This window comes from Grampus griseus, assembly GCF_964374135.1.
Source record: "Grampus griseus genome assembly, chromosome: 5".
NCBI classification, from domain to species: domain Eukaryota; kingdom Metazoa; phylum Chordata; class Mammalia; order Artiodactyla; family Delphinidae; genus Grampus; species Grampus griseus.
The window spans coordinates 8,069,752-8,213,930 of record NC_138998.1 but is presented as its reverse complement, the minus strand read 5'-3'; the positions used below and the strand labels follow the sequence as shown (position 1 = coordinate 8,213,930).

The following is a 144,179-nucleotide window of genomic DNA, read 5'->3' as shown; positions in this document are numbered from 1 at the left end:
AAGGGAAAGAGAGAACGTTTAGCAACAAGCATGTTTTGTGAAAGTAAGACCCCAGAAATTGAAAATCCCAAACTCTCATCAACTTTACAAATCCAAAATGGAACACTCAAAAAGAAGCCAACCTGCTTCCCTTGAGCAGTTTTTCAGGCTCTCAGTTCAGGCTACATGAGGTCGGCCAGGTTTCTGTTCCACAGGGTAGTACAAAAAGAGACGAGGAATAAAAAAGAGCACAGAATAGTAAAAATGAAACAGAGAAGGTGTGAAGTTAGAGGCTTGATTTATGTGTGGAAAACTAGCGCCAAGAATATTGTTATAGGCCTGGATCCTGGAGGCAAGACTTGTTAGCAAAAACTGTCTCTAAATATTTATGCTCAGCTAAATAATTGCTAAATAATTCCATTTCTCAGCTAGAAAACTAGGAAGAAGAGTAGCCTAAATTAGTAGATCTGTGAGATGGTATATTGGTATTTTATCCAGCTACTCTGGCTCAATGATGCTTTTAACTTTCAGCATCTAATTAATATCCTTTTATAAAAGGCTTTTCATGGCCCTACATAGGAAGGCTTCCCGTGGAAATATTTCCCTAAAATAAACAGAGAACTTAAAGCAGTCCATTCAATAGCATTTGTTTCGGGATTACTAAAGACACACAGAGTTTTGGCTTTCCCACTGTGTGCTAACGTGGGTCCTTTCATTTGCTGCTTTTTGCATGTGGAGCCATGCATTGAAGGGGGGGATGGCGGTGGCATATTTCTTCATCATCTTGGACACTACCTTCCCGAGAATCAGCATATGTTTTGAACATTCTTTTTATGGCCCTGACTGGGGGCTTAGTGAACCCAAGATTAAAAGCAGAACTCCAAGCTGCAGGAACCCTAGAAGAAAATATTTTGTGTGAACCGAGAGATGAAGAGGAAGCTTCATCATTTAATTCAGCTGCCAGAGAAACGGCCCCCAATACTGCCATTCTTCTCATATCAGAACGGGAGATTCTTACAGGTTTTTGATCAAAACCTGAAACATTCTACTTTTAAAAGGAATTCGTTGAAATGGAAACCTATACTTACACTTCTCTTTCTTTTTCTCTTGGACACCATAAATGAGTAGAAAAGATAACGTAAAAGACTTCTGGAGTCTGAAGTGGACTCTGACATGGGGAAGTTCTGTGATAAGTTAGTCTTCTCCCTTCACCTTCCTCATCTTGAATGGGCCATTAGACGTGGTGTCTGGTGAGCCCTTCCAGTTACTTCTGTCCTTCAGGGATTCATCTCTGACTTGTAAAAATCATGCTGCGTCTGTTAATCCCAAATTCTGAATTTATCCTTCTCCCATCCCCTTTCCCCTTTGGTATTAACAGGAACACACTACTATATATAAAATAGGTAAACAACAAGGACCTACTGTACAGCACAGGAGACTATAGTCAATATCTTGTGATAACCTGTAAAGGAAAAGAATCTGAAAAAGAATATATATATTATACATATATATGTATATATATACATAAATACATGTATATGCATAATATATATACACATACATAATATATATATATCCAAATCACTTTCCTGTACACCTGAAATATTATAAGTCAACTATACTTCAACTTAAAAAATAGTGCTGCAAAAGCAAAGAGAATAACAGAAAGAAACTGATGAAAGAAACCATTTCAGTTGGAGGTTGGTGTAAAGGTTTTACTTTTATGATGTATAGAAGAAACTGTGACCTTGACCTTTGATTTAATTACCCCCTCACACACCCCTTGCACCTTGAGGGGCCACATCACGCAATTTGGGTCAAGAGCCAGGGCCCCAGAGCTCCCTTGCTGACTTCATAACCCATCTCAGCTGCTTGCTGTCTGGGTGAGTTACCCAACCTATTGGGGCCTCAGTTTCCTCATCTGTATAAGCGGAAATAATAAATAATGAGATCTACCTCATTTGAAGATTAAACAAAGTAACGCAATGCAGCACAGTGCTTGGGACAGTCTAAAAACTCAATTAGTGTTATCTGCTGTTATTCTTCTGTGAATACAGCGTTCTGAGACACAGGAAAACACTGCATTGGTGTTACCAAAAGACATTTTGAGGAAAGGATACAGAAAGAAATTATTTAGCTGGAGCAAAAAAAAAAAAAGTATATGCTTTCCTGTGTTGTTCTGGTTTCTTTAAAAGACTAAGAAATGGAGAGGGTTTTCTCCCTACCAGACAGGAGATACAGAGAGGGAGCTTTGCAATCTAAAACAGATCTATTTTGTCCACTCGTGCAGAAATAACATCATGTGCATTTAGAAAGCTCTGGATCTGTTTAAATCAATTAAGTAAAGTTAATGTATTTTAATATCTGAGCTCTTTCCTTATCAAGATAACCCCGCAATGTTTTCTTCTTAGAACCCAAGGTGGTGAAAAAAAATAGACTCATGGATACTATTGCATCTTATAACTGTGGCTTCAAGAATTTTCTTGTGCGGTTTTGTTCTAGTTGTGAAGCCACAAGAAGACTTTATGCGGCTCTAAAACTGCTGTTTGTTTTCTTACCACAGCACTCAAGGGCATTTGTCTCCTTCGGGTTGTGTTGATTCCAAGGTGGAGATAAATGCGCACTTGATAAAACTCTTTTAATGATGCTAATGTTAATCCTTTGGGAGAATACTTTACCTGCTCGTAATGGCTTTAAAGAGTTTGTCGAGATTTTGTTATCGCATACATTTTAATAGAATATTAAGTTTGTAATTAGCAAGAAAAATACAGTAGATCTACCGCTCACTTCCTTCACATTCTAGTAATGATCACCAGCAAAATATTTGCTGTTTTTAAACCCTTTGTAGGCCCATCGATATTTTGGTGCCTGGAGAAGTCTGAAGCCCAGAATTGTAATGTAAACAAATGAGAAACATTAAAAGTATGCGAAATATTAGAGCTAGTGGATTATGTAAATTTCAACAGTGGAGGGGAAAGGAAATCTCTTATTAAATTAGTCTGTTTTTAGTTCACTCTGGCATTGTTTACTATACACCATAGCCAGATATTTTATAAATACACTGCTTTTACAACCTGGAAGTTTGGGGAATACCAGCTAATTAATGAAGTGGTGTTTGGGCTTGGAGGCTGTGATGGAGGTAACTTCTGACTGTTTCCACTGTACAGCTCAGGACTTCTGTGGGATGCAGATAATGAAGAGAGAGAGAGAGAGAGAGTGGTAGAGAGAGGCTGATAAGATGCTCTGATGGACAGCACATTCCAATATGAGAACCTGTGACATCAATCTGAGAGTTGGTCAAGTTTTAGCTGCATCCTGTGAGTGGCCTTCCTTGAAGCAGCATCCCAAGGTTTCCTACTAAGAATTAAACAAATACATTCCACACGCAGTAGGTTTGGTCAGCTAACTGCAGTGACATCTACAAGTTTGTGATTCAAGAGTTTGGGAGTACCTAAACAAATCTCAATCAGAGTGACACAGGTACCTAGGAGACATCTCAGAACAATGGATCAGAATACTCAATAGAAATCTAGGAAAGAGACCGGATCTGGTGTACTGTGTCCTGTTTGAGAGCAGGTTACAGAAAAAGAACAACCAAAGAACTATAGGTTGCCATTTTTGTTTCTTGGAAGTCCAGAAGGGAGATGCTCATCTAGCTGTTGGGAAAATCCATCTTCCAGACAAGAAAATCCTGATTTTGAAGACTTCTCATCCTGCCAAGTCTGATGCTATGAAACCAGCACATTCCTTTTTTTTTTTTTTAATGCTCTACTGAGTTTGCTGTTTAGTTGATGATAAACATAGGTAGCTACATTTTGAAAATCAACTTACTATAAAAGAAATATTTCAAAAATGTTTTATTCTTTTGCTTTTCAGAAGTCATGCAATGTGATGATGATCTTGGTACTCCATTACTAGAATATTTTTTTTTCAATTTTAATTTTTTTTAATTGAAGTAGAGTTGACGTACAAAGTTGTGTTAATTTCTGCTGTACAGCAAAGTGACTCAGTTATGCATATATATACATTCTTTTTGAAAATAGTCTTTTCCATTATGGTTTATCACAGGACATTGAATACAGTTCCCTGTGCTCTACAGTAGGACATTGTTGTGCATCCCATTCTGTCCCTTAATTTCTCAGATTTCCTAATAACTCTGATTTGCATTTAGCACTCACCCCTCTCCCTTCTTTTCTTCTTTGAGGTCATACCACCCCAAAACTGGTCCCTTTAGCTGTCTCTAAGAACAGAAGTTTATCTGTTCTTCTGAAGTTCTATCTCCATGTAGCTTTGGGGTACTTTGCTCCTGTTAGCAAAGTACAGGGTTCCTGCTCCTTGTACCTTTTCTCCTTTGGCATAATTCCTTCCCATCTGCCTACAGCATAGCTCCATTGCCTTCACACTGCAAGAGGGCCTTCTCTTGTTCCAACTCTGCTCTTGTATTATCTGTACCTTATTGTCCTTACTTCACTGCTGAAATACTTTTTAAAAAGTGCTAAACAGTTTCTGCCTTTGTTTCCTCAATGTTCGCTTATGTCCAAAGCCCATACGTTCTGATTTGGGTGCCTACCATTTCATGGAAACTGTAATCCTGAAGGTCAACAGTGACCTTTGCCTCAGCAAATCCAGCACCTTCTCTCAGCTTGACGCCTCTTCATCTTTCTGGATTGTGTGAGTCTATAATCTACTTCCCATTCTTGAAAGCCTATCCTTCCTTGACAGTCAGGATGCTGTGCCCCTCTTCTGCTTCAACCTCTGATTGCAACCTCTGATTCCTGCTTTTCCGTTTCCTTTCCTTGTCTTTTCATACGTATATATGCTGTGTATCCGTTTTCCAGAAACTTAATGGGTTAAGAATGTGGTAATTGCCATTTTACAGACAAAGAGGTGGAGACAGAGAATTTCAATAACTGGGTCAGAGTCACAAAAACTCCTAATGGATGGAGTCAGGATTTCATACCAGGACTAACTCCAAAGCCCTGTCCTGTGCAATTTTCAGCTAACTTCAGAGGACTTGAAAATGTTTTCTTCTCAGAGTCAAGGTGATGAAAAATAGACTCATTGACTCTATTGCATCTTACAACTGTGGCCTTCAGAATTTCTGTAATTTGTGAAGTTGTGAAACCACAAGCAATATTACTGGGACTCTTTCCCCTTCTAAGCCAGCCTCTTAATCTACAGCTCTATCTGTATCTGGACCCACATTTTCTGCTTTTGCTCCTCGTATAATAGAAAAACAACTCCTCCCATCTAGGCTGTGTGCCCCTGTAAGGTTGCCTTCTCAAGCCAGCTCTACTCTCTCCCATTCTAAGTGAGGTCCTCTTTGGTTACCAAGACCCACTGCAGCTCTGCCCTAGTTCTGAAAAGATCCTGCACTCAACTAGCTCTGTGTCTTCACTTCTCATTCATGTTTCCACCTATTCCATTCTGGCTTACGCCCCCACTCTTCAGCTGAAGCTACTCTTGGCCAGGTCTCCAAAGACCTCCTATAGATGCCTTAGTAAAACCTTCCTGTCCTCATCCCACCCTACTGCTCAGCATCTTCCCTACTCCTCAGTTGGCATCCATGCTTCACACCCTCCTGGTCTTACTCCTGCATCCCTGGCTTTCTTCTCTGTCCCCTTTGCCCCACTATTAAACGTTGGAATGTTGCAGGGTTGGTCTTTAGCCCTCTTTATTTCCTCTCTATCTCCATTCACCATTGATGATTTTATCCAGTCTTGTGGATTTAAATACCACCTATTTGATGATCATTTCAAAATGATACATCTGACCTTAATTTTTCTGCAGGCTCCAGATTTATCTATCCAACTATTGTTCAACATTCTGATTCAAATGTTAACTGAACTTTTAAGCTTCACACAACCAGATGAGAAATCGCGTTAGTTTACCTCAAACTTGCCCTTCGGTAATCTTCCCAGTCTCGAGGATGGTACTATCACCCCCTTCATCTGCCCGATGCAGAAATTCAGGAGTCATCTTTGATTCTTCCTTGTTCCTCACTCCCAACGTCTAATCCATCACATTCCAGTCATTTCTCCTCCAAATTATATTTCAATTCCATTCTAATTTCCAAAGGCATTGCCACAATTCCAGCGCCATTTACCTTAGTATTTTACTTTCGAACAGGCCCCTCACCCTCCAGTCTTGCCCCCAACCACTCTGTTCCTCACACAGAAGCCTGTCTTTTGAAACATTCATCAGACGTTCATCTCCTTTCAATCTAATCTTTAGCACTTTCCCGTGGAACAGAGCACAAGACCCTACTCTTTGTCATAGCTTCCTCCCCTGCGACGTCTTGTGTTCCTTACTCCATCTCTCACTGTCCTCCAGTCACACCTCTTCCTGTCCTCAAGCACATCTAGGTCTTCCATGCCTCAAAGACTTTGCACGTGTGCGTGCCTCTGCTTTGACAGCTTTTCACAGAGTTGAAGTCTTTAAGTTTTAACTAAAATGCACTCTCATCAGAGGTGTCTATCCCAATTGCCTCGTAGAAAGTGGCCATCCCAGTCTCCAAATGGTCTCTATCACATTTTCCTGTCATTTCCTTCAGAGTTTTTAATCACATTCTAAACATGTCTTCCTTATTTAATAGTTATCGTTCGTTCTGTCTCCACCCTCTAGAAAAGCATACTGTGAGAGAACTCTCTACCAACGTTGAAAACATTCCTCTGTGCCATTGCATACAGTAACAATGAGCCACATGTGCTTGTCAGTCACTTGAAATTTGACTAATGGGACTGAGAAACTGAATTCCTTTTTCTCTTTAACATCTTTATTGGAGTATAATTGCTTTACATTGTTGTGTTAGTTTCTGTTGTATAACAAAGTGAATCAGCTATAGGTATACATATATCCCCATATCCCCTCCCTCTTGCATCTCCCTCCCACCCTCCCTATCCCACCCCTCTAGTGGTCACAAAGCACCAAGCTGATGTCCCTGTGCTATGTGGCTGCTTCCCACTATCTATTTCACATTTGGTAGTGTATATATATCCATGCCACTCTCTCACTTCGTCTCAGCTTACCATTCTCCCTCCCCATGTCCTCATGTCCGTTCTCTATGTCTGCGTCTTTATTCCTGTCCTACCAATAGTTTCTTCAGAACCTTTCTTTTTTTTTTTAGATTCCATATATATGTGTTAGCATACAGTATTTATTTTCCTCTTTCTGACTTCCTTCACTCTGTATGACAGTCTCTAGGTCCATCCACCTCACTGCAAATAACTCAGTCTCATTTCTTTTTATGGCTGAGTAATATTCCATTCTATATATGTGCCACATGTTCTTTATCCATTCATCTGTCGAAGGACACTTAGGTTGCTTCCATGTCCTGACTATTGTAAATGGTGCTGCAATGAACATTGTGGTACATAACTCTTTCTGAATTATGGTTTTCTCAGGGTATATGCTGAGTAGTGGGATTGCTGGGTCATATGGTAGTTCTATTTTTAATTTTTTAAGGAACCTCCATACTGTTCTCCATAGTGGCTGTAACAATTTACATTCCCACCAACAGTGCAAGAGGTTTCCCTTTTCTCCACACCCTCTACAGCATTTATTGTTTGTGAATTTTTTGATGATGGCCATCCTGACCAGTGTGAGATGATACCTCATCATAGTTTTGACTTGCATTTCTCTAATGATTAGTGATGCTGAGCATCCTTTCATGTGATTGCTGGCAATCTGTATATCTTCTTTGGAGAAATGTCTATTTAGGCCTTCTGCCCATTTCTGGATTGGGTTGTTTGTTTCTTTGATATTGAGCTGCATGAGCTGCTTGTATATTTTGGGGATTAATTATTTGTCAGTTTCTTCATTTGCAAATATTTTCTCCCATTCTGAGGGTTGTTTTTTTATCTTGTTTATGGTTTCCTTTGCTGTGCAAAATCTTTGAAGTTTCATTAGGTCCCATTTGTTTATTTTTTTTTAATTTCCATTTCTCTAGGAGGTGGGTCAAAAAGGATCTTGCTGTGATTTATGTCATAGAGTGTTCTGCCTATGTTTTCCTCTAAGAGTTTTATAGTGTCTGGCCTTACATTTAGGTCTTTAATCAATTTTGAGTTTATTTTTGTGTATGGTGTTAGGTAGTGTTCTAATTTCATTCTTTTATATGTAGCTGTCCAGTTTTCCCAGCACCACTTATTGAAGAGGCTGTCTTTTCTCCATTGTATATTCTTGCCTCTTTTATCAAAGATAAGGTGACCATATGTGTGTGGCTTTAACTCTGGGCTTACTATCCTGTTCCATTGATCTATACTTCTGTTCTTTTGCAGTACCATACTGTCTTGATTACTGTAGCTTTTTAGTATAGTCTGAAGTCAGGAAGCCTGATTCCTCCAGCTCCGTTTTTCTTTCTCAAGATTGGTTTGGCTATTTGGGGTCTTTTGTGTTTCCATACAAATTGTGAAATATTTTGTCCTACTTCTGTGAAAAATGCCACTGGTAGTTTGATAAGGATTGCATTGAATCTGTAGATTGCTTTGGGTGGTATAGTCGTTTTCACAATGTTGATTCTTCCAATCCAAGGACATGGTATATCTCTCCATCTGTTTGTATCATCTTTAATTTCTTTCATCAGTGTCATAGTTTTTGGCATACAGGTCTTTTGTCTCCTCAGGTAGGTTTATTCCTAGGTATTGACAGTAACTTACTAGGGAATTTTTAACACCCCACTTTCACCAATGGACAGATCATCCAAAATGAAAATAAATAAGGAAACACAAGCTTTAAATAATACATTAAACAAGATGGACTTAATTGATATTTACAGGACATTCCATCCAAAAACAACAGAATACACTTTCTTCTCAACTGCTCATGGAACATTCTCTAGGATAGATCATATCTTGGGTCACAAATCAAGACTTGGTAAATTTAAGAAAATTAAAATCGTATCAAATATCTTTTCTGACGACAATGCTATAAGACTAGATATCAATTACAGGAAAATATCTGTAAAAAATACAAACACATGGAGGTTAAACTATACACTGCTAAATAACTAAAAGATCACTGAAGAAATCAAAGAAGAAATCAGAAAAATTCCTAGAAACAAATGACAATGAAACCATGACGACCCAAAACCTATGGGATACAGCAAAAGTAGTTCTAAGAAGGAAGTTTATAGCAATACAATCCTACCTCAAGAAACAAGAAACATCCCAAATGAACAACCTAACCTTACACCTAAAGTAATTAGAGAAAGAAGAACAAAAATAACCCCAAAGTTAGCAGAAGGAAAGAAATTATAAGGATCAGAGCAGAAATAAAAGAAAAAGAAATGAAGGAAACAACAGCAAAGATCAATAAAACTAAAAGCTGGTTCTTTGAGAAGATAAACAAAAGTGATAAATCATTAGTGAGACTCATCAAGAAAAAAAGGAAGACTCATATCAATAGAATTAGAAATGAAAAAGGAGAAGTAACAACTGACACTGCAGAAATACAAAGGATCCTGAGAGATTGCTACAAGCAACTCTATGCCAATAAAATGGACAACCTGCAAGAAATGGACAAATTCTTAGAAAAGCACAACCTTCTGAGACTGAACCAGGAAGAAATAGAAAATATGAACAGACCAATCACAAGCACTGAAATTGAAACTGTGACGAAAATCCTTCCAACAGGGCTTCCCTGGTGGCACAGTGGTTGAGAGTCCACCTGCTGATGCAGGGGACATGGGTTCGTGCCCCGGTCCAGGAAGATCCCACATGCTGTGGAGCAGCTGGGCCTGTGAGCCATGGCCGCTGAGCCTGCGCGTCTGGAGCCTGTGCTCCGCAGCAGGAGAGGCCACAACAGTGAGAGGCCTGTGTACCGTAAGAAACAAAAACAAAAACAACAACAAAAAAATCCTTCCAACAAACAAAAGTCCAGGACCAGATGGCTTCACAGGTGAATTGTATCAAACATTTAGAGAAGAACTAACTCCTATCCTTCTCAATCTCTTCCAAAATATAGCAGAGGGAGGAACACTCCCAAACTCATTCTACGAGGCCACCATCACCCTGATACCAAAAGCAGACAAAGATGTCACAAAAGGAAAACTACAGACCAATATCACTGACGAACATAGTACAAAAATCCTCAACAAAATAATAGCAAACAGAATCCAACAGCACATTAAAGGGATCATACACCATGATCAAGTGGGGTTTATCCCAGGAATGAAAGGATTCTTCAGTATATGCAAATCAATCAATGTGATAAGCCATATTAACAAATTGAAGGAGAAAACTCATATGATTATCTCAATAGAGGCAGAAAAAGCTTTCAACAAAATTCAATACCCATTTATGATAATAACCCTCCAGAAAGTAGGCATAGAGGGAATTTACCTCAACATAATAAAGGCCATATATGACAAGCCCACAGCCAGTATCATTCTCAATGGTGAAAAACTGAAACCATTTCCAGTAAGATCAGGAACATGACAAGATTGCCCACTCTCACCACTATTAGTCAACATAGTTTTGGAAGTTTTAGCCACAGCAATCAGAGAAGAAAAAGAAATAAAAGGAATCCAAATCGGAAAAGAAGAAATTAAACTGTCACTGTTTGCAAATGACATGATACTATACATAGAGAATCCTAAAGATGCTACCAGAAAACTACTAGAGCTAATCAATGAATTTGGTAAAGTAGCAGGATACAAAATTAATGCACAGAAATCTCTTGCATTCCTATACATTAATGATGAAAAATCTGAAAGAGAATTTAAGGAAACACTACCATTTACCATTGCAACAAAAAGAATAAAATACCTAGGAATAAACCTACCTAAATAGAAACTGAATTCTTAAACTCAATCAATGTAAATTTACACGTCAATAGCCACATGTGGCTGGTGGTTACCTACCATAATGAACAGAATAGCTTTCAAATGTATGTTCCATGAAGGCAGGGATCTTTGTTTGACTTGTTCATTGCTGTATCCCCAAAGCTTATGTAAATCCCATAAAGACAGATATTGCTCAGTAATATTCTGCTAATTATAAACAAATGAATGAGTGATTCCTGGTTGGGATGAAATTCTGGAAGAAAAAAGGATTATTCCTAATTGTGACAATGCTTTGTAAGTAATACAACTCTCCTTCCGGAAATGTGTTTGGACTATATATGGCTTTCCTGAGATCTTTAATTAGGATTCTAAGAGAGGAACCTAATATTGTAAATAAAATTTTGGACCATGTTGAAAACATGCTTGATTCTTTTGCTGTGTTTTGTTAACCAGTGATACAATTATGCTATCTATGGAGTTATCATGTGTAATTAATGAATTAATCAATTTACTTAATTCACAGGCAGAAAGATACTCTGTTTTCTAGTGTTGTCTACTAATTATACAGTAAATCAAGGCTTTGAAGAGGTTCAACAACCATTCATTTTTTATGAATTAATCTTTCTTTGGCTTTTTTCTCCAGGGGTGAACAAATAATGCAAACATAGACCAAGGATACATGAAGTCTGAATGCTAAGCGCATGCTGAAGATGTAGCTGAATATAAAAAATATATGCAATTAATTTTCAAGTGGTATACTAATGTCACCAGGCACAGACAGGGTCAGTCTGTGTCAAGAGCAGGCAAGACACGGTGGCACAAGGACAGATAAGTATTAAGGTCCTGATTTCTTAGAAAAAGATGCTAAATTAAACATATAATCAGTTTTTAAAAAAGATGAATAAGAATATACAATCAAAAAATATAATTAAAAACCAGAATGCATGGCTAAAGTACAACTTTGTAAATTTTGATGTTAATACCTATCTAGGAATGACTACCACTCTTACTGCTACTACTACCACTGCTGCTATGCTACCATTTTTTGAGAGCCTACTATGTGCCAGGAACTATACTAAAGACTTCACATAGATGATTCTACTTAATAATCAGATCAACTCAATATGACGGATATTAATTTTTCCAATTTATAGATGATAAAACCAGTTCAGTTTAGACTCATTTTTGGCAAGGGGTGGAGATGCCAGCTGGCCCCAAATGCATCTGATTCCAAAGCTTGAGCTCTTAGAGAGAAAAAAAGTTCAAAATCTGATATTTTCTATAGCATTGAAGTATAGACACATGGTGTTTCTAGGTGTGTGGAACATGGTCCAATTTTATAAAGCTGTTTCTACTTTTCTGACCCAAATGTCAGTTAATAGTCATGGTCTAGAGCAAAGGGAAAGCAGGCCATGTGAATTAATAAAGCAAGTCAGGTATGAGATGAGGCAATATAGAGTGGTGGCACCTGTAGCAAAATCAAAAGCACATGCCTATCCACAGGCATTACAGTTCATTTGAAGATACTCTTATGGGTTGAATTGTATCTCCCTGCAAAATGTATTTTAAAGCTCTAACTCCTAGTACCTCAAACTGTGACTTTACTTGGAAACAGGGTCATTGTCCATAGCATTAGTAAAGTTAAGATGCGGTCATAAGGGGAAGAGTGGTTGTGAGGGGAGGGGAGTATGGGGGGGCCCTAATAGAATATGGCGGGTGTACTTATAAGAGAAGAGACACAGGGATACAAGGAGGAGGCCACGTGAAGACGGAGGATTGGAGTGATGCACCTACACACCAAGAAACTTCAAATATTGCTTGCAAACCACCAGAAGCTAGGAAGAGGAAAGAAAAGATTCCCTACAAGTTGCAGAGGGAGTATGGCCCGACTGACACCTTGATTTTGGACTTCTAGCCTCCAGAAATATGGGAAAATAAAATTCTGTCATTTCATGCCATCCAGTCGGTGGTGCTTTGTTAAAGCAGCCCTAAGAAACTAATGCAGATGCGCTGAAAGGACCATCCATTGTCTAGATGAGCATATCAAATATAGTTGATTTGAACCAACTTAAACCCTTGACACAATAATCTACAGGACAAATGTAGCCATTGGTCGTGAATAAATAAAAACAAACTGGGACATAGCTCTCAATTTCTCTGATTTTATATAACAACTTATAGAGCATTTAGTATGTGCTACGTACTGTACTAAGTGCTTTGCAAATATTAACTCATTCATTCCTCATAATAATCCTATACATCAGGAATTATTACTACCATCTCCATTTTATACAGGGGGAAATTTAGACACATGGAAGTTAAGTGATACCCACGGTCGCACAGCTCATATGTGGCAGAGCTGGGATCAAACCCAGGCAGTCTGGTTAGTGCTAGAGCCCATGCTCCTGACCACTGTGCCATGTCAGGCTCCCTGGAGATGGACATACTTCACCATCAATGCTCTAAGCCCACCCTTAGTTTTAGTAACCGGTACATGAATGTTACACTTCCCCTATATCCATCAAGTCTGTTACATCAGAGTACGGCTCTGATTACCAGGCTCCCTTCAGGGATGCTCAATGCCTTTTGATTTGTTCTTTGACATGGCGGGGGAGCAGCATCAGTTCAATGGGTACCTTTCTGTAATAGCCCTGACCTACTCAAAGATCTAAAGAAGGAATTCTGATGGCTGCCAACAACATCTATTCCAACTGTGTATTAAAAATCTGGGGAATTAACTCTTGGATTATTCGAGATCCTATTGAATCTACTGTCAGGCAGAATTCAGTCAAAATTCCCCCAAATAGTTCCTTTTCCCAGGGCACAGTTACCTTGATACATGTGTGCAGGACCCTTCCTTGAAAGGCTACATGGAAAATATGCAATAAGCATCAATAGTGAACAGCAGGCTTTCTCCTCCAGGGGTTCCATCTTTCTTTCATCTTTGGGACTCTGGGTTCATAACTGACTCAGGTCTGAGATCTAGCAAGGGGCTATGGGTCCCTAAGGTGATGGCTCAAGTTGGACTTCTAGTCACCAGACCTGGAGTGTTTTTAATTGTGTATTAAATAAATCAAGAAAGACTAAAGGATGGTTCCTTATTAATTTGAAGGCTTGCAAGCCATGTTTAATTAAGAACATCCAGAGGGATCTGTGGATATTTTTGATGATGCCATCAGCCTTGATGCCCCTATAAGTTGACATCTTGTCTCTCTGCTGCCATGAGATGGTGCCCAGTGAAGTTAAGGGGAGTCTCTAGTATACGCCTTTCCTTAAGTCTTCCCATCCTAGAGAGAAGAGCCAAGAGAGTTCTTTCCACGATTTTGTGCTCAAGGCCTTCCTGAATGAGAGAATCTTCTGGCCCCTCTAGAAGGGCATAGGTGGGGAGTGCATGGGCAGAACGTACATGAAAGAAACAAACCAGCATTTCAGCCTGCCTGTTTTTAAATTTATTCCCCTACATTTGAACATGCATCAGAATCTCCTGGACGGCTTGTTGGAGCACAGTTTGTTGTGTCCTGTCCCTCGAGTTTCTGATTCTGCAGATCTGGGCTGGGGCCCGAGAGTCTGCCTTTCTAACAATTTCCCAAATGATAATGATACTGCTGGTCTGGGATCACACACTGAGAACCATCGTTCTCCATTACGTCATAGGATTTCTGGCCTTTTCTTCTCTTTCTGGGGAAAGTGTTAGATCGATGTTTGCGTTAACCAAACTTGAGAGCTTTTAGAGCCACAGCCGGGTGTCTGAGCGCACACACTGAGGACAAACATTTTACAAGCACCTTCACATTGTAGAATTCAGACCCCTCTGTGCTTTTGGATCGAGTACTTTCGAAATCCGCCCCCACAAATAAACCACAGATTTTGCTGATATATGTTAGCAAGCCATGCAACCCTTTTTTGTCTCGGATTCCATATTTTCCCCACCCTGTCCATGCTGAAATCAGATGGGGGGTGGGGGCAGAGAGGAGGTAGCTAAGGTCAGGCTCCTCTCTGCTTCCTCAGGCAGTAGAGGAAGTAGGGGGTATTTCATGGGAGTTTCTCAGAGGGTGTTTGTGATGTCAGTGTTTTGCAGGCACTCTGAATTCTCTCTGGATATCACCATTCCTATTGTCGGGAGTCAGGCCACTACCTAAGCTTCACGTAACAGGTTTTGTGTGGCTGTGAATTCAACTGTCATTATTGTCCAGCAACTTTGTGAACATTACTCTGGGCTTTGTATTTTGGTGGTCTTAGCCTTTATTTATATGAGGCAAGAGATCCTTTCAGCACAGTCAGGACAGTCTCTAAAGTTCATTTAGGGCCTTGAGGCCAAAGAATTTATATCTTTCAATTTGCCATTCCCTTACCTTAAAGATATTCAATGCTAACTCCACTCCGGTGCCAGAATTTCTCATGCCTTTTAAGTTGTTATGTGGAGTTGAAACATATACCCTAGACTTTTGTTTTCAGTGGGCATATGATGCCACATACCCAGAGGCAGCAACTTAGTGCCTCAGTGTATTTCGCTTAATTTCTAATTCCATATATTATACATTTTCCTGACAGTGAGAGCTATCTCCCACTCCATGCTGCAGTTTTTGTATCAGGGTTCTTTGGTTGCTGATGAAAGATCCTAAGAAAAAAGAACGCATGGTCTTACTAAATGGATATCACATAGCCCCTAGGATTGGAGGAAAAGCTCAAACTCAAGCTTTGGAAAGTATTAGAACCTGCATAGGTTAACTTAACAAGAAGCCTTTTTAGGGGTGCATGGTCAAAATGAATGACCTGCAACTATCTTTGGTCTTTGAGGAATTGTGCTCACTAGTCACATTTTAGGAGGAAGGAGACCAACATCTCCTTAACCGTGTGCCCATCCATTTGCCAGGAGATGTCATGTAACCTTGATTAACAGACTCACCAATATTGTATTTAGTTAGGGAGGAGCCGTTTCTCAAAATAAAATTAGGAAGTTATTCCCAGAAGAAAGAGAAAAAGATGCTGGACAAGTAAAAGCATGCAATGTCCACCCAATCACTGGTTACATTAAATACCTCTCTGGTATATGTGAACAGGTTTTGTAAGTTGTAACAATTTTACATATATTTGGGGTCTTTATTTTACCAAAATATTTGGCTTTGGGAGAGCCTAGATTCTGGATCATCTTTGTTCTCATTTTGGCTACTCTGAGCACAAAATTCTATGTACCTTCTTTATAAATCACAACATCTTTTAAGGACAGAGAAATGAAGGACGCAAGTAGGTTTTAATATCCAAGAGAGTAATAGCGTAAATCTCCCTTTCAACTTAAACCATATGGGTTTACAAAGCAGTCGAAAATAAGTCTGAAAGGCATTCATAGCCTTGACTAAATAGAAACAGACATCCAGCTAAGCACACAAACAGCCAGAAACCCAATGGGAAGTTAGAGCTGCACCATGAATACAATCAAAAAGACTCAATCGCAGGCAGGATGCAGCACATCAAAGGTAAAACCTTTGCCTATTATTAATTGCTACAGTAATTTCTATCTCATAACGTTTCACATAGCAACTGTAGCCAAGAACATCTGCATTTTAAACTGAAGGTGCCTCCTATGCTAAAGGGAAGCAGGATAAAAGCCCATCTCCTAGGAGCTAAGGAAAAGGGTTGTGCCACATCCAGGCTTTCATGCAAACCACCACATGCGTTATCTGTTGGTGAAAGAGTAACCTCTTCTGTATTACACAGTGGTACGCAATTCTACACAGAGTTTGGAGAAGAAGGGAGGGTAACGTAAGAGTCCTAAGTTTCTTTAGTTACCTAGTCTATGTCTTGTATTGCAACAAATGCCTTTGAAAAATAATACATTCTCTCCATAAGTGCCATTCAACCAAAGTATAAACAATCACAAATATCTTTCATCTAGAAATAGGTGGACAAAAACAGTCACGAAAGGCCAAGCATTCTTTGATAAGCAGGATTTTACATACAATCACATCTCCTGATTCCTCTCATGTCGGGTCAATCCAGGGTCTGCTTCCCAGGATTCCCTTGTGTCTATTCACATGAATCTACAGAATCCTTGCACCTGCTTTCCCCGCCCTCAGCCCAATGACTAGGCTTGTGGTCTCCATAGTCACTGGTGAAGGCCTTGTTCTTGACTTTTTAAAGTGAATATTGGGGTTAGTTGTATGAGAGTTCCTAGTGATTGAGCTTATTTTCCCTGACAAACCGTTAGTTGGTGCTCAGTTTTGGTATCCGGGTTATACCCAGCTTCATGTAACAACTATTAATAAAATCCAGGCTTTTGGGGTGTATTATGGGCTGAACATCTATTAAATGTTTTATGTGCATCACCTCACGTTCCCTACTCCAGTTACATCTGGCAGTACTGACAGTGGACACCTGTTATGTTTTCTTTTTTAATTGAGGTATAGTTGATTTACAATGTCATGTTAGTTTCAAGTGTAAAGCGCAGTGACTCAGTTATACATACATATATATATATATTCTTTTTCAGATTCTTTTCCCTTATAGGTTATTACAAAATATTGAGTGTAGTTCCCTGTGCTATACAGTAGATCCTTGTTGGTTATCTGTTTTATATGTAGTAGTGTGTATCTGTTAATCCTGACCTCTTAAATTATCCCTCCCTCACCTTTCTCCTTTGGTAACCATAAATTTGTTTTCTACATCTGTAGTGGACACCTGTTGTTTTGATAATTCCCTGTATGAGTCCCACCTTCCCAAGATGCACACAAACATTTGCCTACCCCAGACTCCTTTGCAGCTAGGGTGGAGATGTATCGTCACCTCTACCTGATGGAATTTCCCCCACAAGACTTCATTCAGAATTGAGGGACTTGAGGTCAGAGGCTCTGCATGGCAGAGAGGGACGTTCATTTTCTTGGCACGGTGAAAGCAGAAATGGGTGACAGTGGTGAATCCAGGAGAGTTCCTGTCCACGTGGGTCCAGGAGGCAGCAGCTGCTGTGGGAGCTTCCTCATTCATCCGATTCTTCCTCATGGTTTAGGGTGTTGCCCATTGTTCTGAAACTTTACGATTGAGCCTGTGACTACATTGCTGATTTTATGAGTTGCCTAATATCTTTAAATTTTTCAATTTCACCTTATAACAGCCAAAGTGGATTCTGTTATTTGCAGCTAAGAAACCCTAGCAATACGGTACTATTAATATTATCCTCCTTTTAAGTGTAGAATAAATGGACCTCAAGTCATTTGTCTAATAGCACACAAAGATCGATGTGTTGGAGCTAGAATGAAAATCAGTGGCTTTTTAATACTCCATACCTTTAACTATCTCCCCAAAATAGGCAGCATTCTGGATGGTTAACAATCCCATATTCCTCAGGACATATTTGTGCCTGATCTGTTTTTAATGACAAGCTTTTAGAGGAAAGAAGTCACAAAAGAGAAAGCTCTTCGTGGTCTCAAGAGTTACACTGCAGAAGCCAGAGAAAGAAGGGGAGAGCTGTAGTAGCCTGCGGAGGGCTAGAAGGAGCAGAATAAATGAGCAGAGCAAAGTTTTACAGGTTAAACTCTTTTTCACAGAAACTTCCATTTGAGGCAGATGCATTCTGGTCATGTCTTTTGGCCTTCTGCCAAGCAGTCTGAAAATTAGAGCATACCTGAGTAGGTGACATCAAAACTCCTCAAGCTACTGTCTCTTCACCAAAGAGAGGCAGGTCTATGTCTTATGGTATTCACTTCAGATAAATTAAACTTTTAAAATTATGGGTTGTCTAATTTGTTTCCAATTTTCTAACAATACTGTCTCTCCTCTCTGCCACTGGCGTTTGTGTCCCCTCTTGGAACGCACAGCCCTATATTTTGGTATCACAAGGGACTCGGCTGGCATTATTAGCGAAGCCTTCGAATCCCTTCTTGCTTATCTTCCCTGCATATTGTGTGGAGATACATAATTCTCTAGCAATGTTTTGTTCAGCGTCCTTTGGCTTTGAATTTAGCTTGTTCTCAAGGATCAGTAGAATGAGTTTCGTGCTGTCCACATCCTGTGAATAGGCAAACATCCTTGGTTTCTAAGAAAGCTGTTTTTGTTTGTGCTCTGGGTGAGTCGCTTTGTGTTGAGAACCTTCTATTGCCCTTCCTTGTTCTTTTATTAATTAGCTACTTAAATGGGTCTTTTAAAAACTGAAGTTCCCATTATTACATTTAAACCGTGCTTTCATTATTATTATGCATGAATGTTCCATCCTTCTTAAACTTCAATTACTTTTTTCCAATGGAGATTAAGCGCGGCATAGAGTGCCTGAAAAGAATATGGTCCATGTTGATGGAGATGGGTTTTTTTCTTTCTTAAAGCCTCTCCAAAGACCACAGGTTCAGAAATTTAAACACAAAGGTCCCAAACTGATGACTCCCAGGCTATTGTAACCGTCAGGATATACTCTGAATGAGAGAACTCTCACCAAATCTTTCAAAAGACGGAAGTTTATATCAGGAAGTAATAAGAAAGATACTGTAAAGAACAAAAGGGGAGAGAAGAAATGGTGAGACAGCCCAGATAATGACAGCAGGAAGCTGCCCTTCTCTCGGGCTGGAAGGATAGAAGGAAGTGGTCTAACCAGAGCCAGGTGCCAGGGCTTATCTCCAGAAGCCAGGCAACCACTGCTGGAGGGCACAGTCCAAAGCAGCGAAACAGGAGACAGACTCTGGGTTTTTCCCTCCTTCCAATCCAATTTCCTTCCAGAACCTTCCATTGCCGGAGTTCCAGCTGGCAAGGGAAACTGGGATGCACACATTTCAGTCCTTTGTGACACATAGCAGAGCTGGGACAGTCCCCTGACTACCACAGCCACCTAAGGAAATGTTTGGGACTACAGCAGGATTATGGCTGAAACTGTTTCCACCTGCTCTTCTGCCTATAAGGTTTTTAATGGGGCTTTCGAGAGTCGAGTGTTCTTTGGAGGGCCGTCCTCCTGCGAAAAGCTGTCCTGATAATACACGCGAAATGCTCTTGCTCTCCGATGTCATCAGATTATGGTTTTTTTTTTTTTTTTTTTTTTCTTTGTGGTACGCGGGCCTCTCACTGTTGTGGCCTCTCCCACTGCAGAGCACAGGCTCTGGACGCGCAGGCTCAGCGGCCATGGCTCACGGGCCCAGCCACTCTGCGACACGCGGGATCCTCCCGGACCGGGGCACAAACCCGTGTCCCCTGCATCGTCAGGCGGACTCTCAACCACTGCACCACCAGGGAAGCCCTATGGTTATTTTTAAAATATTAGTTTATTTGCTTTGCCTGATGGTGAGCTATTGCTTTTTCTTTCTTCTATATAGAACCCAAGATAAGATCGCTGCTAACAAAGTCTTTCAACAATCCTTATTAGCACACTTTTATTCCATAAACTGGCAAGTTTACGTGCAAGTTTCCGGCATGCTTTCAACGGCATTCCCATTATTCTAACCATGGAATGTCTAGCAATAGCATCACATTAAAATTTCAAAGAACTTTTCTCTGTTCCCTGACAAAATAAAATCTTTGCTTGTTTACAGATGACAATCCCTATTGTGAGTCATAAAATGGGGCGCATAGAAGGAATTTTCTGGTTGATTGTGTGAAGGTAGCAAAAGCTAAATGACGTTTCATGGAAGTGCTCAGTGATGGTCAGTGACGAAGGTGGGCCAAAGGCAAAGGGGGAGGAAGTGGTGAGGACCTAGTGGGAAGGGGCAGCAGGTGACAGGTGGTGAAGAGGGTGGAAAAGGGCACTGAAGTCATCCCACAAATATTTAACAAACCACCGTGTGCCAGGCACTGTTCCAGATGCTGGCGATAGAGGCAAAAGCAAGAGAGACACACTCTGTGCTTCCACAGAGCTCATATTCTAGTGGGAAAGGAAAACAAAACTAGTTTAAAATCCATAAGCATTTCAGTCAGTGGGCTTATAAGGAAGACGCAATATTTGCTGAAGGGGTAACCCGGAGGGGGGTTGCTAGGAAATTCCTTTCTGAGATGGTGACTTTGGTAATGACACCTGAATGAGGATTTCAGGAAAAAGCATTCCAGACAGGACATGCTTCCAGAAGCCACAACAGACTTGGCCTTTTTGAGGACTCGAAAGCAGCCTTATGGCTAGAACACAGTGAAGGAGGGAGAGAGAGAGATGAAATGGGTTGGCTGCTGTAGCAGCTGCATTTTATTAAACCCACAAATTAGGGTGGAACCATTATTCCAGGATGACTGTGAAACAAATAACACTGGGATTGTAAAGAAGGGATTCTGTTCTGCATGGCATGGTGTTAGGTGCTTAAAGGACATAAAGATGAATAAAGCACAGATTCTGCCTCTCAGATGCCCAGCTAGAGAGAAAGAGGCCAGCATCAGAAATGTACATGTATAAAGTGCAACAGTTGTGCAGAAGAAAAACATTCCAATCAGGCAACAAACCATTAAAGAAGGTATTATTTTCATGAAGAAATTTAAGATGGATTGCGAGGCTTCCAATGTGAAACAGAAGAGTTCAACTTCAGGCCGATGTGACAAGGGGTCATTTCATGTACAAGAGTATCAGCAAAACCAGAATTCAGGTCATGGGATTTTGGAGCCAGAAGGGACATTAGTTATCACTTAGTTCAAACCCTTCATTTTTCTAAAGAGGAAATAAGAGAGGTTAAATGACTAGCTCAAGGTCACTAAACTGACACCTGCCCAGGAATCTTTCTAGAATATATCTTGCTTCTTTTTTGTATATAATAATAACATGGTCATAGGCATCAGCTTTAACCAATGCTCCACACATTCTGAAACACAACTTAAAAGTATGGTTCAACTGATTTCATTAGTTTATTCATTCGATAAATATTGATTGAAAATATGCCTATCATATGTCATGGAACATCTATCATATGCTATTGAACATTTTGTGCTAATCACTGCACTCCTGCACAGTGAATCAAAAAACCAAATTAAAAACAAACAGCTGTGGGACTTCCCTGGTGGTGCAGTGGTTAAGAATCAGCTTGCCAATGCAGGGAACATGGGTTTGAGTCCTGGTCCAGGAAGATCTCTCATGCTGCAGAGCAACTAAGCCCGTGTGCCACAACTACTGAGCCTGCATGCCACAACTACTGAAGCTCGTGAGCCTAGAGCCCGTGCTCTGCAACAAGAGAAGCCACCACGATGAGAAGCCCGTGCACCTCAATGAAGAGTAGCCCCCGCTCGCTGCAATTAGAGAAAGCCCGCGCGCAGGAACTGAAGACCCAACACAGCCATAAATAAATAAATAAATAATAAATTTATTTTAAAAATAAAGAAACAGTTGTTATTTCCCTTTAGCTGAAGGTAATGGAAAGTTAGAAGTCATTATAAATTTTCCCAATGCATGACAGTAATTCTGGGCTTCCTGTCTATAAATAGGTTGGTCCACTCTAAGTGTACCCCACTGCACTTCTTTAAATCAAAATTACTAAGTAACCGTCCACAGACAGCTGAAGTTGGAATTGCATGATCAAGATGAGCAAACTTCATACTAGGGCATCTAAAGATATGTCTGTGGGATGACGAATAGCCTCTATGGAGCGTAAATGCTCAGCTGCTCAGAATTCTTAGCAGGTCTCTGAATTCTGTCTAAAAATATTGGCAGTAACATCTACCCCTATTGTCGACGCATACTGAGAAGCCTTTAATATTCACCCAGAACAGGTAGGCTCTTGGCTTTCAGGGGGTTGAATAAAGAGCCTCTCCCCAGCAATCTGTGTAGACTGCAGTTAAAATTCCTTAGAGTTACTGAAAACTGCTGGAAATTTAAACTCTAGTATCAGGAAGATTGATATTTGTTAAAGAAATCATTCACTGGGAGCCAAGAGATAGGTTCTAACACATTCTGTGCTATGAACAAGTCCATGACTTTGAATGTCCTCCTCTCCACCCAGTGTGCTCTTCCCTATGCTCTAGGGGCCACGTATGGTCCATAGATGGATGGTCTTCTGATCCCTCCTGTATTTTCTAACCCCAGTGCCTTTGCTCATGCTGTTTCCTCTGTCTGGAATCTCATTCCCTTATTTCTGTGCCTAAAACAAAACTAACTGAAGAAAACCCTGCTCTTCTTTAAAGGCCTAGCTCGAAATTTACTTCCAACTTTCAACAGGAGGAAAGGATCCCATCTTCCCCGGTAGTCTATAATTTTATTATGTACAAGGTCTTACTATGTGCTGCTTTATACTCATTTTTCCAACTTAATTCTCACAACTACTTTCCCCCATTTGTAAAGGAGGGAAGTGAGAGCCATGGTGGTCAAGTCACTAGCAGGTAGCAGAGCTGAGATTCAAGCCTTGAACATTTGACTTAACTACTTTATTTTCTAGGTATCTGGCCTCTACCAGCCAAACATTTGGGAACTAGTTTTGTAGATCTCTACTTACACTATGGAATGTGAATCTCTGAATGGAAGACCAAGATCAAGAGGACCAAGGACTTGAGGAAAAAGATCAGCTCATCCATAAACCTAACTTGATGTTCTGCCATGTTGGTGGTAAGCCTGAGATCTGTTAGAATAAAATAGTGATTCATTGGGCAGGTTTGAATCTGGAAAGCACTATTTGTTATGGACCCAGAAATTTTGATACTTCTCTTCCTTAGTTTTTCTATCTCCTATCCATTTAAGACACATGTATGAGGTATCATTTTGCAACAGGTCTGTGAACGATTCTCTCCCATTTTTCTAGAATTATTCATTTATCCAGTTATATTTAGTGAGCATCTATTGTTTTTAAGGTACTATACAGGATTCATAGAGGTATAAGGTAAAATCCACGCTTGCAAAACCATACATAAGTGAGATGAGACACGTATGCATATAACTAAAATGGAATTTTGTATAACTATTCCATTTTAAGGGAAATACTATTGACATTTCATTAGACATTCGGTAAGTCAGTCTTCAGTGGTTACTTCTGCACCAACGGTTAAAAAGCGCTAGCTAAAAACTACACCTTTGTGTTTTTGAAAAAGGGATTTAGAGGTAAAGAATTGTCATTTCATGACAATTCACACTTTTAAGCTATCATCAGTTTGCAATATATTTTCACTCCCATGGCTAAGAGAAAACAAGTTGAAACTGGAGGGAAGGTAAGAGTACAGACAAAGCATAAAGGGAAGCTAACATATATGAAACCAAAGGCAAACATAAAACACCAGGATAGTTCTGAATAATATCTCAAAAACTCATTTTCACTTTTGTTTTAAATGACATATTTTAAGTCAGAATAGTTATAGTCAGTATACCATCCAAAACACTGCCCCAAAGAGTCACGCTATAAGTACATAATGTTTGCTCCTACCATATCCATGCAGAATTTCAACTTACCTAGCATTGCAGTCATCAGTGTCTCACCCATCTGGGAGATTTTTCCGTTCCTATAGCTCTCACTCTCCTTCCTCTAGGCAAATTAGCAGAGTACCATCAAAATGCATTCTTAATTCATAAGCAGTAATACTTGGAGCTGGCAAGTCGCATAGCTGTGTACAATGCTGGCATCCATTCCTTGCCCAACACACCAGCAATGCTCCAGAGCCAGATCCCCTGTTAAGTCCTTCACCACACTGTTTATGTCTCCTGTGAGGCCTCCAGAAGAAACCATATTTTACTCACTATTAAACTCCTTGCACCTCACACAAAGCTTCCAGAATTGGTGGTCGGTGCACTGGTGCTGAATCCAACTGAATAAAAAATTGTAGTTCCTTTTGTTTATGATGTGGATGGAAAACTGCTGATAACGTTACGCAAGTTTAGGGGAACATTCTTGGATTTTAAGGAACCTAGGTAATGAGACAGACTGTATGTGGAAAGGTTGGGAGAGTTTTGCCTTGAGTTTCCAAATCCATGGGAAATCTTTAATCAAGCTACTCTGCTTTGCATTTGTGCTGTGGATTCTACCCAACACAAACATTTACCACATCAAGTTGACACTTGGATAAAAAGACAAGCAAGAGTGACTATATACATATATATACACACACATACAGTGGAAACTGGAGCATTTGACCTTTGAACACACTCCTTCCATTGTCTTATCATTTAAACACTGCTCCAAGCTAACCTGTCTTGTCAAGCACCTGATAACTGCGGGAAGATATGGCAGTTGCATAGAGTGGAGAAGGGGTGATGCCATGCTGTTCCTTTTTGTACTCGCTTCATCAGCGGGAGGAGCAAGCTTTCCCCTGTGGCTTCCTTCAGCTTGGTCATCATTTTTCAGCAGTGAAATCTCCATCACCTGACAGCATGCTCTCCCATGGAAGAAAGAGGACCTGCCACTTTAAATTTTCAGCAGGCCACTGGCATTTTATTATTTACGTATTTCATGTCATTATGTTGGATAATATAACAAATGATGCAATCAGATCCACGGGAAATTTAAAGTGGTGTACACCTGTTCTCACCTGGGAGAGGAGCAGTAGCTCATACACAACTTCCCCAGCTGAAAGCCAGCAGCACACAAAGCCTTTGCACAGAACCCTGCTCCCAGACTGACAAACAGACCAAGTTGGAGGACACGAAGTAAATTCCTTTAACCTTCTTGGATGAGCTTCAGACTTGGCTTTTTTAGAAAACGGCCTTTCCTCTTATTGAAAAAAAAATTTGGTAACAAAATTGGTCTCTTAAACTGCTGTTGAGACAGGAATGTGAAAATCAAGTAGGAATCACAACTGTTTTTCTGAGCTCCGGGTTGAATGTGGCTGCTGATCCTGGAGACGGACCCATTGATCAGCAATGCTGTTACTTCTGTTTGGAAATCGTACTCAGAGGAAATGAGATGGTGTTTTCTGCTGTGAGTGAACCAGGAAAATATATTTCTCAAAATAAATTAATCATGGGTCATGACAAAGGACCATGCTCCCCCCACACTGCCCCCGCCACCCCTTTTTAACGTCTTTGAGAAATTTGAAATTATTCAAGGAAATAAAAGTGACTTAAATATATAGCCACTCAGGTATATAGCCACTCTTTGTGAGTTGTATTAAGATGATGTCAGGATGGGGTACAGGAACACTGGGGTACAGGAACGCTGACACCCAAATTCACAGCAGCTTCTTGAAGGAGGGTAACATTCAGGCAAAAGCTTTGTTTTCCTCATAGGGCTTTTGTCCCAAATCCTAATGGAGTCTCCTATCTAGCCAAGTTTACCTAGGAGGGTTGCCAGACAAAATATAGGACACCCAGTTACATTTGAATTTTAGATACACAGATCATCTTTTACAGTAAGCGTGTCCCAAATATTGCATGCTAGAGATATACAGTATAATCCATAACCTCCAAAAGGTCCACGGAGTGAGAAAAGACATGTAGACATACAATATAATGAAATATTAACTGTACCTCAATAACATACTAAATATTATACATATTAAATATTTTATACCAAAATAATGCATACAATATACTATACAGTAAGTCTCAAATATTGCATCGAATATATTTATACTAAAAATTATTTGTTGTTTATCCAACATTCAAATTTAACTGGACACCGGGTGTTTTTGTTGGTTTTGTCTGGTTTTTGCTAAATCTGGCAACCCTACTAAGAAGAAAAGGACTGCCGGTACCTGGTCTACCTGTCAGTCTAAGGCAAGTGCCCTGCCTGGTCCCATTCACCTGGACCCACACCCGTACCATATCCCCATCACATACATCATTACCAGCCCACTTGCCAGCAAAGGACACCACAAGTAAGGAAGTGGAAGAAAGCTCTTTCCTAAAAGTCTACAGCAGATGTGTCAAATCCTCTCAGTCTGGCTTCCCCAGAAAGGTGACCCAGGCCCCTCCATCATGTCAACCATGTATGGAAAGAAAGACTAGGAAGGGCCAGCCTGACTCCAGGTCTCTGAGCTCTAGGACCTTCAGTCTTTACTCCCAAATTGTCACCACTATGCACTGTGGTCCAACAGATGACCTTAGACATGGCTCATCAACATCAGCACCTGACATCAGCATCCCCGGGGTGGAGAGTTGGCAAATCATTTCCACCGAACCACAGTGTAGCCTATTTCTGGACCTCTGCCAATTCTCACATAATAATGGTGCACAAGTTAAACTGATGTGTTCACAAGAAGTTTATAGTATACACGATATTTTTGTTTGTTATTTTCCACAATAAATAGATGTGGAACACCAGAGCCACAGAAGAAATAGGATCAAGTTCTCACTTTCCTATTTTTCAATCAGACTCTTGTGATAGATCATGTCTTCTGAACAGTTATCCAGCTGAGTATCAGAGATGCTTCTGCCTCTCAGAGTGCAGGGTTCTTCATGACCATACCTATAAAAGGCTTCTGTCTGTTTGATAATGCTCACTTCAAAGGACATTAATTAACATCCATAGCTGTGACGTTCAAATGTGTATATATCAGAATCATCTGGAGGGTTTCTCAAAACACAGGTTTGAATTGCTGATTCAGTGGGTCTAGTCTTGAGGGGAAGCTTGAGGATTTGCATTTGTAATATGAGCCCAAGTGATGCTGAGGCTGATGGTCCAGGGACGACACTTTGAGAACCACTGGGCCATAGATTAATCTTCCTTATTGTCCTCTCATGGATGAAAGGTACCAGTATCCTATTAAAGTGGCCATCAGACACCTTCAATCAATTTTAGAAGACACACACACATGTCTGTTTGTGTGTGTGTGTATACACACGTATGTTGTAATATTTATATATCAATTACTTTGAAGGACAATAAATCCACACCTAATGAGTGCTACATTAAACATAGAACACTGTGGTTCTCACATATCTGCTATTAAGAGAAAGTTTTTTCTATACCTGAGAATACATTTCCCTTCCCACCCCAAAACCACCAAGTATATAATATTAATCCTTAAAGATAACACCTTTGTCAATAAATTAACTTGTAGTTATAAACTGCTAATTGAAAAACTGTTCTCCTTAGTTTAATAAGTAATACATATTTTAACAGAAAATTTTAAAATAAAGAAAACACCTTCAAAATAAAGCATAGAAGTTACTCAGAATTCTACTGTCTGGAGAACCTCTGTGAATGTTATATTATAATTCTTTCTTGTCTTTTGTTTTCCTTTTTTTGCTATTATATGAAATTGGAATCACATTGTATATACTGCTTTGTAATTCCTTTTTGCTAATATAAATAGTACCAAGAGAAATTTCCAGGTTAAAATGCCATCCTGGATGGTCACCACAATAAAACTTCATCTAATTTTCAATGAAAGTAATGGTAAAGACCAGAAAACAACAAAAATTCACAGCAATTCTAAAAACTTGGATTTATGAGCAATTTAATGCAAGAAGCTGAAAGGACTCAATGCTAACTATAAGACAAAAAGACTGAGGAAAAACAAAAGTATTTAAGTTTCATGTCATGAAATGCCTAACCGTCACCCCTGTGAAACAGAACCACTTGGGGAAAACAAAGATACTGTATGTTCTCCCACTGTCTCCTCAGAATCCAAGATCTTCCCCAAACAGAAAATTAGAAGCTGTTTGTTGCACTAGAGCTGTTGCCTCTGAAGGATGCTCAGTCTTTTTCTTCAATACCACATATTTTACACCACTACAGAGACAGCTATACCCAGAACAAAAACAGATAAAACAAACGGGGTGCTGATGGTAATGCCTCTAATCCTAGGAAAGGATGTAGCCCCCAAAACAAACTCTCTAAGTCAGGAACACAGAGATAAGCAGAATGCCTGGAAACGTGTATCAATGAGTATATATGTATATCTCAGGATTTCTGCCTATTGACAGCATCATAAAGCCAGAGAGTAGCAATAGTAGATGCATCTCAATAAGGCAGAGCTGCGACAGATGGGTGCCTTCTAGAAGGTAGGTATTGAACTTGGAGTAAACTCATCAACTTACCCTCTAGTTGTCATAAGTAAAAAATGTCACCATTATGCAAGTGGACAGAACCAAGGGAAGCCACACATCTTGTTTGTTGACATATGCCAAGGTTATAACAAAAGTGAAAAGAAATGACCGTTAAGCCTATGAAGAAATAACGCCAATATGGAAAGTTCAGAGGAGGAGTCTAATTATGAAAATTATCAACGGCTAGTTCAGAAGAAAATTTCATGAAACTCTTTGGCATCTTCAATTGATACAAGGAAAAATTACTTCGATGAGGAGGAGCTGAAATGTGTATGGTGAGTATAACCGAGGAAGAAAGCCAACAAGTTGTCATGAAAAGGCAACATTAAGAGCTAAAAATAGATGTGGACGGACTGAAGATAAATTAAGAAAATAATAGTGAGACAGGCTGGGACCTGGGACCTGGGACCCTTTGCTGCAGGGCTTGCACCTGGACAAACGTCTCCTCAAGTAACAAAATACAAAGAAACTATAAGGGACTAAAATTAACTGCATGCATATCCAGCTGGGGCAAATTATGGACAAGATACAAAAAGACCAAAACCCAACTGCAACTTCTGAAGAGCAGGGAGCAAAAACAGCGTGTTGGGAGCAAAAGCAGGATACTGCACATGCCCTCTGCACTCAGCACCACCAAAGGGGTGGGCAAACCACCTAAGCCACGCCTCCTGCCCGACCCCCTGTGCACACCACTCCCTTCACCCCATATGAGGAACCAGCTCTCTCCTCCTCAGGGAGCGAGCAAGATGGGAACCTGCTCTTTGTTCTTTTTTTTTTTTTTAACATCTTTATTGGAGTATAATTGCTTTACAATGGTGTGTTAGTTTCTGCTGTATAACAAAGTGAATCAGCTAATCAGCTATATGTATACATATATCCCCATATCCCCTCCCTCTTGGGTCTCCCTCCCACCCTCCCTATCCCACCCCTCTAGGTGGTCACACAGCAACAAGCTGATCTCCCTGTGCTATGCGGCTGCTTCCCACTAGCTATCTATTTGACATTTGGTAGTGTATATATGTCCACGCCACTCTTTCACTTTGTTCCAGCTTACCCTTCCCCCTCCCCATGTCCTCAAGTCCATTCTCTACGTCTGTGTCTTTATTTCTGTCCTGCCCCTAGGTTCTTCATAACCACTCTTTTTTTTGTTTTTTAGATTCCATATATACGTGTTAGCGTACAGTATTTGTTTTTCTCTTTCTGACTTACTTCACTCTGTATTACATACTCTAGGTCCATCCACCTCCTTATGAATAACTCAATTTCATTTCTTTTTATGGCTGAGTAACATTCCATTGTATATATGTGCCACATCTTCTTTATCCATTCATCTGTCGATGGACGCTTAGGTTGCTTCCATGTCCTGGCTACTGTAAATAAAGCTGCAATGAACATTGTGGTACATGACTCTTTTTGAATTATGGTTTTCTCAAGGTATATGCCCAGTAGTGGGATTGCTGGGTCGTATGGTTCTAGTTTTAGTTTTTTAAGGAACCTCCATACTGTTCTCCATAGTGGCTGTATCAATTTACATTCCCACCAACAGTGCAAGAGGATTCCCTTTTCTCCACACCCTCCTGCTTCAGCAGGGGTTCCAATAAAGCCTTGCCTGAATTTCTTGTCTGGTCTCTGATCAATTTCTATTGATTAAGGAGGCCAAGAACCCTGGTTGGTAACAAGAGCATGATTTAAGATGCTATTGGAGGTCAAAAGGAGCAGAATTTATATCAAGTACAAACTTGGGATCCTTTACCAGAGTGCAAAGGAAAAAATCACAGATGTGAAAGTTACAAAAGAGATATAACTATACAGAATAGAAAGCTGAAAGAAATACTGTAGAGTAATTAGAATTCATGAAGAAAAGCTAAAGAAATACAATGGAAGAAAATGCCAAAGACATTAGTGAAAAAGAAAATTACAAACTAAATAAAACTCAGAAATCATAGGCTAATAATTTGCGGGGGGGAAAAAATCACTGAAACCGTACCCACAAATGTCTTATTCTGTGTGGTAATTTAAAAAAAAATGTCTCCAAGTTCTCTTATAATCCTCCCTTCAAGAGGTGGATCTTACTTCCCTTTACCTTCAGTGTAGACCAGATTTAGTGGCATGCTTCTAAAAAATAAATAAAATAAGGTGGAAATGGCAGTGTGTGACTTAAGAGACTAGGATATAAAAGGCACCAGTTTCTTGTTTTCTCTTTCTCTCCCAACCTGCCCCCCACCCCCATCACTTGTTTTGTGGGAAGTCAGAAGCCCTGCATGGAGGTTCCCATGGTAAGGAACTGAGGCATCCTAATAACACCCAGAAAGGAACTACAGCTTCCAGTCAACAACCAGCAGCCATGAGTGAGCTATCTTAGAAGCAAATTCTCCTGCCTCAGGCAAGCCTTCAGCTGCCTACAACCCTAGATGACAACTAGGCTGCAACCTCACCAGTGACACTGAGTCAAAATTACCCAGCTAAGCCTCTACTGGATTCTGGCCCACAGAACTGATAACAAATGTTTGTTGTTTTAAGCTTCTAAATTTGGGGGTAATTTTTTACACAGAAATAGATAGCTAACACACACTGGTGCCATTTTTGAATTATGAATTTATTACATGCTAACACAAAAATCATCATATATCATTTTATATATATATATAATATATGAAAAACAGTTATGTGCTGATAATAAACAGGTACTCTACCTAAAAATTACTTGAGAACAAAAATAAAAACAGCCTTAGACTTCTCTTCTACAACACTATATGGAAGATATTAGTAAAGGAATATCTACTGAATTTGGAGAAAACATTCTGACTTGATGATTTTATCCAGAGCCAAGACAGTCTTAGAGATCCAAGAGTTCTTAAAATATACCAACCACATGTCCTTCTTGGAAAAAAATAATGATATTTTCCAAATCACTTAGTGAAGAAACAAAAAGCTCAAGGAAAGAGGGAAACGGATACAAGATATAGTCAGCACTGCCAATGACTGTATCAATAAATATAAAGCATTATGATATTATTAAAAACTAGCTATTAAATAATTATAATTGTCAAGAATTGTTTTCAAAATTGAAGATATATAGTAACTGAAAAAAAAGTAACTATAGTAATGGGCATCTAAAACCCCAGATTATATTAAGAAAAATTGAGAAGTGAGGTCTAGGGCAGGAGGTGTACTGAACTCTTTTACTTATGAAGGGGTGGGGAGAAACTCAAAATTTGCTGTTTCACTAAGATTTTTGAAGATTAGAGAAAAATAGATTAAATATTAATTTTGAAACTATTAAATATAACCAATGATATAATTAAAATCAGAACCTATCTTTACATACCTGGGAAATGATGAAATATGAAAACATAGCTTATATAACAAAAGTAAGGAAAGAGTGGAAAAATGAGAAAGCATAAAATAGATTGTACAAAATAAGGTGATAGATTTAAAAGTCAATAAGTAGTAACAAAGATTATAAATAAATTAAATCTCCACATGAAAAGCCAAGATTTTTTACTGGGTCAAAAACAAAATCCAGCTATATACCCACAATGATGCACATCAAAAACTGACACAAAGTGTGCCATTAAGCATGAAAGTACAGGTAAAAATATATTTAATGAATGCTAGTCAAAGGAAACAATGTTGAGGGGCCAATATCAGACAAAGTAGAATTCTGTGCTACAGATAAAGGAGTTGCTTGTCTTGAAAGGTCATTTTATATTAAAAGAAGTTATATTTGACAGAGAAAATATAAAAATCATAAACTTTCCTCTACCAAATAAAATTACAGCTACACATATGAAGTGGACATTCTTATAAATAAAATGGAATTACAGATGTATTAAGTGCAAGTTTTAAACTTTTTCCCTAAAGTTGATAAAAAAATAAAAAGGGACAAAAATTAAGGAAAATATAGTATAATTTGGGACACCAAAATCATAAATAATAAAAGAAAGAATTAGAAGTTTTGACTTTTTAAAGTTTAAGTTTTATCTGACAAAATAACACAATAAACAAATCATCAACTTGGAGAGACGCTTGGAACATATTTCACAAAAGGATAATACTCCTACAAATTCAAATTTAAAAAAGAACATATAAAATAATGAAAACAGAAAAAAAGGAAAAATCATATACTGGTAACGATAGGAAGCAGACGTTGAAATTATCAAGCAGATCATAAAAACATCTTTGTTGAAGAAAATTAAAAACTAAGAGTTCAGAGATTGAGTGCAGAGTGGAGAAATTTTACTGCCAAAGGTGAAATCCAGTTACAGAGTCTAGGCTGTGGGGAACAGGAGCCACGCTAGAGAAATTGGGGAAGGTCTTCTGAAGACAGAACATTGCACATACCTGTTCTCATATTAAGAAAGCAGCATCTCTGAGTGTTGTCGATTAGCTGGTGATGAACTGGACTTGGTTAAATAAGCACTGGCTGGCTGCAAGCATGGGGCCCATCTTTGGATTATGGCATCCACCTGCCTCTGCTCCATATGTGAGGTGTCCAGATGGAAATTTCTACTTCCCAGCAGGTGAGGTGACCAGATCAGGGCTTGTCAATTTCATACTGTTAATTTTTTTTTTTTTCGGTATGCGGGCCTCTCACTGTTGTTTCCTCTCCCGTTGTGGAGCACAGGCTCCGGACACGCAGGCTCAGCGGCCATGGCTCACGGGCCCAGCCGCTCCGCGGCATGTGGGATCCTCCCGGACCGGGGCACGAACCCATGTCCCCCGCAACGGCAGGCGGATTCTCAACCACTGCACCACCAGGGAAGCCCCTGTTACTTGTTTTTTTAAATGAGCAGCTATACTTTTATAATCAGAAAAGATAATAAATATGCAGTTGAGTCTTGAACAACATGGGGGTTAGGGGTGCCGGCTCTCTGAGCAATGGAAAAAACAAGTATAACTTACAGTGGGCCCTTCACATCCTGGGTTCTGCATCTGTGAATTCAACCAACAAGATCTTGTAGTACTGTAGTGTGTATCTACTGAAAAATATCCGTGTAAACGTAGATCTCTGCAAACTCCTCTTGTTTTAATTGGTCAAATGTATTTCTATTTTGAAAACAAAAGGTATATTTTGAATCAAATTGAAACATGAAACCATGAAGCAACTCAGAACGACCTTAAAGAAAAAAATGTAATGTGAAGGAAATACCTTTTTTTCATTCTAAAACCATCACTCATATTTCCTAATTTTGAGGGATAGGTTTAGGACTAAGTTAAGGAAAATACTGCAGTGCCTCAATGGGAGCCCCTTTTTCATTGCAGGTAGACTATTCCAAGGCTGTTGCAGCAAAAGGCAAGAAGAGCATCATATCTTGATACATTTCAGTGTCCTCTGACTTGATGGACTGGTGCAGAAGTGGGGAATAAATTCCTAGGAGCTCCTGACTCAATTAAGATCTAATAACACCAAGTCAGCGTAACTATGTGGGTGTACTGGAGGGTAAGTTGATTAACCCAAAGAGCTTCTTTCTAAGGCAAGTTGTAAGCTCACTAAAAAGCCAAAAACTTAGAACCTGAAACACATGTTCTAAAGGGAATCCAAGTATGGCCCCAAGCCAGTGGAACTGGTTTTCCATGGAAGGTTTCAACACCTGTAAATCATATGTGGTACATTGTATTTTTGTACAAAATATGTTCTGCTCTCTCCACCCCAACCTCAGGAAGATTACACTCATATCCTCGTGTTTCTATAGCCAAGAAGCAGGTCAAGAGAGCTTCTCAGCCCCCAAGGAGAACCAGTTCCCCAAGGTATGTATATGTAGTCAATGGGGAAGATGGAAAAGAAAGGACCTCCCAGAGATGGAACCAAGAGCCATGGAGAATATTGGACTGGGCATCTACTGTAGGGGCAGAACCAGGACTTGCTCCAGGAATATTTTCTAGTGCCATGGGTCAGGGTCCTGGCTAGCATGTTTAGTGGGCTTTCACCATTGTTATGGATGAATCAGTGGCTGCCGTGGACTTCCCACTCACTCCTTTTCCAAAAGGCTCTGCTTATTATGGTTATCCTGTCACTGATTCCTTTTTCGTTCATAATCTCCAGATCAGAAGAAGCCACATGCAGAACGGGGGTAGAGACTAGCACAAGAATTCTGGGGTTTTGAGTCTGATCCTTTGATTGGAGGAGACTTCCATGTTGTCTCCTTTAGGGAGTGACTGAGTGTATTTTGCATGCACAAGAGAAGGAAGAAAATATTTGTGACCAAGATAGAAGACCATGGTAAGATTGTATTATTGTTCAAAATATTTGCTGTCCTTTCCCGTGGTTGAATTACACATTCATGCTCTATTGAAGTCAGTTTCTGTCATGATACATGAGCAGAAGATCCATGCGCCACCACTGAACAGAACTTTTAAGAACCCCTGCATGGCTTCGGCCATGCTCTCTTTTTCCTGTGCCATGATCCATCTCCTTAAGGTCTGCTTCACCATCTTGGAAATGGGAGTCAGGGCACAGACCTGCAGCCAACCCATGATGAGCATATACAATAATTTCAAAGTAAATCTCATTGGAAACCAATATGATTTTCTAGTCATAAAATGACAGATACAGGATACACATTATCTGATTAAAGTGAATGTTATCTGATTAAAGATATTTAGGGTCTCAGCGAACTTCCCTCGCCCTTGCATTAAACAGCTGTTTGTCTCTCTAAATTCCTTTTTATTTAAAAATGAAAATATATGAATTTTCCTCTGAGTATACCTTTGACCACAGTGCACAGTTACAAATACACAGTGTTGTCACCACTATTTTATAAGTATTTTTGAAATTGTACTTTTTTTTTCCTCTTTAGCACAAAAGTTGTTTTTAAATTTTTTGAGTAGGTGGGGCTTTAAATTTTTAACTTCAATGAATTTCTATTTTCTCTGCATTGAAATTCAGAGCATGTATAAGTTTGGCTTTTTAGAAGTAGTAAAGATCCTCTGATTCATATATTTTATATGTGTTCTATAGTTGCCTAAAGTAATTGTATTTTCTGAAAGGTCTAAAGATTAATGCATATATAACATTAACTCTGTTCAATTATAGAATTTATATTGCATGGATCCCATACATCATTATTTACTTTTTACTTGCATTGCCCGTTTAAGGCTGAATGGGTTAAGTTGTTTGGTAAAATAATGTTTTGTATATTATTCCTTGAATTTCCAGAAACTTATCTCTATTTCTGTTGATGCACAGTTTTTCAATAATAATACTTCACACTAGTGATACCTAATATTTATTGGGCACTGAAAAAGTACTAAGGATCTTACATTTTTGTTTCCTGTTATTTATAATTTCTTTTTTATTCCTTTGTTTTCTGCATTTTTCTATATGAACTGGATTCTCTCTCTGTCGCTCCTCTTTTAAGAAAATATTCAACCTGATTTTAATTCAAGTAGAAATTCCCTTTACATTTTTAATTGAGATGTTTCTAATTTAAAATGCAATATTCATATTGAAAAACATGAAATCACCAGGGTCAAGAAAATCCAAGAAGAGGAAACATGGGAGAGGGGACTCACAACAATTAAACTTTATTATAATGAAATTATCATTTAGAAATAGCGATAATAATAACAAAAAGCACAATTCACGGAGCACTTTTAACTTGCTCAGCATTTTACATAATTATATTCCCTAATCATCATATCAACCCTCTAGTACCAATATGATTACCTGCAATTTCAGGTGAGGAAACTGAGGCTCAGAAAATTTAGGTAACTTTTTTCAAATCATACACTAGCAAGTGGCTGAGTCAGGATTTGTACCTAAGTCTGATTCATAGACATGTGATTTTAATGTACTGAGCATCTATATTGAATACACTGTTACTGGGGGAAAAATTAAGCAGCTTTGTTTTCCAAGTAGTACATGATTGATTTATCTATCTAAAATGCCTCTAGAAGAAAATGTACAGCATTATAATTCATCTTTATATAAAATGCATGTTTCATAAGAATTATAGACTTTTGTGAATTAGAACGAATACGTTTATAGTGCTCTCCATCATTTGCTAAATATAAACCTTAAACATTCTTTCCTGAATTCTTTATCCAGCATTTTACCACCTGGTGGAACCGTCAGCTCCTGAGTGAATATTCCAAGTTTTCACACGTGTAAGAATACGTTAAAATGTTTGTGCAGTATTTTTGTTGCTCATCCCCCGCCCCACCTGCACACACTTATTTTCCAGAAATACATCTGAATAAAAAAGATGGTTATTTTTTTTCCTTAATTTATTTGGTAAGCTGTTTTTGTACAAAGGTCCCACTTAAAACACATTGCCCCAAATCAATGTCCTCCAAGCTTCCCCCTAACGACTGAACTGCAGCCTTATATGCATGTGTGTCTCCATCAACTTGACCTTGTTAACAGGATAAACTAAGAGTCATTCTTCTTGGATTTTGGGTCCAAGGATAATAAATGTGAATCTCTGCCTACTCAACATTTCAGTAGGAAAGAAGGCAAATCCCTTGTATTTTTTCATGTCGTGTTTGAGAAGAGGAAGGCAAATACAAGTCAGTCTGGCTGTATAAAGTACAATTGGTTCAACTTCTCTAAGAGAAACACCTCCCCCCCAAAAAATGTAGCTTAAATACTCTTGGAATTTTTTTAATGTATAATAGTTGGAGCTCTTGTAGCAGCTCTGCTTCATGAAGTTGTCCATGGTGTTCTTCATGTTTGTTCAACCTTCATCCCTAGGTATTGGCTTCATGAGAATGGCTTATGGTCCACATTAATTTCAAGTGGAAAAGAGGGGGAAAAAAAGGACACGTTCTTTCCTCTCAAGACTGCAACCTTGAGGCTGCACAAGCCGCACCTTCTCACATCCCATTGGCCAGACCTAGCTGCAAGGGAGGCTGGGAAGGTAGATTGATTTGGGGTGGTCATGTACCACCAGTGGTACGTTGGAAAGCAACTTAGCCTAAGATGAAAAGGGTCCTGGTGATTGGTTCACAACAATGTGAATGTACTTAGCACTACTGAACTGTGCACTTAAAATTGGTTAAGATGGTGAATTTTATGTGATGTGTATTTTACCACGATAAAACAAAATAAAACAAAAAACAGTGTCTTAGCCTGGAAGTTAAGAGACATGAATTCCATTTATGCCATAATTAACTCTGTGAACTTCGGTGATTTTAATATTACTGAATCTGAATCTATACAATGAAACTATTTTAGATTTTTTAGGCATAACCCATTTTAACTCTACATTAGCTATTTATCTTAAGTAAAAGTGAATTTATTGGAAAAATGAACAGGAAATTGCACAGTCAGGAGGGACAAGAGAACTGGGTAAAAGAATGACCACTATGTTCACACACCAGATACAGTCTTGTCCACACCACCATCATGATGTTAACTCTGACTGCTCCCTGTGTTCTTGTTGTTCACATTAAAAGTCGTAAGTCATGTATTTCTCCAAAGAAGACATGTGAAAAGATTCCCAACATTGCTAATTATTAGAGAAATGCAAATCAAAACTACAAGGAGGTAACACCTCAGTCAGAGGCAGTCAGAATGGCCATCATCAAAGTCTTCAAATAATAAATCCTGGAGAGGATGGGAGAAAAAGGAGCCCTCCTACACTGTTGGTGGGAATGTAAATTGGTATAGGACTGTAGAAAACGGTATAGAGTTTCCTCAAAAAACTTAAAATAAAGTTGCCATATGATCCAGCAATCCCACTCCTGGGCATATATCCAGAAAAAACTTTAATTCGAAAAGATACATGCACCCCTATGTTCATAGCAGAACTACTTACAATAGCCAAGGTATGGAAGCAGCCTAAATGTCCACTGACAGATGAACAGATAAACAAAATGTGGTACATATATACAATGGAATACTACTCAGCCATAAAAAAGAACAAAATAATGCCATTTGCAGTGACATGGATGGACCTAGAGATTGTCATATTAAGTGAAGTAAGTCAGAAAGAGAAAGACAAATATCGTATGATATCATTTATATGTGGAAGGTAAAATATGGCACAAATGAACATATCTATGAAACAGAAACAAACTCACAGACATAGAGAACAGACTTGTGGTTGCCAAGGGGGAGGGTGGATGGGGGAGAGATGAACTGTGAGTTTGGGACTACCAGATGTAAACTATTATATATAGAATGAATGAATAACAAGGTCCTACTGTATAGCACAGGGAACTATATTCAATATCCTGTGATAAACCATAATGGAAAAGAATATGAAAACCTGAATCACCTTGCTGTGCACCAGAAACCAAGCAACACAATGTTGTAAATCAACTATACTTCAATAAAATAAATTTTTAAAAAATTGTAAGTCATGGAAGAGATTGTCCCCACTGGCCCAGCTAGATCTGTCTGCCCAGGACAAGAAGAGGATGCACCTGGCCCCTTTGGGCTCCTCATAGAAAACAGGCAATTCCTTTGACCCATACCACTCACCATGAAGGGAAAGGCACAGGGGGACCAGATGCTTAAGGGTCAAAACACCAATACCCACTCTTTCTTTGTTCTTGAAATTCTCTCTGTGAGCTTCTATCACACCAGGTTCTCCTAGCTTTTCTCCTGCTTCTGAAACATTCTTCCTTCTCTCAGGCTTTTCTTTCTCTCCCTGATTCTGAAAGCTCTGACTTCTTCAAGGCTCTTCTGTTAACCTCTTCTTTTCTTTATCAAGATACCCTCATATCCTTGCTCAATATTTCAACTCCTAATTCTGCCGATGGACCCCACAAATCTCTGTCAACTGTCTGACTTCTCTTGTAGTCCAGATGCACGTATATCACTGCCAACTGGACCTACGACATCTTAACTTCATGATGTCCAGAACCACTTCCTCAGCTTCCTCCCTCATGATCTTCCTCTTTTGGATTGTGTTTTGTTTGGGGGAAAATTATGCTCAGAGACTAAGACTGCCTTTGCCAATATTTTAGTTAACACAGGTTGACTGTGAGAATTGTAAGAATTCCACAAGCCAGTAGCATACAGGATAATGTCTCTTACTTAATAAACCAATAAAGAAATAACACACTCCAAACCAATGAACCAATGATAGATTAATTACAGGATTGCTCCAGGCAGAGGGGAGAGGACAGGAATAAAGCCCAAATTTAACTGAGGTGAAACTTTCCTTGAGTTGGTTCTCCAGAGAGTCAGTTTAGCCAATCAGGAGCTGACGTCCAGCTGCGGGTGAAATTTAAAGTCCCTGTTGCTAAAGCACGTTGCTAGGGAAGAAGGCTCCAGTGGTGGCTGGCAAGATGAGCTTTTCTTCCAGCCACTGCATGGTTCGCACCACTTGTCCACGCAGGAGCTAATGCCCCAAGGTCTTTGGAGAGCTATTTAGATGAGCCAAGAGTCACCTTGTCCAGATCGAACACCCTAGAGAGTTCTCACAATCTCTGGGTGTTTACAGGTTAACGGTCCCCTCCCACACTTGCTTCTTCATATGTTCTTATCCCCAAGCCCCCAGCAGCGGCCCCCAGCAGCTGAGCTCCTGAGTGTTGCTGGGCAATCACAGGTGCCATGAAAGTTGTTTTATATCAAAACAACTTTACAATCAGGGAACCGCTCAGAAAAGGAAGTTTGAGCCACAGCACCTGTGTTACAGACAATCTGGGGATAAAAGGCACTGTGGAAGCCACTAGAAAAAGATGGAAGAAATCAGACTTTCAGGTGAATCTAAACAATGCTTCTGGAAGCCAGAGCAGTCACTGATGTGATGATAACACTCTCCCTCTCATTGACCGGAACCAGAAATCAGATAAGAAACCTGGTCGGAAAGAAATTCAGATGAGCAGTATGGGATCAAACATAAAATCATTAGATAACAACTATTCCACACGGAATGAGAGTGGGGACCACAATAGAACACTGGATTGATCTGGGATCTAGGCGAAATGGAGCCATTGAAGGGAACACCCCCGTTACAGAAGATTTAGCATCACTCTCTCTGCTACATCTGGGCTTATAATATATGTACTTTTGGTTTTTGGTGGTGAAAAAAAAAACTTTACAAGTTCATTTTTTGCTATAAACAAATGGATTTGAAGTCATTTCACACTCACTACACCCCAGGTTGCCTACCTTGGTAAATGGCAGTAAAACCCACCTTGCTTCCAAGGCATGGAAATTATGTTAACCTAGCTCTCTTCATGGTTACCCACATCCAACCAACCACCATGTCTTGTGGATTGAACCTCTGAGATATTTCCTGCACCCTCACTTGCTCTTAACCCACACTGTCAAGCCCTTGTCCTCTTCATAAAGGTGACTGGAGTTGGTGTCCAAATCAAACCAGAGAAACTGACCATTATTGTTACTTATAAAACAGTATGTTTTAGAGCTGCAATCACAACATATGCTTATACTGAAGAAAATTCCCAATAAAAATTAAAATTATTTACTGTATTACATGGCTGTGTTTTAACTTTTTGTGTATTTCTTTTAGCATGGTAACTTCAAAAAATCAGAGCAAAAGTCACATTAGATGTCATAGTTATGTGGATACATTGATTTAATATGTGAAATCAGTTTTAGATTATTACAATTTTTTAATCTTGGAGATATTCCAGCTCCACTGATTGAAACTTCATAACTTATTTGATAGGCTGAATCATATCTGATTGTTTAAAGGAGCTTTTTGGAATAGAATTTGACCAACATCATTCAAGTTTTCCCCTGACCATGGCTGTCAGCACTCAGTGTTTTCATTCTTTTATAGAATCCATTGTTTTAAAACTGGAAATATCAAAGGTCAGATTTTTCGTGGCAGCCCTAAGTCTGAAGGAATTATTCTGTGACTTAAATTACTGCCATTTAAAACAAAATTAAAAGATACCGATGCATTTTTTTTTCTATGTGGAGTTAAGAAGGAAGTCATTTCTATGTGGAGTTATGTGGAGTTAAGAAGGAAGTCATTTCTCAGTACAGATAGAACAGTCTATGTTGTCAACAGGCAATGCTTTCATTAAATATCCAAGAAACAGCTATTTCAATGTAAATGATGGCTTCATCACAGCCTTCCCACCCCTCCACACTCTCCCTTGTTACTTATGCAAGTCTTTTTATATAGACACCAATGTGCCTGTTTATCCCCCCAAGGGCTGATGCTTTTTAATAAGTGTAAAGGGGTATTTTTCTGATTTGACTTGGGATCCAGGTGGCAACTGGTGAGAACAACACTCACGCCCAAGGCACCATGAGTCTCAGGTGGCAGCCACTGAAATTCACGGGCATCTTCACTTTGTGACTAGTTGAGAAGGGAAAAATTTAGATGATGATAGAGTCCAGAAAATGCAGAGAGGAGACGGTGCTCTGGAAGAGGTGATGACGCATTTAAGACTTACCCTGCTCTCAGGTCTGGGAGTGGGTTGGTCAGGTGAAGTGTCTGAGAGCTACAATCAGATCTTCATGTACTTTCATGAGGGACTTGGTGAAGCTCTGGGAAGAAGCAAGTCTGCTTCAGGTGTAGGTGACAGCATGGCATGGAGTTCTCCATGGCAATGGCAAGAGCCGTTCTCCCTTCCTTTGCAGTCTGCTATGACACATCAAAGACCAGTAGCTCTGGGAGCACAAAAGACAGACTTTTTCAAGGTGTGAAAAAGTCACACCTTGGCAGGAGTGACATTTGGGAGTGGGTATTTGAGACACAGTTGTCCAGAGCACACTGCCTAGTTTGTCAGCACATACATGGGTATAAATACTTAACTTGATAGTAGCCAATTAGACCAGAAGCTTGCTGTAAATCACTGATGTACCAGTACCTGCCAGGTAAAGATCAGCCCTTTGGGGACTCCCGGAGATACTCAGAGGAGATTTTGAAAGAGGAAGAATGTTCCAGTCTGGGCAGACAGGGCAAGAACAAGAACTTTGGGTTCCTGAAATTTCATTGGCCTCTACAAACCGAGGAGGTCTTGGTTATATTAGCATTACAAAGGGATCCAGTTTTAGTGAAAAGAAATACAAATTTACCTTCGGAATGTCAGCTGCCACCCTGAGAATGGGGGCGGGGATGTTTTTTTTTTTTTTTTTAACAAGCAGAAGTAAGCTTAACCATATGATTTAGGGAGCAGTGCTTTGAACTAAGCTATTACTAATAGAGTAGCCTTCAAATAACTTTAGTATGTGAGCGAATAGAATGTTTAATAAAGAACTCTATGTGATGCCAAGAATACATTCTTTCATAATATAGTGGGATTTCATCAATCAATTCTGGCAAGCAGACCGAGTATTGTGTAGAATTTCAGAATCAAAATTAAAGCATTACAGGGCTAAGAAAAACCTGTTCTTTCACTAAGACAGTTCCTTTCCTTGTGAACTATGGTCTAGTGCAGAAATTTTTAATAGTTTTATTTTAGGACATTTAGAAATAACATCAAAAAAAGAGAAACTTTTTGCTCAAAAATTTCCTGGTGTAATTTCTCAACGACATTCTTTTGTTTCCCAACGTGCGGGACTTATGAACAATTTGCTCGGTTCTGTATGTATTTAGGCATAGATTTGCTTAATCCATCACTAGGTTCTAGGGCCCTGGGACACTCCTTCAATATCTACCCCCCAGGCTTCAACACCTTGTTTTGTTCTAAGGTGAAAAGGAGGGCTTCCGTTTATACCAATGACCCAACAGGAGGACATTATGATAGAAAATATATTTGTGGAATTGTCAATAACTGAGAAACTTTGGTGGCAGTGTGGGAATATTTCAGTCAAAATAGTCAAGGAGATTTTGGTTGAAGTTTTATTTCTGGAAACTTATCTATAAATTCTGGTCTGGATTCTATCACAAATTAACTGCATAATGTAATTAATGTCTCTGGGCCTCAGTTTCCTGATAGAGAAATTGATTTAAATAATGTTTTGTAAAGAACAAATTATGGGAAACACAAATCCTATGAGTTGCTGCTTTTCAAAAGGGGCCTATAATCCACACAGGTTTAAAAATATGTCATATCAACAGCCATTTCTCAAGTCTATGTGGCCATCATCAGAAGTCAGCCAACTTATTTAATCATGGAATCCTTTTTCAGGTTACCACCTATTAAAATCCAGATAAAGCACATTAGGAAAGCCTAGATTAAATGATCCATATGCCTGTTTCCAGCTAAGAAAATCCTTTAAAAATAATATTTCTAGACTTCATGAAAATTATTGCTAAATGACAAAATCATAAAACAAAATTATAAGTACGCTAGACTTTAATAAAAGGAAGACATCTTCATTCTTATGGACCAATAGTAAGGAAATGCACAAAATTGATAACAGTCTTATTAAGGTGATAACATTAGGCTTTTATCTTTCAAAATCACTTTTTTTGTCAATATGTTTTTGTAATTAAAAAATAATTTTTGCACAAAAATGAAAATGTTCTCTCTTTTTCTAGGAAATAGTATCATGCTGCTAATGTCATCTGCTAGTGTCATTCTGTTCTTTTTAGGTCATTCTTTGATTATCAATCTTTTGGCTCTTCTTAGTGGGGTGTAGCTACCATAAATAAATGGACATTTCCAGTCACATTTCAGTGACTGTTGCTTCAAGAAGTAGTCATTAGCCTGCGAGAGCAGGAAACAATCGCACACACACTTGTATGTATCCCTTGTGCCTACTCCCTTGGGACGTTTAGCCAAACCATTCAACCACTATGTGGCTTTGTCCACTGAACTAGAAAAGAACACTCCTGACCTTATCATCATGACCCACATTCATAACCAGTCCTGTCTGTCAAGGCCAAGTTGATTTGTGCATTCACCTGGATGTGCTGATACAATCTTACTGGTTCCTCTCTGCTACTGAACTTTAGATGGAGAAATGGGGTTTAGAATGTTCCTTCAAATAAAACTTGTTGAAAAATGGAAAAAGTTTACATTAGTTAAATTTCTGTTTTCAGTGATGCCAAAAAATTTCTTTGATTGCAGTTTTAGCTGTTCCATGTATTGTCCTTTGGAAGTGTCCTGATATCTATGGTTAAAAATAAATAAAGGAGGACTATTATCCTAATGAACCAAGCAGAGGTTTTCTTCTCTCAAGGAACAATTCCTCATTGATCTAAATAAAATTCATGTTAAGATAGAAATTAGATTTCAAACATTGGAACCATATAAAGCAAAAGCTAAAAAGTCATACTTATGGCCTTAGTGTCCCGGAAGAGAAATTCTCCCTCTCGTTTCTTTTCATCCTGGTGGTGAGGCCAAATCTGATATTAAGAGGAAGTGCTATCTTTCTTAGTTTTTTCTATTAGGATGGTTCAATCAGTATCATTGCCATAGGCAATAACTACCTTTGCTTCCAAAACATTCCTCTTCCCCTGCAGTCTTTGGATATTAAGAGCTTTGCCTTCTGCCAGCAGTATCACTGCTGGGAATCTCTCCACCATTTTTTAACTGAACTTGAGCTTGTTTTAGAAATACATGAACAGATCTGATTCATGCTTTCAACCAGCTGACTGCATATGTTTTCATCATACCTGACTCCAAATAGTTGCAGCCAGCTGTCAGATCCTTTTCATATTCCAGGTGGGGCTTGTTGACCAGAGGGTATTGGTTTCTTTATTATTGCAAGATGAGTGGAACCACCTGCAGTTTGAGGGGGTTTTGAGTTGAAAAAAAGAGAAAAGAAAAAAGAGATAGAGAAGAGGAAGAAAGGAAGGAAGGAAGGAAGGAGAGAAGGAAGGAAGGAAGGAAGGAAGGAAGGAAGAAGGAAGAAAAAGAAAGAAAGAAAGAAAGAAAGAAAGAAAGAAAGAAAGAAAGAAAGAAAGAAAGAAAGAAAGAAAGAAAGAAGGAAGGAAAGAAAGGAAGAAAACCCTAAGGCTGGTAGAAAACAGTAAAGAAAAGTGGTTGTCCATTTGCTTTTTAGTCAACAGTAATAAGATATAATTTACCTATGTTAAAAATCACCCATTTGAAGTAGATCAATTTCAATAAGTTTTGACAAATTTATTTACCTAGGAAGCACAGTTGATAGAACACGTCCCTCACCCCTTATGCCCCATTATACTCAATCCCCCAAACCCCCTGCCTCAGGTAACCACTAATCTGTTTTCTGTCACTGTATATTGATTTTTCCTGTTGTAGAATTACATATAAATGGAATCAAACGATATATACTCTTTTGTGTCTGGCTTCTTTCATTCAGTATGTTTTTGCAATTCATTCACCCTGTAGTATATATCAGTAATTCATTCCTTCTTATTTCTGAGTAGTATTCCATAGTACGGATGTGCCACGATTTTTTTTGTCCGTTCACCAATTGACAGCCATTTAGGTTGTTTAAAGCTTAGGACAATTATGAATAAAACAGCTGTGAACATTTGTTCACAAGTCTTTATGTGAATAATGCTTTCATTTCTCTTGGGTGAATATCTAGGAGTGAGATAGCTGGACCATTTGGTACCAGCATTTTTTTTTTTTTTTTTTTTTTTGCGGTACATGGGCCGCTCACTGCTGTGGCCTCTCCCGTTGCAGAGCGCAGGCTCTGGACACACAGGCTTAGCGGCCATGGCTCACGGGCCCAGCTGCTCCGTGGCATGTGGGATCTTCCTGGACCGGGGCACGAACCTGTGTCCCTGGTATCGGCAGGCGGACTCTCAACCACTGCACCACCAGGGAAGCCCTAGTACCAGCTTGTAAAAAGCCAGCGAAGGCTCTCTAAATCTTTGTTTCTTCTGTTTTACATTATTCACTGAGCTTTCTCAGCTCCCCCAAAAGTGTCTGCCTTCAAAGAACAGGTATAGACTGTCTGAAAAAAAGGAAAAAGGAAGCAAAGCAGAAGTTTATCCCATCAATGTCTTCTGTTCAGATTGTGTCTGACTGTACTGGCCAAGAGAAAGTCCCAGATCACCTCATCTATTTAACACTGCTGTAAATGATCTTGCTTTCTAAAATTTCTTTTTCCAATATTGGATTGCCTGTTTACAGAAATTGGATTTTTATTTGTTCACCTTAGTTCCTGTGGCCTTGCTAAACTCATTTATTATTTCTAGGAGGTTTTTGGTAGATTCCTTGGAATTTTCTACATTCAAATATTATGTTATTTGCAAGCAGGGACAGTTTAATCTCTCTTTTTCTAAATTCTATGGCTTTTATTTCTTTTTCTTGCCTTATTGCAAAAAATAAGGGTGATGAGAAAGGACATCCTTGCCTTTTCCTGATAGTAGGGGGAAAGCATTCATCCTTTCAATATTAAGAATGATATTAGTTTTAGATTTTTTGGTAGAGGCCCCTTATCAAATTGTGGAAGTTACTTTCTATTAGTAGTTTGCTAAGAGTAGGATTTTTTCAAAATTTTTCTGCATATTGATAAGACCATGTGGGTTCCCTCTTTACTTTGTTAATGTAGTGGATTGCATTGATTGATTTCCACATTTTGAAGCAGTTTTGCAATCTCTGGATAAACTCTGCTTCTTCATGATACATTATTCTTTCTACATAATGCGGGGCTCAATTTGCTATTTTTTGAGGATTTTTTTGTCTATGTTCTTGGGAGATATTTGTGTGTAGTTTTCTTTTAATGTCTTTGTTTTGTATGAGATAAAGCTAGCTTCATAAATTGAGTTGAGAAGTATCTCCCCCTCTACTATTTTGTGGAAGTGATTGTGTAAATTTAGTATTATTTAATGCTTGGTTGAATTTATCAGTGAAATCACCTGGGCCTGCAGATTTCTTTTTATAATTTTTTTTAAACTCTGAATTCATTTTCTTTAATAATTATAGGACTGTTTATGTTATCTACTTCATCATGGGTAAGCTTTAGCAGTTTGTCAATTTTGAGGAATTGGTCCATTTCACCTTGGTTGTAGGATTTATGTGCACAGAGTTGTTCATAGTATTTCTTTATTATCCTTTTACCTGCTGTGTCTGTAGTGATATCATCTCCTTTATTCCTGATATGGGTAATTTGTGTCTTTTTTTCTTTGTCATTCTTGCTAGACTTAAAAATATTTTATTGATATTTTTAAAGATTCAGGTTTTGGTTTTATTTATTTCATCTATTGCTTTTCTGTTTTGCTTTCTGCTTCTTATTGTTTTCTTCCTTCTACTCAGTTGGGTTCATTTTTCTCTTCTTTTTTTAGTTTCTAAAGGTGGTAACTCAAGCTATTTCTTTCAGACTTTCTTTCTTTTAAAAGATAAGCATTTCATGCTATAAATTTCCTTCTAAGCATTGCTTTAGCTGCTTCTACAAGTTTTGATATGTTATATTTGAATTTTTGGTCACTTCATAATATTTTGTAATATCCTTTGCTACTTCCTCATTGACCCATGGATTATTTAGAAGTATATTGTTTAATTTGTTAGTGTTTGGAGATTTTCCTATTATATTTCTGTTAGCTATTTCTAGTTTAATTCTATTACATCTGAAGATATACTTTGTATAATTTTGATTTTCTCAAATTTAGCTCTCCTTAGTTTCTTGCATTGTCATCTAATCAGCAATTTCTATTTGAGTGAAACAAATGTTCTAAATATGGAAATGTTCACTGGAATAGATTAAAATCAGATCAATATGATGCCTCAGTAACATTGGTAAAGATACTTTTCCAGCATATGTTTGTAATGAAAGTGAACTTCTTTTGTATATTTATCATCAGTTGAACAATTTGAAAGAAATATTTCATACATTAGAAGTTTATTGTTTGGGGAGTCATGCGGATAGTGTACTTTGGTTTGTGAATAGAATTTCCATTCCACCCTGCCTGTACCTTATCTATTCCAGCCAGTAGGAAAGGGAACGTCATATTTGGGTAAGATTTTACAAACAGTTAAGCAACCATGAAACATTCTCAGAAATAAAGGTTTGAGATGGGTTTCCTAGAGAGAAATATTTCTCTATGTTATGGTAGTATTTTCCTCATTTCAGGCTTTTCTATTCATGATTTTTTTTTCACAGGTAATAAGATGTCCTGGAAGATATAATGGTATGCAGGGTTGGGGCTTTGATATGCATATTAGTAGCCTCTAATATGGAGTTTTCAAGAACGAAAAAAAAAAATCTTTCTCGAATGTGCCATACTTTCCCTGTTAACAGAATCTCATGTCAGGAGCTGGGGTATCCCAATCCATTGCTCTTAAATTTCACTGTGAATGACTCTCCTGAAAGCACTCAGAGCGGCATTCCTCTCTGGACCATGTTATGAAAGCCATGGCTGTAATCAATATGTGGTTTATTTATGTTCCCAGGTAAGTAGCTCTCTGGAATATGTTCAAGTTAGCCTGTTCCCCCCCAAACATGTTACTAGTAGTCCTGGAATTTCCTGCTGTGTTTGAAGACACTTTGCCAATAAAATTATGTTAAGAATAACTACCATAGTGATGGAGATTAAACAGACCCAAATGCAACTTAGCACCAGTGAGAGGTGGAAATCAGTGGATAACTACCTCAGCCTTCCCATCACTCAGGGGACAATCCTGAGCTTCATTCTACATGGTTCCTCTGAGTTTCTAATGGGACTCATTCCTAGTTGTTCTCCTTGTTAATCCACTGGTTAACACACACTCCACTGGGTTTTCCCCCTTCCGTGTCTCACTTTGACAGCTCCTTCTCCCAAAATACACTGCTGGAAACCAAGTCTAAGTCCTAGCATCTGCTTTTGTGGGAATCCAAAATAAAACAGTAGTTATTCAATACATATTTGTTGGATAGATTTTAAAATGTAGTTTCATAAAAAGAAAACATGACAAATAGAACATTAAATAGAGAGAATGCACTAAGACTGCTTCCCTACTTGGCTTTTATTGACATCTGTATGTGTTCTCATCATCGAGGATGGGGAGTTCCAGCTCCCTAGTAGGACTCCAGGAATTTCTCCCTGGCTGGGAGAAGTAGGAGTACCTTGTTATTGTTCCTTAAGTGGCCTCCATGATGCCATTTTGGGGTGTGGAATGGTCTTGTCACCATTGGGCAGTGATGAAATTCTTGACTGTCCTCTTGACCAACTCTGACACCACCCCCCTGGGGAGGCTGGGGCAATTGTTACAGTCTCTTGAGAGTGGAAATCTAGACTCTCCATTCAGCTTTGCTGGCCTGGGTAGGGGTAGGGCACAGTGTTTTCTGTGTTGTATGTCTGGAGTAAGTCAGTTATTGCCTAAAAGTTTTCTGTCTTGCTAGACTGCCCCTTTTCTTTTTCTTTGTCTGGAGAAGGCAGGCTTTTAGGGATTTCTTTGGTTTGTGTCCATTGGCATTTCTGGGTTGCTGGCTTCTTCAACTCCAAGTTTGGGATGTACGAGGCAAAAAAGAAACTTGGGGAACTTGTCACTATGTTGTTCCTTGGATCGTGAGGTCTCTAGCTGATCTGCCTTCCTGCCATCTTTTGAAGTCTTTCAGTGTTTGTTTTATATATAATGTCCAGGGGTTTTAGTTGTACACAGCAGGAGGAATAAGAAAAAGTGTGTCTACTCTATTTTCATGGAAGTGGAAGTCTCAATAACTTTTACAAGTATAAAGAAATCCTGAGACCAAAAGATTTGAGAACTTCTGATTAAATTCAAAGGTTCTTAGGTTTTGGATTTCATGGATATGTAAAACAAAAGAAAATGAATTGGATTTTAAAACGTAGTCTCAATAAGATTGCTTTCTATTCATTGCATGACACCAAGATGGTAAAAATCAAAGACAGTAAAAAAAAGATGGGTCCTCTCATAATTTATCACCATTTTTTTCACCAAAGAGATGTTTTACCACCAAGAAACAAAACATCTCAGAAGTTGCAGTTCTTTAAAATGTATAATATAGCATTATAAAAAATTTTACCTCCATTTTCTTTTTTTTTTTTCATTTTTCTCAACTCCCTCTGGTCCAATGGAAACTCAATTTTACATAAGTACCCATGGAGAGACAAGCATGTGGAAACTCCTGCTCTAGGTTTCGTCTCTGGCAATGGTGATTTTATACTCACACTATCTGGCCCATAGTAAGGAGAGTATAAAATTTTGTTAAATGAAATTCTATTCAGATTTTTTCTGTTGGTTTGCAGAGAAAGGTGTCTTTTCACACTTGATCTGTGAAATCAAGTTGTTTGTTTCATTGTAGGACATTGAACTGCATATATGTAAGTTCTGGGATAAATGTCTAATATAGTGTTGCAATAAGGTTCATGAGGAGCACTGTAATGGCAGGAGCTTGTTGCTGTTTTTGGATAAATGTTTAAGTTTTTCTTTCTTAAATTTCTCCCCATTTTTTCTAACCCATAGGCTGTTGTGACAGGGTTTTTTTTTAGCAATAAATAAATAGATAAATAAATAAGTAAATAAATAAATAAATAAAATATTGGGTCCAGTCCAGACAGATTTGGACCTGAGGCTTCTTTCCTCTAGACACACCGACAGCATTACTCAGTCTCTGCAGGTTTCATGAGCCCAAGAGTTAAGAGGGATGAGGTCAGGGTGTGTTCTCCAGTGGTGAGTAGAACATTTCTCCAAGACCTGGTACCCAACCACCAGATCTATAGAAATATGGGAGCTTTTCTGAAATAGGGGGGGTTCTCTATGTGAGCAGAAGTCATTTAAACCCCTGTTGTATTGGTTTCCTTCCACAGAACTCTCTCTAGACAGAATGATTTCCCTAAGGGCCATCAAGCCAAGGGCAGTGCCAACTGAATCTCAGATTCCCAAAGGAAAAGTTAACGGTTGTCAGTGGTGTGCTTTTCTCAGGGTGGAAATAAGACAGGTCTAGCTTTCTGCGGGGCCAGGAAGCACGGACTGCAGGAGAGAGCAAATATTCTCACAGTCTAATACATCTCACAGAGCAGATGGATACGGCAATTAGCACAAAAACAATTTTGCCAAGAATATTAACACTTCTTGAGTTTATCAAGAAGGGGTGAAATTTCTAGTCAATAATTTTCTAAATTTATAGAACAGTTACTGGTGAGTAACAGGGTGTAGCCTCTCTGGTCTTGTGCTCTTGTGTAGCCCAATGAGATAATTAGTAGAAGGAAAGAATTAGGTTCTTCATACACATCAAGTGAAATGTGGAATTGAGAAAAAAAGAGTTTTCTAGTTAATATAGCCTCCAACTCTTCTGAAAAACACTAAAACGATTATTTTGTTTTGACACAAGTTGTCCAGAAAGTTGCTTTAATTCCTGACCTTTGTAAACCTAAGCACAGCTTAATGTCCTAGGGCAGAGGGTGAGAAACATTGTCTACAAAGGGCCAGAGAGTAAATATTTTAGGCTTGGGAGCCATGTGGTCTCTTTCCCAACCACTCTAATTCTACTGTTGAGCACAAAAGCAGCCAGAGATAATACATAAAAGAATGGGCCTTGTTATGTTCCAATAAAACTTTATTTACAATACAGGTAGCAGGACAAACTTGACCCACGTATCATAGTTTGCCAAACACTGATCTAGGGCATTGATTCTGTTGTTTGATCCCCTCGGATATTATATATAAAAATACTTTCTTTATCCAAAACTAGAGCACTTATTAGAAGCCCCAAACTTAAAAATAGGCAGTGTTTCTAGAATGACTAAAAGAGGTCAGTTTGCCATGGGGTTCCTGATTTTCTTTCTACTCATTACATGGAAATATGCAGAAGATATACTTTCCCTTTGAGTAATCTCACTTACCAGCCAAAGTCTTCCTATTTCCTCCCCAACATCTTTACCCTCCTCTTTCTGTGTCCCTCTTCCTTCTCCTAGATCTCCTTTTCTTCCCTTTGGGTTATTTTTTGGCATAGTCCTTCTCCTACTCTTGTTCCACATCTCAACTTTACTTTGGTCAAATAGGATTTTGTGGGGCTTCCCTGATGGCGCAGTGGTTGAGAGTCCGCCTGCCGATGCAGGGGACACAGGTTCGTGCCCCGGTCCGGGAAGATCCCACATGCCGCGGAGCGGCTAGGCCCGTGAGCCGTGGCCGCTGAGCCTGCGCGTCCGGAGCCTGTGCTCTGCAACGGGAGAGGCCACAACAGTGAGAGGCCCACGTACCGCAAAAAAAAAAAAAAAAAAGGTATTTTGTGGCATAGCCTGACAACCTACTCAGGAGTTGAGTGTTGAAGCTGTCACCCTTGTGGTAAGTAAGGATAAAACAGTGACTGCCAAGGCAAAAACTGCAGCTACTACTGTCTTTCTTTGTAGACAATAGTATGGTCTATGTAGAAAATCTGACGGAATCTATTAAAAAGCTATTGAGTTTAGGCTAGGTTGCAGGATAAAAGATCAATATACAAAAAATCAATTGTGTTTCTCTATACCAGGAATAAATAATTGGAAGTCAAAATTTTAAAGAACATCATACGCAATGAAATAAAAAATATAAAATTATTTGGGATAAATCTGACAAATGTGCTAGAACTATACGATGAAAACTATAAACATTGCTGAGAGAAATAAAAGAAGACCTGCATAAATGAAGAGCTGTATCCTGTTTGTGGGTCTAAAGAGTCAATGTTGTTAAAAGGCCAATTCTTCCCCAAATGATCTATAGAGCTAAAGCAATTCCAATCGAAATCCAGCACATGATTTTTTGTAGAAATTGACAAACCGAACATAAAATTCACAGGAAAATGAAAAGACCCGGAATCATCAAATTGACTTTGAAGAAGAATAAAGTTAGAAGATGTAGATTACCTGTAGACTATTGTAGAGCTATAGTAATAGAGACAGTGTGGTCTGGTGGAAAGTTTGATAGAGCAACAAAACAAAATAGAAAGTCCAGAAGTGACACACACATATATGGCCAACTGATTTTTGACAAAGATGTAAAGGCAATTCAATGGAGAAAGAATAGTCTTTTCAACAAATGGTACTGTTGCAATTGGAAATACATCTTTTAAAAAAAATAAAAAATAGTTTTGCTGTAAAAATTAATACTTTGTATCATATACAAAAATTAACTCAAAATAGATCATGGATTTAAATGTAAATCCTAAAACTACAAAACTTCTAAAAGAAAAGATAGGAGAAAAGTTTTGTGACCTTGTATTAGGCAAATATTACTTACATACAACACTGAAAGGAAGACCTACAAAAGAAAAAATTTGTTAAATTGGACTTCACCAAATTCAAGAACTTCTTTATGTTGTTTAAAGGACACTGTTAAGAGAATGAAAATATAAGCCGTAGACTGACAGGAAATACTTGCAAATCATATATCTGACAAATGACTTGCAACCATAATATATAAAGGACCTTCAAAACTCAATAATAAGAAAACAAACAACCCAATAAGAATGGGTAAAAGAACAGACACTTCTTAAAGGAAGATATATGAATACCAAATCATATGAAAAGATATTCAATTAGAGAAATGCAATTCATTACAGAAATGCAATTTACAATCATGATGAGATATCACAACACACCTATGAGAATGTTTAAAATTAAAAACACTGACCATATCATGTGATGACAAGAATGTGAAGCAACAGGAACTCTCATGTACTGCTGTTGGGAATGTAAAACAGCAAAGTCCTTTGGAAAATAGTTTCTCAGTTTCTTATAAAGTTAAACTAATACCTATGACATGAGAAGTTACTTTACTCCTAGGAATTTCCCCAAGAGAAATGAAATATGTCTATACAAAGGTATGCATATAAATGCTCATAGCATCTTTATCCATAACAGTCAAAAACTGGCAACAACCCAAATATCCATCAAATGCTTAACGGATGAACAAACTGTGCTACAGCTGAAAAAGGTTATATTTCACAATAATAAATGGAATGAACATGGATGAATCTTAAAATAATCATGCTTAGTGAAAGAAGCCAGAAAAAAGTGAGTCCATTCTGAATTATCTTATTTGTATAAAATTCTAGAATAGGTAAGCTGATCTATAGTGACAGAAAGCAAATCGGTGGTTTCATGAGGACAGTGACAGATGAGGATGGGAGGGGTGAGGGGGAGGGAATATTACAAAAGCACACAAGGAAACTACTGGAATGTTGGGTGTGTTATGTTCCCAGTTGTGTGTCTGTGTCATATTTGTATTTGACATACATGTCAAAACTTATCAAATTGTACACTTTACATATGTATAGTTTATTGTATATCAATTATACCTCAATAAAGCTGTTACAATTTTAGTAGCCCACTCTAATAAATTGTATAGGCTCTCAGGATACGTATTTCAGTGTGTCAAACATACCTTTCATTTTGTGTTATTTTCTATCCAAATTTTGGATTAATTTTGTTCTCTTTTTTCTTTTTTATCTTATGTCAGTGTAGTATATATGAGAGTCTTAGCAAATCCTTTTTGTAATAAGATGGGGTATAAAAACACACACAAACAAATACAACAATGCCATATTTCAGCAGGACCATGAGATGTTAAAGGCTAACAAATCCTCTGTACAAACATCAATTTAAATAAAATGCACCACCAAGAAACAGACTCACGGACATAGGTGGCTGCAGAGTGGGAGTGGGTTGGGGAAGGGATGGAGTGGGAGGTTGGGTTTAGCAGATATAAGCTTTTATATATAGAAAGGATAAACAACAAGGTCCTACTGTATAGCACAGGGAGCTATATTCAATATCCTATGATAAACCATAAGGGAAAAGAATATATAAAATAATGTGTACATATATGTATAACTGAATCACTTTGCTGTAAAGCAGAAATTAACACATTGTAAATCAACTATACTTCAATTAAAAAATATATTAATTAATTTAAAAAACCCACCACCAAGAGGATTGTCCATGGGATATGGGTCTCATTCCATACCATACCCCAACACTTCTTCTAAATGGTCTGATTTCATTCATTCATTTATTTGCTCACAAGTGCATATTTCTTTGAGTAATATAAACAAAAAATGTTGAATTTACTTGTTCATATATGGCTGACTGTAACTGTAGTTAAAGCATTGCACGAAAAACTGCCGATATTAGGTAGAAAGTTCTCCTGGTGCTAGATGCAGAGTTTCACCTCTATGTTATTTTTTTTCTTAGATGTTCAGTAGAATAATTTATTTTCAGAATCATCTTGACACATTCTGACATTTGAGTGGTTTGATTTTATTTGATGTATTACCCTTTTTTAAAAATAGGATACATGCCAAACGCCTCTATGAACTTCAGTGTTTCTAGCATAGAATTATTAATTAGATTCAGTTCTTCATTTGAAAAATAAGCTTACTGGACTGTATCAATTGGAGTGTGTGTTAATTTAATGTAGTTTGAAATATAGGAATTACCAAATGCAGTCAACTTCGTATGTTATTTCTATTTCTTGGAGCACATGCTCCTATTAAGAGATTTTTTTTTTCTCCCCAGGCTAAGAAGATTTTTCTGTCCTTTTTAATTTTGCCTTCATGGGCACATTGCAAATACTCTACCTCACTCTGTTTTTCAGGTCCATTTTAGTAAAGCCAATTCTTTGTTTCTCTGCTTCTCCCCTGTTTCTGTCTATTTATTTGTGTATAAGATGTCAAAGGAAAATGAAAAGTAACATCTCAAAATACCACCTTGAAAAAGAAAATGCCAACAAATTCTTTTCTGCACCTGAAACTTTTAATTCTTTAATCCACCATGGAATGTTGCTTAATTACATATTTTACTATGCATAACTGAAAATTATATACTTTAGTTTCAACAATGATATGAAAGCACGTATTGTTTATAAATAAAGAGCGGCTGGTTTGCCTCTCTGTTTTTGTTACAAATATTTGTGGAATTCTCAAAAGTTCTCTAAAACTGGCTTTTTGAAAATTCTCAGAGAGCTCCGAGGAAAACTTCATTTTAATATTTTCTTTAGAAACCAGAAAATTCATTACTTTGCAAAAGCAAGATGATGTCACGTCATTATGGGCAAAACCCATCGAATAGTTTCAATATTTTCATACGTTTCATCAAAATTTTAACAAGTTTCACAAAGTATTTATTAACGGAAAAATGTTACAATGGTTGAACTGGGTGATGAATCCTTGCGGGTGCATTATAAATACTATTCTCTCTACTTTTTTGGGTGTATTAGGAAATTCCTATAATAAAATGTATGTTTAAAAAAATCGGTGTATATGGATTTTACAGCAGAGTTTTGGGGTTAATATTTCATACACTTGATTTCAATTACTTAGTGATGGACTTTTTCTTATTAGTAAAATACATTACACTCTATTTCTGACAATATCGAATTGCATTTAATTTTTTCTATATTTTCTGCATTTGAGAAAGCTCTTATTAAGCAGTAAACAGAGATAGAAATTTGTAGATAGAAGACTTGGGTTTGAAACAAATATAGCCATTTAACAGCTGAACAAATCAGTTACCCTATTTGACTTTCCCCTCCCTTGTGACTGCCTTAAGTACTCATAGTGGAACAGAGATGGTGTGGCAGTGCCTTGTAAAACGAAGCATTCTACCAATGTTGTTGCTATTATCATTTTAAGTATATTTGAGGGAAATGCTAGGGAGGGGCCTCAGAAGGTAGAAAGCGTTGGTATGAGATCTGGTAGAACAAATATTTGGAAATTAAAATTGGAAACAAAGGTGGAGTAGGTGAAAGAGGCTGTTGGACAGGTTTGTGTGCTGAACAAATGCTTATTTTGTAGCACATTGCCACAGGCTCAGTGAATTAATGCACACACTTAAATAGTTGAACTTTCTCAGCGTTCTCATTTAACAGGTACTGATGGTTCTTCTGTGAGTGAAAAATCAAAGCAGCCCATGGGACATCCTTTCTTTGGTGGGGGGGCATAAGGGCATGAAAAGAGACTGTCACTGTCATGAAAACTTATTTGAATACCATAAAATGCAAATATTCAATAACAGTAAAAAAAATGCAACTAGGAGTAAAAAAATAATGGGCACCATTTAACTCAGTGCAAAATGTCACTTTAGAGTTTCTCTGTATTTTCTTTGCAAGGCAACAAAAATAATGTACTGCTCTGTTTTTCCTCACCCACCACCTCATCAACTAGTATCAGAGAGAACAGGGCCCTAGTCATGTGCTTTTGATCACAAGAGGGATATTAGCAGTTGAAATAGTTGACAGAAGAAGGTGACTTAATATACAACCTTAATACAGGGCAAGAAACCAAAATGGCATTTTTGTAGAATGATTTTGATAAAATTAAACTTGGAAATACGTATGATCCACATAAGAGGGGTAATGTAAGGAAGGCTTAAAATGTTGTTCATCATTTAAACATGAATTCCAAACTATTTTTACTTCACATGTGGTATTGTTAAGCAGGTAATAGTATACTGGACATATACTTTCTATCACATTTCTTAAATGAGGGTACCTCATATTTCATCAAATATGTGCACGTTAACAGATGTAATTTAGCCTTTGTCGAAAGACATGCAAGTATTTAGTATTTACATTAAATGGATTGTCTCAGAAATGCTGAATCCATGATATGCTCCCTTAAAAAGTAAGAAGTATTAATTTGTAAGGTTAACTACAGTATCGGTTTCTTCTGATATTTTAGATAGGATTAGTATTTTTGGACCTCTATTGGTTTTCACACTATCATGCAAATTCTGGCTTGCTTTAGCACAATAGTCCAATTTCCATTGGCTATATAATAGCGTAGGTATACACATTTTAATTGCTTTTTTTGAAAATATCACCAGGCAGTGCAGAATACCTTTTATTGATAATATCGTGACAGTCAAGGACCTTAATATCAGCCAATGATAACAATATGGAATAGGGCAGAATTGAATAATGGAATGTATGAGATTGTCGTTTTCATTCAATCTTGAACAAATGGAAAATGTTTTCTATTCAAGCTATATATTTTAGATAAGCACAGTTAGATATAGATATCACTAATGCAGAAAAAAACCACTTCTTTTAAGCTCAGAATTCCTTAGGACTAATTGTTAATCAATACACATTTTATGTATAATATGTACAGGCTTTGTAACCTAGTGCCACGCAACTAGGGCACACGTATCAGTTACCTTGGTTTTCAAATGTTATGTGTCAACTCTGCATATTATGTGCCAAGGAGATACTATCAACATTATTTTTTGCATAATGTGCAAGTATTATATGGCCACAGAGTGTAATACAAATTAGTGGCAAAGTGCTGAGGGAAGGAATCCATGACAGATTCAGATGCACAAGGTTGAATATTACCCGTAAACTACCTGACTCTGCTAAGGTCTTAACAGCACGAAGCGCTATGTCATGCCCATCTTTTAAAAGTCTCTGAAATACATGGACACAGTGAAGTTTGTCCAAGGAATTTTACCATAGTCTCTGGCAACACTGGGGCTGGTATGAGCAGTATATGACGTTGGGGGAGCCATGTGGAAGGTTACCCTGACAAACCTCTTGCAAAACGTGCCATCTTCCCTGAAAACAATTTTGCTCACTCCATCATGACCGTCATTGTTTATACACATGTGTTTTTCCTTTTTTTGGTTTAAAAAGTCATATTAGCAAGATCATGTTGCTTGAGTTAAGGGGCCTAAGTGAGAATTTTATTAGTATTGTTATGTTGATTTCTTATACACACTCAGCAACTCATTGAAAATGTTATTTCCAAAGAAGTTAGGAGGTTACTGGGAATGAGAAAATCTTATTTGCAACCCAAATTCTCCTTCTAAATGTTATTAAATCTGTGACACCTTATATTAGGTGTTGTGCTGGTGTAGAAAAAAAACAAAAAACTACCCTCTGCTCTAGGTTTTCCCTTTAAACTCAGAGAAAAGAAAGAAGATAGGTTGTCTTTCTTTAAGCTTCCTGGCATATTATTCTATTTAATTATTATTTTTAATACACACTATCTACTCTCTATTTTATCTCAAATTTCTTTTGCTTAAATGATTTTCTGAACCCTAGTAATAAGTAAGAATATTTAAAAGTTGTTCTCTCATTTAATGAAAAGAATTGAAAACTTTTCCAATATAATTTTAAGTTTACAGCAAACCAGGTGCCTTTGAAGTAGTTCAGCTGTGCTTCAAAAGTAAATAGTAACTTTGAAAGCTGAATTGGGAGTTTTCAGCCATCCCATTTTATTTTCTTAAATTCAGCATTAAAGCAGTCCAGTTGCCCACCGATGGGCTCATCAGGGCTCAGGGAAAAAGATAGGCAGGAAGGGAGTGGGTGATTTTAGAAGCAAAGGAAAACAGACACCTGCTAACAAGTAGGAAATCTTAAAAAGAAGCAAAAGATAATGTGAATGTGAAAAAAAAATAACGAAAAACTGCAACACTGGCCCCAATCCTTTTCATGACCATTAGCACACCTCACTTTATATCTTGGAGTTTACTGAGTTTCATGTTGCAAGAATTTTGAAGTGCGTGTTTCAATTCCAGGCATGTTATTCTTATTTTCTTCACGGAGGTCTTATAGTTATGACAATACACACCCAAATAAGCTCAGAGTTATTAAGTTATATTCCATTTACAACTTAAAAAAAATACATTGCTTACTAAGGAGTTTTTAAACAGAAGGTCCATTTTTTCCCCTACTTATGTTACTATTAATGGCCTTTAAAAATATTCATACATCAGCTTAGAAAAAGTGTCGCCATGATGGAAGTATTGTGAAGTAAATGCAGATGAATCCATTCTAAGCACCTATCTGCTAGAGACTGAATTGATGTCTTTGTTGGCGAGTCTTTTGACCATCCTCCTATCTCTGTTTAATATATTAACCAAAAACAGGTTATCATCTTCATTGTTAAACTCAAAAAGTGAGCATGTGTTTGTGATTTAAATATACAGTGTTTCAAGTGACTTTTCAATTGCTCTTTTTCAGATCTGCAAAATATCAAGAAAGTATTAACATGCATCTAAATTAGAGGGCCGTCTTGGACTCTGTAAGTTACTTCACATAAGCAGACAAACCCTACCATTGTCATACCATACAAACAATTTTAATTGTGTAGTTACAGTCAATAACCACTCCTAATCAGAACATTTCTGCATAAAGAAAATTGTGATACACTTATAAAAACAGCCAGCTGTAACAAAATAGCTGGTGTTTTCATAGCCATAAACTCATAAAAAAGAAATAACACCTTTATACAGAAATTTTATACAGATGTAGCTTTAAAATTGATTGTAAACCAAAGGAAGACACATTGCAAACATCAATTATTTTCACATTAATTGCATAATTTTCTAAGGTGATCTATTAGTTTTATTTACCTAAGCTTATTTGCATGATAGTAAAAATTGCATACAACAATAAGAGTGAAGCTTATAGTATGAATTGCTTGGATAACATAGAGCACTTTTTATAGGCAACTGTGTAAAGCACATTTTATCTATTTAAAACTTTTAAGACACTTTGTTTTACTGCCCATCAAAATACATTTATAAATAGAAAAGAATCAGTATGGTAACAAGAGAAGCAATTTTACATTTAACGGAAACTTCCAAAAAATTAATTACAACATGATGCTGCAGGATCTACAAATAAATAATGAGGACTAAACTGTGTTTCACATTTTCTTTTCATTTTTTAAAAAATCATGTAACAATGAGAATGAAAAAAAAATTACAGTGAACTTTTATTTCCAAAATAAAAACAAATTTGAATTACGGCAGTGCCATATAATACAAGGCATTTGTTGGCATATGTCATCTTTAAACTGCATTCCACAGTCTATAGTTCTTTTGTAACACACGATAGAGTAACAAACTCTTTTTTTTTTTTTTTTTAAACGAGGGGCGAGTTTCCAAAGATCAGTGTGAAGTGTTACAGAAATAATTAAAGGAAGGAAATAATAATCACAGAAGTTATAATGCTTGTTTGAGGCTCCAGAATAATAATTAAAAAAAAAAAAATCACTGGTATCATGCTTACGGGGTACACACCTGGGTGTGTTCCGTGAACACAAATTTTCATTTTTAATACCAAACAATCCGATGCTTCACCTGGGGCTGCCAAGCAGTTTGTAAAAGAGAGCAAAACGCTTAGTGCAGTCTGTATCATCCTTTCTCGACTTTCCTGTTTGTGCAAGTTTCTGAAGATTCATTGGCCAAACAATGGACAACAAGGTTTGCTGAGCGAGTACAGGGTGGACCTTCCGTGTCGTTAGTCAATTTCACTGGTGCTGATGGAGGAAAAGACGACTTTCATCTCAGTCTTTGACGTCGGCGTTAATGTCTGTGTTCCCTTCCACCGCCAGCTCGTCTTCTAGTTTCACCGAGAAAAGGGTGTTAGCATTTTTGTCTTGGACACTCTCCTCCAAATCCTTAAGCAACTCCTCTTCCTTGTACTCGGCCACGTCCACCTCCAGGCCCGAGTTGTCCTTCAGCTTGCCGTGATGTTTGAGATAGTACCGCTGGTTCTGAAAGAATTTGATGATGGTGTACTTGGGCAGGTCCAGCTGAGCGGACAGAGTCTGGATGGCCTCCTCGTCCGGGTACAGGCCCACGTCCTGAATGAAACTCTGCAGGATGCCCAGCGCCTCCACCGAGATCTTGGTCCGCGGCCGCACCTTCTGCCGGCTCTCGTCCTCCGCCTCGGCGGGCGCGGCCACGGTGGGCTGCCGCGGGGGTAGCCGGGGCCCTGCCGGAGGCTGCTGCACCTGCGCCTGCGCGGGGGGCGGCGCCGGCTGCGGCTGCGCCTGCGGCTGCTGCAGGAAAGAAACAAGCACAGGGTCAGCGGCGTTCTTGGCCACTGCGCATGCGGCCTCCCAACGAGCGAGCACATGGTCAGGGATCCCACATGCACCTGGCCTGGACCGGGACGGGGACAGGGATCCTGGGCGGAAAGGCAAGCCAGCTAAATGGTCCACAGTACTAGGAAGAAAATCAAAATGATCACCAGAAAGGGTGGAATTAAGAGGGCTTGGGGGGGGCTCCTGGGCTTCCTCATCAGAGGTTAGGCTAGCTCACGGTGGCCGGAACTCGGCGCTCTGAAAATGTGAGCCATAAACTTCACCAGAAGGATACGCATCAGAGGCGAAGACAGCAAAGCAAAATATGATATCAATAATTGACAAAGATTTTAAATGAAGATTGGGAAGTAAGGATTTCAAAGGCATTTTCGAAAGGTGAGCTGTGGAGACGTGGGGAAGGAAATGAGTGTTTTGTCCCATTTCATTGGATGGGTAAAACGTTGAGCAAGCATACGCATACAAAGTCTTATTTTCGTTGCAAATAAAATGGGTAAGCCTCTGGTCTTCTGCAGCACAGCCCTTGTGAATCCAAAGGGTTTTTGAGATTCTCACGTGTGAATGTCCTACTAGGCAGTTTCAATCTAACAGACACACAGATTTCTTACAAAATTGCACTGGGCTGACACTGCAAGTTTTTTTCTTACCAACAAATAAAGGTTCCATCCATCCCACAACGGCTAGCAAATTGTTTTATCTATACTAAACTCATATGTGATTAGGATTTAAATTTAGTGTATACACTTTTTCATAATTAGTATCTGTATATGTGCTGTAATTTCCATACACAATCATACATAACAAACGTGTGACACATGCACATAATATATACACTCCATATCCAAGATTCTTAGCAAGGCAAATCAACCCGAGGAAGCCCAAAATTCTAGAACATTTGTACTGTGCCCTAGGCATTTCCTTAATCCTCCTAAGAAGCAATTTTATTAAAAACAATTTACATTTTCAAACAAGTACTATTTTTTTAACTTAACACATATCTTTTTTGTTTTTGTTTTTGCTAAACAGTAAGTTTTTCAGGCTTTCACGATTATTTTAGTGCTTGATATCCTAAGGGATTCTCTTTTTCAATTTAACTTTTATAGTCAAAGGTTTTTTTCCCTTAGTGGATGCATAACGCTATTATTGTGTACATATGTGCATGTGTGTGTATTCCTCCCCTTCCCGCGGCCCCTCCCCCCAATAGCAATACCAAGAAATAATATACAGGTGATTCAACAAAGAGAGCATAGAATTTTAGGACTCCGGAAGGCAATGGCATTTTCCCTGAAAGGGGAAAGCTAAAAGCGTCCCCTTAGATTTAACACAAATAATTTGTACAGCTCAAGTTCAATTTCAACACACTTCCTAAGCAATGGAGGCCAACAACGACCTGGACCCAGAGCTTCCCAATCTGAATTCACTAAGGATGAATTTAGTGGATCCACTCAGTGGATGAGTGGAGACAGGTCGTGGGATGTGACAAGCTGAGCCCGAGGCTGACTCTGCCGGCACAGGGATCTTCGGCCAATGCCACGGTTAGCATGGCCTTTGCAAGGTTGAGCATCCTGACCAAGAGAGCAGGTCTTGGCACCACCCTCTCTGTGTGTCCCTCTCTTGCTGGCATAGAGGTTGACTTGTGCCTGGCTCACCTGCGGAGCAGCACCGCGCCACGGCGCAGGGGTTGGCAGGCCTGGCAAGAAAACGCCTCTAGACTCTCCTTTCCCAGGGGTCTTGGGAGAGGGGCTCTAAAGGAAAGACAGACAAACGTGACTCACCCCTAACCTGTGCTCCCTAAGGCTGTGAGGATAGAGCTACAAAGTGAAGGCAGGGCCAGGGAGTCAGAAGCCAGAAGCCAATTTAGTTTCCCTCCCCTCCTCTCTTTTGGACAGAATCCAAGGTATACAGTTGTGATCCAATTAACTTCCTGTACAGAAACAGCAGTCATGCCTTTCCTCGGGGACAGTATTGGTACTCATTAAAAAAGAGGTGGCGTTCTAAAAATTCTGATTTTTTCAAAAGCGACAACAAAATTCTTCAAGCTCTCACACAACAAAACAACCCAATTCTAACAAAGACAGACTTGCCAAATAAGTGTAGAAGGGGGTTCCACCGCTTTGGGGGAGGGGAGATGAAAGGAGAGGAACACAATACACATGTTGGAAAACGTTGTGTTCATTTTCCTTTTCTCCCCCTGAGTGAGATGGCAGTGTATTGTTATCTCTTGCTCAGAAGCCTATGTTTAGACTGGTGGAAAGAAGAGAAATGCTCGTTTCCCTGCTAAGTTTAAACCTCTATTTACTGAGCGTTACATTGAATTGGCCAAGGTAAACGAACCTGAATCTGCTCTGCGGGCACGTGGATGATGTGGGGCGGCCGGTCGCCATGGTGATGCACCGCGTTGCTCTCCTGTTCATAAATGGCATCACGTTCAGGCTGAGGGAGACTGAGGAACCTTCGGATCATGGAGAGGTTCTCCCACAGGGTCCTGTTTTCTGGAGAAGGATCTTCTTTCCAGCGTAATAGCTCACACAGCCACCCCTTAGAGACAAGGGCATAACAGGTCAGTTCAGGCTGATGGCAGGGGGAGGTGAAGGGGGGTCGGCTGACATTTTCCATTAGGAGGTAAAAAGGAAGGACCCTGTGAAGTTAACTTTTTTCACAAGCTAAAAACACTCCAGGACTTTCCCTGGTGGCACAGTGGTTAAGAATCCGCCTGCCAATGCAGGGGACACGGGTTAGAGCCCCGGAAGATCTCACATGCTGCGGAGCAACTAAGCCCGTGCGCCACGACTACTGAAGCCCGCGCGCCTAGAGCCCGTGCTCCACAAGAGAAGCCACCGTAATGAGAAGCCTGAGCACCACAACAAAGAGTACCCCGCTCGCCGCAGCTAGAGAAAGCCCACGTGCAGCAACGAAGACCCAACGCAAATAAAAATAAATAATTAATAAAAATAAAATAAAATATAAACACCCCAATCTGGTAAAAAAAATTTTTTTTAACCTGTTTTTTAACCTGTGGCTATCGCGGAAGCAGGCTCTGTTTCTAATACACGTTCAGATTTGCATCTTAAAGGAGGGTCCTATTTTTCAGACTCCAAGGGCAAGACCCATTTACCATGGAGTCTGCAGAATGTGTCAGAGGAGAAAAGCAAGGCTGAGTGTGCTTCCTGTCAGATGAGTGGCCATCTGAGGTTCTGAAGGTATTTAAGAAGGGCTAGGACAGGCTTTTAGAATAATTTTGTTTTCTAAAAGGATTCCCTAAGTTTATAATTTTTGTATTAGAAAGGCAACCCTATGTGAACATGTGTGTGTGTGTGAGTGTGTAGGAAAGAGAGAGAAAGGACGTGTGCAGCTTTGTGAGCAAGAATGTCGTCCAAGGTAAGGCACTGTATTTAGAATGAGCATTAGAAGAATTCTCCAAGATAGAACTTTCCAGAAAGACACCTCGGAGTCCTCCCTGCTGCTATGTACACACATGGTTCATCAAGTGAGCATTTTAATAGAATTCCTGGGCTAAGAGACAAGGAAATGTCCAACGAATGCCAAAACCTGAACCTCTCTGATGCCTCCTAAGGCCCAGTTTCTGATCCTCAGATTCTCAAGAACCGAGTGGTCCAAGAGAGTACGCTGTCTCACATTCTCATGTCTCACATTCTCTAATCATCATCTCAAACCTTCTTTATCTTGGCCGCCATGATGGACACTAAGCAATGGGGTGGATTGCAATGGGGTGGACAGGAAGAGGGAAGAGGTCCCACCCACACCCCCTTCACCAGCCAAGGCAACCAGCCCCAGCTGCCGTGCTGCCTGTTGTCGGCCTATAACCATACTCTTTTCTGGACAAATGTCTTGGAGCCATCGCTCCTGGAGATGCCCGGATGCTTACTCCACCCCTCACTAGCCCCTTCACCCTGGGGTGGCCAGTGACTGGCTGACCCACCCTCTTGCCCCACAGTGACGACTCACTCTACCCTTTAGAGATGGCCAGAGATGGCCCTCCCCAACCTTCTTATTGCCTTTCCTCATCAATATGGACTTTACCTGAGACCACATTCTTTCCTGACCCCTTCCACTTTCTTCTCCTCCTGAATGCCGGCCGGGTCCCTCACCACCAAATCATGAATCCCTGATTCCCTACCTTAGCCTCTGTTTTAGGGAACTCGACCTAAGACAAAGGGGTTTCTTGGAAATTCTAAGTAAATTAGTTGGATGGGAATGGAAAGAGTACAGTTTAGTATCTGATTTTTAAAACTGGCCAAAGGGAGTTGCTTTTTTGTTGTTACTTCTGGGTGACATCAGAAAATGGTGTGACTTTCCTTTCCTTCTCAAACTGAACCACTGGAGAAATTCTCTTCTAACTGTAATATACAGTGGGAAGAAGCAAGGCCTATTCTCCCTGAAATGGCCTATTTGAAATATTTTAAAAGGAAAGATGGAGACTGATAACACTAGCTTCCCAAGGCACACCTACCACCCAGTCAAGGGTGACAGCTGCTAAACCTCATGACATCTACTAGCCTTAACCCTAACTAAGAGGCCTTTGATTCTCCATTCAACACGTTGTTTAATTAAACAAATAATTAACCTACAGACGGTCATGTAATCATGTACTCATTTGATGCTACTGAATGCATAATTCCAGGCTAAGAGAACAGACAGTAAACTGAAGATTTACCTGAAAGAATATTAGCTCAATAAAAAATAAAAGTAATTGTGATGACAGTGTCACTGAACGTGCTTCTCTTCTAACCATGGCAGTTCTATGCTTCTTTCTGGAATCATATGGTGACATGTCACATTTTAGCTCTATTTATGTGCATAGAACATTAACTACAAAACTGTATTTGAGTATTTGAAATATTTGAGACCCACTTGCATATGGTGCCCCAGAGATATTTATTTAGCTCTTACTGACAAATATTTGCTCTCTCGATTAAGCCATGAAAATATTTTATATTTTCCTACATCTAAGCTATTTCTTTACACTTTACCTCTATGTTTTGATGCAGGGCAGGTTTTAGATCTGTCTTCCTGAAGGCTTGAATATTAACTATGGTTAAGATCACCCCCCCCCCCAACCCCTGTCTCCATTCTTCAGCTATGGCAATTGACAGGCCGCCATGCCTAAACACAGCAAATTGCTACAATTTTATTTACCATTCAAGAGATGTTAGAAGGTTCATCAAGAACAGAACAGTTTTTTTTTTCCTTTACTTAGCTAGAATTATACTATTGCAATAAGTGCTTAACATTGAGCATGTCTTTTTTTTTTTTTAGCAATAAATGCTTGTAACTAAAAATTGCTAAAAGTTAAATTAAGAACGATTCATGTAAGAAAATCTTCTCAGAGAAAGCTGAAGAACTCCAATAATTTCTCGAATCCTTTTAGAAACTTTTAAAAGTAACACAGAGATCAGTTAGCACTTGCATATATGTGAACAAAAAACAAACATGTGGATCACAGATGTTCTTTGGAAAAGAAAATCATTAGTTCTTTTAAAACGGCTAATAATGATAGTTAATTCCTAAACAATCACACTCATGCTGGTTTCACAAATATTTCAGAAAAAGAGCCCTGACTCATTCAACAAATATTTTGCTCTTATTGTCACTTCTTTGTCTCTATACTTATGAGACGGATTCTTATTTTTATTAATTGCGCATGACTAACATAACATTTCCAGTAGTTTGCTATTAACCTCTGCCCTTAAATAATACTTCTAATTCCTTATCTAAAAATAATGTGATGAATTATAAATCTGCAGCATGTCTCCGCTAGCCTTTCAAGAGACGTGATGATTTTAAGAGACTGAAATCAGATGCTTCTTAGAAAAATATTTAACGGTGCATGCAGCTGGGAACTGTTAGTTCTACAAGGGTATTCCAAAAAACAAAAATGGGGGGAGGAGCGGTGTGCTGTGCGTCGCCCTCAACAAATAACGGAAAACAGATATTCTGACAGGCTAGTTCTTTGTCAGCAGAGAAATCAACTGGCTCATTCCCAATTCACACTGGCAAAAAGAAGATCAATTTATTATGATACCATTTAAACACGTCGGAATATTCTGACGCCCTCAAATCCTATCGATCGAGACTCTATTAATGATGACAGTAATCTGATCTATGTTTTGCAGAAAGTGACGAAAAAAACCAAATGCTTTCCAATTCCCCAATACCTTTTCCTAGGTCGCTTCTCCATAAGCCATATTGTTAGGGCAAATAAAGACAACGATATGTCAGAATACTGGTAATATGTAACAAATAAAAATAATGATTTCCCTATGTACTAGATTGGTTTTTTTAAATGATACATGCATAGATTTACTGGGTGGAGGAGGTGAATAAGGTGCTGCACTTTGTTGCAAAATGTGAGCATAATTACCTTTTAAGCCAGGTCTCTGGGACTTAAAATATCATAAGACCCTAGGCGGGGGTAGGGAATTGCTCTGACAATTAAAATTAGATCACAACTGTTCTGAACAGTAGAAAAGACAGGAGACTAACAGCCTTAAAATAATAAGAATGATCTATTCTCAGAAAACTAAAATGGCACAAGGAACAACCTAAACTTTAAATGTAGTAAATTTGCCAAGCAACATTACGCTGAATATAAAGAGGGCAAAATATAAACAGTAGCCACATGTAAATAAATAAGTAAAACTTTCAGGATGTTCCTACTTTTCAAACTGACAAAGTTTAATTTGACACCTTCTGTTCTAAACCCTTTGTTTCTATTCAAAATCACGCCTTGAGCTGTTGCTATCAATCACAGCACTTCCCCTATTACTTAAAAAAACTGGCATGGACCCTGAACAAGCTGAAAATGCCATGCAGATGAATTCTGAGATAATATGTTCAAACCTGTTATATACAACACAAATCCTGTAAAGTTATGTATTGTAAACCTACATTTATTGAGAACTAAAAGTCTTGAATCCATCTGCCACAAAGGAAATACTGTTATGTACTTTATAGGAACCAAGAACCATCTGTAAATGTCTTGCCACTGTAAGCAAGAAAATGGTAAAGATGTTAAACCTCAGACTGTATGAAATCAATAACATTCTTTGGACTGGTTTTGGTTAGGGAATCTATGAAAGACATGGAAGATCAGAGGGGGAGAAAAAGGAAAAGAGAAAATGCAGAACGACTGCCAAACCAGTACTGAAAAAAAGCAAAACAAACTCAATGACAACACAATGGCAATTTATCATGGTCCATGAAACACATGACTGTATGCTCATTTTAAAGGAAAAATTAGCAGTTCTAAACTCAATATTCTAATGATGTGCTTTACCGACAGAATCTTGTTGTACCACATTGAAATAAAAATCCTGGCACCTTCATCTCTCAGCTGCTTAATTTCCACCCAAACTCAATCTCTGATTTCCACTCCACTCTTTTTAGAACAGTTAATTCAAGTCAATTTGCTGCTTCTATCATTTTAACAGATAAGGGGTGCACAGTGATTTTTAACTGAGTCAGGAAAGCAACCTCGTTTCACGAATGAATTTATTGTACCTAGGAAGCCTCACACACATAAGAGGAGAACCCTTACAAGGCCTGGTCTGTGACAGAGCTGGGAGCACGTAACACAACTAGTTTTCCAGGGGAAAAGAGACTTCAGTGTTCTCTGAGAGAAAAAACAGAGTCACTTAATACAATATACAGATATGTATATATGATTGTTACGTACATATACATTTTAAACCCAAGAGCTATAAAAAGAGAAAGAAAAATGACAAATAATTCTCCCTGCAACTAAGAAGGAAAAAACATTAAAAAAAAAAAAACCAGAATGGGTAATTTGAGTTCTAAAAAGCAAAACATTTCAGAGTCTGTATTTATTCTCCCACCCCTTACCCTCATCTTTCATGTGTTATTTGCAGAAGTATTTTGTTCCAATCTCTGGGGCATATAGTATAATAATATATGACATTAAAAGAAATCAATCTAAATAGGGAGGTATTTGATACAAACATTCTAGTGGAAAGCATGAATTACAGTTTAGCAAGTAGTAGGAATAGGATTAAGTACATAATCCATTAAATAGTACTTCTCACACAAAAAAATTTCAGTATTGTAGACTAAACTACTACACCAGGCATTTTGAATGAGTACATTTTCAACAACGACTAACTAGAGAGCTAGCAATTTATCATTCAGCAAATAATTTTCTACTTTTAAAAGAATCTGTTACTTATGCTAATGAAGACAGTTTTTAATTTGCCCACAAACATGCTAAGAGAGGGCAATTTTTTTTTTTTTAAATTTACAAAGTTATCTGTGCTCATGGGTAATTTCATATCAATGTTCTATAAGCTGGGGTGGGGGGGGAAATGGGTTCTAATTGTCAGAACTACTGAATCTTTTACCCCAACATAAAGGTTGAAAGATATCACAAAAGATGCAAAGTGACTAATGATGTTTTAAACCACCCCTTGAATGTTCCAGAAGGGTTCCATTTCCACCCTTTTTGTGCTTTATATACACTCTGCCTCAAATATAGTATTAAAACATATTACTTCTTCCATGCCCCTAATGCAGAGACACACAAGGCCTGATGGGGGTACAATCCCACTTCTGGGTGTGAGGCCTGCATCCTTCCTTCACACACCAACTTTAAACCTTTTTTTTCAAGAACAATCCTAACACTTTGAACAGTGAGAAACAAAACAGCAGCAAAGCACTACTGAAAGCATTTTCAATTATTTACTAGGTTAAAAGGGTGAAATGATACTTTAAATACATCAGATTTCATCGTCTGGGCCATTTTTTGGTGGCAAAGTGGTATTGATCTTTCCAAATGCTGAAAATTAACTATTTTCCAGAAGGTCATTATTTGATTAAAGGCATTAAAGTTGAGGGCAAAGAAGCGATGCACTTTTTTCTCCCCATTCAAATCATCATATAATTTAATAAAAACCATCCCATCATGTCCTGTAATAAAAACGCTTATCTTAAGATATTGTTCTTTACCTAACATATTAACCTTTAAATGTTATGAAGTTCTTGAGGAGAAAAACCTTTGCTAAAGCAGATTATTCTATAACATAATGAGAGGTCCCCACCATTAACATTAATAAAGATACATGTTCTCTATGGAATTAGCAGGAAATACATGGATCTTCCTTCCCAGTTTACTAATATCTACTTTGTGTAAAGAGAATTTCAGCAGGCACTACAAGTAACTTTCTCCTGCTAACAATGGTTGGATTCAAGAAAACATGGGAAATAAATTTGAACAGAGGCGCAGCAATAAATGCATCTGCCATTCAAAAAGTAGCACATTATACTCACTTTATTCAAAGATGGGCTTTAAAAAGAAACCTACTTAAATGGAACATATGTATACGGGTGTGTATTCCCAAATATATTTTATTTTCAAGGTGTGGTTTCTGATGCTTGTATTTTTGCTGGGGGGAAAAAACCCCAATCATACTAGTTTTTTAAATTATTACTATTTTAAATGTCTAAACTGTTACTGTTTTAAACTCTCTCCAGACTCTATAGTTTATTTAAGGGACTCAATATCTTAGCCAAAAATCCGCGGGTTTCCATACTGCGGTAGTAAGGAAATAAAATGGCTACCCATAAATTTCCCACTTGAGTAAATTTTTGCCACTTTGTCTTTAAGAGGTTAAGCGCATCTAGCAGAGTTTCTGGAGGTTTGGCATTTGCGAAAAGAAGTGTTTCTACAATCTAGGGGAAGCTCACATTAAAAGTCAGTGAATTTAGAAGGAATATTCAGAACCACTGGTAAATGATTTTTATTTTTCAATTTTGCTTAAAATTTAACCAAGCCAAAAAAAAAAAAAAAGACATCATTTGTTTTCTGTGGTTTGATTGTTCACCTCTTTTTTACCTTCTCAAAGCCACTGACTTGAGGGAACACGTAAATATGGTGTTTTGTTTCTTTTCCTATAGATTGTTTGGTGCGTAACAAGATTATAAGATGGCCAGGGTAGATAAAAACATAAAGATGGTTCTCACTTAAGACTGTCAGGAAAGTTTTAAAGAGTATTTTCAAGCAGAATCTGAGGAGAAAAAGGAGGACTGAAGATAAAACTATGAAATTCTAGACAACATATTAAACTAGCTGTCATGAAGATAATCTCTTCATTCGACTGAAGCAGAGAATTTCCAAAGAAAGCCTTCATTTTACTTTAAAAAAAGTATATTTGGAAGATATCTAATTTAAAGATTATTTTTTCATAGGCTTCAAAGCTGCTTTCTTCAAAGTTTAAATGAAACAAATAAAAATCTGGCTTACCTGTCTGATACTTGAATACAGACTTTGAAAAAGAATTTGTTTTTCCCTCTCAATCCAGGATGTATTTTTGACATTACATAAGTTTCAGTGATATGGTTTGGCTCTTGTTTAACATTTATACTCTCTGTCTTAAAAATCTTAAGGGAGGGGAAGGGTAAATTAGGAGTTTGAGATTAACATGGACACACTACTATATACAAAATAGATAACCAACAAGGACCTACTGTATAGCACAGGGAACTATACTTAATATCTTGTAATAACCTATAATGGAAAAAAATCTGAAAAAAGAATAGATATATTGATATTAAACTGAACACTGTGCTGTACACTTGAAACACAACATTGTAAATTAACTATACTTCAGTTTAAAAAAATCCCAAAAAATAAAATACCGCATCTGTTTGTTTAAAAAAAAAATCTTAAGTTCTTATTCTCTCCTCACTCTTCATAGCAAGGTGTCATTAAAAGACAGAAAACACCATATCCCTAAGGTTCATGCTGTAATACTTGCATCAATTTTCACCTCTGTTTCTACCATAAAGAATCGTCTTCTCCTTTCCATTCTGCCCACCACTGACTTGTCAGCACTGGGGTACATTTTCCTTGAATGATGCTCTTAGGTACCAAACACTCTTTTTAATTATGTCCAATGGACAATTATCTTAATTTCTGAACAAAACAGCCTTTAAGTAATCACTCCTCTTCCTCTCTTAACTTAGAGGAAAGTGTATACCAATGATGACTAGAGCTTTGGGGAAGAATGAGAAAACAAGGGTTATCATAGAGAGTTGTGATCCCTACAAGAAGCAAATAAATACGATGCTTGACTTGGTCTGTGGAACTTCCTGATAGGTAAATACACAGGTTTAATTAAGCTTTCTTGAATCCCCTTAGTCCTCTTTGAGATGCCCTTGGAAAGGGAGGCTGGGATGAAAACCACTGCTCTGGTCTTTGCTTTCAAACTACCCAAGGTTATCCCACTGCTCAAAATGACCTTCAAAGCTTCCCAAGACAGAGAAAAAGGTCATCCTCCCTAGAGGTCACTGAAGGTTCCTTCAATCACACTTAGGTCCTAATTCATCGGACCATTTATTAACTGTTGCCCATTTCCCCACATTCTACTCTCATTCCCTATACTATTCTCTTGAACAGGAAAGCGCTCTCCCCTTTTTTTCTGCCCACCCGAATACTAACGGTCCTTCCAGTTACTCTCAACCACCTCAGTATACCAGTTAAGGGTTACATCCTGTTATAGGCATTTACGTATGCAACCTTGAGCAAATTACCTCTCTGAGCCCCAGATCTTCCTCTACAAAGTGCAGATGATAATGGTACTCATCTCACAAGACTGTGGCTGGTACAAATGAAACAGGATACGTTTAGCCCAGTGCCTGGTCCGTGATAACTACAAAAGGGTCTGATGGACTTAACCAAAAGCATTTCCCTTAAATGGCTCACAGTACATTCGGGAAGAGGCGACATTCAAAAATAACTACCAGAGCAAAGCAGTATGCGGTGAAGGTCAGTGAGGGGCAGACATCCAGTGGGAACCAAGAGGAGAGGAAGAAGAGATCCACTGGGGTGGTCAAGGAAGTCTTTGTTGATGTAAAGTCATGTTGGTTTGGCTTTTAAGAATGGGCAATATTTAGAGTGGGAAGAATAATGAAAAAAAAAAAAAGATGAATTAGCAATATGCTAGGAAAAATAGGTAGACTAGTTGCTTTGGAATCCATTCTTTCGTCATTGCTTTTTACCATACTTTCTTGAGAATGCAACTTAATCACTGTGACTTCGTCTCGTCTTTATAATGTGCTTCTAAGATCTATTTGTTAAGAAAGCCTGGATTTTCATTTTAACACCTATTCTACTACTGACTAGCCCTGTAACCTTGGTCAAGTTCCTTGAGTTCTCTAGACCTCAATTTTCTCCTCTGTAAAATGGGGGTAATGTTACCACCACTCACAGTGTTGTAAGAATTAGTGAGATAATTCACGCAAGGGGCTTGGCGCACAGTAACAGTATGATGAATGTCAGCTGTTATTATTTTTATTATTTTGTCATTATCACAAAGATAATGCAAAGGAATGTGAGATATCTAGGGAGATAATGAAAATAATTCAGCTACCACATCCCAACCTGAACCCACTATCTTCTTCCCACAAACGAGGCTCTGCCTATATATACTCAATTAACAGCATCACCACTCACCCAGTCACCTGGGCTGAAAGGCTGTGATTTGAAGTATAAATTGGTATATACTTTCTGAAGCGCAAGGTGGAAATGTTTGAATGTAGAAATGACTAGCAATTTCCTTTAAAACACAAATGCCTTTTCTGATCCAATAATTCTACTTCTGAGAATTAATCATAAGGAAATAATAAAGATGTATACAAATATTTAACCATAATAATGTTCACATTAGCATTATCTGTGACAGCAAAAGTTGAATACAACTTGAATATACCTCAATAGGGAATTAACAAGTGGGTATAGCATATGAATGAATGAAAGGCATATATATACACACACATGTGCACGCACGTATATGTGTATACATATGTGATATGTATACATACATGCATACACACATACACGTATGTGTGTATGCAAAGAACATAAATCAGGTTATCGCTACTTAATTAGGATTATGGTTAGTTCTTTCCTCCTTTATGCTTGCATTAAATTTTTTTTTTCTAGTTTGGCTAGTACTGTTTTTTAATAATAAAAAAAAACAGCAAATGGCTTCAATTTAAAAATATGACTTTTCTTCTTTGCTTCCTCCATAAGCGAACAATCATGAATTCCTGTCAATTCTACTCCTTCAGAAGGTGTCTTGAATTTGTTCCTTCTTTTCCATTCCTACTGCTCTGGTTCAGGCCCTCAGCATTTCTTCCACGAACTAAGGCTGATGGGTTTCTTTATTCCAATCCACCCCCATCTCTGTTACCTGAGTTACATTTATCATAAACAAATGTCAATGCAAAGAGCCCCCTGAACAGCATACAGTGACAATAATCTATTGTCACTTTCCTTCACCCAAGGGGCTTGGAGATGCTTTAAGGCTCACACTTGAGTGAGTAAGTGTAAAAATATAGCAAAAGATTTCCTGCAACACTGAAGCAGCAGTAAGCTGGGGGATCAGAGGAAAATACAAAAACGGCACAGTCTGGGACATTTAGTTAGTGGCAAAAAACTGTATACACCTCTACAATTCCTGAGGGCATTGTGTATTGTAGCAAAGTCCAACAACTTACATTCATAATAACGTTGCATTTCAAAGGAATAAGATTCAAAGCGAGCTGAGCCTAGTAGGTGTAAGAGGCAGAGAAGCACTATTAAAGGCTTCTATCAAAGGCAAATACATTAGACTGTTTAAAGCAGAAGCTTCCTGGGAAACTTACCTTTTCCCAAATCCCCTGACCCAATAAATATGTGCTTATACTGTAATATTATGAAGCAAATTTCTTATCATGTTGCATTCTTAAGTCACTATGAAAAATTTACAATATTTATTCTTCTCTTCAAAGTTATGATGATCACTAAGAAAAACTGTTGCTGAATATCTGTATATGCCATGTGCAAAAAAAAAAACTATAAAAATATGAACCTATAAAATGAATAATTTTTAGGTTATGATTGCCTCGATACACTGGTTTGTCTGCTGACAAAAATAATCTATTGTCAGTTTAATTTAAACAAATATTTCTGCCACTGCATTTTTAATTGATTTATATAAAACTTTTCAATATTGCAGATATCTCCTCAGATGAGCTATACTTTCCATTATGCATATTGAGGGGCTGGGAATTAAAAATTTAAATCTTCCCTCTATGATATTCTAGGAGAGATAACAAAAGAATTTTTAAAACCAGGGGAAGGCAATTCGGGATTGTAAAAGTTATGGGACTCATATCTTAGAAGAACAATCAAACGGGCAGGGTCATTACAAGCTCCCAAGTTGCTTATGATTTTGCTGATAAAGTAACACCCATTTTGTGGCCAAAAACCTCATCATTTTACCCATTATGCAAACCGACTCATCAGAAGTCGGCTTAATTGAGGGACTCAAATTTTGGGATTCACAAGTAGGCTTTAAAAAAAGAAAGCGTAAATATTTCTAGAAGCACCGTGGGGGTCCCAGTGATAATGGCCAGGTTAGACATTTACCAATGAAAGGAGACAAGGGAGGCTGGGTCACTCAGGCCAGCAGCTGCGCCTCACAACCACTGGTCCTGTGTTACACTGGGGAGAGCAAGTCCAGAGAGGGGCCCGGGGCAGAAGGACAGGGGTGGAGACTGGCCCTATCCTGTCTGAGAACAGGGTCCCCCGCTGGGACTACCTGAGGAAGGTGCCCACTTTTGTGAGGGCAAAATTGTGATCAGATGAATTTGCTTCTGAATCATTCCACCCTTCTACAAAAACCTAGAAAGCGCCATCTACGTGCCATCTACTGTGAGGCTAAGAGATGCGGGGACAGACGTAAGAGGGAATTATTTCTCCCAGCCACTGACTGTCCAGTGAGGTAAGAACAGATTGAACTTCATGTGTAAGCTGATAGCAAAGGTGTAGCTTAACTGGCAAAAAGTTTCCAGCCTAAGGGCAAAGGTACTCTCTCCTCGAATTCCAGCACTATATGCGGGGGCATCAGAACGCTGGAGCAAGGTTGCCTGTAAGGTTCTTGTTGTTGTTTGCAATGTCATTGCAATGATCTGATCATAAACCCTGCTCACATGCTCTGGAGTGAAGGGCACTTGAAAAATAAGCATCGAAAAAGTAATAAACAAATAACAATTCTTTCCCGGGCAAATTCAAGAATTCCTCAGCTAGCATGTTAAAAAAACATAATTTTTTTCTTCCAACACACAACTTGTCTAATCATTGGTCTCATCTCTTTTGCGCCATGGACCCTCCTGGCAGTCTGGTAAAGCCCACTGTTTTCAGAACAATGTTTTTATGTGCCTGAAATAAAATGCATAAAATTACGAAGAAAACCAACTGTACTGAAATACGGTCATCCAAATTGTATCATACAGTAATGTATGTGCTTCTTTATTAACGTACCAAATAGCAAGATCTAGGAAGAGATCTAATAACTACCGTAATTTCAGAGGGATGAGCAAAAATAGTATTTTGAGATATCTGCAATAAAAATGTGATATGAAAATATTTGTGATTTTTTTTTTTTTTTTTTTTTTTGCTGTACGCGGGCCTCTCACTGTTGTGGCCTCTCCCGTTGCGGAGCACAGGCCCCGGACGTACAGGCTCAGCGGCCGTGGCTCACGGACCCAGCCGCTCCGTGGCATGTGGGATCTTCCCGGACCGGGGCACGAACCTGTGTCCCCTGCATCAGCAGGCGGACTCTCAACCACTGCGCCACCAGGGAAGCCCAATATTTGTGATTTTTATTGGTGACAAATTCATAGGTATTGCTAATACTACTGTGACTTGTTGCCTATGTTGATAATTAAATAAAATGTCAAATTTCAGTAAGACATTAGTGAAAATAAAGTTTTTTTATTCTATTCCAGTTCATGCATGGACCCCCTGGGGGAAGACGGGACAGAGGTTAAGAACTCCTGAAGAGGGTGCCCCCTCCAATATATATGTCTGTATACATACATAGATACATACACGTATATATTTCAAATATTATTCCAGAACTATCTTATATAAGCTCCTAGTAGATTACAAAACTTTGGTATTTATAAGTTCTTGGAACAGATCTGCTTATCATGTTTGTTTGTTTGTTTGTTTTTTGCCACTAAAGGACCATGCCTCTTAGAGATGGGTTGGAGGGAAAGAGTTAATCACTAGTTAATGGTTCCTCCCAGACCGCATCCTGAGGAGGCCCAGCTTTCCACCAGGGGTGTTTCAGCAGTGCTGTACGTAGGGTCGGGTGTTGGTGAGAACACTCCGCCCCCGACCAATCCCCAAGTCAATCAGAACAGGGGAAGACTTTTATCCCATTTACGTATTTCAGTTCTGGATGAGCTTTTGTTCATAAAACAGTAGTTTTACAGCTTGAAATTTCTTGATTGACAATTGCACTAGCACATATATATACCTCACTGTTTCTCCCTGGTCCTGTTACAAACTCAGTAAATGGGTTTACCACCTCTGAATAAAGAAAGCATCCATACCCTGACTTAGTTAACCAACGTCCTACCACCCCAAGAACTATAAAGGTAAGCAAGATTAGTAGAGTATCCTTTGAGATATGTCTGGATGTGCCAGGAGAGGAACACTATCAATTTTCCAAAGACACCTGGGTTTCCCAAATAGAAGAGGATAAAGTAGCAGGGCAGATACAGGATGGAGGCGGGGAAAGGAATGGAATTAAGGCAGGTCCTTGCTGTTGGGGGGTGGAGGTAGAGGGGGGAAGGCTTACAAATCAAACAATGGTTGGTCTTTCCTCTCATCACCTCTTCAAAGAGCAAACGGTCACAAAGGACACGCCTTTAAGATTTGAAAACAGGGCAGAAGGAAGCTAGTCAAAGGATTAAAGAAAGAAAAGAAAGTGAGTAGGAAAGAGGGTAAAGGAAGTGGGGATAGGTAGAAAATGAGCACATAGCCATCTCATCACTTTATATTATATATAACGCGATGCTAAGTTTATCCAAAAATATAAACACAATTTTCTGCCTAGAAATTAAGCTTGATGGATAAGGCTTTAGTCCTCATGGTTACCCAGGGTCCAAGTTATTTAGTCTCTTTAATCAAAATACTAAAATAAAATCATTACCCATTAGGCTATTACCCTTCCCCCAATCTCCAAACACACAAGCAAAAATTAATTGCAAGCCCGGAAGAAAGAAGGCAATTTAGACAGTAACAGCTTGGCATGGACTGAGCTGGATTTCCTAATAGCATTTGTCTGTTTGTGAATGTATATTTTATTTATAGCCTTCACTTTCTTGACCGTATTGAAAGTAATTTATTTTTACCTAATCTGCATTGCATTTAAACCACCAAATACTCCATCAATGAACCAGCCAAGTAACACCCTGACAAGTAGCCCAGTGTTGGTACCAGGAGTAAAATGGGTAAACATTTAAAGGACACACTTGGGGACGGGCACTCCTCAGCAGCTATTACACGCTTGCTACAGGTACCAAATGACAAACTGCAAATATGGGTTTCAAGATATTCCTTCACATCAGCAGCCATTCCCTGCTTCTTCCTCCTGGTTTACTCTCCATTTCACGAACCTCTTCCAAACCTGTGATTTCTCACGGACTGAGTCTATTTTTTCCTCTCTGATGTGCTATCCTGCCTCTGAAGAACTTGCATTAATCCCCCAAAATGAGAAGTTAAAGGTGGACTTTCAGGCATCAGTTAAAAACCCAAAAAAGACATGTTAAAGGGGGAAACTCTTTAGCTATCTCTAAGTCATGTGGTGTTGGCAACCACTACCTCACCACGTAGTAAGCCAAGCCCACGCCCAACTGAATGAAGCTCACCTCCTCTCTATAGTGTCCTGACTTTGCTACGTCCCTGATGAGAGAGGGGGATCTTCCAGTTTTCTAGCAACGAGTTGCAGATGAGATCATTATCAATCTTGAGCTCATCTCACACTGTGTAACATGGAGTTCATACCCTGGATTGCAAACAATCAGTTCTCCTCACTATATGCCACTCATAAATAACCCTTTTGGGCTACAGACCTCAAAATAGCACTTTGTCCCCACAAACTAAGCCCTTCCATTATTCAAAACCTTGCCTCCTTTGTGACTCATTCCCAGACTAACACACCTGTCAGCAGGACCTTCCGTCAAAATAGCATCCTTTTTCACACTTCTGCACCTGTTTCAGCAACAAACTCACAGAACCTGGAACTGCCTGGGACATTACAGAGTCCGACCCAATCTATGTCACCTTCCTGAAGGGAAAGTTAGAAGCCTGAAAGGTCAAGCAACTTGCCCAGGGAAATCCACAACATGGTAGACAGGAAATTGGGACCCCCACCCCCCACTCTTTGCCAATCCTCAATGCTTTCTCTGAAAGATGCAGTTTATGTACAAGTTGTTATATAAACCACGTGTGACTTTATGGACAATCCTATTTCTCATGTAGATAATCAGGAACCATGCCCTCCCCTTCCTTTCAGCTTGGAATAAAAATGTGAGCTACACTAACAGACGATATTGATGACTTCGACAATGCTGATGAAAAATGCAGTGGGTCCAAAAGAAAAGAGCAGAAAGTATTCAAAGAAACTAATTCTCCTTCCTGTACATTTTCCTAAGGATCTGAGAGCAGTGGAGAAGAGCGACTGCAGAGTGGCTGAAAAAGATGGACTGAGCTGAAAGGCAGGATCAAGTTTATAAATTCCTTTTCAACCGAATCTTCACCGGCACTTGCTAACAGATTACATGAAAACTGTCCTTTCGTTAGACGGGGACCCAGCAGGGTCCGTAAAGAAAATTACAATATTTTCCTTGAATAATGAGATTCTTGTAGTCTCATTAAATTTAATGGAAAGACATGCTCTTCCCTCATACTCAAAATATTGAATATTCTCAAACTTCACACATACCCCAGCATCCCTAAACAGCAATTCTTTTTTTTTTTTTTGGTTCTCTTTCATCTTTCCTTTTGTATCTACAGGTGTGCTTAGACACAAAGATAATCCTAACACATGAAAACTAAAGTTTGCAAATGTGGAAAGCTAGGGATGATTTTTCAGGTTATAAATGAAATCTTTCACTTGCAAAAAAAACAAGGCAAGTTTCCTTTAAGTGGCGAGTGTTACCAATGACTGCAAAATGTGATTCAATTTGCATGCTGACTAACCTATCTTGAAGTAGCTATGCAAAATCTTCAGGGTCATTAAAGCAAGAGCAGGAGCAATGAAGTCATAAGCTGTACTTTTTTTTAACCTCTACTTTTCTTATTTCTTGGACTCATTCCCATACAACTATATGTATCAAACCTCTTCTTGGGAATCCTAAATAAAAAGTGACAGCAAGCCATTGTGGGTGGATCTCACTGATTAGTAATGGGTGCTTTCACTTCTGTGCTAAGAAGGATTCTGAGGTTATATCTGTACGCAACAGTGATGTGACAGGTGATGTGAGGCTTGAATCAAATCTTCCACAATACCTGTATCTTGCAAAATGATTATAAAGGTAGATTAAGACTGTTCGAAGAAACTGACCTAATAATTTGGTATTAATCATGTAAACTGCTTAGCAGCTGAGATGAAAGAGGGATTCTAACTAAAAAGAAAATAACTTCTTTTCCGTTAAAGTGATATTAGGCCAGAAGAAAATATGAATAGGCAGAAAAATGCTAAATTTCAAAGTTGGAAGATATTATGGAGCAAACACTAAGCAAACAGGGAAAAATTGGGAAGTTTTTTTTTTAATGTGAGGAAATAAGGAAGAGGGAAAAATGGTTAAGGAAAGGAAATAAAGGGGAAAAATCTGCTATTCTATGGGGAATGGTACCTCTTATCAGTAACAGGAATCACCACAGAACTTTAGGAAGCTTCCAAACGAGGCTCATAACTTTAGTAGTAAAACAAAAGTAAAGATAAAAAGAGAGAGTGTATTTTATTTGGCATTAAAAGACACTTAATTATCTTGATCTATGTTTTAAATGTTCTCTAAAGTGGATGGTTGCAAGCTTTCTTTAGAGGTACGATTCTAAATCACCAATGATCCTGTTCCTTTCTCCTCTCTTAATTTTAGTTTTCCACCAGCTTATTTGCCTTCTTATGGCTCCAATACTTTAATTTTCTTATGGCTGAATTCTTCTGAGACTGGTGATAACTTTGGCCTTATATGGTTACCCTGCACCTGCACTTTCTGCCAGGTTATCTCCACTATTTCTGCAGCAACAGAATTCACTGGTTTTCAACTCTACCTTTCAAACTGATTCTGCAAATTAACACAACTCTCTAGGAAATAAATTTTTTGATTGGGTCCATTTTTGTTTTGGGATTGTCTGGGATATGACCAGCACACCTAAACTAACAACTTTTCATTAACAAAAATAAGGGAAACCGTCCATTAAAAAACTGCATATGCCCACTGTAGAAATTCTTTCAAAATTTATGTTCAAATAAAAGGCTTAACACTGACAAAATAAAAAAGGCAGAGACTCCAAGGATATTATCCCTCCCATACAAAAAAAAAAAAAAAAAAAAAAAGAGCGAGAGAGAGAGAGAAAAGAAAAATTGTACCAAAAAAAGGAAGCGGAGAGTACCATCTTTTTCCCATTCGAGTTTTGGCAAAAGTGAAAACATGGAATTTGACGATGGTTTTGATAAAATCACCTGGAAAAAAACTAGGCAACTTCTCCATTTTTCTAGACACTTCATTCCATTGCATTTTATTTTTATTTAAGCACATCTCCAACACACACACATACAGACCCCAACTCTGAAAAAAAAAAAAAAAGGGCCTGAAATTTTAGTTACACCACATGTGGTTTTCATTTGTGAAAAATGAACAAGCTGTTTGTGGTTAAACTGTCTAATCGCCTGTTATCAATCTAGCGCTGCATTCAAGATTTACAGGACCCATCAGCTTCTGTGCTACATTAGCTGTAAATTGGGGGCGGGGGGGGGGAGGAAGGAAAAGAGGAGGAGGAGAGAGTTTATCCTGAGGAATAATATTTCCAATGCAGCCACACTCGCACTACATCTGGTTGTGCTGGTAGCGGCAGTTAAATTGAAATATTTCACAGCGTGTGTCAGAAACATGCAGAATGGTAATTATGACAGATCTGATTAAGCCCGAGTGCCACAAGCTCCCTGGCCAGCGCCGGTTGTGCAGGTGTGACCTTGTGCGTGCCTGCGTGTGTAAATAAAATTAATTACAAGCGAGAGGGTGAAGGCTTCGGTGACATCACAAAGCGGAGGAACTCCCAAGGGGGAGACCTAATGGAATATTTTCCCTCAGTCTAATAATACAGTTCATATTGACTTGAGGTAATTAGTGGGATCATTAAAGCAGTTTTCCCGGCGTATTTGGCTGCCTGATCAGATTAGTGAAAATGTTCTTCAGAACAAGCCCTGTGTGGTCTGCCAGAGAAGAGGAAATAAAAAGCAACAAAGCATATTTTGGAATGATAAGCAGCGCTGGACTTGTACTCTAGCAAAAAAAAAAAAAAAAAAAAAAAATCTCCACTTCTCTCTGGAGCCTACAGATCTAACTTCCTGCCCATCTTTATTCTGCTATTCAACTTGTGTATTCCTAGACACACTCTCAACTATTCCTTTCGTTTCCCCTCTCTCTGCTAAATCTGACTGCTCCATCATGACGAGCCAGCCCAACTCCCTAACAAATCTCTTTTAAACAAGGCAATTGGAAAATTGGGGGAAAGGCTCTTCCAGGACTGCCTTACTGACTATATGGGGCCACTGGGAGAGGCCAAAAAAAAAAAAAGCCCAAGGGAAGGAACGCCACTTAAAATTCACCTGCTAAACAAAAGAGTCCTCTCTTCTGTAACATATAACAGAGGTTTAAATATTTCTTCCCCTTTGGATCTCAAAATGGGTTTTGGCGTAGGCTGAAGTTGGGGCAAACATTCTTGACTTGAACAGAACACAGAGCCCTCGTCAAGAAAAGGGCCATTTGTTTGAAACTAGTCTATTGAGCATGCTCTACCTTGCCACCGGAATACGCCAAGCGCTGTCACAGATGGCAGGCTCTGACAGTTCCCATCCGTAGCATCAAGACTCGACAGTTCAGCACAAGATCAGTGACATTCTGTCTCATTAGAACCACGCTAATTATCACAGCTAGTTTCAGGGGAAACCATGTGTTGCAATGGTCAATTTGAAGGAGCCTGTGCATCAACAAACTGGTAATAAGGATCAGACACCTTATTATACGACAGCATGCTGCCTATGATCTGATTTACAGAATCAGAGGCACCGAGGCAGCCGAGGAGGCTGGCGGTTTATGAAACAGTGTGTTTCCACCCAATTCCTGAGGCATACGGGTTGAAAAGGGGATTGTTTAAAAAAAATAAAAAAATTACACAAAAGGCCACTGGCATGGTTGAAGCAAGAAATCAGAGGAGAACAGATTCTCTATGACCAGACAACAGAAGTAGATTAGGTCTTAGAAAAAGGACAACTTCATCAATTTAGCAATTGTATGGCGACGCCATCAGCAGACTGGAGCTTATATTTTTTCAAGGTATTTAATGACAAATTATAAAGTGGCTATATTTCTATTAATCTCTAAAATACATATATATAATATATATATAAAATATACATACATATCTTATATTTATATGATATATAAATATATTTATTTATTTACATTTATTTGTTTTATGTATATTTATATAAATATATAAATGTATATTTATAAATATATTTATATATAAAACATTTTTAATATGTATATTTTATATATATAAATGGGTGGTCTATGATTTAGTTGTGTCATTGTGTCACGCAAAAGAACTGCATGTGCAAAAGCATAACAACTATAGTTATAAAAATGAATAATCTCAAAGGTTACTTTTTAAGTGCAGGTCTTGCAAGGCCCAAAAATTCTACATCAGATTCCTATTACCAACATAAGTTCTTCCATCCCTCTTTTAGTACCTTTCACTGATGTGAAAGTTTAACAGTGCAGTTTCTTCCAGAGCTATTTTTCTACTGTCATTTTGCATAAATGCATTTTTAGAGCTCATTCATTTCACGGGGCTTTTATTTTCATTTCTCATATGAGGGAAAAAGAAGATAAAGCTAAAATAAAACCTACCTTTACTACCCAAACCATAAAAGACAACTGTTGAGACTTCTGAGAAACACTCTGTCTTTTCACTTGGTAGTTTGTGAAAGAACGAAATCAGTGTTATAATTATGTGTGAAGTTTAACTGAATGACATTCCGTTTTGAAATTCATTCCTACTTAAGAGTTAAAACCAGAAAGAGAAAGACAAATACCGTATGCTAACACATATATATGGAATTTAAGAAAAAAAAATGTTATAAAGAACCTAGGAGTAAGACAGGAATAAAGACACAGACCTACTAGAGAATGGACTTGAGGATATGGGGAGGGGGAAGGGTAAGCTGGGACAAAGCGAGAGAGTGGCATGGACATATATATACACTACCAAACGTAAAATAGATAGCTAGTGGGAAGCAGCCGCATAGCACAGGGAGATCAGCTCGGTGCTTTATGACCACCTAGAGATGTGGGATAGGGAGGGTGGGAGGGAGGGAGACGCAAGAGGGAAGAGATATGGGAACATATGTATATGTATAACTGATTCACTTTGTTATAAAGCAGAAACTAACACACCGTTGTAAACCAATTATACTCCAATAAAGATGTAAAAAAAAAAAAAAAAACCCCATGGATTTGGTCTCTTCCCTACTCCCATTTTGTAGATACCGGATCCTGTCCTGAAGAACTTTAACTCTTCAATTGTCAAAGATGATTATAGAAGGGCTTCCAAAAAGAGGAACTTTCATAGGATATTATGAGTCCACACTTTTCAACTTATACTACATTTTCGGACAAAAGGTGGCCTCAGATTAAAGCAGATTCTACGAATATGTACTTGCTATACTCATGCTTTAGAATGCATTAATTACACTGGTCTGCTTCTAAGTGGACCACTCCTGGGGTCACCTTCCCGGAACTTCCTCACGTGATAACCCTCTTTAGAGAGTTGGCTCAATATTCACAAACTGCTTCTTTTCAAATCTTGACTAATATTTTCCTATGACATTTTTTGAAAGATGGAGAAACTGGGCGTAATGAGTTATGACTCTACTTGTTACAGTGAACTTATTAAATGGGAGAATGAGGAAGATGCATTCATATCACTCTAGTTACCGAATTTCAAATTTTAGAGGAAAACAAATTTTTAAATAATTTGAAGGTGGCAATAAGATAACCAGGAAGTTTCGGTTCGACTTGCTGCAATAGACAATATCAAGTGCCTGGGGGAAAAACACCCCATTACGTGATTTTTTTTAGCCAAAGGTATGATCGGCAAGTACATGTTCTATTTAATAATTTTGAACCTCCTTGGTCAAACCCTAGATTAATTAAAACATATGCTTGTTTTTATAACATAGAAATGTGGAAAGGGCTCAGATTCACAAATTTAGTTCTTAAAACATCGTATAACACAATCATGTACCTTTAAACCGCTAGATTATGTCAATGTTTATGTATTTAAAGCCATTAATTTCAAAAGTCCTGTTGAGCAACCACTAGAGACATAAAGATAGGTCTACACTGCAGAAAACTAAATTCAACATGGATTCCCAATACTTAGACAGAAGGGATTTTTAGAGATAGCTCCCACAGAACACCTTAAATAGGAGATGGACGGGTCCCCACGTCTTTATCAAGAAGGCAGCACCGGGCCCTCCCCAAATGTAGGTAAACCTGAATACAGGCAGTCCTGAGATGCTACACGCTGGGCTGTCTTACTTCTCTTCTCCCTTCAAGCATTCCTTTGGCCTCTTCCTTCTTCCCGGAAGCTGATCCAGGGAAACCTAACCTGTATCTCCCCAGGATCTCCTCCCACCCAGTAAAAAGTAAATAAATAAATGGATAAAGTAAAATAAAATAAGGCACTAGATGGAAAATGTATGAAGAGGCAGTTCTCGCCTTAGATGCTGGCTGAAGGCAACTCTATTAGCCCAAGAGAAGGGGCTCTGAGGACGCGATGTAAAGATCTTCCCACAGGCTGCTAGAAAAGCATGTGACACCAGAAATAACTGGAACCGTGACTCGCAAATCTGCAGGGGCCTCCTGTGGATCTGAAACAGGAGGCTACACAGGTGAAATCGTGTTGCAGTGAAGTCTGTTATGTGAACATTCCAAAAAAATGAATCAGCACAGGGCTTCAAAGTGTAGTTTCCGTGAAGTGTAATTTGATGCTAACAAAATAAAAGATGGCTTCACTGACATGCTAGAATACAGAATGCAGTCATGGTGCCGTGATTTTTTTTTCCTGGATTTTATCACTGTAGATTCCTATAACCAGCAATGAAAATGACATTCTTAGCCCTATTTCTACCTCTAATGATTTGTGACATATCATGTCTTACTCGTATTTAAGGCATTCCCATCACCATCTAAGAATTACCAAATCTGAAGATGCTTTTTTCTTTTTTTTACCTACAACCCCAAAGGGCACTAAAGCTTTCTTCTTTCTCCTTCACTCTCCCCTCTCTCTCCCATCCTAGAGGTCTTGAATCTCAATGACAGAAGTGTCTGAAAAGTAGATGGAAGAAAGCAAAAGGCTTCGAATTATTTGGTCTCTTCTACTGGTCGTGCTATCTTCACAGAGGCAGAAATTCTTTTTTTAGTGCAAAAAACCACACCTATCAAGCAGTCGAAGTCGTTGCAGCCAAAGAGTCCAGTAACTACAGGACTGGTAGGTAGAGACTGCGAAAGATTCTATTGAAAAGCATGTTCAGTCAAATAGAATTTCCATCATCTAGCTGCTTTACCTAAAAGAAATACCCTGTTCAATAACGCACTAGAGAGAAATCATTTTCTAAACGCAAGTGGGGATGCAGCCGCTCTGGAAAAGCCCTTTATTCTGACTGCATTACTGTATCTGCGAGCTCCACCTCTGCAAACATGAAAATCAATGTAACAATTCGATGTACAAGGCAAGGCCTACGGCACTGCTAATGTCCCCTTGCTGGACATACACCTTAAGTCTCAGAGCTCTCAGGAGGTTTGCTGCGGAATAAAATTAGATTCCAACATCTGCCACCATTAAGGAAAAAATTCCATTTCCGTCTCCCATATGAAAACACTATAACCACTGAACAGTAACTGAACCTTGATACCGTAATGGCTATTACCCAAATCAACTATTTTTTTTTAAACAGTAAAATTAGTGAATTCTGCTCTCATAATTATTTGAATGTTATCAGACTAAATGTTTGATAAAATTCTAATATGATTCACTTGGAAAAAAGGTTGCTTGTGGGCCTCCCTGGTGGCGCAGTGGTTGAGAGTCCGCCTGCCGATGCAGGGGACGCGGGTTTGTGCCCCGGTCCGGGAGGATCCCACGTGCCGCGGAGCGGCTGGGCCCGTGAGCCATGGCCACTGAGCCTGCGCGTCCGCAACGGGAGAGGCCACAGCAGTGAGAGGCCCGCGTACCAAAAAAAAAAGAAAAAAAAAAAAAAAAAGGTTGCTTGTTTGAATACCCACAGTATACAGTGTATTCATTTGTAGCGATTCACATTATGTTTAAAGCATATCACCTTTTTAAAGTCTGCGTTAGCCTGCTTTCCTACCCAAGCACAAAAAGTAGCCTATCTTCAGTTTGCAGTTGCATACTTTACCCAGACATTTCTATTAACGTTAAAAACAATTTCATTTCTATTACTCATCGAAGAGAAAGTATAATACATGTGAAATGGTGGGATCTGAAAAGTTGGTTTCTTTTCCTGAAAATACTTTGTGCATTAGTCATTGCAGACCACAGCTACACATGTCTGGTTCCACCACATTCTGGGGCTGTACTATCTTTTCAAAATAATCCTGCTCTCTGCCATTCAGGGATTTACCTAAAGCTTTACTTTGTAAAATAAAAAGTATTTGAGATACAAAAATAGATAATAAATAAGTCACTCTGTGTGCAGGTCCGAGTCTTTTGCTTAGCACATTGTAAGACATTATCTATTTGTGTTACAGTGCTGTAAATCTAAAAGCTCTTCTGCATGCATGACAGCATGGGAGCTCCTCCCATGTTAAAAGAAATCTTGGGTTCAAGAAGGTTAAATCATTTCCCAATACCAGAACAGCAGTGACTCAGCCTGGACCATAGCGTGTCCTTTGAGTCCTCCACCATGTACCCTTCCCTACATCCCAACCCCAAACAGACGTGAAAAAGCTTGGCTTCTAAGGGCCCTATGTTGGCAAGAACCCATATTCCATGAATATGTCAGTGAAGAAAGGAAAGCCCCTCCCATTCCACTATCAATTAGTCCAGCATTCTTAATTCCTCTTTCCTTTGGTCCTGATGCTGCCTGGAACCCTGAGGAGACACTAAAATAGTGATGCTGAGATGCAGAATTTGGGGTTGGCTCTCCTACTTTTCAGTCAAGTAACCCTCGTGTAAAATGAGGAAATCAATGTTACAGCCCACAGGGTTACTGAGAACTAAATGCAGATAATATATAATGCAGGACGGGGTCTAGCACAAAAAAGGTAGTGAATGTTAGGCCAACATAGAGAATCAGGGCGAGATACAGAAGCAGATGGGGCTGGACCAGTTGAGATAAAATGGCTACAGCACACTGTACACGTGTTTCATTTGGGAGGACCTCTGCCCATGCTGACAAGCCTTGGCACCTATCTCCAAGGCATAAACAACTCTTGCGCAAGTTAAGAATTCTGACCATGAGAAAGGTACGTTGGATTTGAAGATTTTTTTTTTTTTTTTGGTTTTGGTTTGTTTTCTAGTTTTTCTATTTCCTTCACAAAAAATCATGGCAGGTGAACAGAACTTAAGTCAATGGACTACCTGCCCTCGTTAAGTTAGATCTCTTCTCTTAGGGATATATACAGTTTTTGGACTTATTTTTCAGTAATCATCAACTTTTAGATTTTCATAAAGAGGGCAGTGCTAACATCTAAACTGAACAGCTAAGAGAAAGCTACAGAAATGCTTTTTAACGAAGTTCCAGTAAATTAGTAGTTAGGAATAACTATGTGAGGGAATGAAAGTTAATGGTCTGCTGGACCCCAGTAGTCTACAATTGGCCCCCTGGAATCTCTTTCAACCAGTAATGAGGAGATGAGCTAGCAGCTTTGGGGGTTCTGGGGAACACACCATCATGGCAGATACACAGAAGTTGGCAACTGACATCTTTGAAAGTGACTCATGGGGAGCTTCGTAGGACAGGAGTCCAAAGAGCAAAGATGTTAAAAAAACCCTTAGAACATCACTCACATGACATTACCAACCCATTGCTACCACTGTCTGAATAGCTTCCAAATCAGTACTCAGCCCAGGAGGGGAGAATTGTGGATATCATTTAAAAGAAAGAAAGAATGAAGGTAGCAAAAACGCTGCTAGCCAGAAGGAGCTATGCTCTCGTCAGAAAGGAGAGGGAGGGTGGTGGTGATTATATGACAGATGCCAACTTACCCCAAAGTTTTAATATTCTATTTTTGTTTGTTGGTTTTAAGGCTGCCCCTTATCACAATAATGCATGTTTAGTTTCTCTGTTTATCTATTCTGGAGATTGGGGGAAAGTGTTTGGCCTTGTAAGAAGACAGTCTGTTATTCTTGATAATTTAATTGGAAAGGTCAGAAGAGATGCAGAATCAGAAAGAAAAGCAGGATAAACTATGTTGAAATATGAGATCCTCATCCTAATTAGCCTAAATAGCCAAAAGAAGAAGGTGCAGGGTGGGTGGGTGAGGGGCGATGTGCGAACAGGACATTTCTCCTTAATGCCTAGTCTTGGCATGTAAATGAAGACATCTGAAGAAGCACACAGGTTTGAAGCGGCTCTGACATTCTATCATAATTAGAAACATTTCAAGAGCCCTGTAATTTCCAATCAAAATTACAGTAATTTCCGATATACAAGCCATGATTCATGACAGAATTTTACATTCCATGAGAGATTACGGTGGCCTGATGTATGACACGCCGAGTATGGCACTAACATAAACAATTCAGTTTAATGTTTAAACAGCACTTGATGTTTAGAATCTCACAATAAAAGAAACATATTATTGTAGAAATTATCACTTTGACAGTGATTGAAGGGTACGCAGGCATGTGGCCTATAAAGCTATAATTTTTACAGTCCACAGCTTGAGTTTAATCATTTTTATATAACATTTCCAAGATATCCCTTACGTACTTCCAGCCAGCCTATAACTTAAACAAGAACCACCTTTTCTCAGGCAAAACTCCCATCAAGGACCACTATGAATGTTGCTAGAGTGAAATTTCAGAAAAACCTAATAAGGAAAGTACTGTATTGTAAATACCTCACATTGTAAACAGTCTCAGGACTGTATAATTTTATCAGAGGCTGACAGCAGCCAGGCTGTTTTACAAAGGAGGGTTCATTAACGATAATGAAATATATGTGTCTAAAATTTCCCTGATTGCCTCTCAATCTCACTTTGATAGTGTTATCAAATCTTTCTGCAAAGGGGACAAGACTTATACTGGACAAGACCGGTATTCTTCTGGTCCTTTAAAAAGTATTCCCGGCCTTGAACAAGGGTTTGTAGATAACTGTGAGCTTGTTCATATAGATGACTCTACTTCTGATGAACAGAAATTATCAATATATGACAAAAAGACTGCATTATCTGTCCTTCGTTATGTCTCGTAGGGGTCTGTCACTTTTCCCATTCAATTCGATTCATTTATAATTCAAAAGATATAGACAATTTTCCTAATTGTAATTAAATTTGTGTGTCATATATACATATATATATATATAACTAAAATCATTATTTTACAAAGCTGTGTGTGTGTGTGTGTGTGTGTGTGTGTGTCACTTGGTTGTAATAAGCACACCTAACAGTTGTAGATGCCTGAGTTGGAACAGAAAAAAAAATACAATGCTCGTAGTAATTTTAGGATAGAAATCAAGGTCACCTAAGTACTAATGAAATAATAATAATTCAAGTTATTTGTTCCATTACAATAGACCAGATGGAGAAACCTCCTATACGTTACAGTACTCTTCTGGAAACAACTATTAACTGACTCAGGGATTTCCTGAGAAATCTGTGGTCTGGACAGTAGATGTTGGAGGAAACACAACCAAGCGTCTCTGTTCCCTGAATCTGAACACTCTGTTTCATCATGAGCTCTGTCAATAATCCTGGAAACCGTGACCTCTCAGGGATGCAAGTTCAACTTGCAAATAGACACCCCTTCGAAGGAACTTTCACAGGCATCGCAGATAAACGTTCTCCAGGCCTAACAGAGGCTCTTACCTGGCTTTTGGTTGCTGCCACCTTTGCAAACAGAGCTTGGGAAACTTTAGCGCGCTTCATTTCCTGCTGAATCTCGTCGTAAATGGAAGCATTAATGTTCATGGTATTGTTCTCTGGTTTCCCATTCCTCTCAGTGGCAATGGTAGCTGTTTTCACCTACAAAACATTTTGAACATGCCTGTCATTTCCCACTGGCCAAACTGTTTTGAAGCTTCTCAGGCTCGGCATCCAAACTGGATACTGTTGCTCGTTTTAGGATCAAGGTGATCAACAATGCGGTCATTCAACATGAGTTCTTAGCTGGATATCAGATTGCTTAAGTTAAGGAAGTCATAGTGTCACAGGTGACTGCAGCTGTAATACGACAGCAACTGCCGGCTGACAACCAGGAATTATAATGCCATAAAGTAAGTTTTCTGGAAAATGGAATAGTTTCAAAGACTTGAAAACCCTAAACTAATTGTTTCCCAATTACCTTCCACGGCAATTCTAACAAAGGAAATTCACAATTAAAATCATAATGCACAGGGCTGTATCTTCTATCTTCGCTGGGTACCCGATGCCTAAGAGACAATTGCATCACTAATAGCTATTACATACTACGGCCTTTTTAATTTTAGACTTTTTTTTTAATGCCTTTTCCTCTTATGTTTCATTTAAAAAACCTTCTATAACAAAGCCATTTGCAGAGCTGCACATTTAAATCTTCTATCCATCCATGAAACAGGTAGAGTGCCTTGCTTAATTATCATAAAGGCTGGTTGCATTTTACACATGCATGTCCAAGCTGTTCTGTATAATTATTTCATCATTTCCTGGCACCGCTGTATATAACTCTTTCCTTTTGACTGGTGGAACCAGACAATAAGAAAAAGTTTCACAATATTTAATAGAACATGACTGCAAGTTACACAAAATATATAAACAGTGACTTACAGATATATTCAAAATGTATAATCTTGAGTGAGAAATTAATATAAATGCCTTTGGTAATAATGATAAGCAGATAGCTGCAGAAAAATGCCACAAAATTTAGGGGGAAAATCAACCTCAGAATTTATTGATACCATGATTAATCTTCAAAACTTAAAAACAATCTTTAAAACTTTAAATCTTTAAAATAAAAATTTGATCTTTATTGAGCATTTACAGGAACCAACCAGCCTGGGAAATTCACATATGAACCATGCAGCTGCTTTTTACTGGGAAACTGATGAAAACATAAATGAAAAGTTGTCCAGATGCAGGACCACATTTCTCCTGGCAAAGTGATTCATCAAGGACCACGTTTCTTAGGGTCCTTTACAGAATCCAGGTTTTCCTTCTCTAGAAACTTACCATCTTGGACCATTTCTCTCATCCACTAGGAACAACAGAAAATGAAGCTCAATTTAAGATAAACAAATGATTTGGGGGCACTAAATGACACACCTTCCTAGTCATACAGTAATTCTTCTAATGTTTATTTCACCCTGCCCCCAAATATTTGGTATCAAAAGAGGGGCAGAGGTTATCCTAAGCCATTTAATTCCCTGCACTTAGAGAGTAAAGCTGAGTCTCCTTTACAACGTGCTTTCTGACTCGTAACTTCTACCTGGTAAGCAAAATAACTCACCTCTGGAGGATGCAGCTAGACTCTCCCACCTGGACACTACCCTTGGGAGCACGGAAAGGATAATGCTGGGAAATGGTTGGACCACAGGCCCCCAGTGAGGACACAGAAGGTGAGGCAGGACAAGGGACCCACTGGCTGGCCTCACTGGCCTCTCCTAAAACATAATCCGCAGACAGAAACAGCAAGAGCAGAGGCTGGATTTCAGCCTTCCCCTGCCAGCTCTGCACTCCAGTAAGCAAGGGCACTAACTCACGGAGGCATCTTAAGGACTGGGGGCCACTAGGCACAGACACAGGGCTTTGAAGCAGTAATCTGCTAAACACCACTTTAGGAGCCAGAAGAGTTAATGCATTACCATAAATTGCCTACAAAGTTGCTTTGCTGAGATTTGCAACTTTGCTCTGGGGTGGTCTTGCTTTGAGGCAGAAGGATAGATTTGATCACCACATGGGGTCCCTTTTAATACCTATTTTTTTCACTGCTTAAATGAAAGAGAAAAGAAAAGCCATTTCAATCGCTTTGAACATTGAATGTTATGGAAATGGAGGCATGAAGTTCAGGGCATTGGAAGAAACAGTTCCTTGGTATCATCTGCTTAGCAACAGTTAAGAGGGCAGGCTTTGGAAACTTGGTGTTTCAGTGTGTTTTGAAAATCATTTTCATTCTTTTGTAAAAATGATGTTTAAGAATTTATCTTCGAGGTGGGTTATAATCATTTGTTTCAACCCTGTGATTTTGTTTCTAAAAATTTCTTTGGTTTAAGTTTTCTTTTTTTAATAAAGCAATTACAACTTGAACCAAAAAGCAAACATTTTAAATCATAAAAAAGAAAAATCTCCTAGTAGTCAACACAATCAAAAGTTGAAAAGTACTTTTTTCTTTTTTAAAGTACTTTTTAAAAGTTCTTTGTAAAAGTTCTTTCAAAAAAAAAAAAAAAAAGAGGGCTTCCCTGGTGGCACAGTGGTTGAGAGTCCGCCTGCTGATGCAGGGGACGTGGGTTCGTGCCCCGGTCCGGGAAGATCCCACAGGCCGTGGAGCAGCTGGGCCTGTGAGCCATGGCCGCTGAGCCTGCGCGTCCGGAGCCTGTGCTCCGCAACGGGAGAGGCCACAACAGTGAGAGGCCCGCGTACCGCAAAAAAAAAAAAAAAAAAAAAAAAAAAAGGTGAGAGCAACAACTTTTAAAAATATTAAGAAACTGTATTACTCATTTAAAAAATATTTAGAAAAGCTCTTCCTTATCATCTTGTTGGCTCAGATATGCATCTTATTAGAGATAAGCTATTAGAATTCTGGAACCACATTTTTCTCTAAACACAAGGTATTGCTTAAGGGGAACTGACTTGGACAGCTTTTCAAAAATATGAAAGCTGAAATTTTTCCCCAGGTAAAAATGGAAACAAAAATCTTTTATACCTCACTCTACTAAGTACTATTTTAGCTTAGCTCAAAAAAAATCTTCTTTAATCCTGGTTTAGCTTTTAATATTATATCACACATTAAAATTCATAAAGTAGTTCATTCCAGGCAAAACAAACTACTCTTCAGCTCTTCTCTGCAAATAGCACAGGAGGTAAAATAAATGCAGTTGCTTTCTGAATAGCATTTATCAAGGTAGCGTGTACCACTCCATCATTATGGTGGCGCCAGGGAAGTAGTTAAGAATTGGAGCTTCTGCTATTTACCCTCCCACATGGGGAGAGGGTGTAGCACTAGGGTGTGCTTTTTATTTCACTACAATTGTTCAGTAGAACACAGATTTTCCATGAGAATTTTTTGCTCCTTTACCGCTGCTGAATTCATCAACCCATACTACAAAATGAACTATATACACTACATACGTACTATATATGTACTACATACAGGCTACACAAAATGGACTCTACTGTGGTCCTGACTGGCGTCTGTGCTCTTCCTTGATGCAAGTGCAACTGCCTGCAAGCTCATACTGCACACATGCGTGAGGGCATGCCCATATGCAATTAAAGGTTGATGTAGTTTTAATAATAATTATGATAATAAGAGAGACTCACATTCATCAGTTGTTTATTATGAGCTGGGCCTTGTGTTAACATACATTAACCTGCATAATAGCCCTGAGTAGGTAATGTCACATTACTGCCCCATTTTTAAATTGAGAAGCTAACAAAGAGGTTAAGTAATTTGTCCATGGGGCAAGGCTGAGAACTGAACTTGAGTCTAACACCAATGCTTATCTTAGGAATCACTGCAATACACTCAGGGTATGATGTTATATAGGACTTCTTTATTTGGGAAAATCCTTATTATTTTTTAAGACATGCTGCACCTGTTTTTTGGTGGCCCTTTGCTAAATCTAGCTCATGAATGTCTAATTTTTAGTAGGGGATGGTTGTATCATTAGTTTAAAAAATCCGTGCTATTTTGAGGAATTCCTATTGGTGATAGAAAACAGTCCACATTTTCATACTTTTATATATTAATACTGTTTTGAGTATCATGGTTCTATCTTTTTACACTTTTCTTCCTTTTGTAGAAACCATATTAGTTATTTTCCAGATCTAGACTTTCAAAAGTCCTCTAGCTTTTAAAAGACCATTAATGAGAAGTGTTTTCCAAGCACATATGTGATCTTAAAATAAAGCTGGTCAAGGGATTCATAACAAATAAAACTTTTATCAAGTGTGAAGTTCCTGCCCACAACTGAACCTATGTTTCATTATACTATAGAAGAATGTGTTGTAAAGAGACAGAAGTGTGCAACTACCAGATTAAATTAATTATATATCGCTTCTATTGACATAAACTTTGTACATTTTCTAAAACATTGTTATAAAATGTCCCATCTTCAGAAGAAACCAAAGAATGCCATAACGAGATGTTAAAAAAAGAAAAAATATTATATAATTCATGTAAAAGTTATAACTTGATAATTATAGGCTTTCAAATGGTCCTTATGAAGACAGAAATTGCTAATTTAACTCTAAAAGTCACACATCTTAAAACACACAGATAAATCCATAGTAAGTGCACACCTAGATAGAAACCATCAACTTAAAATGGATATGTTTAGTGCAATAGACAACTTCCAGAAAATAATAATTAATTACTATTAATAAGATTCATCTTGTAAACTCACCTGGAAAATTTGCTAAGCGATAGTCAGAAAAGAAATCTTTAAGGCCATGGAGATTTGCAGGGATTGGTTTCTCCCAGATACTCCTACCACCAAAGTTTGGAAAGGGCTCTTTTCTCTACAACCTCAGAAATGCCCAACTGTCTAAAGTCCTCCAAAGTGGACCATTTGTCAAATATTCAGTGTATTCTATCAGAAGAACATTTCACATGTGTTCCTCTTTCTAACCTAACAAGAAAACTTCTCATCCTCTCTGACAAACAGAAAGAGTCCCTGAGTTTCATTTTCTCCTTTCTAAAATGTCTGTCTTCTGAGGACGTGGCTTGAGGTAGGGGAAAGAGCATCCGACTGAATAGGGGATTTGAAAACTAAGTATCTGACTTTTCTCATTTTTCTCATACCAAAAGGTTGGTATAACGATTCCATGAATTCACGCATGTGAAGGTGCTGAGAAAACTGTGAATCATTGTCAAGTGCAAGGTATTCATATTTCCTGAATCAGAGCATGGACACTGTGAAAATATGCTTTCAACCAACAGCTCTGGCCCGGAGCCTACTGCCCCAGCCAGAAGACAAAGCTCCTGGCGTGGCTACCCCTACCGAAGCCTGAGGGACAGGAGTGCACAGGAGCCATCTCGCCAAGGCAGAGCCAGCCAAGAGCTTCCTGAGGCTGGTCTAGGTTTTCCCTGGTGAGGTTCTCCTAAGAATAACACCCAGGGCCTGAAGGAAGCCCCTTCTTGAAGATGATTTATAACCTGAATTCCTCAATGGTTTAGGTCCTTGGTCTGGCAGGACCCAGGGACATCCAATCATCTTCCATATGACCTAAACTCTTCAGAGAAGCTGTAAGATAATCCAGTCTCTCAGGCCTAAAGGTGTCCTGGGTCTTCAGTGAGCCACAAGGGACCTGTGCCTTCAACAAGCATTAGAAAGAAATCCTGTTCCGGTCCAACCCAAGCCAAAGACTAGTCTCAAAACAGATTTCGAATATCTTCATTGTGGGGGGGCAGGGAGGGGGGGAATGAAATGCACAGTGATTTCACACAGATTCCTCTCTGGCAAAATATAAAATATAAAAAGACAAAATCCTGCAGTCCTTTTCTATACCTGTGGTCTCCTCCTTTACTAAACCCCTTCCATTTTAGTCATCTGTAAATAAGCACATGAAAACCTTATGTGTGGTGTATTGGTTCCAGGTTAAGCACTGGATTGCAACTGCTGCAAAACAGTACTAACTCAACTGCTCTATAACCCGTTTTTCCAAATCCTAAGTACTCATTTTACATTGATAATACATTTAATACATTAAAAATTCCCTAAAATTTAATTCATTGAATCGTTGTCCAAGGGTAAAAGGTGAACAAACCGGTTGTGAGCTCTGTTATGATAAAATTAAGGAATGCAAAGGGATTCTCTATGAAGCAGTGAAATAAAATTATTCACACATATCAGATAATCATTTCAGAATGTGGTTAGATGGCCAATAATACTGTGTTAATAGAAACTTTTTTTCTGTGAAAGACCTTCACTAAGAATCTACAGTATCTAAGTACATTCATCACTGGCTAAATATCCCAGCTAAAGGCTTGGTCTCAACCCCCTCTTGAGAACAAACACATACAGCTGAGGGTGGCTCAACCAGTTTATCAGTAATTCAGGCCAAAATAAATTACAGTTTCTATCCCAACTTATCAGCAGGTATAGTCTTTAGACATACATATAGGAAAGCAACCCAGAGTATCTTAATAGTATACAAAAATAAATATCACAATTAAGAATTAATGTGATTTTGGCTAAAAAAACAAAAAACGATGAGTAAGGAAAGCAGAATCATATCTGGAAAACAAATAAAAGCATTAAAGTCCTAGAAAAATTAGAAAACAAAAGCTATATTAAGGAACTACTAAGTCAAATATTTGGATAGATTAAAACAAAAAAAAAGAAGCAGCTCAACGCTTAAATTCACACTGGTCTTAAGTAAGCCCTTCTTTTGTTAGTATTGCAAGATTAAGTGATAAGTAAAATAACTCTGCCCAGAGGCCTTCCAATGATGACTGCAACAGCAAAATTAACTAATGATGGTACATATGATAACTCTAAACACCACAAACTCAGTGTTCAGTCAAGTCCAAGTATTTTTTGTTTAATCGCTCTTACAAAAGTCATGTATGTATATAAAGAATTCCTCATTCTTTTTGGTAAGAAATATTGTATTGAAGGCTTAACAGATCAGATTCAGTAAGTGTGTGTGTCCGCAGATGGACATGTATGCGTGTATTTGGGTGCCATTCTTTTCTGCTTAGAGAAACATATCTTTCTTAAAGTTACAGCAATGCCTTCTTTATCGTCTGCTCCTATAGACATTAAAACTTAATTGATTTTCATTGAATAATATGGAGAAAATGGACCTTTGGGATGGTTCTAAACAATAATCATTTCAGAACATTACAATATGCAGTTTAAGACCCTCCACAAGTGGCTGTGTATTATGTCTATTTCTTATTTATGGAGTATCTATGGCAGTTTCACTTTTAGTGTTGAGTGAGTTTTCTCTCTATACTTGGAAATGGATGACCATTTTTTACTATTGATGAAATTAACATTAAGAGATAATTTCATTATGACATTATGTTACATAAGCACTTTTAATTAGTACTCCATATTTACTTTCCATCGTTTTAGCTGACCTCATTGTTAAGAGTTGCACAGGCCACAAATTAAATGTGTAAGAAATATATTTGCTTGTGGATCTTACATCTAATCCACTCTCAAATTTGTATCTAACAGTTGTACTGAAAATTAACTTCTCAATTCTCATAATAGTTTTGAGGCTACCTTTTAAACTTGATTAAAAAAAATACAGATGCGCATACACAAAATTACCTGGCAGGTGACTTCTGTCCTTTCTAAAAAGTGCAAAAATTTGGAAAATAGAAAATGTGCCCATTTCTGGGAATATGGATGGAATTCCTTATCAGCCCCATTTAAAGCTGCCTTCAAGGATTGTATTAAACTTAATTATGAAAGATTACAAACGAGATGATGCGTAATTGGTACCAGCTGCAGTTGGTATTGGAAAGCATAAATACAAATGGAATTATTTATTTTTATTTATTTACTATTCAAATGGTGGTTCTAAAACGTGCAGGGATAAAATGGACTTCATTACTTTTTTTTTCCCTATTGAGTTTAAAATACCTTTTTACTTAATAGTAGTAGGGCCAAATATCCCATTTCAAGATGACTTTTCACCCCCAAAGAACCCCCCAAATGAAGCAACACAAAGTAATTTTTTTTCCCTCTATCTAATTAGTAGCTACTTGTTTTTATATCAGAATTAGTGAGCTGGGACCAAATTCTCCTCAAGCAAGTCTATGAATTACTATTAAAAAAAATCCCTATCCATCTACCTTTCTCATGCTTGTTGAGATTCTTCCTTAGACTTCTTCTTTTTCTTAGACAAAAACAAAAAGCAGAAAGGTGAGGAGGAAAAAGAGAGTTCACCTGGGGAGGGCGGCTGGGCGGTGTGCTTATCAGGGGGGCAGGACCCATCGCTGAGGCTGCATTCAAGCTCCTTTCCCTTTCATCCTGGTAAATTCGATCTCTCTCAGCTTCCGGTAACTGCAAGAAATTCTGCATAGCCCGAAGGTTTACCAGCAAAGACTGGGATGCAGTCTTGGGGTCTTCTTCCTTTCGTAGGATTTCTGAAAGCAAGCCCTGCAGGGAATGAAAGGCACAGGGTGAGCTTGCCCCCATGCTCTGCCCAGCCCGCGGTGAACCTTTCCTTTTCTTCTCCACTCTGTTCAGAAAATGAACAGTCAGAAGCATTAATTCCACATAGGAATATATTAGTTACAATTGAAGTGGTAGAGAAGAGAGCCTCAATTGTACTCTTAATTTTATTAAGCGTCTGCTTTACATATAACATAAACTGCAACTGCCTAATTGGTCTCCTTCTTTTGAGTAGCTTAACTTGCCATGAAATCTTTCACAGAGACAGGATTGAGGCAAGTTAAGAATAAATGAAATGCTCATAATACGACAGCACTGAACTGTATAGTTCTCAAGCTGCCAAGACAAAGGCAGTGGAATGCCAACAGCCCAATATGTAAAGATACAAAGCCATTTCGAGAGAAGTAGGATTTACAAAGAAAATACTCGAAAATGAATTGTAACATACTAGGAAAAAGAATATCACTAAAGTATCATCTAAGATTTATGCTATGTTTTTGCAGGCAATATTTTACATTATTCCTTGGTTTTCAAATTATTGGAGTCAATGACAAGTGATTCTATTTACTGCTTAAGGAAACTATACTGCTTGCTATACAATATACCTCTGAGTAACAGGTTGAAAATTTGAACTTCAGAAACCATCCTTTAAATTTGAAATACATAACCCCTTTTCCACACTGCAAAATTCCATCGTAGCATGCCAAGAAAAAGAATACTATCAAATTCTGTAAAAATCAAATTTCTTGAGGAATAAACATTTTTAATAGTGCTAGAAGAAATTCACAACCCATTAGTAAACTTCTTTATGGTATTCCTCCCCAAATAACAGAGAATTGTTAACTACTTCTTTAATTTTTGGAAGAATGCATTTTAAAAATGGGTGTTTCTCCACAATTTTGTTTAAGGGCTTATATGAAATACAAGGATTAGAAACATTTTCTGCCCATTTGATAAGGACTGAGCAGGCCTTACCTCTTCAACCTCCTGCATGAAAAAATGCCTGGAATGCCAAGACGTGTTTGCTTTCTACATTTCAGTTTATCACAATATGGCTCAGAATAAAATGTTGTGGCGATCTCTATATCATTTGCAAATTTCACTTTCTAATAACCCTGCAGAAATGGCAACAGGGTACATTTGGGAAAGGGAGGTAAAGTGTCATGTCAAAACAACCAAGCCCCAACGTTATAACATTGGGGTTTTTTCATGGTTTCCTAGAAGCGCAAACCTGGCTTTGTTCCCAATTGCTCAAGGAAAATGTAGCATATTGCCCCAAGATAACAGTTGGGTACAGACAATATAAAAGCAGTGTCCACTTCAAAAACGATCTATATAGGCTGCTATTAAAAAAGATCCTCCAATAGGCTCGGGGGCTTAAGAGTACATTTTAGTTTCTCATTTGGTCTATGCAAGGGAAGCCAGTTTCACCCTAAGAAATGTGACTGAAGAATGAAGGGTACTTGTCCTTTCATTTATAATACTGACAAGTAATGTTGCAACTGTGTTTATACATGAGCAAAACATCCAGTCAATTTAACTAAAATTCAGTCAAACAGGCAGTCAATCATCCAGCTATTTAATTTGCGCAAGGCCAACTAATTAGATTGACTGTGTTTTTGATGTGTCACGTTGAAACCAAGAAATACAGGTCTCAGAAACAATGTTTGAAAATAGGTGTAAAAAAAAACAGCCCTTGCTCTAAACTCTTCCCTACCAAATGGGGATAAAAAATCTTTAAAGATATTAAAAGATATATTTCACAAAGCAATATATCTTAACTCTACAGAAAGAGAAACATACAGTACACATAAATACATTATAAATCCTTGAGTACAATAGTCTAATATTCTTTTTTTGTCATCCCAGCACAATGCCTGCCACGTAAGTGTTTGATAAATATTTACTAAATGGATTATGTGTATTCAGACCATAGAAGGAAAAAATTCCAAATGGGTGACAGAAACTTAACAAGATATGTTCCCCACGGGAAAATTCTAATGGTAATTAATAATGTACTCAAGGTGAGCCTTCAGTGGAAAGTTATGTGGCACTTTGTAAGACGTTTATCTGCACTAATTGTTCAGTAATTTAAAAAATTTTTTTTGCAGCAACATGGATGGACCTAGAGATTATCATACTAAGTGAAGTAAGTCTGACAGAGAAAGACAAGTATCATGTATCACTCATATTCGGAATCTAAGAAAAATGATACAAATGAACTTATTTACAAAACAGAAACAGACACACAGACACAGAAAACAAACTTACGGTTACCAAAGAGGAAGGGAGGAAGGATAAAACAGGAGTGTGGGATTAACACATACACACTACTATCAACATACATAAAATAATCAACAAGGACCTACTGTATAGCACAGGGAACTATACTCAATATTTTGTAATAACCTATAAGGGAAAAGAATCTGAAAAAAATATATAAGAATATATAAACTGAATTACTGTGCTGTACACCTGAAGCTAACATAACATTGTAAATCAACTATTTACAAAACACTTTAGGTCAAAAGAGATCCTATAAACAGATGTTATTATATTTGGGAAATTTGAAATTAGACATTCAGAGATCTCAGATAACAAAATGTCATCTCTTTCCATTACAAATGTTTCCCGAGACAGCAGAGAACTACAGTGAGAAAGCCAACACATGAAAAAATACATAATGATATCAAGTCTTGCTAACATGAGACTGAGTCATTCCTGTATGGCTTAAAGTAACAGATAGAAGGTCACTTGGGAGAGAATTTAGCAATTTCTCTACTCATATTTTGACGTTAGCATGACGTCCCATTTGAGCATATGAAATGTTTTCCGGGCAAAGCATTTTATTTCCACTTAATTATTCTAACTAGAGCGAGTGCAGGTTTTCTGCCTGGGATGTGCTGAAGGTCTAGACTGATATTTCAAATCCTGGGACATTCACAGAGCTCGAAAGCAGACAGTGTAGACAGTCTCAGGTATTTTACAAACCTTCGGGTTTTTGTGTGGTTTTTTTTTTTTTTTTTGGCCCAGGCTTTCAATGAGGGGAGTGCCCCCTGGTGGAAATGCTTGAAAATATTATTAGAAAATGTTTTGATTAGAATGTGTTAATTACTTTTTTAAAGAGAATGATGTCACTTGAGAAAATTCTGGATGCGAAATGACTGGCATTAGAATCCGGGTATGGGAATGCACGTTTTGGTCCTGTTTGGGTTGTTGTTATTTGAGTAGCTACATTTATGGATTCAAGATGTATGTGGCCCTTGTTTCCCATTTCCCATGACTGAAAATCCAGTTAAGACTTGCCAAGTTAGGTCAAGGTCATTTGTAGTAATGCCCCATGGTGGATAGTAAGAGAGACCTCTTACCAAAAACTTTTCTTCATGCTAAAAAATAACATGTCAAGGTCATCATGTACCATACTTGCTATCGCTGAAATACCAGGACTAAAATATTTACCAATATTATGCCCCACAGGTGCTCAATAAATTTGCTGAATGAAATTAAACAAAATCATTAGTCATTTTTGTTTCCAAAAAGAACTTGCGATTTTGTATATTATGTAGTATGTTACCAGCACCTCATGGATATCAATTTTATGGGAAACGAGAAGCTGCTTTTCATGCACTTCACATCTTCAGATTGTTCAATATGTGCTCTATACATGAAAACGTAAGATTATTCTGCATCGCCATTCCATAGTGGTGGTGAGATTTCTAATGTTTTCAATTAAAGAGTGAACTTGCTGATGAATACCTAAACCTTTTTTACATTCCAGAAAGAGTTTACAAGTAAAATTCATTAGTATTGGAAAAGAAAGAAAAACCTTCAATAAATATTATCAGTACTTCCAAAAGCTAATTATGAATTCTTTAAAACAGCAGATAAGCGAAAGAGACTGCCAGTATGAACAAAAAGCCTGTCTGGCCTCCCGTTTGTCTCCTCTTTGAACATAATCACTGATTCAAATAGATTTTTATCAGCTTCGTGGAACTTCAAAGCCCTCAGAAGGAAAATATGATTTGATGAAACCTCCCTCTAAAAATAAAACATGTAGAAGATTCTTCAAGGCTACCTGCCTCTTGTTTGGTGAATTTTTAATCACATGTCCAGGTGAAAGACTACTTTTGAACTCCACCTCCTACCTTGGACTCAGGCCAAGCAAGTTATAAGCAGACACATTTATCTCTGTCGGTTGGGAGGCCAAACAAGAGCTGTCACGTCGGGGTAATAGCACCTTTTTACCTTTTATTCAATAGTGATATGGAGAGTGGACTTTTCTTAAATTACACTGTGAAGAATTATAGGAACACAGTAGCAATTTCTGTTATACTTAAGCAGGCAAATTTCTCTCCACCACATAATTTACAGAACTCAAATTCAATAAAACATTACATGATGGTCCATTACTGTTATCAGTTTTGAATAATCCATCTTCATTCTTTATTTTACTGGAAAATAAAGTGTGCCAAAGACAAGAGGAGGGGGGAGAAAAAAGGGGAAAAGCCACAGAATGGGATCAGAGTTAAACTATGGGATTTATTTTAAAAAGCGGGGGGAGCACTAAAGAATATATTTTCTTCTATCACGACCTTTAAGTAGCAGTAATACAGAGAAGTGAATGGAAAAGTATAAATCTAGAAGCTTCAGCAATTAATTTTAGCCATGGGTTTCCATTAAAAAGACATCAAGTAGGCATAACTGAATGAATGACAGATGCTAAAAGCTGGTACCTTCCGTAGCAATTAAAGAACATATGCCCATCAATTCAGAAGGGGGAAACATCCTTAAAACAAGGAATTATATAAATTTCATCACAAGCTTTCAGAAAAGGTAGACTTTTTTTCATCTTTTTGTTTTCTTTTGTTTTCGACTTTAAAAAATAGCGATACAGGAATGTCTTAGAAGAGAGGGGTATGTTTTAATTCAGGAGACCCAATTAAGCTGATGAGAAAATTCTCCAATGAAGAGTTGAAAGATGAGACCCAGGATTTTAAAGTTATACAGAGCTGTCGATATTCTCAACTCACAACAGCATCATCTATTACATGAATGTTTTAACATACTGTTTATAGGATGCCAGTGTCTTTATCCGATCACATCAGAGGACTTTGCATTTGTATGTACATATTTTTCATTAATTTTTTTAAAACCTGGAGCCGGAATTGCACACTGTAATAAGTACACACAAACGTGTCTGTGCGGTTTAACTCTGCAGAGCTCCTGCTCTATACATATGCATTAGCATGTGTATTTTCATCCTCCACACTTACACCATACACTCTCACGATGCACCTGCTTTTATTGAAATGCATACAGTTTGAAATAAACATACTACATACACTCATATGAATATATAATCATTAAAATAAATGCAGCTGTGTGTGTACGCGTGAGTGTGCATGGTGTTTTGGTATGACCACCGAAAAGACATGCATGCTTGCGTGTTCCAAAGCAAATTCCCCAAAAGTGAACTCTTAAATATACATAGACAATGACTCTCATTGAAATCTAACAGCTTCAAACATGGCCCATCATCCACTTCGACGGAGGAGTCCCAATTACCTCTATACAGGTTTAAAACCAAACCCCTCTGTCATCCGCGGCTCCAGACAATTTTTCGGTAATGACTCTTTCGCAACTGGCTATTATTAATAAAGAGATGGATATCAAGCTGCACCCGGGTTTCATTCTCCTCTCTCCCTTGAAAACATTAAGTCACTGTTTTCAATGTTAACCACAGAGATAACCATCTTTTCGAAGAGATTGATAGGGTATAAAATAGAGAACTCTGTCTCTTTTCCAGTAACAAATCCTATTGATATCTGTGGAATCCGTCCACATGAAAACCCAAGGAGAACAAATGGTCACTCTCCAGGGTGATGATGCCTGGGACATTACAGCCCCACAGAAGAAAAAACACACTGATGGGTGGTGACCTTACCCTTTTCACCTTCAGCTAGACTCTCTTTACTACATAAAACACACTTTCCTTGGTCCTTTAAGAAATAACAATTTGCTCAATTTCCAAAATGCTTTCCACTGAATCTGTGAGTCATCTGTGTCCATGTCAGTGCTGTCTCTGTGGGCTTTCAATTCAGTTCAACAAGCAACTTTTAGGCAGAGACCTGCCTGGTTTTTGCCCAGTACTAAGAACTACTGGTAGTTACTGCTATTTACAAAAATAAAGGATGCTGCCAGAAACAGGAGTAGCTAGAAGGCTGACTTGATCCTTTCATCTATTCATTTTTAAAATTTTTTTTAAAATAATGAGGCTCCAACTGAATAGAGGTGTCATATTAAATTTACCACCTAATAATGAACACATTTTTAAGTTGTAAAGATATATTAATAAAACTAGGTAAAACCATACAATTTTAACCTGAGAAATAACTTTGCAACCACCCTTTTAAACACAGACAGATGATGTACAAAAAACAGTTAAAGAAACTGAAAACAAACACTGAGTTAAAGGCTTTGTAAGGCCTCCTAAGTTTCAATCCAGTGAAGGCAAGCCAAACATAAGTCACAGCTGGGATTCTCCTAGGTATGGAAACTGCCAGCAAGGAATTAATACTAGATATTTTTGTACCCGGATTTTATTTTTTATTTTAATTTTTTTTGCGGTACGCGGGCCTCTCACTGTTGTGGCCTCTCCTGTTGCGGAGCACAGGCTCCGGACGCGCAGGCCCAGTGGCCATGGCTCCGCGGCATGTGGGATCCTCCCGGACCAGGACATGAACCCGTGTCCTCTGCATTGGCAGGCGTACTCTCAACCACTGCGCCACCAGGGAAGCCCCCGGATTTTATTCTTATAATCATGTAATAAACAAAATAAATACGAAAGGAAAGTATGAGTCAGGCCAAAAAAAAAAAAATTGACGAAAGAACAGTGGCAAAACAAGAAAAGTTAAAAGGACATAATGTCCTCATTCTAATCAAAGTTACATGTTCTTCTGGGGTTTTTCTGGGGAGGGTGTGTGTGTGTGTAATAAACACCATGTATATATCATACTAGTTTCAAAAAAGAAGACATTTTAAAAAAATCCTCTCATTCAGTGTTTAATGGAATCAATTTTTTTTTTTTTTTTTTTTTTGTGGTACGTGGGCCTCTCACTGTTGTGGCCTCTCCCGTTGCGGAGCACAGGCTCTGGACGCGCACCGGGGAACAAACCCACGTCCCCTGCATCGGCAAGGCGGACCCTCAACCACTGCACCACCAGGGAAGCCCAATGGAATCAATTTTTTTTAGGGCTTTTCAGATGTCTTTATCTTAGGTCTTCTCCTGTATATCACCCTTTCTCCACATCCTGCTAAACATCTTCCTTCCTGATAATATCTTCACAGGAATTTGCCCAGGAGGACAAAGGTGAGAACACAAGGGGTATATGCAAATCTCAATGAGAAGTCTCAAGCTAAGGCCTCCAAGGCCAAGCTTACCCCCAGGGCCTGTTTTGTAAATAGTTTTATGCATTTCTGTCTATGGCTGCTGTGGCCCTCAAAGACTAAAATACTTACTATCTGGTCTATTACCGAAAAGGTCTGCTGATCCCTGGTCTAGGAAAGGTGGATAGTGGGCTAGAAGCCTGGAGCCCTACCAATGAAATGGCCTTGACCAAGTCCTCAAACCTTTCTCAATCTGCTACCAACAGTCTATAATTCCATTACATAAAAGCATAGGTAATGTCAGTTTGAAATATTTTCGATATTTATTCTTTCAAGGCCCCTGAATCAGGATCGATTTGTACCCAGCTTTCTCTTGGTAGAAGAGGTTTACGATAAGCAGAGAAATGATAAAATGTAGGCACCCCCAGGTACAGACAATATGACCACAGGGAGAGAAGGAAAAAAATGTTAGTACAAAGTAAAAGCATAAACATTAGTGTAGATGGGATTAAAGAAGGAAGAGAAAAAGAGAGAGAGGAACCATTTACACATAAAACAAAACTGACCTGAGTTCTGTTAAAAGCCACACGTGCAAATACTGCCTGGGAGATTCCTGCCCGTTTCAGTTCATCACGTACCCACTGGTAGATTTCGGAAGACACCTCTGTGTTGGTAGAAACCTGTTGCTCCAAAGGCTTATTCATAGATCTACTAACAGGGGGAGGGTGGTTCAAGTACTGTTGGTTTAAGGACTGCTGGGCTAGAAGTCTGTTCACTGCATACTGCTGGTTCAGCAGCTGAGCCATCACCAGCTGCTGGTTGACCAACTGAGGACTGATGGGCGTTGACACGAGCCCAGGGTGCAGGTTGGGAAGAGGGGTCCGGACAGAGGGCTGGCTGCCGTGGGAGAGCTGCGCGGGGGACGGGGGTTGCTCCGCGGTGTTCCCTGGGACCGGCTGCTGGCCAAAGTTGACGTGGTTGGCACCTTGCTGGGATAGTTCAGAGAGACTATCCATTTCAACTGAAGTGGACAAGAAGGAAAATCACGTTGAGCCAACAATGATCTGCATTGATAAGGATCTCTGGTCATTCCCTAATACAGACAGAAGGCACAGGGCACACCCAAGGTCCAAGGAAACTAGCAACATCTCAAGATGGAATGCAACTGGCCATGCTTTTACTTTTGTCCTCTGCACCATGGCACAAACTCTGAAAGGGGGATAACGCTTTCTAGTTTTATAATGTGGTTTAGATTTAAGGCCAGAAATCAATTATTTTCAAAGTCTATGTGACTAGTCTGGGGGTCAAACGATTATTCACTCTTACTTCTTATAAGGCAACATTTATTTTAAAATAGCTTCTAGGGAATTCCCCGGCAGTCCAGTGGTTAGGACTTGGCGCTTTCACTGCTGAGGATCTGGGTTTGATCCCTGGTTGGGGACCTAAGATCCTGCAAGCCACATGCTGCATGCGGCCCCAAAAAAACCAAATAGCTTCTAGAAGAACACTCTTTCCTTAACGGCAACTAGAAAGAGTGAGTGGAGCTAGGAAAAGATCATATGCAACTGTAGAAAAAAGAAAAATGCAAGTATTTTCTCATAATATATACATTAACTGTTACTACTCCAGGCAAAAAGTTTGCATGAAAAAAAGTACACAAATGTTACTTATGTTCAATTTTAACCTAGCTGTTAATATAGAAAACTAATCAATATAATAAATAATAAAAGTGGTCATAATGATCAGTAATGATAACTGAGTGCATGCTGGACACTGGGCTGGGTATCTTACACGTCCTGTTTTGCTGAATTCTAACTATCATGTTAGATGATGGGTATAGCTGCAAATATTTCTTAGAATGAAGCAAAGGACTTAATGTATTGCAAGCCAGCATACCCAGTGTTGCTAAGACCCAAATGCTTCTTGAAGAAGCTGTGACCATCACCAGATGCTATGACAATCTTTCAAGGAAGGGGTAGGGAGTCACTCTGATGCAATGGTGATACCGTCACCATCTTGCAATTTATTACCACCCACACAGGACGAACGTTTCTCCCTTGGCTACATCCCTCACATGGACTGGCTGAGAGTGAATAGTGTGTCAACTGCTTTCCTGCTACAGGGAAGAGACTGCTTGGATGCTCTTGACCTGAAAGGCTGAGGACGGTCAGTAGGTGAGTCTTTCTAAATAGTACACCATGGGAATTCCCTGGCGGTCCAGTGGTTAAGACTCCGCACTTTCACTGCTGTGGGGTCCGGGTTTGATCCCTGGTTGGGGAACTAAGATCCCACAAGCTGTGCAGTGCGGCCAATAAATAAATAAATAGTACACCATGCTTCCCATGTGTGGACTCTGGGTTGATTTTAATCATCATTTCTCTTTTTATTAAATATTCAGGCTTTATATTTAGAGGAACTTATCATACTGCTATAGTCACTGATATATGCAAAATATAACTAAGCATTGGGGAAGAAACCTTCCATTTCTACCAGTGATATCAGCCCAAGTGGGCCATTCATAGGGAATAGTAATTCAAGCAATTATTCCAAAAAATGATGCATTGTCTTCATTACGGCTCTAAGCTATAAACGGCAAAGAATCTGTTTTGGTAGATGGATGGTTTTGCTTCAAATATTAAACGCTAAAACAGGCTCAAAATTCAGGTTCTCTTGCCTCTTAAAATCTTCAGGAGAAGTTATTATTGTGTTACTGAATGAATGTAACGGAAGTAAACAGAAATAGACTTAAAACACAACGTAATGCTATGCATATCAAACATCCCATTCCTATATTATTTTAAAACATTTTATTTGGTAGGTACAAGAAAGAAAACCTTAATAGAAATTAAAACATTAAGCTTAATCACAGTGTTTGCTTTAACGAACACTAACAAACTCAACAGGGAGAAATGACATCATCTAAATGCTAGGTAGGGTACAACACACAACTTTTATCTGTCACTTCACACTGCAGATAATTTTAATGTATTTCCTGCGTAACAAATATTGACCTAAAGTTACATGTTAAGATAGGTGCCATGGCAGTGAGAGTCTAGAAATGATGCAATGGTTCTTTGGTTACGGATGGTAAAGCACTATGCTCACCAAAGTGCCTATCTGGGGGGGCTGGAGACTATAGCTGTAAATATCACTTGATCTCAACTGTGGAGACTATAAATACAATTGAATATCCTCAAAAATTGGGTGTAAAAATTGGCACTTTCCCTTTCTCTCAAAGAAAACTCAAAAAAACATAAAAGCATGATTTATCTCTGAGAGAACCCACAGCCAATATTAGTTATTCAAGGCCTGGTTAGGTCTTCACTGAGATGTTAAAAAATGACAGCTCCCCCCCCCACCCCGCCTCGCCTCCATCTCCTGCATGTCTGACAACCAAGTCAGTTGGGCTGATTTAAACACAAACATTTATTGAATTTAATTATCTCATTATACTCAGACCCACTCCCCACCCTCCAAGAAACATTCTAAATTGATCTCTAATTGGGCAATCACAAGACCTGGCTTTACATGCAACTTGGATAAACCCCCAAATGACACGTAATGGTATGTAGCCACCGCTGCAACGGTTTTCTGCTTACCCATCATATCTTTTGTCTTCTTGAAATGTTTGTACCACCTTCCAAATTCTTGACATTTTGCTGCTGAGACATTTGCATAGTAAGTGCTGTTCACAATGGAAGAAATCATACTCTGCGTGAAGAGGGGGATGGAAACAGTTGTAATACACAGCGGCACAAGACAGAACACGGACATGATTTCAATTGTGGAAACTGTAACTTTTTTTCATCAACTGAGTACCAATACATTTTTGTTTCACACTGTAGCCTAAAGCCATGACTTCTTCAAAGTCAGTAAGTAGAGCATCAAATGCTTTATTTAAGTAGAAAGCAACAGTCCGCTGAGACTGGTATAAAATGATCACACCCACAGACTTTGCTCTAGTATGTATGGGACCTCCACCAATGTCATCTGTTCCTGGGCGGACAAACTTCAAACTTCCACCGATTCCAATAAATCCAAATACTTGGAGATGGCTTTCTGATTGTAATTCATAAATAAATGCCACTTTGTGGTTTGGTGACTAAATTCTCCATCCTTGCAACTCCCAGGATGGCCCAGGGACCATAATATCAGCATCATCTGGAAGCTTATTAGAAATGCAGAATATTGGGCCCTACTCCAGACCTGGTCAGGCAGCACCTGCATTTTCATCAGATCCCCGGGGATTTGCGTGCCCACTGAAGTTTGGGAAACACCCCTTGCACTTTCCACTCATAGTATTTGGGTTTCACCTGGAGGTAAATTAACACTGTTGCAAGGCTGACTGACCACATTTAAGAAGAGAAAAACTATTCACAAAGATCCTCTAACAGAAGAAAAACATATGCTGCAATCTTATTGCTAGCTTCATATATAGTAAAGCTTGGGTTTTGAATTTCAAACTAACCATATCATTTTTAAAAATATGCATTTCATGGTGACTCATCTCTCAAGGATACCACAAAAAAGAAAACGCCCTATTTTGTCACTTGTCTTCATCCTGCTTCTAATAACAAAAGCTTGGAAAATGGAGTCAACAGTTTAACATAGAAAAATGAAGAAAGACAATGATTTTGATGTATTACTAGTTTTGTCTTTATTTTTTTAAACTCATTTTCAACAAAGAAAAGTATTTTCTTCCCAGGAAATTTTGGTTCTGGTCATTTCAGTGGCTTGGTCATGGTTATTTCCAGCCACAACACTCATATTCTCTAGTAGTGGCTAAATTAATTTCCCATTGAGTCGTAGGAATAATTAGACTTTGCAGAGCCAATCTGTCCTCCACTCCTATGTGTAGAAACATGAGAACTTACATTTCAGACTTCAGGTGGTCTGTGGTGAAAACGGTTTACAGAAGGTGGGGAACAAGCAGAAACGCCAGTTTGGGGACAAAAGTATTTTTACATCGTTACCTTCTTTAAGCTACTTCTAACGTAGAGCTCTTCTGATTATCATTGATTCTCCTGACATCCGTCATCAGTGTTAATTCTGTAGCATGCACACATTCCTGTAATATGTAAACCTTGGGGATCTTCGAAGAACTTCCAGTGAAGGATAAGCTGGGGTTACATTATTGATGTAAAACATGGCTATCCTTCCTAAGAGGCACTATGATATCTTTTTTTTTTTTTGACACTTTCTACTGGATAGTCATTTTTACATTTCTCTAAAAAGACATTCTTAATGTGCTCATGATACTCTGCCATTAATCCAGACTGAGAGTCCCTCAGTCCAAGGTACAAAAAGATACTTAGCAAGGTTGCCAAAACCGGACCCAGAAGATTACCTGATCCAGTTAACAATCCGTCAGCTTCAATCACATTTACTCTATTAACGATGGATCAATAAAGTCAGACACTAACAAAACTACTGAGATGGCTGATGGATCACTGTGATTCTGCAAATGGGTGAGAGCCCATGTTCTTCTACTTTGGTCCAATTTTTAAAAAATTATTACTCTTCAACTTAGACATGCTGGCAGATTCTTAAATGTTAACATAATAGTACATGTAAATTTTAGATGTAGCTTATGTCTTAGTTTTCAGAAAAGTCTGAAATATCAAAATTTTGCTGAGGTTTCTGACAAATGTCCAGGCTACCTGACTTTGCCAATGGTTCCATCTATGAGATTCGCTCTTTGCTGTGCACCTACTACGTCCCTGGCTGGTACTAGGGATACAAGGGCAGATAAGATACAGCCTCAGCCTACAAGAAGTTTACCGTCTATCAGGAAGAGGCATGTAAACAGATCATTTCAATTTAATGTGATTCAGTAGCGCAAGAGTGGAAAATATATGGGGGTGGGGGAGGAAGAAAAATATACAATGTGTGGGAAAAAGAAAAAAAAACATCTGAAATATTTTTATAAAACTAGAGCCCATATGTAACAGTGCTATGTAGTTCATTATTACCCATATGTGGAAAATAATATCCATATGTGCGTGTTCATCAAAGCTTCCCCCTGCCCTCGTTTAACCCTAAATTGGTAGGCTCTGTCCTTAAGTGACTTTCTGGATGCTTTCTACTCTGTCAAGTGGTGCGGGCTTAGGCAAACTCTGAATAACATAAATATTAGCCTAAGTGAGACATAAGTCAAAAGGCTAATCCACAGGTTATGACGCATGCCAAAGCAACTTTCTAGATTCTCTATCTTTCTGTGCTTTTAGGGGGCCGGGAAATAGTCCATAATTCAGGTAACTTGGGGTCACCTCTATTTTTACTGGAACAATATGCAGTGATATGTCCAACTAAACTGCTCAGACAGCCACTGCATGAGACATTTTGTTTTCCCTGTGGTACAATCCCCACTGAAGGCTTAGGCATGGCATCTAACTAGGTCTATGAGTTTTAAAGGCAGGGAAGAGAGATTTCAGAATCTTGGCGGGGGGGGCACATGGTATTTGAAAGATCACATTCAGTCCTGTGTCTTAAATTTGGAAAATCATAAACACCTCTTGTTTTGATAATACAAAGAAGAGAAAGTCAAGATTGATAATACTTCCCTATGGGCTGAGGATGGATAGGGGGTAGGTAAACGAAGATCCATGTTTCTGAGAAGGAGGCTTGGGATTCTTCTGTCAATCAAAAGAACGTAGTTTAAAAAGATCACTAACTAAAAAGATTACTCACTAAGCTATGAGTCCATGCAGGTCTGGGGCTCTGTATTCCTTTCCAGCCCAAATGCCTGGCACGTATTAAATACACACTAAATGTTCGTTTGATGAAGCAGAATGAGCTAAACCTGCATTCAAGTCCAACACGTATCACACACTGGTAGTGTGACCTGGGTCAGATTAACTGACCACTACGACAATTCCCAGTACTAAACGGGAATGTCAGCAGCAGTCACCTCTTGGGGCTGTTCTGAGAACCTATTCATATGGACATTTTTTTTTTTCATTCATCCAGCAACTATCTATGGAACTCCTGCTATGTGCCTAGAACTGAACAAGTCACTAGAAAAATAATGACTTGAAGAGACATACTATCTCCACTTGGACTGACAATAAATAAAACAATGACTGTGATACAATTAGCACAGAGCCTGGAACATACGGAGTATGGACTTAAGAGAAGTTAATTACTATGACAACCCTCTGCCTCCCTCTTCATTGGCTTTTATTATGTGATCACATTTCAGATCAGTCGAAAGACTATGCTTTAAATAACATATGAGTCTTAGATACAATTTTCAAATGATGTATTTTAAGTCAAAGAAATTTTCTTATGAAAGAACAAAGAGGATACAAATTAAACGATTCAATGACAAGTCGGGTCAAGGGATAACAAGGGAAAACATCAATGAAAAAGAGCATTTCCATTTGTTTCAATATTCCAATTTGGTGGTATCTTCCAAAGCTGGCCAGTAGGTACCAGGTGGTAGCTGACATCAGGAAGATACACACCACTCCTCTGACTTATTTGATCCATGCCCTCTTCCATCTCTAGCTAACAGCTGCTCACCTAGGATACAATTTCAGCGCGTACTCCTGCAGGGCTCTTCCTGATGGCCCAAACATCCCGTACATAGAACCTCCACCATGGCACCCATCACGCTGTTTATTTCCCACTAGGAGGGTGAGCCTTGGGGCTTATCTCCATATAGCCTGGACCTATCACAGGGCTGGGCAACCTATTTGGTGATCGATAAAAGGTCACTGAAATAAGTCATTACTGCAGGCTACCAGAAAGTCCTCTTCTCTCTTTGTTTTCTTAAAGGTCAAAGGTAATGTTAGATTAATTGTCACAGGGAATCTTTTCCATCCATCAGTTTTAGCTGTCAAGCTCGAGCTCAAAGAGTTTGAAGAACCTTTGTTCTTGAATTTGCAAGAGCTCCCTTCCAGGTTTTTGAAGCTACTTCCTCACAGATGTCTTGGAAGTCACTGAGCTCGGTGCTCGTGTTCTCCCAGATCTCTGGGTGTCTATTTATACGAGCTTCTCCAAAGCACTGGGAAAAGGGCACGGCTTGCCTGACAAGTCTTCTTATTTGGTGGCCAGTCTGTGGAAAGCATCCACGTTCAGGGACTAAAATAACCAGGCTGATAAAACTCCTTCGGTTTAAATCCCAAGTTCAAACACTACCCAGGAACACAAACCAAGGAAGAGGCCCCAGCTTCCAGCGTCAGGAAATACAGTTTGGAAGTCGGCAGAAATTGGCTGTGGGTCTCCTAACCCCAGTGTGACACAATATTCTCATCCTAGGAGCCAAGTTGTAAGCTTTTCTCAGATCCATAAAGCACATGTCTGCGCCCTATGAGGAGCTCCGGCTCTGAGAGTCTGCTCGAGTTCCGATCTGAAAGAATGCCATCTTCACAGAAACCCTGGTTCTCTAGAATGATACCATCTGCCACAGGCTGAGCTTCCTTTTCAGCCAAATACATTATTTATAACCTTTCTAATTGTGAAAAGGTAAGGGTGGAATTTTTCTACAGCCTGACTTCGATATGGTTAGAACATTCTGAACCTTTGCTCTCAAATACTGCAGGTCTCTGCATTTGAAAAACAAAAAACAACCCCCAAACCCATAAGGAATTGGTGGAAGTTACATAATTTTTTCAAAATATTCTATCCTGTCAACCCCCTGCTAGAATAGGACGTACACTGTTAAGTATGTATTTATAACACATTTAGAAAACCGAAGGAAGAGAGTTTTTTATTTTTCTCCTTGGTCATCTTAGGAGCCAAGGAAGAGGTTGGGGGGAGAGGTGAGGCCTTCTGAAAAAACGGTTCATCAACTGGGGAAAGGCAGTGATCTGATTACCCTTAAAATTGCTTTGCTGTGCCTTTAACATCAACAAAAAAACCCACCCCCAAACAATGCTAATCAGGTTATTCAATCATTTAAACCAAAACTGTTCATGCTTTTCTGCCAAATCAACCAACCACAGCAAAATCTGTTATCTCTGATTGCTCAGCTTCCAGTCAAAAAACCAGTTAACCCCGACTATACCAAAAGTTTTCCAAAATACCCTCAAAGCGCTGCGTGCTCATGGAGGAGAAAGAGAAAGCCATGCCATCTTTAAAGGGTAATTGGAGCGCTGGACCCTATTTGCATATTACAGTTCACTCTAATAAACTACACAGCCTGTACCGGAAGCCAGCAGGTCCCTAGCATTCATGGGATCTCCATACAGGCTTTCCGTGCACAATTTTTTTTTTTTTTTTTTTTAACAGAACTGTGATATCATGATCAAAACTTACTAAAGACTTGTGGATGGCCTGACTGAGGTGGGAAGAGGTGCCAGAGCCTCTACAAAATGGTGGTTCACCCAAGTTTAAAGCTTTCAGGCTCCATCAGCAGAGAGGGCAAAAGCTACCACATCTTATTTACACAATTATCTAAATACGATTAAACAGCTGATGGACAAATATTAAACTGGAAAATGTATAGTCATTTCAGCTTAATGTAATCCTCTTTCTGTAAACACCCAAGATGATTTTTTTTCAACCAGAACAGTCCTGACATCTCATAAGCCTAAGGGTGAATAGCAAGAGATTGTTTTTGATAGTTATAAATATTCAAAAGACATGCAGACCATCTGCTTTCATAATACAGGTAAAGCAAGACTGAAATGGGGACTGCTGTATAAAAATGATTCTTTTAACAAAGTCTTCCTCTCCTCGAAAACTATAAAGACAGATGTCAAAAACTGTTTACACAGAGCAATCAGGAGCGTGCAAAATGTAATATTCCTTTTACACACAGTGCTTGCTAAAGAGATTTTTTTTTTCCTTTTTCTTCCCATCTGTGTGTTGCAACACATTTCTACAAGTTAAAAACATTTTTTTTTCCAAACAGAGATCTCATGAATACCCAAAAACATGCTATCTGGTTTCTGAATGCTAATTAATTTCAACTAAGGAATCTGAATATCTTGTTCTGTAGGAAGGAATGTATGTTTTGAATTGGAATACTCCAGAGACACAAGGGGAAATCATCTTGCACAGGTTTACTTCTGTAAGGCGATTTTTCATGGTTCTACCTTGTCTGTAATATATATCTGGTACATCCATGTCTTAAAATGAAAGCACATAACTGCTCATGTCTTTGGCATAAAGTCTAAAATAATTGTTTTCTGAAATAAATGTCCGTGCGTGCAGAACGTATATACAAAAACCTTTAACGTCTCAGGCGACACACAGTGGTGCTTTATAAAGCCCCGCGGTTAATTTTCAGGGCTGGAACACTCATCTTGACAGTAACCTTTTTATGTATTGTATTAATGGCACAGAGACATTAAGCACCTTTTTATAATTTTCAATAAAATGAGCATTTACTGAACAATCTGTCAAACTGCTGGCTCTCTATTATTTTACATTTTTATTTTTTGACAAGTGTAACTTCACACACTCGGCTGGCCCTCCCCTCTCTCTAGGTCCGGCCTGCCTATGGCCTGAATTTTCACAGCAGGTTTTTAGATGCGCGTGGGAAACTTAAAGGTCAAATTTTAACTTCAGATCAAATGGAATCAACTCCACATTCAAACACTGTTTTAATAGGGATTCTCAGTAAATGGGGTTTTCTTTTCATCCCAAAGGATATCAAATACTACAAACAAGGCATCATAGGAGATGGTGACATGGAACGAATTTGTTGAAAATTCACAGGTAGTCCCCATCTGGTATTGAGGGAGGGGAGGAAGGGAATCGGGTTTCGATTTATGGGAAGCAAACGGCAGGATTTCTAAGTGTCATATTCTCTTTGTGATGTTAGCTTATGTTCCCCAAATCTTTCCCTCTGGATCCTTTATTGCTTTCTAAGCTATTCTCTTGGGAGATACAACTGGGGCATCCTTGGCATCTCAATTTGTTGAGAAGAGACTAATCACTTCTAAATTTTACTTAAACTCCAGTTGCCATCGTTAAGGCTCTTGCCATCTTGATCAATCCCGGTGCCTTGAAAATGGCATCGTCACACAGAGTCACCCTTGTATCATGCTAAAAATAGAAACTCGGTACAAAGCTCCAAAGGAGTACAAAGGGAAGCACAAAGAGAACCTGGGCGATTCTGTTTTAATTCTCTTACTACATTTCCTAAAGATGAAAATGTGACCGTTTCGAAGCACAGGAATTTTATGTAATGGTTTAAATAGCCAATTCATCATGTTTAAAGGAAATGCTGGCTCACAGTTCGTACGGCTTTTCCGCATAATTAAAGTAATTTTACATAAGGCCCAGATAATATCTTCTGACCAGATTCTCTATTCTATCTTTTTGTATAAGTATCATCTAGATCGTTCTTAATGCTACTGAAACCTTCTTATTCAAACGAATTGAATACGTTGGTAAAGAGCTTAAATTAGAAAATATTTGCTAAAAAGCGTACTGTTACTAAGGGCATGTAATATTTCAAACTAACTGCAGGCTTAGGTTTGCTCATCTGCAATATGAAGGGAAATGAACTAGATAATCTGCAAGGTCCCTTCTAACAACTTGAAGATTCTATGAGATCTACAGGCATTCCCAGACACAGGTCCTACAGGGTCTTCTTTAATGACTAAAGAAGATGCGATTGTTATACCCATCAACCGTTCACTGTGCAGACATTACCAACTACAGTTTTATTTTTTAGGAAGGTTGGAGTCCCTCGGTATCTTGCTTATAATATGATTATTAAAAACATACTATCATTAAACATTACACTACTCCAAACAGAATTTTCATAAGTTTTTCATTAGATAAATCTAGTGAGTTTTATTTGATTTTATAGCAAAAATCATTTCCTAAAATTCTAAATCCTGAGCACTGGGAATGCTTGCTCCTTCTTTCTCTGATGGCCCTTGTGTGGTTAAATCTCCCATTCTCTATGGAGATTAAAATTTCTCATATCTGTACTTAGAAATAGCAGAAAAAGATACCAAATTTGTATTAAATTCCAGAGGTCCTAAATAAAGCATTTTGAGAAACTTCAAGCCACAGAGTGAAAAAAAAAACTAGTCTGAACAATCCATTTTTCCAAAAGTAAATACTAGAATCAGACTCTGTAACTCTTCACAGATTTTATATCCCTTCCTTCCTTGTATGAACGCTATTAGATTTTTAAGCCACACTGCCTAAAAACTGGGGAGAAAAGTAAGACTGCTTTTTAGCTTTTTATGGGGCCAAAGACTTTCTTTGGGAGTCTCATGAATCTGACGGAAGCTCTCCCCACATATATACTCCCCAAAAGAGGCTTGGAACTTCTGGGTCTGCACAAACCCTTGGGAGCCCACTGCGTGGGCAGTGGATCACACCCAGATCTGATCCAAGATTTCACAGGAGACTGAGGGCTAGGTCATGTCCTTGATTTCTGTGTTTTATTAGTTGTTAGTTGTTAGCCAAGACTTCCCACGTCTACTAAATAAATAGAAACCAATGTCACCTCTGGATGAGGTCACAGAGAAAAATCAAATTAACCTAGCTCACCTCTATCAGTATTATGAAAATGCTTTACAGTTTAGGAAAATGCCATATACTGGTAATCACCTCTTTGGGAGTTATGGTGAAATGGTAAAAAAAAAATGTGCTGGACGGGCTGTCCGTCATGAAGTAAGGAGCTCAGTCCATCACCAGGTGCGTGAGAGCCAGGCTGAGCTGGTGCCTCCTGCAGAAGGGTGGACAGACCAAGCCCCTGAGGCCTGTTCTGCAATGGCTCAACACTTATCTCCACTTGCAGCTCTCTCTAAATTCAGGTGATTCTGGACGTTCACACCGCTGACTTTTACACACTAGATGTTTATAGCCCCAAACGGAGTCTCCAATGCCAAATGTGGCCTCTGGAACCTCAGCTGAGGGAGAGACATTGTGAGCTAACACGGGGTGGTACTTAACTGCTGGCATTTCCAGCTTGGCAGTGTCAGCAGCTTGGCAGTGTCAGCGTCTTGGTCTATAAATCATTTGATTCTGCTATTGGTATTCCCCCCCGCTTTATTTTTTTTAATATGAGAAATAGACAAACATAAATAAATAGAGTAATAGTAGAAAAGCATGGATCTCAAATATAACGCAATTGAGACAAAATGAAACCTACTAGCCAAGCTGAAATACATAGTTGATTATAAAAGAAAAATTTTAAATGTGCACGGAAATATGTTGTTAAAGAGTGTGCTTAACAGTGACGTATAATTAGGTCTTTTATAGCAGTTTTTAGATCTCTGGGTCCCTTGTACCTCCCAAGATTATTGTTCTGCTTACAAACAGAAGTTTTGTACATATACTCAAGAACAGTGACAATATAAGCAAAAATATGGGACAGCTTGGAGTATCAGTAGGTTTTCTTAGAGGAAAATGTAGAAGTAATTTGCTCTTGGTAAGGTAAATTAAAAATTCAGAATTAAGTGTAATAGGAAATATATTTTGTAAAGTAGGATATTATAGATAAGACTACATATAAAATACTAGTAATAAAACTACTGACATAGCTTATAGGCTCACGAAATAAACATGATGAAAATTCTATGAGTCTGTTTAGGTTTGACAAATATTCCTGAGATCCTACTATGTGTCAGATCTCTGAATGTGATGATGAATAAAACTTAGTCCCTTTGTGACCATCAATTACAGTGTACTCAGAGAACGGAGTTAGTCCACAGATAATTACAAAACAAAGTGGAAAGTGCTATTGGGGGGGCATAAAGGAGGGACAGAGACTTGGATGTAGGGAGTGGGGGGTGGAGGGTAGTTAAAGGAAGGAACACTGGGAAAACTCACATCCAGAGGACAGTCCACACCAGGCATCTTTGACACTGTCCAGTCTAAGATACCACATCTGCTTAACTTTCAAATGTGCTTATTTAAAGCATCATGCTTGAGTTTTCCCCCCACTTGCATTTTAAGATGCATCAGACCTTTATACTGATTCTAAGGAGGGCGCTAAAAGCATTCCTTAAAGGTGAGAATGAGTTAGTTATAAAACGGCCCTTTAATTTTTTCACAAACGAAAAGTTCTTGGTTGTTTCCATAAAAAGTGACACTTGTACCAAAATCTTCTATGTTAGCAACAAAGTTTCTTAGACCCACAAGTGCCCTTTCAAACTCTCAATCCCCAGGCTGTAGAAAAACAAGTATACTGTACTTTAGAACTGAGCGCTGTTCTAAATGCTGTACAAGTATTAACTCATGTAATTCTCCTAACAATCCTGAAACATTGGTACTATTATCTTACTACTTTATAGCTTTAAAAAATGCGGCAAGGAGAGTCACTTGCCTGAATTTACAGAGCGGTAACGACAGAGCTCACATTCTTGACTCCCATGGAACGAATGCTATTAGCTTACTAATTATGTGATGGCAAAGAGCAGTGGCTGATGAAATATATCACTTCCAAAGATAGTTCCATTAAGAAATAAAAAGAAAATGAGATCGAGCTCTGCCCTATGTTAACATAATCGAGGAGATTCAACACATTTGGCGAAATATTTATTGTGACGTTTCATAAAGATAATACTCGTTTTGGTTTGCTCCACGTTTTTCAGTTGCATAGGAATAAGCGCTGGATTGATAGTAAAATGGGACAAGCCTAGGACAGTCGGGTGGTACCCAATGAGGAAATACCCTGTCTTGTCATCTAGATAAGAATGTGATTTCAAACGGTGCTAACAATTAAAGCTTTAATCGTTCTTAACTTTCAACATCATTTGCCTCTTTAACCTCTTTGAGTAAACTAAATTAGATTAGCATTTTCATGGGGAAATATTGCCGTACAAGAGAATAGTCTTTTGAAAAGGAGAAAGAAAAAGATGACTAAAGAGGATGAAGTTTTAGAGTAAGAATGAGAGAAAAGAAAAAGTTTCTTAAGTCAGCCACCTTCTCTACAACGCGGAATTCTGCAGCCTCCTGAATTGTCCCTAATGGAACTCCAGCACCCCATAATAATACTGCATATTAGAACCCACTACAATCTTACATTTCTGTAGCGCCCTTCATGCAAGGATCCCAGGGTGCTTTACAATCATTATGAGTTAAAATTAAAACTAAAGCACATACAATTCCTAATAGAACCATTTTAAAAATGCTAAGCAGAACAAATAACTTTTAAGTCTAGATTTAAAAGTCCCAACAGCAAGAGCGTTCCTTATTTCAATTGGCAATGAACTGCGGAGCCTGGCTGACGCTCTCTCCTGTTACGTTAAAGGCTCTGTTATGTTTTTTAATACTCAGAGCACCTTACAATCAAGCAGTTTCCAAAGAAAGAGGAAAAAATCTGGTGCGTGTAGTATCTGTTTTGATTATTCTGAATTTAGGGTTTTCTGTTTGTTTGTTTATGAGTTTGTTGGGGACCAAAATCTGACATGAAATAAAACAGGTTTAAAAAGCAAATCCAGAGAAAGCCCAACTTGAAATTTATATAGTCATTCCAACAAAAGACACTCCAAAAGCACTTTAAAACTAGCTCTGTTTGAGCAAGAAAATCTGATTGATTAGCATGATTTGGTTAACTTTTTAAAAAAATTAGAAACTAGCATTTAATAGGCTTTCTCTCAGGCCATGTCTACTCCTAAGCCTTGGCAGTATTTATTATTCTGCAAATCAGAAAAAAATAGGGGAAATGCACTCATGATATGGTAATTTTCCTTGCATTAGTGATTTTGAGGTCAGAGGAAACCTGTTCAGATCTAAAACAAAGCATAGGTAAAAATCTATTAAGTGAAAATGAAGTGCTTACACACTGTCAAAGCACCCTCTAAATTGGCATGGCTTAAACTCTTTTATGTTTTATTCTGTGAAAAGATAGTGGCCTTAAAATATCTGAGATCAATCCATTTGAAGTCAGATGCTTTATTAAGTTTGGCTTTTTTGAAAGGTTACAGGGAACTAATATCAAGCTACAGTAAAACCCTTATGTATATAAACCAGCTAAAAATGAGCCTGATAGATGAGACACAAAAAAGCAAATTTGCAATTTGGAGGACACGTCTATTGTAGATGCTACGTATTACATTATTAACACAGAACAGATATCTCACTAATCTGAAAGAGGTACTAGAGTGAAGTAATAACTGGTTCAAAAAAGGAGACAGAAAAAGTAATCTGATGTAAGTTTAGCAATTCACACAACTGCCCATTTAAGACTGGTTTACCATTTCCTTTATGGATCTCGCCATTAATTGCTGAAAGTAGTAATAAAATCCAATTAGTATCAAGTACTTCTATGCCTGGCAAAGCAGATATACATAACCTCGGACTCCCTTGGGCAGTAAGGTAAAAACTGGGAAAAGTTTTGCCATTTAAAAGAGGAAAGAAAAGCTCCTACGTGGAGCTCTTCCTCAAAATATATGATATTTAATGACAAGATTTACAATAGGTTTACAATATTATGCTAGGAAGGGGCAGGTACAAAATCCTACAAGCACATCTCAAACAGGAAACTTTAAATAGAGCTGCCAGTTTATACCCTTGGTCATCACATTGAGCCAGTGAATGACTAAGGTCTATATTTTCGCATAGACTCGAGAAATTGCCCACTGTTTCCCATGCAAATATCTAACGTTGTCTTGGGGGTCAAAACAAAGGGCTATTAGCGCAATTATACCTACTGATCCGGACAGGATGTAAGGACGGGGAGAAGTGACTGCCAACAGAGTTCTTACAGTCAAACTTTTTGGAACCTCCCAAATACCAGACTATCCCAGGAATCAGTCCCCGTGGTCTAAATCACCCTCGAATACTCTAAATTAGGGGCATGACGGTATTTTTAAAGTGAGTCAATGTAAGAATGACAAAATCAAAGATACAAAAACAAAACATACATTAAAGAAAAATTTCAGCAGTAAGAATAAATACAGTTGGAAAACTGTAAGTAGTTATCAGTACTACAGAGAAATGTATTTTATAAAACATCAAATTAGTGGGAGAAAGGTTTTTTAAAAAGGCCTCTGTCTCTACCTATCTATCTATCTATCTATCTATCTATCTATCTATCTTTCCTTCCATCCATCCATCCATCCATCCATCCATCCATCCGAGAATACTTGATTAAGCTCACAGGGTCTGGGTATGAATTCTCGCCCCTCTGCTTCACCTGCTCCGTAATCATGGGACTTGCTTAAACATTCCATGGCTCGGGTTCCTTAACTGAAAATGGGGATATAAAACCATATACCACTTAGGGTGACAGATACACTCTTGATACTGTAAAAGTACTAAATGAAAGTTACTATTATTTCAACTACTAAGATGTGTCACCCTTATTACTCCATAGGAAATAGAATGCCTGTCACACAGCAGACTGTCAATACCTATTTCTGAATGAATAAATATATGAATATGTGAATAAATTTCATAGGTTAGACTCTCATGTGAAATACAATATTTGAATACTGATGTTGGATATTCTCTGGAGAAAATGTGATTATTAATGTTTACTGGAATTTTTTTAGAGACGTCATTTTGGCCCCAAAATTATGAAAAAAATAATATAAAGTGCAGTTAAAAATACATATATATCTCTACAGCCTAACAGATAGGGATTTTTTAAATTGGTGCTTTGTATAATACAGACTGAAAACCAGCTGAACACAGGGGTTTATTAATGTCTATGGAAATGACTGTCAAGTTTCAGAGAATGGGCAGGGTTAAGCGCCAAGCTTCAGCAGGGCAAGGTGGCTTCTTTTTTCGCCTGTTTTGCCAGTACCTAATGAAAAGTCTGACACATTCTACACCCCTAGATGCTGTCAGAAAAAGGAAAACCAAAATATCATTTTTCTCCACGTTACTTCTAAATGGAACGTTCGAATTTAAATTCATTTTATGTATCTTTTGCTACTTGAAAATAAAAATGACAGTTCTCACTGTATGGAGGACTCGGGCTTGGAGCTACTTTTCCCAGGTAAGAAATGAAATAGAAAGAATCGGCACCTTAAAAATATGAAAGTGGTGATGTGTGAGCGTGTGTGTGTTTGTGTACACAAATGTGAATGTGTGTGTGGTGGGCAAGGGTGGTAAAAATGCACATATATCAGATTAAAATCCCTTAGGAATATGTGACCTAAACTTTTTAGAAGGAAGACGCTAGTCTGGCAGAAGTAATAACTGACCTTTTACTTATGATACTTTTAACAAAACGAATCTATCCTTGTACTGAATGTATACATATTTATCTAATGTTCAATTTCTAAAACTTCAGGGGAAACTTAAAATGAAATCTATTTTTATTGTACATCAAAATATTTACTTTTTCAAATCCCAATTTACCTTCCAAATCCATACCCTCCAAGTTCCCATGACCATAAGCTTTCCTATCCCCACGTCAGACTTTATTCTCCCTTCCTTACTTGCAGGTCAGAATACAACACCCACCTTACCTAACCACATCCACTGAAAAAAGCAAGAGTAACAACACAGCGCCCAACCTCAGATCCATAATGAGCTAAGGGTTTCTTATGCCTTAGAACAGTTTACAAAAATAAACAAACACGTGGTAGAAAAAACAATAAATGGATGTCAATCTATTTGGGCAGATTTATGATAGGAAATCAGTCACAGAAATAAAGGTCTGAGTTATAAGTCAAACCCCACGCACACTTAATGGAATTTCTGCGGCTAGAGAAAACCTTGCAAAGATTATCCAAGAAAACATTACTGCAGGAAAACCTAAGTCTTCATTTTAAAATCAACACACTAAAACGCATCCTTGGGAAAGGACTTTGGGGGTCAGTCACTAACCAGCATTTTGACTTTAATCTCTGGGAAAGATAACATCTTCTAGTTCTAAGATTGGAAGTGCAAACTGGACTTGCTCTTTGCAAGCAGGGGACAATCCTCCTGGGAGCACTGGAGGCATGGCCTGCCGGACACCCCAGGCAAATTCCTGGGGCTGCCCCTCCCCTTCCCTCCTGGCCGCTCCTCAGTAAAGGGAATCTCCTTGCCCACAGGGTGGACATTCTGCTCAGCATATCATTAGGGACCCAGTGGCCATATTCAAGACTGGGCTATTTTACCATATTAAACAAAACCAAATCCTTAACGTACAGCAAAATGGGCATGCTGAATTGTATGCTAAGAGTCCTCACGTGAATGAATCAAAACTCCACAGGAGGGGAAAAAGTCTTAAGCTGTAGCATTTCTTGCTGTTAGGTCCCATTTTGTACAAGACTGAGGCCGTATCTATTATTTGCTAGGCATTTTGCACCACAGCATCTTCATCACCAAATCTCACCAGGGAGGAAGAAAAGAGCAGTTTTACCAAGCTCAGCATGTATTTGGGGCTGAGGCCTTAGAGTGTCTGCATTTCCTCTAACTAATAACTTCTGACAGAAGAGAAAATAAAGAAGCAAATGGAAAATAGTCCATGATTAAAACATTCCGAATTGAGTATCAGATTCACGAATTCATTCTAGAGAAATAGAAGATGATGCAGCAGAATATAAAATAACCCCCTCATTTAGAGAACAAGTTGCACTTTTTCATAATATTAGATATTAAATTAATTTCAAATATTTGCTGCCACTGCTGAACGATGTATACTTTCACAAACTTTTTTTTTTTTTTAAAGAAAGGAAGATTGTAATTACAACTGATGTTGAAGTTACAGCCTAGTTTCACCACTTAAGGATGACAGCAGGGTCCCCAGCTACCCAGGCCCACATGTTCCTCTCGAGGCCTCTCTATAGAAAGTCACCCATGTCTGACTCCAAAACCAAGTCCTGAATTTCATTTTGTCAATTCTGTTTAACATTATAATAGTTTGTATTTAATTCATTTCCCATGATAACATTAAGTAAACTCACAATTGTATTTATAAGCTATAGTGAGGTAGAGTTTATTGGCTGAATGTTGATGTCATTTAACAATTAGTTCTCACTGCCTGTTTCAATAAATACTTATGCTAGCATCCTCTTCTCCGGCTCACAGTAAATGCCTTAAATCTCTGCCTTCCCAAATCAATGGGACACTTAGTAACATGAAGATACATGAGATTCCTATACTGGGTATTTATATGTATTTTAACGCTGAGTTAACAAACAAACAAATAAACCAGCCTTTAATTCTAGGACATTTCAAATTTTCAAATGCTGAAACTAAGTAACAAACTATCTGGAGTTGTCTGCAAAATCCAAAGCCCCAGAGGTAAGTCACCTGCTTCATTATATCATCCTATTGATTTAACTGTGTTTAATTAATTTAAATTACTTTTATTCGACGGTTATAAATTCACATCCTGCCTACTCCAAGGGTGAGAGAGAGAGAAAGAGAAGATCAGCTAAAATGACAAAAAGACTTTGCTCTGATTTTCAAGAAACGGACACTTAACACCAGAGAATATTTTACCTGTGGCCACAGCTTACCTTAAAAGAATATAAAAAGCCATCATTAACTGTAAACTTAATTCATTTGCTTCATTCCTAGAATTGCTAACAAATAACAAAGTAAAGCTGATGGACTGTAACGCAGCAAACCTGCAATACATGGAGGTTCCATGAAACGGCAGCACAAAAGGCCACAACCTTCCTTCCAAAGGTACCCATGTATCTTCACGGCCATCACATTAGAAACACATTTTGAGAATATCTCAGTTGCAGAAATGTTTACAGCACTCATTCAGTTCAAGTCCAAATGACTGACAGACTAAAATTCACACTTACATTTTAAACTTGCATTGAAAGAAAAACTTTAAAAATTTAGTAAAAATCTAGTTAGACCAGCACTTCAACTATACTCTATGGTGGCATGACCTTCACTGGTGTGGGCACTGAGAGATGACATTACGACACAGTTACGTCGTGACCACACGAGCAGCCCATGAAGAGCGGGTTCACAGCAACCTTTCTTTTTTATTTGAAATCAGCTCTGCATCATCAAAAGTGATGTTTGGCTTTACATTTAGAAACAGAGGCAATCTCTCAGTAGAGTTTTAATAGCCCCTCTACCAAAATTCACTCTAAAAACTCGAGTACAATAATAATAAATCTTTGTCTCGTTTCAAAAATCCCTGATGGTATGACAGGCGTCTCAGAGGAAAACATATGATCTCACTAAAAAAAAAAAAAAAAAGCTGGGGTGTGTAAACCAATGCCATAAAACTGGTGACAAAATCCTGATAAATAATAACTATTTAATCTTTAGTTACAGGGAAGAGATTTCTGTTTTCTGTTCTTACTTAAAAAAATTTTTTTTTACTAAATGCTATTTCTACTTTTTTTTTTTTTTGGTAATGAACAAAGTATCCAAAGACTATACTATACTCTTGTTTTATTGAGGTAGCATGGTGCAGTTTTGAACATTAACACTTCCAATGCCCTTCCCACTCACCTGGGGTGCCTGGAAGTTATACCACCTTTATTCCCTTAAACAAAGGCTCTCAGGACAATGTAGCTTCCAAGCTCAGAGCACTCAAGAGGAGGAATCTACAATCGAGCTAGTGTAGAGTTCTGCTGAGCTGTTTTTCCTCCGCTCTTTTCCCCAAGGGGGAAAAAGTGTAAAGGCCCTGGTTCCGGACGAATAGGGCATATTTTTGAAAGTCACCAGCGGTCAAGTCACTTTGCCTTTTGGGGAGATTCTTGCTTCCGATGCCAGTTGCTTTAGACTAGGGAACCCTATTACACCTCCAACTAGGGCTGCCCACAATGTCCTATCATTTAGGACAGGCAATGCCAAGTACCTGTGAGAGGGGGCACTCCTTGGCCAAGGAACTCTGATTCATGTCCTTCAGTAAGTCCTTCAGCGCATTCCTGACGGTGGTGTGGGACCACTGTTCTGGAGGCAGGTCTTCTAGTTTGGGGCAACTATTGGAGACACAGATTAGAAAGGGGATTATGACCAGATCGCATCCTGCTGCAGAACGTTCCTTTAAGACAGACAGATCTCATTTTGCGCATCAAACAGATGCATCTGGAGATTGCTCTCGGTCTCCTGATTGTTCCGATTAGTTAATTACTTTATACAACACATCTGCTGTATCGATGCATGAATTATACATCAGCTGCCTGTGGTGGCTATTTTTTCACGTTACTTCTACCTTCCTGCTCTGATGTGCTTGGGAAGACAATTTAAGGTGTGCTGCTTTCTCACGAGCCATGGTGAAAAACGGGAACGTGGGAACACTTTCCTTTCAGGACTCGAGTTAAAATGGTAAAAAAAATATATATACATAAATGAAGAAGAGCTCGGCAATAGCGAATAAGGCATTCTTTCACAAAATGTACACAGATGGCACTGTTCATGATATGCAAAAATATTTTTCTCTTAAGTAAACTTTATGTAAAATGCCTTCTTGTAATGCATCATTTAATCCACTGCACATACAAAGTCTCGTCGTCTGATAACCTGCACAGATCGATGCATTTGGGGGGAAGGTTGCTTTTTAATGACAGATTGAAGTTAGGAAAATAAAGCAGAAGGGGTAAAGTAACAAAATCAATTTGGGTTAACCTTTCTGAAACACAGAGTAAATCACAACTGAAGGGTGACCAGAGATGCTTTATTTCAGATGATCAGGTAAGTAGAATGTTCTGCCCTAGAGTTGCTGTCCTGACTCACCTGTGTAACTGAATTTTCAATGTGACCACATGATACACGTCTTGAAGCATATCTGCTACCGTAGCATCAGGGGCATCAGTCACATAAGACAGTGGGACTGGATTCCACTTTCCAACCTGGATTAGTCCTATTCCAGATAAAGAGAATATGTCACTAACTATTTTACCCTTCAGATAACGTATCTAGTAGAAGGTTTGTTCTTTTTCTTTTTTAATTGCCCCCCACCACAAGCAATATTGTTATTTTTTTGAATGATTCCCTTCCCTCTAAAAGGCAGGTCAATGAAAATATTCACAGCTTAGCTTTCTAAACTGTGAAATTATGTAAATGACGGTGGGGTTGTTTATTATTTTGGAAATAAAACCCCATCAATAAAACCTAGGCAGAGGCCACATTTTCCTAACTTGCAGGAAGTTCTAATAAGACATAGCTGAACCAGTTCTAAATGGCTTTACGATTTAGATAAGATTCTCTACTGCAATGGGAATCAGCATTGAAAAATACTTTACAGCCCATAAAACCATCAGAAACAGAATAAAAGAAACAGAACTAGATATTCAGTCATAAATGCAAATTGACTCTCAACAGTCCATCTGCTCAAATACGTTCCTCACTTCCTTGTGGGTCCTCAGTGGAGCAGATTATTAAGGTCAATAAGCATACTAATGATTCAGCTGAAGTAATTTAAAAAAAAAAATCTACCTCGACATTCCACATGAGCAAAATGTGTGTTAACTAAACCAAACTGAATTAAGCCAATTTTTTAAAGCCACAGTCTAGAAGGAACCCATGTAACACACAGGCTACAGTTTTTTGAATGGAAATATTCAGTTGCTTTCTCTGCAAGGTAAACAAAGGATGCCAAGCAATTTTTCCAACCCCACGTCTGCATTATTTACCTTTGGCCTGGGCAGCAGAGCTATGCGAATAACCCAGAGACAGCAAGGCCATTTCAATCAGCTGGTTGAAAAGCATATCCTTCCTCACCAACACAAATTCTGCATGTTCCTCCTTGCAATCATACTCAATGGCATTTTCATAATGTTCCACCACGCAGAAAACCGGTAGCATGGTTCCTATCAAGGACACAGAGGAAAAAGAGACGCAAACCAACGATCTTCAGAAATACAGTCTGGGGGGAGGAAAAACGAAGCCGTGAAAATAAATCTTCAACACAGTGAGAGAAGGGGCGGCTGTGTTTCCAAGGCAGACAGGGCACAGAGATCCAGGCGCACACACACACACACACATACACCTGCCTTTATTTTTATTTTTTTAAGTTGTAAGAGAAATACTGAAACAGAATGTGAACTTGGCCCTGAGGTAACTTGGGCTCTGCTTTAATTTTAACAGTGCGTTTCCCCACATCAATTAATGCAGAACTACCTTTCTGATCAAATCATAAGGCCGATGAGAGAGGAGCCAGGGTCTCGTCTGATCTGCTGTGAGTGGTACCCAGTGTGCAAACGCAATTCGCTACACTTGTCCTCGAAAGAACCCACCTTTGGGCTTCCTACACACTTTTGTTAACATTAAACGTTCATTGTCTGTATCCAAACAAATTATATTTGATGATAAAATCATTAGCATTTTCCTCCTTTTTTAAGACCTTGACTTTAACGAGTCCATAGAAGAAACACAAAACTTAACCAAACTGATGTTCAAAATACACGATTTCCATATGTGCAAATTGTAGCTGAATAAGGTTTTACTCTGATGGCTACTCATTTAACCTATCTGCCTAAAAAGATATCACAGTCACCACATGTCTTTAAAATGAACAATCTTTGCCATAGCAAATGGGATAAAAATGAGAGGAAAGGAAACTGGCCTCATCAGGGCATCTTAGGATACAGGAATCTGCATAGACTTGAGGTGTTCTCTCTTTATTTACTGTAATCCCACGTAATAACGCAGTAGCCAGATGATTAACAAACACAGGCCACACCACTGTTAGCAAAGAGGTTTCTAGAAACAGAAATCACGGAACGTGGTAGTACTCGAGGTGTTTACGCAGCACACTGTCAGACTTCCAGAGATAAACGGAAAAGGGTTAAAAGCAGATGCATCTGAACTATACTGTGGCAAGCTGCCAGGAGGGTATCATCTTTAGCATAAATGATGACTAGGGTTACTTTAACAGGGCACCCAGGATCCCCAATTAGTCCTATCACATTAATGCCTCTATAAGCTCTGCCCTCTGGACTCACAGAATCCAACCAACTTCTGAAGGTGTCGAGTGCCTGCCAAGCACAGATAAAAATCAGGATTTCCTCCTGACACTAGGGATGCCCTTTAAAAACGCCCTCTTTGCTTGTTGCTGCTGAACAAAGCCGGCAGTAAAAGCAGCTACATTTTTCTACGTGTGCATCTACCCCACAGCTTCAGTGAACTGTTCACAAGAGATTCTAGCTCTGACAAATAAACCCCTTTAGGTTTACTTAGAAAGGCTCGCAAACTCATTTGGAGGGACCCAACAGGCTAGCGATGAAAAACAAGCTGCGGAGCTTGCCAATATTCATGTCACTCATTCGGCTGTTTTATACCAGAGAGAGAACCCATCAGGGATCAGAAAGAGACTGGGGGAGACCACAGCAAAAACAGCAGTATGCAAACGGGTGATTTCTTCCTTGGCTGGAAGGTACTTTGGCAAAACCTTCTAAACAAATAAACAAAAATCTCCAACCCCTTTTCTTAAGGTGTGCTTTCTCATCCCAGTCCCACTTTTTATCTAGCGCCTGTCAAACAGAAACCCTGCACTGGAAAAAGAAGATTAAAAAAAATACTACCACCACCACCAAAAGGCTGTAGGAATTTTGTTGCTTGAAGTAAGCAGAAACTTCTACAATTAAACTGCATTTTTAAAATGTCACTATGAATGCAATGCTTAAAAAAAAAAGCACTTGAGCAGGAAGTGAAATTACTGTACTTTGGTTTCTCCTCCCCCTGTCCTGAGGTCTTCAAAGAATTGGGTTACTAATACAACAAAAACATACACATTGATTTCTCCTCTTATAGAATGATACAGACCTGTTCTGCTCTTTGCTTCTCCTGAGACCTATGAAATAACTGTAGGTTTTTCAAACTGTTGAAATATATGAGAGTTGTTTTGGACTTTATTTAGAGGGACCCTGTAAGATCATTAAGGTGGCTACTGATAAAGCGACAACAGTAGCCTTTAATTCCCAATCTAGCTTCTAAGCCTTCCAGCAAACTGTCACATTGTCCTCCGGATGCTGGGAGTCAAGCTGAACAGGGGACTTCTCTGAACTGTCTGATTATTTGTGTAAGCGCTGGACAAGGCTTCCAACTCCACCAACTTCATAACCTTCCAGCATGGAAAGGGGAGTGCGCTGGTCACTGCTGACTGCTAAAAATACCCCATGATTTAAACCTGAAGGCAGTCTTAGGAGCTTTTGCTGAAGGTTTATGAGCCTGTGTAAACAGCACGTCTGCCATAAGGAGCAGTGAAGTCTGTAGAATCCTTGTCTAAAACTGTCCTGGCATTAAAGTTTGCTGTGCAAATATCACATAATACCAGAGACAGCTGAAATCTCCTATTTAGGAATTTATGGAACTTACATGTTTGCAGGCGTCAGAAAGTCTTTTTTATAGAGCCCCAGTGCTTCGCAGTACAATATTAATGCACTCTGTTTGAAAAAGCCGCAATAAATTATATTTTTAATGCTCTTACCCTGGCTTTCTTAAGATGCATACATTCTTGGCAAACAATCAATAAATAGGGTAATCATGAGGAGAGGCCAAAGAATTTGCTGAAGTGCTGTTTTTCCATTTTTAATAGATAAAGATCTAACAATACGGACTGCTGTGTCTGTTCATTTCAGGATCAATATATTCTTTGTTTTCGCCAAACCAAGGAAAAAATAAATGATTGTATGATAAATGTTATGCATCAAACACAATGAAATTCCTCTGCTTGCTAACTTTATCTACTTAATATTCTTGGTTGCTACAAGATGGCATGTTTATCCTCTGCTTTAGCAAATGTAAGGAAAATCTGAATCCTATACACAGTTATTCGGAGACAAATAAAGACCTTCTAAGGCCCACACATTATGCCCAGGATAGGCAATGATTTATAGAAACAACAGTGCTGAACGCAAAGTTATTCAACTGCATCAATGGAATATAAAATTGGTAGAAAGGAATCACACAGTTACATACCCTCTCCTTATAAACTTGCCTAGATCTGCCCTTCTTTTATCAAAAATACCCAATTACAGCAAAAAGGAGACACTAGAATCTTCAGGTTTTTCGCTACTAAATAATGAGTTTGCTCTGAAGAAAACAAACCACCAAAAAAAACCAACATCACAAAACTTTTATATCATATTGCAGAAGACTTCCATTATCTGTGAAACTGCCTTACAACCAGTAATCCTATGAAAAAGCTAGGTTGGTTCTCAAACAATGGAAATGTCTTATTCTTTTTTTTTTTTTTAGTATTTATTTATTTATTTAGCTGTGTCGGGTGTTAGTTGCAGCATGTGGGATCTAGCTCCCTGACCAGGGATCGAACCTGGGCCCCCTGCACTGGGAGCATGAGTCTTAGCCACTGGACCACTAGGGACGTCCCACATGTCTTCTTCTTACTCAGGGTTAGTTTCAGCAATAGCCACCTCTGTATGCTCTACTACAATAACATCTTCTCGATGGAAGCCTCGTGTAACTGAGACAATGACATTTAATTCAGTTCTTATTGTCCACAACATCCAAAGACTCCAGTCTATAGGGGAGTAAGACGCTCTGCTCAGGCACGGAGCCTACACTTTCAAACGTGGCTGAACCTACAGCCAGAAATGTAACTAACTTCAGATCAGAAAGAGAATCAAGGAAAAGAACGTAACAAAGAAGCCTTCTGCCTCTCCACACGGACACCAAGTGGCCTTGGGTGAACACAGGGCTTGCAGCCTTCCAGGATTTGTATCGAAAGTATTTACCTTTCCTAAGGTTGCTTTTCATCAGATGGCCCGAGTGTTTTAAAGGTACTCCCTGCATTTTTGCACCTGTGCTCCCAAGCCTTCCTCTTCCTAGTGGGCTCCCGTTCTGCTCCAGGCGGGCAATCTTGGCTGGTGGACCCTTCGGATCGCTCACATTGTTAGACATTTCTGAATGTTCTTTCCCCTGAGTTGCTTCGTTCAAATGATCCATACTCAGTTACTCTCTAAAGATCACCTGCCAGAATTTAAAAAGAAAACATGTTATAATTGGGTGGGGGTCTCCACATCTCTCTCTCTCTCTGTATATGTAACACCATGTATATGTTTTATCCTGGATGCTTCTCTCTTATTTGTAAAATTGCTTAACTGGACATGTAATATAATGCAGACGTTACTCTATTTCTAGATCACAGCATTATATTTCCATTCAAGGTAACAGAATAATTTGCGGAAATTGTACCAACACACATGAACGAAAAGGTAATTTGTCACCTACCAGCAAAACTAACTGGGTGCGGGGGGAATGGGCTTACTTTCAGAACAAGAATTTACAAGTATAGCTAAAGAGAAAATAAATTGTATTTATGTAGTCCCAATTTTTAAAAATTAGAAACTTAATACAGAACACAATAACAACACTTTAATCAAAGATGGAAAGATTATCACAGTCCAAAATATTAGTTAGATCTGATGTCTTTGCTTATATTTTTATATGCAGTTTAATTCTCATTAAGAAAATATATCTACATACGTATACACCACCTCAAAAGGTAGCAAACTTCTGCTTTTGAAACTCTCTATTGGCTTTACAGTTAATTTGTAGAAAAACTTTTCTACTATCAGAGTATCAAGAGTTACATGACCTGTTTTAAAGATTTAGTCAAGTCTTGTCTCAAACATGTGACTGAATCATTCCACCCCTAAGCAAATGGATAGAAGTGGAGGATTTCTTCAAATAGCCCCGGTACTGAAGTGTTACAACTCACATGTCTTAGGGTTAATATTTCGGGGTCCTTTAGTAATAGAATGCTGTTAACAATTTAAATAGCAAAAATTTTGAAAATATTTCATAATACACACATTAGATTGAAGCGCTAAACTCGCTTTGAAAAAAATCTTGATAATTTCAGTAAAACACAATTGCCAGTGTTCAAAAATAATCTCAGCATGCAAAGAAGTCAACATCTCAATTAACTTCAGAAAAAATTAACAGATAATTATTTTCAGTTGTATTATACATGGGACATCAATTCTCATACTGTTTATAATAAAGTAAGTAGTACATTATCAAACTCCCTTCTAAAATACAGTTTTAACTAGCATTAATACGAACAGATGAGTAGAATTCTTTTATGAACTTTCATGGTACTTGAAGTACTGAGTTCACCGACAATAAGGGAGAGGGGAGCACATATAGAAAAACCAGAGACAATATGAGAATTATCACTTTTCTCCAGCTGTCTGGTAATTCGACATATCTTTCCCTTAAAAAAAAATACATATACATATATATATATACACACACACACACACACTATACCGAAGAAGCTACTCAGATCCAGATTTGAAAGCGAGCTTGTGTTATTAGCATGGTCTTTCTGTAAGCATTTATTTTTCCCCCTCTGTTTAACTGTAGATTACTTTGTCCATTATAATCAAGGAAAGAGGTGATGGGGAGGGGAGAGCAATGATAATCTGTAGGTTTAAAAGCAACCTTAAGAATGTCAATTGAAGAACTATAAAGTTAGAGAAATAATGGCTATTTATCCTTGTACTCCAGGGTGGCACACTGAGACCAAAGGTCTACCGTTGATCGAGGTCCCATCTGTTTTTGGTTATGAGGTTCATTAACAATAAATGTGCCTCTTTTAACCACTTTTTATCAAGATTACTCTTTTCCACTAATATTAAACTGTAGTCTAAAGCCAAAATTAGTGGTGATTATTAACTGATTCAAAACACGCTTTATAATGCTTCATATGGGTTACAGTACAGAGCTGCTTCTCCTGAAATTGGCTGCCTTACCCTAGAGCGGAAGATGAATTTTAAAACATATGACTTGAAAAGAAAATACTTAACCCATGGGGCAATTTAAGAGCAAAAAAAAAAAAAAAAGAGGGGGGAGTAGATAAAAGCATCAAAGTTAATGCTACAAAACATATTAAGTAGTCATGAGGCTTAACAGCGTTATAAACTGTACAGTAAAGTGTTAGATGATAATTTAATGTATTGACAATCAAAACGTCATACAGGTCATGCAAAATTGTCCTTCGAATGAATACCCACCTATAAGCAGCTATCAAACTCAGTCATCTTGTAAAAAGCTCTACATTATAAAGCAAAATTACATGCACATAAAACGCCCAATTTACTCATTTAAACTCTACGCCCAAGGCTAAAGTTCACCAAACCTGAGTTTGGAATTGCAAAGAGCAACCTCCACGGGGCCCGCTGGACTGACAGCACCGGAACTAACTACAGTCTCAACAGATGCCAGGCTGAAGAGTTTCTTTTAAGTTACACATTTAAACAACCCATTTTACTGCAACGTCCGGCTGCCGCATTGAAAGCAGGCTACTTTCTCAAAACCCCATTTCCCTGTCCATAAACGAAGTCCATATACGATAATCAACGAAATAAACAGTGAACTCAGACACAGCAATTATTTCCTTTGAAAAGAGAAGCCAAGCCCGAAATTCCGGTTTCAAGAACCTATTTTTTGCAGCGTGGGAGCCTTTTCAATGAGTTCCGTGCTGGATCGCCTCCCTCGGCCCACAGAACCTCATAATCACATTTTAAGAGATTGTGCCCTTATCCATTCCATATGGCCGGCACGATCCAGGCCAAGCTTTCACTGTGACCTTTTAAAGAGACAAAGAAGCAAAGTACTATCTAGAAACAGAAACACTGCAGTTTTACTGAGTGAAATTAGCAAAACCGACCTGAAACTCACCACTTCAAAACTTGACAGCATATAAATAACAAAAACAAAGGAGGTTTCCTTTGCAGCCTGGGTTCTTGAAGAGAAGTTCAAGAATGATGTTTTCTACGTCCTTTTTTTTTTTAATTAAAAAAAAAAAAAAAGCAGCAGACCTGAAGGCGACTTCCCCTGAAATTGTATTATTTTCTCTTCCCTTACCCCCGCCCCCTAAGCGGGGAAGGGCCGATAAACGTCTGGAAGAGTAGCCATGGGAGAGAGGGGTTAAAAAAAAAAAAATCACAATTCGAAAAACAACATATATGTTTGTAAAATGTCTAACCTCAGAGAACAGGGTTTTCGATGGGGGAGAGGGGGAGAGTGGGAGGAGAGAGAAGATAAAATTGATCTGACAAGTGATTCGTTCGGTGGGGGGGGGGGAATCGTAAAAACAAAGCAAAACCCCTTAAGAGCAGTACACTGTGGCGGTGCTGGGGAGACAAGGTGGTGACTGGGGATTCTATTAAAAAAAAAAAAAAAAATCACTGCGGACAAGGTCTCCAGAAAGGCAAGAAAGGTTCCCCTCGCTTCCCTCCCTCCCGCTCGCTGGGGTTCTTCGGTGTGAGGACAGAAAGTCTACTTCTGGCTGTCACTTGTAATCTTATTCTCCAGGCACCCCGGAGAACGCAGGGAGGGGAAGGCCGGCTCGCCTCCCCTCCGATCGCCCCCCGCCCCTCCCCCTCCCCAACAATTGCGCCTGATAGTAACAAACCTTCAACTTTCTTCCCACAGCCTCGCGCCCCCGACCAGGGCATCTACCGGGGGGCCGCGAGGGTGGGGGGCAGGAGGTCGCGGAAAAAGCCCCGGCAAGGCATTAAAATGCCACTTTTGATTCGGCCCTCGCTGACGACAGCCTCGAGGACCCCCTCCCTGCCCATGGACGCGGGGCTGCGAGCGTCTGGGGAGCCGAAAGAGTGAGGCCGAGGAAGAGGGCTGGGGGGAGGGGAGGGGGGATCGGAAGGCACCCCAGCCGCCTCCGCCGCCACCGACTCCCCACCCCCTTCCCCCAAAAAGTCGCCGAGCTCTCACTCAGCCGGAGTCCGAGGTAAATAAACAACGAGCTCCACAATGGCTCTAGGACTTCGGGGAAAAGGAAGCCAGAAACCCCGACACAACTGAGCAGGAGTTTCCCGAAAGCGGAGGGGTGGTTGGGGGTGGGTGGGAGGCGCCCCCCCGGAGTCGCCTGGGCGCCCGGGCGGGCTAGAGGGCGGCCACGGCTAATGCGGTGGCGACGAGGCCGGCGGTCGCCTGGTGGCCCCGGGAGCGGCGCGCGCGCGGCGGTGTGTGTGTGCGTGCGGGCGGGCGCGGGTCCCCGGACGGGGCCGCTCCGCTCTCCCCCTCGCCGCCGGCGCTGCCCCCATCAAATTCGGAACGGACTCCTCCCGGGCGCGGTGGCCGCCGCCGCGCCCCGCTCGGCTCCGCGCGTCCGGCCGCGCTGCAGCCCTCCGCGCCGCTGCTGCCGCCGCCGCTGCTGCTGCTGCCGCCGCCGCCGCCGCTGTGGCTGCCTCTTCTTCCTCCTCCTCATTTTAATACACAGTCACCCCGCTCGCAGCCCCAGCCCCGAGCACGCAGCCTCCTCCGGGCCGCCCGCCGCCGCCGCCGCCCAGAGCCCTTCCCCAGCGGGGCCGGCTCCGCCGCCGCCGCCGCGTCCGGGGAGCGGGAGCGAGCGAGCGAGCGAGTGGCGGCGGCAGTGGCGGCGGCGGCGGCGGCGGCGGCGGCGGCGGCGGAGGGGGAGGGGGCGGGAGAGGAGGAGGAAGGCGGCGCGGGGGGGGGCAGGGTGCACGGAGCAGGCGGAAAAGGGATGGGGATTAAAACCCGGGCTGGAGGGCCGGGATTGGGGGAGGGGGCGGGGGCGGCGAGTTAAAAAAGCAGCGAGACAAGTAACTAGTGAATGAGTGCGGGGAGGGGGGAGCGCACGATTTCCGGCCCCGGGCGCGCAAGAATTTGTAATGAGCTTGATTAGAGTGAGGCGGCCCGACGTTTATTACACACAATACCCAGAATAACAGGGCGCCGCGCGCGGGCCGGCGCCGGCCGCCGGGCGCGCAGGGAGGGCGCGCGGGGAGGAGGAGCGGGGGGCGGGGAGCGCTGCCCGGGCTGCGGCCGCCGAGCGCGCAGGCGGCGGGGGCAGGTGTGCGCGGGTGCGGGGCGGGAGGAGGGACAGGGCCGGCGGGGGGTGTCGGGGGAGGAAAGTGATGGGGAGAAGAGGGCTAGGGCCGGGGGAAACTAACCACCCCACCCGCGCGCCACAAAAGCCACCGAAAGGAATACGTCGGGAGCGTAGCGGGCGGGCACCCGGGGGACTGGCGAGGCGGGGAGGGCGCACCGGCCCGCGGGAGAGCGGCCCGGGCGGGCAGGTGACGGGCGCCGAGCGCCGAGGCAGGGGGCTTCAAGGAAGTGGCCGAAGGGGACCGTCGGGAGGTGCAGCTCTCCGGAGAAGCGCGGAGGGTGCATAAGGCGTTTGCAGAGAAATAAAGGCCAGGGTCCCTGAAACGCTCTGGCGACTATTTATCCTCAAAGGCGGGGGAACCCTAAACTATTAAGAGACAGTGATCAAAAAAGATGAGTAAGAGCCTTTCTATACTAGTCAGAGGTAGATTCAAAACTCCGTCCCTTCTGAGCCAGGGAACACGTCGTTGGAAGAAGTACGTGGCCCACGGTGGCCGAGTGAAACAAAATTTGGGTCACTTGAACGAGACCTGACCAGTTAGTTATTACAAAAGAAAACATGCCACCATTCTTAATTTACCTCGGGTGAAAGACAAGAAAGTTGGGGTGGGTAGGAACCTCTGCTGTAGCAATAAATACTTCTGTAATCTACGGTGAATTACCCAGGTAGATAAATGGTCATTAGCACATAAGTATGATCCTCTTATTTAGATAATCTATTAAATCTAGTTCCTAAAAAAATGAAGAACATTACAGTCATGCCCAAAATAGAGAGGTTTTAGTACTAACATCTTAGAACCCTGAAGGCAGTTAATCATTAAACAAAAACAAAAATGTTATAAGAATCATTTTTCAGAATAGGAGGGAAAAGAGAAAAATAAGAGAAACATTTTGTTACACATAAAAAAAGCAACAAGTTAGCACAAGTACCGAGATAAGAGGAAAATATGCAAATGAAGCTCTTTAAAACTACCAATACACTCTTAGTGTGTACATGAGAAATCTAAGAAAAGCAGAAGGTAAAGCAGAAGATAAAGTATAGGAAATAATGGCCTCCCAGGGAGGATAAGTTAAGGAGAAACACAATGAAAATATATCACTCTAATGGCACCCACGTTTCACCCACAAAACCAGAAAGGTTAGTGAAAATTGAGGAAGGCAACAGTGAAATCTTGGCGCATAGAAACCCAAGCCTAGGGCAAAAGAATGTGATAATAAAACACAAAACCCAGCATCCTAAACAAGAAAATAAACATAAGGCAATCGTTACTAAAAAGCTCAAATGATAACATATTTTCAAAAGTTGAAATGTGGGGAAGTATGGAGGCGGGTATTTTAATTAAAGTATAAGAAATACAGTCAGTAAGGAAATATATAAACATGGCAAAACACAGCACTGCTGTCAGAGTTGGTATTGTGGATGGATGGATGTAAACTTATTTTTTTTTAATGTTTGATATTCAAAAAGAAAAACATGGATAACACTCAATTATCCTTAGAATGACAATGATTTTTGCAATATGGTGGGTCAAATTAGGAATTTCCAAGATGTATATTTTAATAGTTGCTTCAAACTGGTGATGCCTGACATGTTTCCCTGAAACCTGCCTGATTTTCTTTCAGTAAGGACAGTGCATTCTAGCATCATAAGTGTACAAATTTACAAACAATAGCAAAATTTAAAAATAGAGAAAAAGTATAGTGGACTGCAAAAAATCATTTATCCATGCAAATGCAACTCAAGTTGAACGTTTAAAAAAAGAAAGAAAGAAAAGGAAGACAGCTGTTGGGCAAAACAAAATTTGAGCAAAGAGAAAAGGAGACTAAAAAAGGGTGACTGAAAATATCAATATTAAGACACATTGGCATAAAATATTGTAAATGATGGTTATCCCATTATTTACACAAATAAACAAGACAAAAAGTTTCCTGATTGCCTTAGCCTCCTAATGATGTGGGGATTCAAATATTAATCTTTAAATTTGAATAGCACCTTCTATCCAGGAATTATAAGCTAATTCTCAAACACAAAACATAAAAATGTGTAGTAAGGATGGACGTGGCCTTGGAAAATGATAAACAGAGTAAATGAGGATAAAGACATCTAATAATGACTTGACTATTTTTAGAAAAACAATATAGTACAATTACAAATCTGTTAATCACATATGCATAACTAATTTCCCCCAAGCAATAATTTCTTTATTTAGGAACTATATAAGAAATGACACAAGTAAAATGGCACCGAGGTTTATGTCCTCCAAGTGATACAGTACACTGATGAACTTCCTATATATTATCTACCCCTTTGGAATACTCATTCTAAAATAAAGAAGAAGGAAAGAAAGGTAATTAGGAAAATACCACCTTTCCAGGCATATGTGAAAATAAACTATCATAATAGGGGGGCATCAATTTTATTCTACACAGGCATCTTAAATTTGGCAACAAAGATGCAAGAGAGTATTGAATAAAGTTAATAAATCTAGCTATGAAAATAGAAAACCTCAGGAACATGAAATATTGCAAGTCAAATACATGAACTATTTAACATGTGGGTGTACAGTTAAAACAGTGCATCAGTTTTTTATCACAGAAGGCGGCACTCAGACTGGCTACACAAAGGTAGCAGAGATAAAATATTTTAACAGATGACAAGATTTTTTTTTTAAGTTGAATAATAAAAGGACTACAGCATGTTTCAGATGGCAACATATTAAGATAAATATACAGGCAGATATCCGAAAGCATTAAAACACATTCGGAGTTCTGAATAGCACATACATTTGTAATAAACAGAGAAAGTATTTAGAATTTGAACGTTTTTAAGATATGACAGCTCCGCCAGTGACTGTGTTAGCAAAGCAGTGCTTACCACCATTAGCACTTTCTAAGGACATGGTGGGTTTTTTTTTTTTTCAAATTTTTAAATTCAAATACTGTTGGCTATCTCTCCACACTCTTAAAACAGCACATTTTACGTGGCATATTGCTCTTTTTGTCGTGTCAACTCTTTGTTTTTTGGCTTTAGCTGCAGGTGGTGTTTTCCATATATGAATTTCTGGGAATACGGTCTGTGTTGGCCATATAAGGATGTCTCTTTGAGCCATATGTTCTGCTGTCATGTGTCTCATTTTGTCTGTCTGGGATGTCAGGACTGATTTCCACATCGTTTCTTGAATGGACCAAATATAAATTTGTAAGAGCAGAGAGGAAAAAAGAACTGGGGCTGGAGCCCAAACAACTTTGTCAAAACATATATAGGAGAGGAAATGCAATATCCTGTAAACATCTGCACCCTTCTTCTCACATCTTATCTGTGACTGACATCATCACAACTGCATAGCTTGGGGAGAGGATCTATTTGATCAAGTTCAGAAGTTTGCAGTG

The 144,179-nt window shown here is 38.9% G+C and overlaps 1 protein-coding gene across 1 annotated transcript; it reads right to left on the bottom strand.

The window, feature by feature from the left end:
* Nucleotides 1-59,975: 59,975 nt before the first annotated feature.
* On the bottom strand, nt 59,976-139,746 carry SATB1 (SATB homeobox 1). Its single transcript, XM_082654576.1, has 11 exons — nt 138,597-139,746; nt 135,644-135,878; nt 131,582-131,758; nt 130,683-130,809; nt 129,805-129,928; nt 111,767-111,878; nt 108,734-109,188; nt 100,554-100,766; nt 92,323-92,478; nt 64,447-64,650; nt 59,976-62,070 (listed from the first exon to the last, which is right to left on the bottom strand). The coding sequence occupies exons 2-11, from the start codon at nt 135,852-135,854 to the stop codon at nt 61,573-61,575; spliced, it is 2,277 nt and encodes a 758-aa protein (XP_082510702.1). The 5' UTR covers nt 135,855-135,878; nt 138,597-139,746; the 3' UTR covers nt 59,976-61,572.
* Between the last annotated feature and the right edge of the window lie 4,433 nt (nt 139,747-144,179).

Bases quoted from the DNA above. Each gene is read 5' to 3' on its own strand.
- SATB1 (XM_082654576.1), bottom strand. From the start codon at position 135,854: ATGGATCATTTGAACGAAGCAACTCAGGGGAAAGAACATTCAGAAATG. The intron at 131,759-135,643 runs GTAAATACTTTC...TGTCCTTGATAG, and splicing joins GAAAAGCAACCTTAGGAAAG to GAACCATGCTACCGGTTTTC. The intron at 129,929-130,682 runs GTGAGTCAGGAC...TGTCTCCAATAG, and splicing joins TTGAAAATTCAGTTACACAG to TTGCCCCAAACTAGAAGACC.